Source organism: Amphiura filiformis, chromosome 3 (genome assembly GCF_039555335.1).
Source record: "Amphiura filiformis chromosome 3, Afil_fr2py, whole genome shotgun sequence".
Lineage (NCBI taxonomy): Eukaryota > Metazoa > Echinodermata > Ophiuroidea > Amphilepidida > Amphiuridae > Amphiura > Amphiura filiformis.
This window is the reverse complement of record NC_092630.1, coordinates 45,206,078-45,342,871: the sequence shown is the minus strand read 5'-3', so window position 1 is coordinate 45,342,871 and position 136,794 is coordinate 45,206,078. Positions and strand designations below refer to the sequence as shown.

Here is a 136,794-nt window from a genome sequence, read left to right as displayed (position 1 = left end):
GTTTCATTCACAGTTTTGATGTGTCAAATTTTATCAGACTAGAATATTTAGATCATCAACTTGTTTGTTTTATTACAAGATACAGGCTGAGTCAAAATAAAGTAAATTCATATTTGTGGTGCTTTTGTATGAAATCTATCAGGAATCCACTAGAAATGAAATTATCTTTGGAAACAGGTTCTGAATGTCTATGTATACCATCCTGTTGATGGATAGATAGTAAGAATATTGCAAAGCATAATATTTTCGGGGCATTAAAATGTTGTGTTCTGGAGAGAACTCATGTTTCTACAACATGAAAGTTTCACATCATTTCCATTAGAGGCCTTTAGGAAGAAAAAATATTTGCATTCTTGAAAATTTTGTGAATCAAGTGCACTTGCGTAATTTGCAAAATTTTTATGCATGTCAACTATTCATGTTTTACAATCCGTAGGTTCTCAAAAAGCTTTAGTGCAAAAAGAAAAGTACTACTATTATTGTACTACAATATGTATTTAATTTATCTATTTATTTGTGCTTTTGTATATTATAATATTTATTTACACTTATAAAATGAGGACCAGTATAATTATATTCTTAATATGTAATGTGTTTATACGTGTATCATGTATGAGGTGTCTAAAACTGCTAAAAAAGATACAGGACAGACAAATAATTTGTCAATTTTAAAAGATTGAGTGAATTTTTCACTGTCTAGATGTAAATCTCAGATACATGCTTGTATCAAGAGATGAGGCATTTTAAGTGTGAGTGGGGAACTATCGTATGTTATGTAATTTGAGTTCGCTGGATTAATATTTTCTGGTTGTCAAGTTGTATTTTATGACCTTAAGGTGGTTATGGAGGCATTATAAAAGTGCTCTAAGCATGTTTTAAACAGATTAAATGAGTAGTGCAAAGTACACTGATCAATATGCCTTTTGTTTGGAGTCAATCGGACATACGGTTTTCAAAATATAGCAATTTATATTTTCTTTGTATCTTATTGTTTTTATCAATAATCAATAAAGTTAATGAGCTAAAATGACTGAGAAGCTCATTAACATATAATTTTGCCAATATTTTGCTAAAAATCCATGCATAAATGTTCAGGGTACTTTTATTTTGCATACTTTTGCCCTGAAACTTGGTCAAAGTGTTTCTAATATGTTCTAATGTATTATATAGTGAAGCCGCCCCCTAATTTGCATATTTGCATAATTAATTAGCATTTATGCAAATTAGCTCATTAATTATGCAAATATGCAAATTAGAGGCTGCTTCACTATATAATACATTAGGACATATTAGAAACACTGCGGTCCAGTTTCAGGGCAAAATAATGTAAAATAAAAGTACCCTGAACATTTATGCATTGATTTTAGCAGAATATTGGCTAAAATTACATATTCATGAGCCTTTGCAGTCATTTTACCTCATTAACTACATTGATTATTGACAAAAACAATAGGATACAAAGAAAATATAAATTGATGTATTATGGAAACCGTATGTCCGATTTGTTCAAACAAAAGGCATATTGATCAGTGTACTTTACCCTACTCAATTAATCTGTTTAAAACATGCTCAAAGCATTTTCTAATTTCTAGAAAATGCATCCAATACCACCTTAAATATGTCCATTTAAATTAAACAAGCTCCTATTTTAATTATTCAATCAAAATTATATCAAAAATTAGTATCATGTGGTCCTAAACAAAGGCAAAACTTGTTGGTATGTTACCTATGATTCAGGAGTTATGTGTCAAAAAAGATCAATTTCCAAACCTATTCAGAAAAAAAAATAGTTTGCATTTTGTACAATGTTTTATTAGCCTTTTTTGTGGAAGAGAGGTCAAAGTTCAATATGATTTAAAGGACATTTATGTATCTTATCTTCTAGTCACCTTAGTAACATAACATTACAAAATATCACAAATGTGAATTCAGCCCACCAAACTCACTAACATAGATACTGATTCCCAACTCAGACTTAAAACTTCCTCAAGGAAGTTGAAATTCTTAGGAGCTGTGCAATAATTATGAGCCCTGGGGGAGGGTAAAATTAGAGGGATACAATTTTTTAAAACACTCTAAAAAGGCTTAGGGAAACAGTATAGAAGCGCTATTAAAATATAGAAACTTTTTTGCTGCGCTTGATATACTACACCATTTAAGGTTTGCCAATTGGGAACCCAAAAATTTGGTATATGCAAGGGGGGGGCATAGACTGTTTGGCAGGCCGAGAGGGGGGGGGGGTGGGCAAGCAATATTTGACAGGTTGAGAGGAGGGGGCAAGCATTTTTTGGCTAGCTATTTGAATTTAAGCGGGGGGCTCATAATTATTGCACACCCCTTACAAGAAAATAAAACCAGTGTAGGGCATGAATGTATAAAGCAGTATAAAAGTTTGAAGTGTGCAATGAAAGTTCTGTAAAGAAATAACATAACAGTTAAAAAAAATGATGAGTGAAAACAATGATTTCTTAAAAGACAGTTTATGTTAAAATACAATTTAGAGTTTTATTGCCTTTTTAAGTACTTAAAAGTGGGCAGGGTCATCATTTTGGGTGGTATCTGGGAAATTCCACCAATTACATATCTAGCCCCCTCCCCCATTACCCGCAATAAAAACAAAAAAAACTATTTGAAAATGTACAATTTTGCGATGATTTTGTCGAAATTTCATAATTTTAACTCCCCTGAAATTCACTTTGCCCCCACCATATGGTGCCACCACTGATCATACTTCATATTATGCCCAAATCTTGTATGTGATGCAATCAAGCAAAATGTGTCAATGTTTGATTTGTCTCACACACAAAACTTTTATTTTAATTTTAATAATAATTCACAAAATCTATCAACATTAAAGTTACAGTTTCAAAATTATGCCAATGTTTTTGAAACAATGAAATACAAAAAATGACCACTGCTATTAGCTATTAAACAAAATCAAGTTTAGCCAGGAATGACTCACTCTGCTTGATTGTGTCAGTATATATTTGTATTTCCTGATTGAGCCAAAAAGTTGAGCAGGTTAGTTTAAAATAGAAAACAAGTTTGTTGCTAGCAGAATGTCTGAATTGTGTTTTTCGTAACATATTCATCACATTTCCGTCATTGTTTTTGATGATTTGGGCATAAAATTCCAACTTACAAAATGTGATGTTTGGAGTTTGGAGTGCATGTCTCCTTTTCATTAAAAATTTGGACCAAAACTAGGAAATCACTTTTCTAGAACATATTTTCCTTCTGAAGTTGGCCAAACAGTTACTACTCACTAAAATTAGGGCACACAGTACATGTACACAGGGGATTTAAGGTGATTTGCTTCCTATATGTGACATGAACTGGTCCATGGGGACCAAAGGTGGCAAATTTGAATCTAAGATAAAGGTAAAAATATGAAGTAAAAAAAACCTATAAAATACATAAGGAAATAGACATCAAAAAACTTCATAACTTTAGAACCAAGTATGCTAGACCTTATGGTGTTTTCAGTAAATGATAGCCTATTGTATGTATAATGTAATAATTACAGTAACCCAATTTTCAAAAATGCTTCATTTGGCCCCCATGGACCAGATCGTGTCACATATTATAAAATAGCCCTCTGAAGAAACTTGTTGATCAATTCCACAAATTGATGAGGTCCTTTAAACATCAGACCTACTCCTGATTCCAGAAAAATCAGTACAGCATTAAATTTTTTGGATTAAAAATAGTATCCTGTTTTGCCATAGCAAAATCATAATCCTTTTTTTGGTTGTAACTGCCAATAAAGTTACATTTTAATATTTGGCCAATTTTGGGAAATAATTAAGGGCCAAAAACATACATTTTTAGTTTTTTGTGTGCTCTGACAATTAAGTACAAAGGCTTGTACTAAGACTGACTAATTTCAGGTTATGCGTATGCATTCTGATTTTTGGAAACTCATTTTTGAATAAATGTTATAAACCAATATTCAATCAAAATTAGCATAAAATATTAAGACTATGAGCTAACTCATATGTTATAGCATATATTAAAAATGCTTAGAATTTTAATTATAGGAAACAACGTAAAATTGCATGTTTTAACCAATTTCCCTCAAATTGCACAAATATTTTTTTTCCCAGAATGGAGAATAGAACATTTTGGCTTATTTCCAAACCTGATATTCTATTTTATTGATGATTGTATCAGGTTCCGCATACTTAAATAGGCATCACCAGGATTTTTTGGGGGGGGGGGGGCAAAGTAAAGTGGGGTGGGTGTTGTTGATCTGCAAATTTGCCTGTTCTGACTGGGAAAAAGCTCATGTTTGAGGAAATGTTCAAGATTCCCCTTGGTGACACCCATAGACAGAATTGGCCCCAGTAGGCTAAGTTGTCATGTTTTAAGCCCCCTTTACTCCATCAAAGAGTATGATTTTAACTTGCCTTCCTGATTTCCATGAAAATTCTGTTACTCAAACTAGGTGATATTTATGATTCATAAATCATCTTATTTACTTAAGGGGTGGGGTATGAACGATTTTTTTGAGATTCGCAATGTAATACACATTTTATGGCAAATGATTAAAAATTGATATTTTTGATATATAACAGTACTCGAAGTAAACTTTATAAAGCTGATGATTTATACTTAAAGTGTATGTAGGTGGGATGAAAAGCCGACGATCAATTGAAAATTTTGACCTTTCGTATTGAAGATATGGATTTTTTTCCCCAAAACACCAAAAAAAATTGGTCTTTTTAGGAAAAAAATCCATATCTTCAATATGAAAGGTCAAAATTTTCAATTGATCATCGGCTTTTCCTCGCAGCTACATACACTTATAAGAATATGTCATTAGATTTATAAAATTTACTTTGAGGACTGTTATATATCAAAAATGTGAAAAATATCAAATTTTAATAATTTGTCATAAAATTTGTATTATATTGTGAATTTCAAATAATGAAAATTATTTGATATCAGAAAGACATTCTTCGTATTCAGAATGCAATTCGATATGTCTGATGTGCTCTCATGTCCCACAAAAAATACTGTCGAAACGCTCAAGACGCTCATTCCAGATCCCTTAAGGTTGTAGGCAGGTTGGTTTAGAGCAACATTTGTGAGAGAGGCCACAAAGCTTTGTATGGTATTATAATGTATCACACTCTGATATTTTCATTTTACCCGGCTCTCATTTCTAAAAAGTGATGTGAGCTGATATATTGAAAAATGCATTTTTTAACCAAAAATATCAATATTATTAGCTTTAACCCGGGGATGGGGGGTCGACCTGTACACCATCCGCGATAATCAACTTTTGAAAAGCACCCTAAACAAGGATTTAACCCTTGGCTAAAACAATACCCTAAACAGGTGTTTTCACACCCTAAACAGGTGTTTTCACACCCTAAACAGGGATTTTATTCCTTTCATCAAATTTCATACCCTAAATTTCATTTCCGCGTATTAGCAATTGCAATTTTGCTACCCTTTTTTCCAATATTTCATGTTTTTGACACCCTAAACGCGTTACGCGCGTTTCGTGCTTACCCACGAAAAACTACCCCTTTTACGCGTTTTCATATCGCGGATGGTGTACAGGCCACAATGGGAGTACCCCGGGCTGTAACTTAAGTATGAACTTCATATTTGCTGTGGAGAATACATGTCAAATGTATATTTTGTTAACAGAAAAATTGCATCTATATATCTTGATGAAATATTTGGGGACAAATACATTATTTTGATGATTTTCAAATTTGACAGGAAAAAGTTCATTTTACATGGTAAATCACAGAAAGAATCCAAAATGCAAGATATTTGAAATAAAAAGTATACCAATGTATTGATATGAATGTGTGTGACAAACCAAAGGGTTTTGACCTTTGAAATCTAGAAAACCAATGGTCAGCATGAAATGCTTGTTATGGCTAAAAATAGGCATTTGTTTGATACAAAAGCTTAAACTACAGTTTATGTTCTTGATATTAAAGGGTGCCACAAGTTCAGGATATTTACTGAAGTTGGGTTGGTCAGTTATCATGGCAACCACATTTCCTGTCATATTTCAGTCGATTTTGATGGCAAAAAGCCATTTTATGTTGACCTTTGATTTTCATGAGGTCATATATAGGTCCTTTTTTGATGTACACATTCATATCAATGTATGCTTTTTCAATGTATTGGTATGTTTTTTATTTCAAATACCTTACATTTTTTTTAACTTAACAAAATATTGAATACATGTGACATGTATTCTCAACACCAAATGTGAAGTTCATAGTTAATTTAGTTTCACAAGTTACAGCTATTTTAATATTCACATTGGTAAATAATTGTAAAAATAAATCACAAAAACTGCATTTTTCAACCCAAATATCTCAGCCCATGTCACTTTTCAGAAATACCAGCTGGGTAAAAAGTTAAGATCAGAGTGTGTATATAAATTGTAATACCATTTATAGAAGCATTAGAACAACAATTAAGGTTGCAGTCAATATTCTTTTGAAGTTGAAATTTTTTTTGGGGTAATAATTGGGAAAAGTCACAAAAAAACACATTTTTCAACCAGTTCATGTTACTTTTCAGAAATGCCACCCAGGTTATGAAGGAGAATCTACTGATTAATTCTGCCCTGTCTGACACCTTTGCCCAAAACTATTGCATGGGATCCTATGTAGCCACAAAGTGGCCTCTACTAGTAGGTTTTTGGACCAAGTAGGTAATTTTTCCAAATTTTGAAAATACAGATGAATTCTTTTCGTTATTTCCTTTCCAAAATTGAATGCATTCATTTACATATCTTTGTTATAATTATTATGAAGGAAAATGATGACCACTGTCTCTAAATGTATAAAAACAAATATGTGCTTATACTGGTTTGACACATTTTATGTATGATGTATGCATGCATACAATAAACTTTCAAAGAAACTAAACATGATTTAAAATTGTGTTTTATTGTAGTTTTGTTTTGAATTCAGTGCAGGAAAGAATGCACGAGAATGTTTGAAATTATAAGAACTTAGTGACATAGACATGGAAATGAGTTGGGAATCATTAAATAGAAACATGAGTTGGAAGAGACTGCATGATATAACAAGTTGAAAGCCAAAAGTTGCTGAAGTCAATAGTATAAAAGAGATTATGCCTCTATTGTATAGGTTAATATTATTCAGACAAAAATCCATCATCAATTTAGATATTATATATCAGCTAATACACAGCAAACACAAAATGTTTACCTGAAAACGTTTAATGTTGGGGTAAAAGGATATAGTGTAAAACATTTAATAAACATTCAAAAACATTTTTGAAAACTTGATGCAAACATTCTAACTTTAGTGTTGATAGAATATTTTGCACTTGTTTTTCCCAAGAATGTTTTACATTAACAGTGTGACAAACATCTTTTTCATATATTTCGTATTTGAAAACTATTTTCATGACCTTTAATATAGGCTATAACTTAGCATGATTTAATTTTATTAAAAAGCTTAAAAATGTTTTGACCCCGGGTTTTGACCAAACTTTTTAAAACCATTTTTTGTGTTTGCTGGTTATGTACCCTTTCAAATGCTTTCAAGGTTTAAGGTTTAATCACTTTTATCCCATGCACTGACAGAAAAAACACATATTCATCAATCCATGATCACTTTGGATCAACAGGCTGGGGGAAATGGTGGTATATGTTGCTATTTTAATATTAATCTGAGCATATATATACAGTATAGTCAAAATCCACAGCCTTTAAGCTCTATAATGTGTTTCAAGTTTTCAGCCTTTTTTCTTTTCTTTTTTATGTACTTAATAACAGTTTTAAAAACAACTGCCACACACATTGATTTTATTTGGTTCTCGGCCTGCCGGGCAACATTTTCTGGAGATGGCCAATATTGTCCTTTTAATAATGAAATATATATGATAAATTTTTTAAAAAAATCATCATTTCATTATGAATGATGATAAAAAAGTTAAAAGCAAGATATTTTTGAAGTAGCCTACCCAAAACACCCAAAAATACTTCATGTTTCAACCTTTGTCACTTTAATGAGAAACAATTTATGTGGCCTTTAAAGCTATGATCAGTACAGTTTTGATTGGGATAAAAGTTTTGAAAAAAAAATCAAATAAACATGAAATATATCCAAAAAAGCTAGGAATTTAAATTTTGGTTTCCTAGGTCAGAGGTCTCAAAGTTTAGATCAAGTGTGTTTTGAACCAATCACCTTTTTAGTAGGCTGGGTTCAGTCAAAAGCAATAAACCACTTTGATTTTATAAAATTGAATCCAAACAAAGGAAAAATGATTACAAGTAATCCTATGATTTTCTTTGTTCTGGCTTTTGTGATTCAGAGGCAGAAAATAAAAATTAATAAAAATTGATTTTTAAAATACCAAAGAATGACCAATACATTACTCACTCATGTTTCCAACTAAAATTGTGCATACCAGCACCAGAACCACACATGGTGCTCGCTTGTGCTTCCCCTTGAATGGGCCTCAAAATGAGTTACTGCGCACGCGCAGTGCAGTCTAAACGGGCATTTACAATGTAGAAAAAAGCAGGTCTCTGTTGTTTTGTGTATGGGAAAGGCCGTACACTGTGGCTGTCAAATTATAAAAATGGCGATTCGGCCAGACAACAAGCCACTAAGAATCGGTTCCGTACTGAGTGTAGACATCGAAGCAGTTCATGATGAAGTGGTCATGGTGTGCCTGAAAAGAAATGGAAAAACATTTCGGGGAGCTTTGATAAATTCTCCCCTGGGTAAGTGAAAAACGAAGAGAAATAGAGACAAGTCTGTCGAATTTTGTGTTTAGATCTCCATTGAAATGCGTTATTTTCTATGCTTGTCATTGGCACAGGGCAACCACAAGTGACCCAATAGGATATTGTTTAAAATTTCGTAGAACTAAAACTCCCTTTTTGTTTCAATTAATTCCAGGGGATGTCCTGTGGGTCTACCAAGTACTGCAGCATTGTGTGAGAAGTTAAATAAGGAATTTCCAATGCCAAATGGTGAACAAGTTACAGTTGTTGAGCCTGAGCCAACAGCAAATGAAGTGGCTGAAAAAGTGCAGCACTCAGCATTAAGTTACAGACAGTCATACTTTCAAGATATGCCATTGCCTCCGCCGAAACCCCTTCTACACAGTAGGAAAGAAGAATTCAGAGAAAAAGGATCCAAAGGGCAAACGACTGCAACTCGTACACGCCACATTCGGCTCAGGCCGCGGCAGGTTTTGTGCTGTAGGTGCCAAGCCAAATGTGGTCAATCTACCTCACACACCTCAAAAAACTCTTCCAAAAATGGTATCAATGATAAATCAAGGACACTGATAAAGAAACGCAAACTAATAGGTGATACAAATGGTAACGTGCCAAGGAAAAAGGTAAAGAAGGGAATTAATGGTGATAGCAAATCGCAAGGTCAAACACAGAAAATTCAACAACAGAGAAGCCCGATTATCAAGATTTCATACGCAACACCACAGGGTAAAGGTCACGTAATGAGAATACCTCCTCGATCACATACTAACAAAACTGCTGCCTCTTCACAGAAGTCCAGTACTCAAAATGGAGGAGGTAAGCCTACAGTGAAAGTGAAACTGAATGGACAGAAGAACATCAAAAAAGCTCAGAAAGTCCTCAAAATTGCCAAAACTAAAGCTCAGCAGAAGGGGGCATCCAAGGGAAAAACGAAGATCAAAGTTGCTATGTTTAACGGGTTCCATCCAAAGCCACATTCATCAGCAGATGGACAAACAAGAAAAATTCGCATCATTAAATCCAAAGGCACGTATCACAGTACAACATCCACATCATCAGGTAGCAATGGTACCCCGAACAACAACAACAACACAAAGAATGGCGTAAACAAAAAGGCTTTAGGAAATCTTACCATTGTAGCTACAAAGCTTACAGCAACTTCCCTCTTAAAATCAAATGGTTCAAGTTCTACACCAAATAACAAAAAGCAGTCCAACAATGGGAAGAACAATAAGAAAGAAAAGACAAACAGTAAGACAAACAACAAGAATGGTGCAACCAAACTCAATGGATTAGCACTTCCGCCACACATTCCAGTCAAAAACTCTGGGTATGACTCTTCAAGTGAATGTTCAAACCAAAGTTCCAGAAGCACGAAGAGTACGAAAAGTACAAAACGTGGGACTGCTACCAGTAGTGGTGACGATAGCGATAACCCTCTCATTATTGCCTGAGGTTAATGCTCCTGGAGCAAACCAAGAATCTCTCAAGAAAGTCCCTCCTCTGAACTTGCGCATCCATAAGAAAAATATCACAAAGACTTCGCTACCTGATGGAAGAGTTCTGTGCATCGGTGACGTGGTTTGGGGTAAGATTATAGGCTTTCCTTGGTGGCCAGGACGTATCAATGAAATCAGTGTCAGCAGACGAGACAATGGTGTTGTTCTAGAGCAGGAAGCTCAGATCACTTGGTTTGCTGCCACTACATTATCTTACATGCCCCTCAATAAACTGTATCCATTCTTGCAGTACTTTAACACTAGGTATGACCGTAAGAAGAAAGGTGTCTACAGAGAGGCTGTCCGTCTGGCATCTGAAGCTGCTTCCTCACTGTCCCCTGAAGTGCGAGCCCTCAACACTATGTTTGAAACATCTCAACTACAACCTTGAATTACAAGGTGAGTGATCAAATACTGCAGACTTGACAGAATTTCACTGTTTTCACATGACTGAAGCATAGTTGGATGAAAGCAATTTCGTGATTGATAAAGCCCTGCATTTTGAAAATAGTCATTTGCAAATGTAGCAAAAGTGTTGAAGGTTAGCTATCATTATGTGATGGGCCCACTGACATACGTCCATTGGCCTTTTAAAATAATTCCAACATTCTTACTCAGCTTCATCAGTGTGAAAATGATGAAATTCTGTATTTTTGAACATAGCCTACTGTTCTGTATTTTTATAACACAAAATTGTAGTAATTTACTTTGCAGAATGATGTGTTTACCAATTGATTTTGGATTAAGTATGAGGTAAGTTACTTTCATGTACAATGTACATGTATGAAACTGTAATTTGGTACAAAGGTAGGTGAGTTGGTACATTGTAAATCTTTTGTTCAAAGTTGTTTGCATTTCAAGTTTCACTTGGTTGTTTAATGTTTTTTTAAGGTTTAGACCTGAACCAAATTAACATAGTTCGGCTTGGCGCATATCCCAGCATGTACTGTTATATTTTCACACAACTATGTATTTACGATGTAGGAAGAATGACCAGAATCCTGCTTTTTAAGTTCATACTTTAGGGAGGAATGCATCATGAATGTATTCTGGTGGAAGTGATTTTTGACCAGAGTTGCTTCCAAGTGTTTGGAAGGCAACCTCTTTTGTGATCACAGAATTCTCAACTGGTATAGGCCTGGGTGATATGTTTTATGTAGAAATAAACCATGATGTTTTTTGCTTTTGAGAGTCTCTAAAAGAAGTGGTACCGGTATAAGAGTGACCACTGGGTAGCTCTATAGTTAACAGGACTAAAAAATGGAATTCTGAAGAAAATCTGTGAATTCTTGCACAGATTTTCATAACAGAAATTTTGTGTGAATCAAAGCTGATTCTCATTTGTGACCATGACCTGCTCCCCCAAAATGAGCGTAAAGTCGGTTACACCTTCGTGTAATTATACATTAGGGTTAGGGTTAGGATTAGCTTACACGAAATAATTACATGAAGGATCGACCGTAAAGTCGCAAGTTTAGAGTTTCAAGACATTCCAAATGTTGAGGTTTCTTGCTTGAAGGCACTTGTATTGGCAGTGGTATATCCTTTGTGAATGGGGACAGCATTGAATAAAGAGTACAGCATATTATGCCCCCATTCGCAAAGGACATTTAGCACTAATTACATTTGTATGCAGGTGTCTTCAAACAAAGAACAGCAACTCAACAACAATTGGAATGTCTCGAAACTCTGTACTTGTGACGTAACGCTCATTTGATGGGAGCAGGTCACATTTAAACATGATATACATGTACATGTATATGTTGACAGTTGACACAGCAATTAGTTGAAGGGATTCCTACAATTTGCTTTATGAGTCGGGTGTCCAATTCAATTCTTGGTTTTTATACACAAAATGTAGATCTGTATTGAGTTTAGATGTGCAAGTGTCCCGCATGAGATGACAGTGATGATGGAGTAAGCTTTGCTTGAAGACACCTGTATTGGCAGTGGCATGTCCTTTGTGAATGGGGACATAACATTTTGAGTACAGAGGACAGCATAATTATGTGATGCGATCAAGCAAAATCAGTCGGAACTCGGAAATATTGATTTTGAGATATTGCTAAACAAATGGAATTATTTCCTTTTGTTTTGGAAAGTCTTCAATTGCTCATGAATATCTTTGGAGCTGGTTGTTCAATTTCAATGGAAATGCTTATTACTATCCTATTTAAGAAACTGAAAATTTAATAACTTCCAAGTTCCGACTGATTTTGCTTGATCGCATCACATATTATGTTCCCATTCACAAAGGACAGCAACTCCGCTCCCAACTTGCGACTTTACGTAAGCCCCACCCAACTTGCGACTTTACACAAGTGTTCTTGATGAGCTTTACCTTCCTTGTACTTCCAACTTCTTAGTATGATCAAGGATTTTGGAGTATAATATAGGATAAGCCACTCATTTGTGCAAATGAAGCCAGTCGCCTATCTCTCCATCCATAGGACAGGCAGACGGTGCTAGATTTGAATCAAGACTGAGCATCGTAGAGCGTAATTGCGTTACAGTTGTAATTGTAAATCAAAGACCTGGCATAAAGTATGATTGAAGCTAGCAACTGTTTTAAAATCAAACAAAATTATAGTAAGTCAGTTTCACTATTGAAGCAATTTACATGTACACACACATAAATTTTAGGCTAAAATCCTCCCCAAATGCCAGTGAAGTGATTTCACTTTTTAATTTATCCAATTATGATGACTGCTCATTCTCTGATATATCACAATATTTTCATAAAATTTATGTAACTATATCCTTTTTCCCGAGGGGGTACTCAAATGATATTTTGACAGTGAGTGTGCCGCTGAAACTCTGAAACCCTTACCCATGTCTTACGATTGGCAGTTTTTGATCAATTTTTCTCAAAACAGACCCATGTTGAGGGATTTTTTTTCTCAAATCAGGACCCATGTTTAGGAATTGCTTTAAATATTCCTGTTATACCTTACATGTATATACGTAAGTACACCCCCCTCCCTGGACCTTTTGCAAATTATAAATGCTAGGAAATGGGATGAATTGCAGGATCAGGGCTTAAATACAAGTGTCACAACCCTGGTATGATATCAACTTTGGTCTGAAGTTCCTGCTGAAAGATAACATGGGACTTGGTATATTGCATAATTAAATTTTATGTCACTACCCTAGTGGCCTAGTTGGATACTATGTACATGTAGTGGTAGGCAGGGGTAGCGCGAGCACAAAAAATCAACGGGTCCAATTTTTCTGGACCCTTTGGTACCCGCAAAACCAACATTTAAAGCAAATTATATGAAGCTTTTAAAAAAATTAAATTTTGCGATTCTGTACCAATACAACGATCAGTTAACCCCCAATTTCATCAGCCATTCAGACGCTTTCAAGACTGTTTTGTAAATACAGCAAAACTTGAAAATTGCTGCGTGTACTCCTTATGGTTTGGCCATGTATTACATGAACTTTTTTAACCAATTTCAGGTAGTCCCTCATTGAAATGCATTGAACATGTTGAAATGCACAGGGACCAAAAGTGTATTGACCCATGTACATTTCAATAGGACAGGAGCATTAAATGCAGTATTCAAATTAGCTCTGTAATCAAACAGCTTCATTTATAAAGCTCAAATGTCATAAGTTCAACCTTTAAATCTTTACAGTCACGTTGCTAAAATAATCATTTGGAAGAGTGTCTTCGGGAAATACTCCCATCCTTACACCAAAATGTTGACATTAAATGGATGTTTTAAAGACAAATGAAGCATCCAAATTTCATTCAGCTTTCAGAAATAGATTCCTTGTCCTTATTTTTCACATGATTACATTCCAATTTTATGATGAAATCACAAAAAATGGGTAAAGATTGACTTAAATCTTAGACTTTTAATGATAACCTGGCAGCCATCTTGGACTCCACACACTTTTTGTCTGGGTAACCTGGATTTTGACATTTTTTCCCCATTTATTTCTCAAAATGGGATCAGTACACATATTTTAGGTACCTGACAGATGCTGTAGATACATTGTATGATCCAAGCTCTGAAGCTCAATCCTCTACAGCCCATTTCTAATATCAACGGCTATCACTACCAGGGTACATGAAAAACTTATTTTTGCCCCATATACACTTAGGCCTGTTGATACTACATGTATTGCTGACAGGTAAATAACTTGGTCTTGATTTTACTTGCTTCTATGCTTTCATTTTATGATCAGTCAAATCCTACGTACTGTCGTGTTATCACAATGCTGTGGCATAGGATGTTGACTTAATTAATGTTTACTCAGGTCAAAAGTCATTATTCATTTATGTTATTTTGTTTATAATGCAAGTATGATGGGTGGGTGTTAAATGCATTAATGATATTCTGAATTAATATTTTAAATTTCACAGATGTTGGATACTTGCAGCAAAATGGTTACATAAATTCAAAGACTTTTGAAATACATATAAATGACAAAATAAAAGATTTAATCATTTGCACAATTAATGAAAGGCCTTTTTAATGATTACAATTGCAGTTATAAATTCAAGTTCACTTGAAATGAATGATACTAAACCCTAACCTAAGAGGGGAAGTGACACATAAAGAACAGGCAAATGCAAGAAAAATGGCTTTAAAGTTGTAAAAAGGACTTGGTTTGGTTCAGAAAATGCTAGATTTGGGTGCTCTGGAGGTAAAAGAATATTTGTTGTTCTCATCAGTGGTAGGTTAAAGTAAACATATTAAGGGGGTACTACACCCCTGGCCAATTTTGTGCCTATTTTTGCATTTTGCTCAAATATTACAGCGCATGACAAGTAAGATATTATAGGGGCAAGGACTACAACTACTGCACTGAAAATTCAGCAATTCAAGGCAAGTAGTTATTGATTTATTGATCAAATATTGGTTTTCCCTCATTTTTGACTGTAACTCCACAACTGTTGTCTGTGCTAAAATAAAATTTCCAGTGCAGCAGTTGTAGTCCTTGCCCCTACAATATACATATCTTACTTGTCACCAATGCGCTATGATTTTTGAGAAAAATGCAAAAATAGGCACAAAATTGGATGTAGTACCCCCTTAAGGGATCTAAAATGAGCGTTTATTGTGTTTCGACAGTATTTTTTGTGGGACATGCGAGCACCTCAGACCTATCGAATTGCATTCTGAATACGAAGCATGTCTTTCTGATATGAAATAATTTTCATTTTTTGAAAATCACAATATAATACAAATTTTATGACAAATTATAAAAATTTGATATTTTTCAAATTTTTGATATATAACAGTCCTCGAAGTCAATTATATAAATCCAATGATATATTCTTAAAGTGTATGTAGCAGGGAGGAAATGTCGACGGTCAATTGAAAATTTTGACCTTTCATATTGAAGATATGGATTTTTTCCCAAAAGACCTAATTTTTTTTGTGTTTTGGGAAAAAAATCCATATCTTCAATCTTAACGATCGAAATTTTCAATTGATCGTCGGCTTTTCATCCCACCTACATACATTAAGTATAAATCATCAGATTTATAAAGTTTACTTCAAGTACTGTTAAATATCAAAATATCAATTTTAATGATTTGCCATAAAATGTGTATTAAATTGTAATTTCAAAAAATCAAAATTATTTGATATCAGAATGACTTTCTTCGTATTCAGAATGCAATTCGATATGTCTGATGTGCTCTAATGTCCCAAAATAAATAGGGGAGATTGGGGTTAGTTGGAACGCGGGGTACGTTGAAACATTGTATTTTTTTCTGACACAAAAAATTAATTTGGTAAAATACTGGCACCTAGTAATAGGTATTAGTAAGGGTCATCCACCAAATTAGCAACAGCACTGATGCCCCACCAGTGTTGGCTTGGGAAAGGAATATCTGTTTTTTGACTTACTGACTAATTTTTATACCCCTCAGAAAACATGCGTTATCTCCATGTTGTTTGAAGATTCAGGGGATTATTTTTTGAGTATCATAAGCACTAGTAGTAAGTCCCAGAATAATGTTAAATAAAAGTTTTATTTTATTTCTTATTTTGTGTAATGAACTTTAAAATGTAAAAATAGGCATCAGGGTTAGTTGAAACTTTTGAGGTGGGGTTAGTTGACACATGAAAATCGCATAGAAAAATATGGTTAAAAATTTGACTTTTTAAAAATTTGTAACATGTTAACCATTTCTTCAATATTGCTTTAATATTATTAAAAAGCAATAATACAAGCAAAAAGTGCACACAGAAAGTACATTTTATAATATTTTAGGCTTCTCATATTTTGGTCCATGGTGACACTCGTCACCTTGTGTCCAAAGTATTGACCCGCACTCCCACATATTTATTTATTCATTTTTTCACACTGATTGTATGTTAAAGGGAAGTATACAACACAATAATAATTATTTTGAAATTTTTACAAGCCGTGTTTCAACTAACCCACCCTATGTTTCAACTTACCCCAGGGGTGGGGTTAGTTGAAACACTTTTTTTCAAATTTTCAAATTGGATTATATGAATAATCATAAGCAGGTCCAATAAAGTTTACGGCTGTATTTGTAGCATGTATGTATATGTTTATACTGATATGGTTAGTGTTTCTTGAAAGTAATCGGTTTGCATTAAAAAGACGATTTTGTGAAAAATGTTTCAACTAACCCCAATCTCCCCTACTGTCCAAACGTTCATACCCCAGCCCTTAAGGAATCAAAAAATAATAAAAACTGACAAACAAAATCTGCAAAGTTTTTCACCCCTTTCCCAACTTTGACTCGCCGTATCTCGAAATGGCTGAGTGCGAAGTGGCGTGTTTCATCAGAGCTGGTTACAAATTGATGTGCCCCAAGGTGGACGCATTGTGGCCGAAGCTTTGCGTTGGGAACTGCAAAATTACTAGTTTCACAAAAAAATTTCCTGTAATAAATGCCCCCTTTCCTTTTTTGTTGTTGAAAATATTATAGTATTTAAAACAGAACTAGTATCCCTCAAAAAACAAAAAGCTGCATGCTTGCTTTAGCTGTCTTGTTAAAAAATGAAATTTATGTAAAGTACATGTATTTTACTGTAAATGTGATATAATTTATAAAACTGTAGAATCAAATTTAAATACAATTGTGGAGATATTTTTGCTATTATGCGTAGCTTCAACTTTGTTATTTGTTTATGCTATGGCAGTGGCTGTGGCTCTCAGGCCAAGGTTTGCATACTTTGATGGCTGTATAATTTCTTTAATTGGAGCCACATGTATAACTTACATGGTGCAGTTGCATCCAAACCCATATAAATGTACATGAAAATGAAACACTGTGATTGGCTTCAATTGCAGACAGTATAGAGCAAATTCATTATTCCTTACATTGGGATGTGGCACAAGATCTGGCCAGATAATAACTTCAATGTGTTGTTTTCTGTGGCAGGGAATATTTTAGGGAATACAAACTTAATGGGGTATAGTCAGATGTATGGGCAAGATTATCAAATTGAAAAATTGGCATTGATGTATTCTCCTTGGCTATAATAGTTACTAATGTTTATGAATGACATGCTTATAAAGTGCATTCCGTCAAATGGCCCCAATGCGCTGAATAAGTCATTTTACTGTGTCATGATAAATGTACACCCATATTCTATGAATGACTTGGATTTTAGGTTTGACCTCACATCTTTAACCTGCTTGAGTTGCAGAGATGACACTTGCTTATCAGGAATTTGACATCTGTACATTTTGAACTGGTTGCTCTATGTGCTGTGAATCTGTCTGGGTACAGTATTAATAGCATCAAATGTGGTGCTCAAGTATTGATATTTTATTGGGTGTGTGCAAGAAAGTCATATGGCAAAACTAGTGTGTGGTTTAATAATTATGGAAATTTAGGTACTGTTCACTCATGCCTGGAAAATGTGGAAAGTGGGAAGCTCCTTCCTGGGAAATTTGGAAGTTTGGAGGGAAATTGTGGGGAAATTAAAGTCCTTAAACAAAGAAATACTTAAAAATTTGGGGGGATTTTTGAATTTTTGAAGGAAAATTTTGATCATCTTCCAAGGGAATTTTCATTTTACCAGCCCTGTACAGTATTTGAACTAATTATTTCCTCTCCCCTAATAAGCACCCTACTGACTATATTGGAAGTGGCTAAATGTCAAATTGCTCGGTTATTGACTTGGAATAGAAATCCTGAATTTAGTTAAACAACTTCTGTAGATTAAATTCAGACTTCTGCTCACCTCATGGTACAAGTTGATTAAATATAAACCTTAACAGATTTCTGTCCCTCGGATGGGATGTTAAGCTGCCGATCCCATGTACCAAAAAGCTATACCTTTCACATGTAACTCCCAGTCAGTTTTAAGATCAGTAGGGTGTTCTAATGTACCCTAGTGGAAATAAGCTTCACAAAGTGAGTACAAACAAGCCCAGTATTGGTTCAGTAGTTCTTGAGATAGTCTTCACAAGAGGCTTGCTTGATATCAAAGGGTTTTGATGACAAAACAAATGCAGAAATGTATGTACTTTTTTCTGGTAAGTGTATATTAAAAGGAAGTCTACTAAAATTTCACACAGCAGAATGGTTCATACATCTTTGTGGCACAAGTGCCATGTGCATGCAGCATGTTGTTCTTTGTTTTCCAATTGTTCCTTGTTTATTTTTTTGTAAATCACTTGCTATAGTTTTTGCAAAAGACCATATGTATGTATGTAGTAACAAATGTATTATTGTTCATGACTTTCTTGGACCTGTTGGGAAATGTCAATTTAACAAAAGAAAACAAAAAGCCTAAATTAGTTTAAAATATAATTAATTTGTCCTGTAGACAAAAAAAAGTTTTCCCTTCACGTTCATTTATAAAATATCAATGTGGTTTTCATCTGACGAAGTCTGAGTAAAATAAGTTATTGCAGGCTGGGAAATATGTAGCGCTGGACCAGGGGCTACTTTGTAAAAAAATAACCCCTGGATTTTACAAGATTTTACAGGGAACCAAGGGCTATTTTTAATGAACCAGGGGCTATTCAATGGATGGGAAATAAGAAGGCTGGGAAATAAGAAGCGTTCACAGGTTTTACAGGGAACCAGGGCTATTTTTAATGAACCAGGGGCTATTCAATGGATGGGAAATAAGAAGGCTGGGAAATAAGAAGCGTTCACAGGTTTTACAGGGAACCAGGGCTATTTTTGATGAACCAGGGGCTGAATGGCCCCTGGCCCCCACTTACTTCCCATGTAATATCAGTGTTCTATTAGTTGTTAGGTGAAGCTGAAGTATGGTATGGGAGATTACCGTGCGCAAAGTGTCATGCTGGGTGATAGTGAAGTTATTGTGTGTGAAGTGTCCTGCTGGGTGAAGCTGAAGGGTGAACCCTGTATGACCCTGTTCGCACAATAATTTCCCGTACCATACTTCAGTGTCTGAGCTATCCATCCGTGATCCGTCCAACCATTAGATTAGACTTAGCATTTGCTCCTCAGAATTTAATGTTTGCATCAAGAACTTGCATGTACATGTGTATACATTCAGGTAAAAACATGATTTAATATGAATTTCTTAAACACTTGAGAAATTTCCTGCAATCTTATTGGTTCTTGTGATTTGACACGGTCCAGTTTGTGCCCGTCGACACGATACGTGTATGTGCTATTTAAACCAATCGGAGGTGAATATAGCAACAGCAGGACTGATTGATTCTAAGCCATTGTAAAATGTAGAATTTTATTTTGATTGAAATTTGGTTTGTGTTTAAAAATGAGAAAAAAGGTACTGTTTTTAGCCGCTGTTGTGCATCTATCATCTCGTATAACATGGGCGATATCGTTATTTTTGGTGTAAAACAACTAGGCTTCGTCTAGTTGCTTTACTTAGAATGACGCCCATGTTATATGAGACGATATGCAAGGCAGTGGCTAAAAGCAATACCTTTATTCTCTAAATCTTTTATTAATCTGAAATTACATTTTAAAAGTTGCAAAAGAAAGACATTTTATAATCTAAATCCTTGCCAGGATTACATTACACACAGACAAACATAAGCCATTTATTTTTAGAACTTAATGTTTTGATCCCTGAAATTCAATCTGTTGACTTGCTGTTGTCTGGTTGCCTCTGTGTACTTCATGTACTTATCCATGTGAGTGTTGTTTCTCTCAATATAAGGTTGGGGGATCACAAACATGGCTTCCAGTGATTTGTCTTATAATGTTATTCTTTTCCTATTGGATCATCAGGATGGTTCTTCACATATGTTCACTTGTTTGTTAGAGTAGGGAATAGGATTCGCACTAAGTATTGTAATGTTTATAAGGTAAAGTTAAATCGAATTCTGGAAATATATTTGCAACTTACAAGTTACATGCGACAGTTTATTTCCAGAATTCCATTTAACTTTACCTTATATGTTATTTACTGGATGACTAATTAATCTACACCAAGATATTGTAATGTTTGACAACAGTGATTAATTTTCATCCCAGTTTATCATCTGAACAGACAAGGAAGGTTTTTGGACATGTTAGAAGGTGGACAAATTTCCAACTTTAAATTAAATCTTGAAAATTATCAAGATTAATTGGCTCCATTAATTGTTTATAAATGGACAGGGAAAGGCTGTTTTTCAAATGAAAATTATTAAAGGCAGAATATTCATGCATTCAAGCTACCAACTTTTACATTCGGAAGGTCTATGGAAATATTTATTATAATAACACACTAAATTGCAGACTCTTTTACTGTTGTCTTTCATCTATAGGTCTGATTTAAGAGCTTTTCTCCTGACGGATGTGTGCAAATCTTACAAATGCTTGAGAGCACAGGACAAAAACCAGGCTTAAGAATTTTGTCTCACAGCACAAGAAACAAGAATGAGCATATATTCAAATGCAAATATTTTCCTTCAGCTTGCAAGAACCTTAGAAAACCAGTGCATTTTAGAAACTGGGTGTTGGCTTGATGCATGATACAGTACATGTATACACTGAAGTAATTTTGCATTTGCATAGCCTAAGAAGATCTGATGAAATTATTCAGATCGTTGCACAATTGTGATGCAATCAAGTGAAACAAGGTATTCTTTTACTGAAAATAACTGTGGTTTGATTTTCAGAAATGAAAGAGTAATCCATAAATCCAAATTTAAAGAAAAAAGTATAGCTTTGCAATTGCCTGAATGCCTCGATCAATGTTGATTCGCAATTGTGAGCTTTACAGAATGGCACTGGTGGATATGCAAGTTTATCGGGTAAAAAGAACAGTCACACGATGCTAAATGTGACCACATTACCACCCTCACAAAGTCTGTCAATTTCCATCTTCGTAATCTTTACCGCATCCAAATTCATTGACCAGGATACCTGTCACCATGCTGTTAGCTCTCTCATACTGTCCCGACTTGATTATGGCAATGCAATCCTCTATGGTATCACTCAAGGTGAAAGAAATAGACTGCAGAAGCTGCAAAATCGTGCTGTGCATTTGATTTTCTCTGTCCCTCGCTCAACTGGTACCTCCGACCTTCTCATTCAATTGCATTGGCTTCCAATCCAGGACCGAATTCTTTTTAAACTTCTGCTTTATGTTTTCAAGTGCTCTCAGGGCCGTGCCCCGATTATCTTTGTGAGCTTCTTTCAGCCTATGCTCCCGGAAGAGAATTGAGATCTTCTTCCGATAAGACCCTGCTTAGTCAGCCTAGGGCACATAGAGGATCTGGTTGAAATACCTTCTCTGTCTCGGGCCCGAGGGAATGGAACAAACTCCCTAAAGCCATCAGGGAGTCTCCATCAATTCCAGTTTTCAGGAAGAAACTGAAAACTCACCTTTTCAGTTAGCTTCTTTCTTGTTCCACTGTGTTTCTTTTTCCCCATCCTTTCTCTCCTTGTTCAGCGCCTTGATAAATTTTAAAGGCGCTATATAAATACCTTTATGTATGTATGTATGTAACTTGGTTTGTGAATGAGCCTGGTGTTGGATGTTTAAAGCTTTTCAATGATGTGATTCAATCAGAGCCCCACGTCCTTTTTATGCAGTGTCTGTGCTAAAATTGAACATATATTATGATGTTCTTTGCAAGTATTTGTAGCTGGGTACAAATCATGCAATTATGGTCACAATTTATAAATTCACATACATTTTCATATGAACACTGTATCCTCTTATTCCACTGGCAAATAGTTTATTTGTGCAAATGCTATGCCCATAAATGTTCCATATTTATATTGCTAAGATGCACCATTATTATGTGTGTAAGCTAAATTTTACTGTGCTCAGTAGATATAACACATTTTACATGCATTTATACATGATATTGGATGCTGATATGATAGAGAAGTCCTTGATATATGATATTACGTCAACAGTGCATCTTTTATAATACGTAATATTTTCTGAAGAGAGTTATTTATTCAGCTTTTTCAAGCTTCGTGCAGACTCGGTAGTCAGTACTTAGCAAAATTTTAGCTAAATGTAGTTAAATATGCCTAAGCGTCTGATGAATTGCATGAATTGATAAGGTTGAGAGTTGGTTTTCCTACCCATTTTTTCTACTCACAATGAGGCAACTATTTATTCACTGTTCATTATTTGACACTGTGATCACCAGAAACGTAATGAGGGAATGTTTACATTTCCATACTTACACACTTGCCCCTACTGTCATTTAAAATAACCAGGAGGAAATGGCTGACATTTTGAGAGTTCAAAATGTGTTTTTCAAAATCTTCAGAAATTTGACTTTTTTGTGATATGAAAATTTTCATAATACCACCCGGTACTAGCTCGAGATACTCTAGCTAAAATACAGGTTTACATTTACTATCTTACATTATCTTGCTGTATTTCAGCTAGAGCTCCAAACGACAAGCTTCGGGTTTTTTGGAGAACAATACTGTTACGTAAGATGAAGAAGAAACCCGCCTCGGAGCCCGCCCTACTCATTATTTCATTGTACTTATTGCAATTTGCCTCCACACATTACGTAATCAACACAAAGCTTTTGTGAGGATTAGTGAGTGGATAAGAAATTGACAGTGGAGGATACGAAGGACACAACGATTGTTAGTTGTCAATCATGAATTGCCGCAACGTATTAATATTTTACTGCATGGCATTCCGCAAACACCAAGACAAATTATGCCGTATTTTTCCAAAGATCATCTCATATGAAGTAAGCTGAATGCGATCTGTACTTTTGTAACATTCCGATTGATTTTGATCACCTATTATCGGCGAATTTGCTTGAAAACACGTGAGTTCATGTTGTGTAAACATAATTAGCATAGACACAAATGAAATTACGATGCAATACAATGCAATTTGAATGCGCAGCAGATCTATAGAAATAACGTTGCCCGGTTTTATGCAGAATTAGACCCTGTCTGCCCGGTACACAAAATAATGAAATTTTTGGCAAAAATGTAAAAGAAAAACTTGAAAAATGAGAAAAAAGGCTAATGAATTCATAAGGGTGACAGGACTTTGAATTTACTATACATACTGACAGAACTACTTAAAGTGAAATAAATTCATGAAATGATGCAATACATGTGACAAATGGAGTTTAATACTTGTGAGAGATGTCATACTTCTATTCATGAATGCAGTCTGTGGTACTTACTACATGACACCATACTGGATGGAGCATGCATTTATTATATGCATGCCTATGCATTGGGTCTCACATGTGTAAGACTGACCTTGTGACCTATGCATACAGAAATACAATTATGAGGCACGAAGGGGATTTCCTGACTCAACACACCTGTGAACAATATGTAACCATTTCTGTATGGGTTGCTTGGCATGGATGATTATAATCAGTCAAAAATGTATGGTTTGTAAATTGAGAAACACATGATGACCTGAGGTGGGGGTAGGGCACTTTAAAAACTAGTTATTATATGGGTATTCTTCCCAGAAAGACCATCCCCACTTTTGGATTTCACAGCTCCAAAAGACCCCTCACATTTCTGGGGGTTTTTTTTCAGGTGATATTCAACTAAAAACCAAGAAAGACCCTTGATTTTGACTGTTCACAGCTCCAAAAGAACCCCTTTTACAGAGCTGTACCTATTCGCAGCTCCTTAGAGAGACCCCCTTTTACCTGTACATTGTTGGCTCCCAAGATCCACCACCTCAAAACTCTATACCCCCCCCACCGTTGTTTTCTTCGGTTCATTTTTGAACCACAGACCTATCCAGTACGGAGCACAAGACCAGAGATAGCAAGTGAGTGTGTATCTTGGCCAGCCAATATTTTCGTGATGTGTTTTCCAATGAAATGCAATGGGATCACATGGGATACCTTCACTTGCAGCCTTTTGTAACCCCGGTGTGTTAGTAGTATGTCATATCAAAGTGTCTGCACATTTAAAAGCAAAAATAGAACTTTGCATTTGCATGTAGTTCACTGTGTATTGATATTCTGAGAAGTTTTACCTGCTAGCTGTAAAGTGTAAACTGTTTATCAAAATGTATTGAATATATAATTTTGTCAAATTTAGGCATGTTTCACCTGTCATCAAGCTCCAGTGTACCGGCTTGTGGTACTGTGTCACTACAATTTATCTGGCAGGTGTAATTCCATGTTTTTGAAATGGATAACTTCCGCTACTTGGCTAGCGAATTTGGCTTAAGTTTCAGTCATGTTTTTTTGCCTTCAATATTGAAGAACTGTCACTTGGTTTGAGTTTGAAGTCTCATTTAAATTGTTATCACATGTTTTCATTACACTGATGTCTCTTATTTTCAGTCACTTTTAAAGTACTAGTATTATATTTTCAAAAACTCTTCCTATACCTTTGTACAGGAGCCAAGCGTTGATGAATCCACAGTCCAGTAACATATATGCGAACGCAAGGCTACGCGTACGGCATGAGCGCGTAAAATTTTTCATGACTGGAACCTAAACACACTTTTATGTTGGAGGTAGCAGCTAAACATTACAACTTGATTCTTTAGTTTTGTTGCTGATATCATTAACAGAGAAATCACCGATCTATCTTGTAAGGATGAGTGGCAATGACAAACAGACATTCCGAATGAAAAAATCTTGTGAATTACACAATCTTTAGCTTGTTTGTTGTGAAAGGGATTCAGTCATGTTTCACCATTATTCATCACTGATTAACAACTCGCGTCTGCGTGGTTTACTTCACTCAGGCAGCTAAAGCTGCCCTCTGCGAAGTAAAAGGTGATGAAAAACAGTGAAACATGATTGAATCCCTAAATGTACATTGCACAACTACATGTATCATTTAAAATATACACATTTTTAACCTCCATGTCTTGTGTGTCACAAGGGTTATTAGGGTCTGTGTAATAATTACAATCCCCAGGGGGGTAAAATTTTCAAATGGCTTGCCAAAAATTGCTCCCCCCTTCTCGCCTGCCAACAAATCTTTTCCCCTCATTTTACCCCCCCACCACCACTCCAGGTTCATAATTATTGCACAGCTCCTTATGTGTGGGCACTGGGTGATAGGATGTTTTTGGATTGAAAATTTCAAATACAAAATATGTAGGTGATTGCAGAATTTGAACAGAATTTGTGTTAAAAATTTGTGTTAAAAATTATCATGCATAAACATCATTTACTGTACATGTGCTGAAGGGTCATGTGTAATTTGGTATTAATTTCAAGCACTGAAGATCCACTTTTGAGTTCAACTGACTGTATCAGTAAAATATACATTGTAAACTGTGTGTGTAAATTTATAATGTTGCTCTATACATTTTCTGATTGAGTAAAAACATTCAAATTATGCGATAAATTGAAGGTCAGTACGTATTAGAATGGCCAGTGTGACTAGATGCAGTTTAATTACATTTGCATTCAAATGATAGCCTCAACAGGGGGATCTGCTTTGTCTCAATCTTTATGTTCTGAGAGTTGAAACGCCAATAGGAATTGTTAGGTATAGTATAGGGTCCAGAAAGCAATGCCTTTCCGCAAATGTGATGAGGTCGAGCAAGCCAAGTCTTTTGTGACTAAAATTAAATTAATTCAATTCTATTCTTGTATTTATTGTTGTCAATATCATGGCAATAGTTAGATTTCAAAGTACAAGTCCATGCACTGTCAAGTTTCCATGATAATTCATATTGTGCAACAACCAACAAACAAATCGTTTTATTTATCATGATACTTTCATCTTGATCATAATCCTCTCAACAGATTATAAAGTAATACATGTACATGTAGGTCCAATGAGATCATATTTATAACTGATGTAATTCAATGTAATCATCAAATTGTGATTATGTGCATGCAAGATATTGATACTGGAATACATGCAATGGTAGGCATGAAGTTCAGTCAGTGCAAGCATGAATATAGAATTCTCTTCTCATGAAAATGATCTACATTTCAAATTTTCTGTCTTACTATAATTTGCATATTCATGTATAGAAAAGTGCACCAACCTAAGCTGGAATGTGACCAAATAAAAGTGCAATAACTTAAAGGTGTGAAAGAAAGCAAATAAATTAGCTATATTATAGGTTCATCAGTTTTATGTTCAAAGGTAGGTTTGTGCCTCAAATCCTGCAATTTGTCCCCAAAAATGTACTGGTTTACAAATGTATGTCGGAAATATTTGCCGACAAGCTCAACCATGTGAATAGTGAATGGGTCTGCACAGTGTTGCAAGCTCTCGAATTTTTATGATGGGTTTAAATAACAGCATTAAATGGTGTTATAGTGTCTGGGTTTGGAACTTTGTGGTAATCTTGATCCATTGGCTAGAACCTTTGAACAACATTAATGATTGCAATGAGTTACTCGTGTGCATGGAATGCAGTGGTTTCCATCAAGACCACATTATGATGCCTGCAGAGTGTATACATGATACATGAAGGATCATCAAACAGGAACTCTTTGGATTGAGTATCTCAATTGGTGTATTGTTGATGTGGACTCAATTTAAATGTATGTTTACAGAAAAATACTGTGCATGTAAAGACATGCTGAATGAATCCTAATTTCTTGTAGTCTACCAATAATTGTTCTAAAAATCAATTTAATTCACGGTACTTTTATTTTGCAGAATGATTGTGCCTTGAAACTTGGTTGAAATGTTTGTAATGGATTGCAATATGTATTATTTAGTCGATCCACCCTCTAATTTGCATAATGAATTAGTATTTTTATGCAAATTAGCTCATTAATTATGCAAACATGCAAATGAGAGGGTGGATAGGCAATATACATGATATAATGCACTATTCAAACACTTTGATCAAGTTTCAAGGCAAAATTCTACAAAATAAAAGTCCCCTGAATAGTTCATTGATTTTTAACAAAAATTGTCAAAATTTACACATTCATGAGCCTTTTCAAGCATGTTAGCTCATTATCCACGTTGATTATTGGTAAAAACAATAGGATACAAAGAAAACATAAATTGTGAAAACTGTTTGTCTGATTTGCTTCAAACAAGAGATATTTTGATCTGTGAATTTGCCATACTCTATATTTCTGTGTAAAACATGTAGAGTATTTCCTAATTTCCTGAAAATGCCTCAAAATCCACCTTATTAAGAGCACCAATTTTTATCATAAATTTTGTGTCCACACTTCCAATTTCTACCACTGAATTACTTAAAGGTGGGTAACCTGATTGACAATCTCATCCCCCACTTTACCTCATCAAAATGCTGATTTTGGTATCAGATGAAAGCTCATATTTTTTCATAAACATATTGAAATTTGGCGTTCCAAATCGGTATATTTCCGAAGAATCATCAAAAAACTGCCGAATTAGTCTCATTGAGACTAATACTAATTAGGCAGTTTTTTGATGATATCTTCGGAAATACACTGAGTTGGAACTTCTAATTTCAATATGTTTATGAGAAAAATAGGGCCTTTCACTTGAAACAATATATTGCATGATGATCATGATGATTATCATTGATAAAAACACTGTAGACTACCAATATCACGCTGTATAAATGTCGGTAATTCCATTAGGAATTAGTTACATTTACAAAAAACATTAACATGTTCTTTTTGCATGAGTGTTTGAAATGGATGACATTTTATGTTATACGTAAGTTTTAAAGAATTTGATTTTCCAAATATATCAGGTCACCTTCCTTTAATAAGCAACAACTTGATTGCCACAAATTTTAAATTTTTTTTGCCTTATAATCGAACCCCCTGACTATGGTCCTCAAAAACTATGTAAGGTAAAATTTTCCAGAAGTTGCAAACAGAATAAGAAATATGAAAAACAGCATACATTTTGTATTGTTTTCAACTTTGATGATCGAGATTTTCACAGGCATGTTACACATAATGTACAATATAATGTAGATTTGCTACCATATGGATCGAATTCTTGGGCATGCTGTCAATATAGAATGTTTTTGTTGGCATCCAATATCTGTATGAAATATAAGAAGTCAAAAATAGTATCCAAAATAATGTTAAGGAAGTCATTCATACAGTAATATTATTACTCTCATTGTTCAAAACAACTGACATGTTCATGTGATAACAATGAATTTCATATGGAACTTAAATATCGCACTAGTAAGTCCATGTAATTCTAGTGTGATTGCTTCAAATTGCATGACATTTTCAGAGCAGGTGGCACAGGGTACGAAAATCGGTGTATGCTAAAGCACAAGATTCATATATCTTACAGCAGCTGCTTGTATAAACTCTCCACTGTATACATGTACACTGCGCAAATGTACCGTTGACCCAAGATAAAAGCATTTCCTTTGTTCAGTGACTCACTATTGTTTTTCCTTATATGGGCAAATATTGTGTACTCTTCACTGGGCTTGCCTTCTGTTGTTAATGCTTCAGTGAATTGCAAGCTTACAATAGTTTTATTGAAATTACTAATTATGACTTGCCCTTGATGACACTCATTACTAATAAGTTGTTATTATATAATTTTACACAGAGCGGTTGTACATGTATTCCTATATATTGCAATTACTGAAATTTTGTAGATTATGACTAAATTGGTATTATTCTTGGTTTACTGTGTAAGAATGATTTTCATGCAATACACATTTGTGTGTATGTCTTATTAATGTTCATATGATATCTCATGCATAACCTACGTTTACAAGAACATTAACAGTATGAAAGTGTATAAATATATGTGTAGGGCTGTGATCCTTTCTTTGAGTCATAAATTACAACCAGCAACTTGTAATTATGAACATCATCTATATCGTAAATGCATTACTTGAATCTATTTTTGATTTACATACTACTGCATACCTAATAATTGATAACAAAATAAGTATTCCAAAAACATTGTGTGGTGACATGGCAAAAAAAAAAAAAGATGTCTGACTTATCTTGCTGGCATTTGTATGTAATGTGATAAGGGTGAGTCATTGTTCAGCTCAATCAGGATTCAGTTTTTCAACGCCAAGTGTACCTGCTAATTTCAAAGGGATATTTTACTGAAACTGCATGAAAATTAGGTGATGTTTTCTGTGGTATGAAAATGTTCATAATACGAAAATAATAAGGGCTTTTTGCAAAATCATTAAATCTGTTTTTGCAACAAGTGACTTACTTGATTCCACCTCTCTACATGTGTCTGATAGTGGTAATTGTTGTTTTACAAAGGAAAGAAATAATGCAACTTGTGTACATTTTAACAGATTCTTTAACTATTTTTCATTTGTTATTTTATATCCACTCTCCAGGCTAAAAGAAACTTCATACAGCAACTCTTTATTCATTCGTCAGAACTAACCGGAAAGGAACTCAATATAATGGTGCTGGATTGTGTAGCTAGCCAGATATTCTGTAGAAGATGGAACTATCCCTGCATTACGGTATCAGATTTGGGAAACATGTTTGTATTGCAAACAATTCTACATCTCAACTTTTCCTGATATGGCAAGCATCTCAAACGGAGACGAAAATACCAAAGATTGTATGTTGGATCTAAAATAAGAGCCCGAGTCGTTTTACCCAGATAATGTACATGTACAGACACACTGTCAATATTTTACTTGACGGTACTGCAAAAGCATGTATAATATGGAACACTTTCTGATTCCATACTATATGCTTTTCATATGCCTATCCAGTAAAAGGAAATTGCGGGGTGATCATATTAATAGCATCAGTTTGAGACAACATCAAAGAGATTACACCCAAAGAGTACCAACTCAAAATTGCCCTGTGTGTAATGTTATGGTAAATTCCACCATTCTAATTTGTTGCTCATGGAGGGCAAATAGTGTACCTCCTGCATATTTTGGTAATTGAACAATAATTTCCATCTTTAAGATTCAGTGTTTTAAAGGTTTGCATGTTGCACACAGAATGCAGACAACGTGCACTTTTAATTTCATGTTTCCTGGGCACATAGCAAATTATGCAGAGATACACTATTTGCCCTCCATGAGCGACACACAAACATGGCAGATTCAGGTCTGCAATGCTAAATGTGTGGCTTTTAGGCAAGATTGACATTCAACATTTATGTATGTTTTTTTTGTATACAGGGATTAGATCAGATTGTGGGACAAATTTCCAGTTGCAGTCTTTTGTTTGAAGTATGAGATGAGGCTCTCAGAAGTGTTTTCTGCTTTAAGATAAAAATGGCACCAATACTTTTTAGTTAATATCAATTTACAGTCCAACCTCCCTTATCCAGACCTCGTGTTTTTAATACTTTGAGAGCTTGATTTCATGCACTGAAGCATTTCAAAGGTACAACTTTGTGGCATTACCCCATTTTTAGCAACCTTTTACTATCTCAATTTTAGCACTTCAGATATTCAATGTCAGAATTACATATAATTCCCTTCCGCATTGTTCACTTGCTTGGTCCCATCATTGCCGGGTAAGAGAGGTTGGACTGTATAGACCTTCTTTGGTGGGTGAGAAAGGGAGTGAGCCAGGTACGATTCTAAAGCAGGCAAGATTGTCAAACCCTGAATTTATTTATTAGGAAGCTATGATAAAAACACACTCCAGTCAATCTCTCACACAAGCGATCACGTAATGCTTGCAGTCTGCAATATCGCCATTATTTTATCTAATGTCAACAAACTTTCATGATTCATACTACCATGTCCATATAAGAAATAACTTGGTGTGATGGTAAATTTACCTTAAATAAATACTAATCAATATGGTTTAAAATAGCAGCACTGTACAAAATTCATAATTTCAGAGCCAGGGCTGTGGAAAACATTTGTATGTTCAATAATGGAATGCATTTTAGTACTTCAACATTATTAGTATAACACAAGTCAAGTCACCACTTAATTTGTGTATTGCAATTTATTTTTCTTAATTTACTGATATAATGCAGAAGCTGTGCCATAAAACATAACATTTCTTTAATTTTTTTAATATGTAGGTGTAGTTCTATGTTCTTGAAACAATTAAGTAGGAATGGTTCTTTCTCAAATGCAAACCTGATACTCACACAAAATGTTTCAATCCTTATCAACATGTCTGAGTGGGTATAGGTTTTGGATCTGAAAAAGAACACTTTTTACTTAAAATAAGTAGTTATATATTTGTGTTAATTTTATTTTTGTACTTCTTTGTAATTCAAAAAGGGAAGATTAACTCAAAGTGATAACATGTCATTCTCTACTCAGTCACATAAGACATACAAGGCATAGTGGGTTTTACATGTACATGTATGACAGCTGCCTCAGTCTGTATATTAATCACATCAATGTAGTTGCCTGCCTTGAGATGTAATCTACATAAATTACAGTGAAGCATATCTGGACTCATGATATCTACTGCATGTATTGTACATGACTCAAAGCTTAAAAGTTGAACTGTGAAACTGAACTGTAGTTACTGTACTGACTTGAAGACCTGCTACTTTATGTCAAAGTGAAAAAAAACCACCATTAATTCTGTGCTGTATATTCATCTGATTATACTGCTGTGCCATAATATTAAAATATATTAGACTCGAACAGAAACACACTTAAAGATAAATGATCTATATTACACACCCACACCCCAAAATGAGAAATGTTACTCTATTCTGATTATTGGGTTATTTCATTCACAAGCCAGTTTTTTATTGAAATAAAGAAGAAAAAAGACAATTGCTGTTTGTATAGCCTGCTGGAAGAACCAGTCATTTGCAGAATGAGAATTATTGTATTCAAAAACATTTCAAGGTCTCTATTGTTATAAATTGAATGGCAATCACTTCGTGTGGCAATCATGTGTGACTTTTTTTCTGTGCGGCATAGTATTTTGAGTGCAAGGATCTACATTATAATGAAGTGTCTCACATAGAGCAAATCCAGAGACAAACACTTACACACACATGAACATGTGTTGAGGTAAGAGGTACAAAATGTAGGTTGATGTGAAGTACTATGTGGTTTAATGCCTTGAACAGGGTTGCTGGAAATCTGATGGACTATGCACTTGCAATATATGCTCACAAGGGCCACATTTTATTTGTGCTTGACAACGTCATCTACATATGCCATGGATTCTCAGCAGGTGGCCTGCGGGCCAAATCCAGTTTGCATGCTAACCACCGATATTTGGCCCTTGATCAACTTAAAACTGTAAAGGAAAACATAACAAAAAGGTGTGTGTTTGGCCACCAAGCATGTATATTTGAAATGTGTTTGGTCCTCTTTGTGGCCCTGAAACAAAAAAAGGTCCTTAAAAAGCTAAAATCCTGGACCCCTGGCTGTTAGACGCTCCACTCGCTTTATCACAGAAGAGTAATCTTGTCATGGGAGAGTCTCTGAGCTTTTGTCTGATCGCTGTGCCATAGGTAGTGGTGTAGTCCCTCTCCTAGAGTGACGATTCCTTCCGTTTGACAAATATGGCTTCCTTGTTCCCTATTTGAAACCATATATTTTTCTCTGTTGCACACTAACACATCCATGTTTCCATTAATAAAGCATATCTGTGTCCACAGTGATGAACACACATTCCTTTTGAATTGCAACTTTCTGAATCGCACCATATTTCATTACAGTTATCATCTAGGACATTAGGATTTCTTTTCTCACATGTATAGGCCTGTAGCAAACAAGACTTTTTATTCTCACTTACAGGCCCGTACGCCGGATTTATTTTGGGGGGTGCTGATTTTGAAAAAAGTGGACTTTTTTTCAAAAGTTGGACCTTTTTGGACTGGGGGCGGCAGATTTGGACATTTTGGACCAAAAGGCATAAAAACCTCTATTTTTCGCTCGCTCGCTTCATAAATGCCACTTTTTGTGTCAAAAAGGGGACTTTTGAGTTTAAAAAGTGGACTTTTTGGGCCTTTGACATTTTTAGGGGGGTGCGTCGCACCCCCCTGGTTACGGGCCTGCTCGCTTATTATTTTGTTACAAAATGGCCACATTAAATTAAGTGTTCTTGAGGCATGTACAAGAATGGGTTTGGTGAATATATATCTGCCCTTAAAAGAATCAATTTGAAATTGAGTTGGTAAAAACTAAAGGAAACTTACTAGATATACAGTCATTTTATTTTGACATCCAAATCGTAAGACCATGCAACTTATCGGTATATTGATAGATGCACAAGTTATGATTTAAAAACTATTTTGCTAGCAAAACAAACTGACTAAATCCCTTTGAGTGTCATATTAATGGTAAACATATTGTATGTGTGGTTTACTTTGATTCATTAGGGGAAGAAATTAGATACAGAAACAATTTTGGCAGTAATTTGGCGACAAATTGCAAATTGCAGGCATAATAAATATGATGAACAATGTAGGGGTGTGTATGTATGTGTGAAATTTCTAGTAGATTTGCATCATACATTATCATGTATATTTTAATACATTGTGTTTGCAATGATGGATCACAATATTAGAATTGTGTATGTGTGTGCATGAAATATTGAAAGGCAACTGCATCACATTTTGGATATTTGCCAGAGCCATAATTTACAGTATGACTAGGACTAAATTGGCATTGTCGAAGCCTTTTCACCAGTGCATTACAAAACTGATTATTGGCACATTAATGTGTTGTTGTAAGCAATGACAACCTGCTTAAAATTCTGTCTGGTTTGTTTGGTGAATTTGTGGGAGTGATTTTGTAAGATCTTTCTGTTCATAGTTAATTCAGTTGGGCAGTGATCACGCTATTACAAATGTGGCCGTTTTCAATTAACTGCAGCTGACATACAATGCAAAAATCATACAAATTGATATACTGAAGCTTAAAGTGGTTAGTAGCGGCAGAGGTCAACACAACAAACACAGTTATCTGTTAATTGGCATGTACTTTATTATATAAACCTCTAATCTAAGCAAGAGGGTCTCATGCACTGATGTGTTTGTGTGGAACATGTTCAGTGGTTTATCAAATGAATACGGTGTGCCACTTAAGCTACAATTATTGAATAGAATCCCAACTCCTACCGTCTATAAATGATGCCATTAACCCCTAAAATTTAGGTCCTTACAGCATGCAAAAACAAACAATTTTGTGTGTCTTTGCAAGCACCTATATTAGCGTCAAATCTTATGATAAATATACACCATGGTATAGACAAAATACAAGTAAAGAACTTGCAACAAGGCTGTTTAAAAGTGAAATTATGTACATGTACATTTTAGTATTGGAGGAATTAATTTGAAGTGTGTTCCTTGATTTATAATAATCAAAGTCAGACTCAGGATGTCATTGAATCAATGCACACATCACTTTGGTACAATATTGCAATGAGCTTGCCCTTGCTTAACTTATGGATGCATGTAGTGTATTGTCATGTGTTTGTACTTAGTAATTGTTTCTTTAAGTTCAATCTGAAGATTAATCTTAATCAAACCAGGGAATACTGTAAAGTTAGCATTTGGCATTAATAACTGAGGCTGTCTCTGTTGTAAGTAAGAGAGTATTGTGACATTTTGCATACATGTGATAAGTTGATGAAACAACATGGTTACACACGTGAAACAAAATGCTGTGGGTTCGATTGGAAGAGAACATGCGTTTTTAAGGTTGTGTATAAGAATAGACACAAGTATATATTATGTTTAGGTTTGCATTACTATTTTACATGTACCAACTAATGTACAACATCATGGTATGTAATATATTAATCGGCTTGAGAATCCATCATATTGTAGAATTTGATGAAGAGAACAGTATGCTTGCCTTGACAGCTTTTCTGCCTATATGTAATGTTGCATATTGTGACAACATATTGGCAGCACTTCCGGGACAGACCAAATTGGTGCATGCCACTTCTTCATACATGTATATCTTCTCTGAATTTAATTTGCATTTGTGCAAATTGTACAATAATAAGCATCTGCAGTGGTGTGAATTAATTCAGTATTGTCTTGACTTTAGGGTTTGTTCTCTACACTGTAAATGTTATATAATGCAAAAATAAGAGGGAAATGTTGATTCTCAGGATTTTGTAATTTAAGCTTTTAACGATTTGTTTTAAATTTATTTAAAGTAATCATACCCTAAAACACTGGCAGTGATCTTTGATTCAGGATTTATTTGATATAAATAATTTTTTACTTGGAATTGCAAATGTGTAACATTCTCAGTAAAATATCGAAGTAAGATTCTTTTTACAAGGAGTATGTGCTCGCCATCAGCATTTGCAAATTGGAAGGGTAATGTTGCTAACTATATCAACAGATTGCTTGAGCAGCCAATCAGTGGCACAGCATAATTACATAGTGGACACTTATTTTGTTAAAGGAATCCTGTATCTTAAATATGTACAGTGGAACTACAACCTACATGCATTTGGTGAACCAATTGCTCAATGAGTTGTCATGTCAATATTAGTTGTAACATGTAGTGATAGATTCTTGTTTCTGTGTCAGACAGTGTCACTCCCAAACTCTCTTATCAACTCATCATGTTGTTGCTTTTATTCACCAAATGTGTGCTCTCAGAATTAAGCATTCTGATATCTCCTATTGAAATGAAAGTGTATAAGTGTCATATTTCATATTTGGCTTATAAGCACCCCTTGTGTTAACAAAGTCATTTGAAGGTATGTGCTGAAAGTCGGAATAGACACAAGCCATGCAAACTTATTTTGTTGTTCACTTTCATTGAAAGTTCCAATGGTTTTTGTACCCATATTCATGCTGAAGTCCAGAAAAAGTCCCATCAGGAGTGCTGGTAGAGGCACCGATTAGGTCGAATATGGAATGGCATAACACAAGGCTAGGTCAAACTTAGTTGATTTATTTTCACTTAGATTATGCCAACCTCAATGAATTATAAATTACTACAAGTGAAAACAGTACACTTGTGGTTGTTTATCATTTTGCATTTTGAATACAAGATGATAATTAAGTTCAGTTTTGTTTGTCATTCGTGAAATGTTTGCTTGTCATGCATGTTGAGGCCAAAGTCCTGATTGTTTGTGTATCCTGTTACTTTCACTATGATTTTATAAGGGATAAACATGTACTTGATACTGTATATCTGCAGGGTCCGGTTCGGGAACTTGGTCGTAAACTTAATGTGGGCATAACACTGTCATACTCATAGGTTTAAGACTTAAGTTTCACGAACCTGGTATAATTATATCCTTAGTGAAATATTTCCTTAATTACAAGTTATGAGGAGGTATAAGGTTTACATGGGTGTAAGATGATGAAACCTCTTTCTATGAAAGATGGGTTATAATTTATTATCTTACACCAATGTGCATACCTACTCTTCATGTATGATTAAGGTAAATTATGTATGATTATTATAGTAAAGTAAGTTAATTAATGCCATGCCCATATGCAGCACAAGTTGGTAGATAATTAATATTATGCGTCTGCTCTTGTGACTAAGCATTTAACACAAGCAAGTTTATAAAATAAACTTCAATGTATACTTGCTTTATACTGTAGGTTTCCAACATACATTGTGTTACCCATTCATTCATACAGGGTGTATTAAAATGATTTGTACCTATCAGTATGGCCAAGAATGCCACATCAAAATGCAGTATATCCACCTTATTTGTAGATTTTTGTTATAAAAGGTCATCAAACAATAAGGTGTTTCATAAGACAACAAAGCTACTGGGTACCAATCATTTTGATACACCCTGTACTGCCCTATACTACAGAATTCAAAGGTAAATTTGTAGGTTTGTTTCCTGCATAAATGATGTAGAAATGTTAAGGGTTGCTAGACGTAGTGTGACATATATAGAAAGATGTGTTTATTTTAGTAAAAAGGAAGATTTGAGTAGGGCTGTATTTGCAGCTGACACCATTAGATGTTAAATTGTTATGTACGATGATACCACTATTTTTGTACCAAAGAAACTAAATTTGTAAGCAAAATTTTCATTGTTAGTAATCATTGCATGTTTGTATTGTTCCAATTGTGGGACATTTTTCAGGAGTTGACAAATTATTTCATCATCTATTTTGGTTAATTGTAATTTATGAGCACAAATAGCATGAATTGGATATGGATAGTATGACACTTTTTTCTCATCTGAAGAATTGTGTATCGATCAAAGCAATATTATTTAGTAATGCCAACAAGTTGAGTCACAACCTGTAAGTTATATAATATACGGATGAAATTCATTTTCAGGGTGATCATAATTAATTATCATTTGCACACCATTTTATATTATTGTAATGTCAGGAATTCAGACAAATAGCTATTTATTTATTCAGTTACTTGAAACATCAAGAATTCTTGCAGAATGAGATGAATATTTACACAGCTAATACTTTGGTAACATTTTATTAGGGAATGAAAGTATTTATTTAATAAGCCGATGTGCATGGGATCTGCATTAATCCCATCTGCTTAGAAGTAAACAATTTTACATCATTCAATCATAAATTGTCATGTAAATCCAGATAATGCCCAATATGCAGTACAAAAACCAACCGGGGTAGGTGTGCTATTGGTTAAAGCTGTGCATGTTCAGTGTACATGATCCTTGCCATCTTCTCTGTGTAAGCGCATGCACTCTTAAAAGCATGTGCATCCGTGGCGTGAAGCGTGGGTCTTCATATTGGGGACACCGACCATGATTGGGGGCACCGGGTCTGATTGATGGGGGGCACAAGCCTTTTTGGCAATTTTCCTGAGGTTTTTTAATTTTGCAATCGATGGGGGGGCACATGCCCCTATGACGCTACGCCACTGTACATCACAAACAACACATACTCTATGTAGTAGAACTCTGTTTTGCGATGAGTGGATCATTTACCTTGAAAGAGATGCATTAAAGCAGAGATTGACCATGATATTGTTGTCTACATCACAAACTGGTGTATTTCAAAAGGCTGCCTTACGTGATTTTTATGTTCACTGTTGTATTTCATATTGTTATTTGAGCATGCTTCTCTCTTTCATGAATGGATATGAGGTTGTAATATTGTGATAATACCTCAAAATGAATATGTAAAGTTAATTTTACAGTTATCACAATTAGATGACAATAATAAAAAAAATCACAAAAGGGAGTGTTGAGATACAACAGTATGTGAAGCTACGACGATTATGTGATGTGGTTTTTGTATTCAATTGTAAAAATTGCACATTAGTTTAATTTTATGGATATACTGCCATCAAATTTTGAATAATTTGTTCTTGCGATATGAAAGTGTATAGCCTAAACAAATTACGATAAAAGAAACTGCACATGTTCACTTGTTTTGGTTGAGCTAATTATGTACATCCTTTCATGTAAAATGGACTTCCAAGACCATAAAATACAGCCCTACATATTGAAACAATAGAATGCGACTGGTAAAACCAGAATAATGCTTTGTATTAAATCTCAGTATTTGCCTTTTCCAAACTGAGGAATCTAATTGTATTCTCCTTTAAACAAAACGCATTAGAAGAACTTCTTTATTTCTTGCGATGAAAACCAGACCATCGGGTACTTGGGTGGATACCACACAAAATGCATGACAGTGCTATATTACAAGTGAGATATACAAGAGTCCATGCAATGCAGGGTTCAATAGCCAGGAAGGTCACTCACTTGTTTATATTACATGTACCACATACAGATACTGTTAAATTGCCAGTCTATGTACTTGACCCATATGCCACTGACTGTCATGTTTGCACTGTGTACATGTACAGTGTATATGAATTATGATTGTGTACTGACTAGTCTGTCAAGCTGAATACTTGGTTCTAGGTAGTAAATACCAGCAAAGCTGGAGATAAATTAATTACATTTCTGGTCTGTGTCTAATATATTTACATAATTACACACAGACCATTTCATATTTCTCAAAGGTCCATATAGTTCAATCCATATAAGTCATATGCTATAATTATTGAATTTTCACAATATTTTTTTGCTTTGTTTTACAATATTTATTTCTCATTCTTGTTTGTATTTTATGAGCCTTAAGCATAATTTTGTTGCTAAAAATGATATGACCAGCATGTATCTGGAGTGCAGAATGTTTGTTTACATTTTTTTAAGTGCACAGTACATTATTACTAAACTATCCAGTAAGTTTTTGGAAAAACTGACTCAATACCATTTCTTGCTATCGCAAGAACCTATATATTGCAAATTGCACATGAATGAAGAGTTTCAGATCTCAGAAACCTTTACTGTGATATAAAAAATATATTGTTTTTTTAATGGAAAAATGCAAGAAGCGTATGCTTTGTACTTAAATAGATATGGCTTGTTTTCATCTATGTTTCTTTCCTGTTGCAAGAGGTCTATCATGCATACAGTGAGAGGTGTATGGTACATTCTATGAACAATATGTTATAGCAGATTCAACCCATCGTGGGACGTTTTTCAAACAAATTCAGGCTACCGGGCGATCATGCATATCACGCTTTATATCACTCATACATAAATTCTAGACAGTTCATTGGTTGATTACCATTTATCATTTTTACCATCACCCTCTCCGTGTGATAGTCTTTACTATCATAGTGCTCTGCCGTAGTGCGCCCAGCCGTGCGCTGACTCTTGGACTCGCCGATTTAATTATGGGTGGACCCCAAAATGCTAAGTATATCACGGCAAAACATGGTGTTATGTTGATGAAAAATGTATTTCCTACCTTAAATAGTATTTTAGTAATAGAATTTATGCATGAGTGATATAAAACAAATATTAACTGTCTTAAAGGCGTGTAATGATCTAAATATACTCACTCGGTGAAAGATGTATTGTTCCATTCACTCGCCGTTCCGCTCGTGGAATGGAACAATCCATCTTTCACCTCGTGATTATATTTCGACCATCACACTCACAGACAGTTAATATTTGTATAATAATGCATGACTGGCAGATGATTGACCAGCAGCCTGGATCTGTTGGAAAAACGTTCCACGATGGCTTGAATCTGCTATAGACAAGGGAATGCAGCATACACACCACTTAAAAAAGAAAGTCCACACTTGTTTAATATAGGGGCCATAACTTTTATTGTGATTGATAGAAATCGCTAACATTGGTATTGGATATTATGAAGAATTTTGTTCACTGCAGTTTGATGCCTCATTTGTGTCAAAATATTTTATTGAAACCTTCCTGTTTAAATTTTTTTTATGGAAATGGGTACATTTAACAATTCAAACGGATTACACAGTCAAAAATTGCGTAGCCTGGTATGTTGTACTGCATTGATAATGTTAGTCGCTGTCTTACCAATTTGTGGCGCATATCATTATATACAGTAATAGACAGTGTGACTTTTCAAATCTCATTTAGTCATTAATTCCCAATTTTCTGCAAACTTGTGAGGTATCAAACTACAGCAAATGAAATTCTCCATATATTCATGTTTATTGCTTTTAATATTGCAATATATAGCTTATGATCCCAAAATAGCGTGGCCTTTCATTTTGTGCAGTTGATATGGTTGCCATGTAAATTTGAGTTATTAAATGGAGAAGGATCCTCCTCATTTTACTAAACTCCTATTGCTTTTGTTTTTAAACAGTATTTAAACAAGATAAGAAAGAAGAAATAAAAATGTCATGAACCCTGGTCAGATGATAATTTTAGAAAAAAAATCCTGCCAGCCAGTGTTTGATAAGAATGGTCAAGTATTAGACCAGTCAATAGAACCATTAGGCCACATAAAATTGATTTTTGATTCTCATCCCCACCTGCATCGTTTTCTGGAGTTAATCGATATTTGTTTCCTTTTTCCAAGTATAATTGATTTTAAAGTGCCAGAAATTCATCATGATGATAGAATCAACATGGTGTTTTTGTAATGTTCTTAAAATAAAGAATACCTCATCGTTTTCCAAGAATGTGCCAAAAAAGGCTTACAACTGCTAGCATTAGCAATGCCAATTTTGCATTGCAAAATGAAAACAAAAGACCTCCCGTCATCACTTTTCCAAAAACCTTCCGGATGAGAACTAAAAATATTAATTTTATGTAGCCTTACATTTAAGTAACCGATTTATTAAGTAGCATAGAAATGCCATACTGAATAATTAATGTTGTGTACAAATGTTATGTAGATTGTGTATAATATCAATTTAAAGAAAATGACAAAATGTTTTTAAAAAGTAATAATTATAAAAGTAACTTACAATGAACAGGTATTATTTTGATTGACAGTTTAATTTTGTATGTTCCTTTTCTGCTTCTATAGGCAATATCATTTCCTTAACATGTCATGTATAAAGTAGTCATAAGTGACCGGTTTTGACAAACCAGTCGTGAAACAAAAATGTTCAATAGATTTCAACTGTTTTGTAAAACATTTCGTACAGTGTGCAATTATTTGTGTGGTGGTATTCATATTTAGGTAACTCGGGGACAATCTTGCATAAAACGAAACACAATTTTTAGCACTTTGGTATATGGACACTGGGGTGCATGTCCTAATATTTATAAAGCATTTCAAACCCATACCAAACTCATTGCAAGACTTTGTTAAGCTTTGTAAGAGTTGGACTTACGATGAATGTCGTAAATATTATGAAATGCACCCCTGGTCAATTCAGAACTCATTCGCAGTTCTCTTTAGAGATTCCATCAGATTTTTGCAGTTTTGTATAGGTGTGCCAACATACTCTTGGAGTGGTAAGATCAAAGTGAATGTTGATGGTTCCTATCCATACAAACACTCACAGCAACATGTAATTAGATTTTTGCAGCACCATGCACTTTCTTTTTTTGTCAAAAATTCAAAGTGTCTATAAAAGTCCTTTACTATTTATAGTGCCTTCAAAGAATTTAGCATATCTTTGGATTATTTATAGAAGAGTTTATCAAGGAAGATTGAGTAGTGCTCTGCTGGGCAAGATTGTTCTTTCGGTTCCTGGCTTTCCCCGAATAATACCAACCAGCCCCGATCAATCGACCATCCCAAACAATTTGATTTCATACCAGAATAGGCCTAATAAAGAGCGTCTCCTATGTCCTGAAACTAGATTGTCACTCTTGCGACAATACCCATAGGTCAATTGCAAGAACATTCATTTCTCCCTTTATATAATGTGATCCTGAGAGGTTCATGGTGAAATTGAGCACTGGGATGTGGCAGATTTGGGGTATATTTGGGCTGCATTTTTATTTATTGATGGCTCTCATTTTCATGAAAATATGGGTAAAGAAGGGGCATTTTTCAACATTTCTCAAAAAAAAAAAAAAAAAAAAAAAATCTCTGAAAAAATGAATCCAGTATTTAACATTATTATGTTTTGATGAATCCAAGTGTGTGAAAATATTGGATCCAAAACTTAATAAAGATAAAATTGGATGTTTTACGCCCAATATTTATTGGTCTCGCATACGAGTTTTAAAATATTGGACTCGACTACGTCTCGTCCAATATTTCAAAACTCATAGCTTCACCAATATTAAATATGGGCTCAATCGGTCCAATTATATCAAATCTACCTTTTTATTATTATTTCAACACTTAAATGGTGCAGCACTCCATGGCATCTTGCCTAATTTTCAACTGTGAACAGAAAATTTGTGTAAATTTGGGTCTCTCTTTCATCAAACGTTAAATTATCAGACCCGTCCCCACCCAAACAAAATTTGAGGCCTGCCTCCTCACTGGGTTAGTGATGCAAGGAAGGATGCACACCTTGATTTTAGATATTTTGTTTGATAGTGATATTATTGAAGTCTCAGTCTGAGAAAGAACTGCCTCTCATGCCATTGGGAATGCACCATGCTTAATTTGATCCGAAAGTTTATGACATGGGGGGGGGGGGAAGTTGCAAGAGACCTTCACATCACTCTAACAGTTTAATTTTGATTTATATAGTGGGTGCCCTTGCACCAAGGTGGCATTGTAAATAGGGTATGCACAGATTATTTGGGCATAGGGATGTCCAATGTCAACACATTTGCTTCTAGAACAGATTCCAACTCTGTGTAGGGGTGCACTCAGCCATGTATTGTCTACAATGTATGCAAACACAGCTCCATGCACTAAGTACAAGACCTGTTAAATACTTGTTGTGGTCCAATTTAGGGTGTTAAGAAATTCCTTATTCCCCCAGAAAACATTAACCAAACTCTTTCCTGATTGGTCAGTAAATAGAGAGGACCTATTTTATCAAGGGATCAACTTTTTTAAAAGAAAAAAATCAAAAAGAGATGAGAACTACAACAGGTTGAAGTGACAGCATTCTATGCATCAGGTGTTGAAATGCAATTATCTCCGAATTGGAATTAATTCAGACAAGCAAACTTAAATATTCGAAACAACTGAAATGTGGTAAATAAATTTTTAAAATCCTAAGAAGGATGCTGCTAAAATCATATATTTGACACTCAGGTTGGGTTTTCAAAATAATGAACATTGAGTTATGAGCTGGATACATCTTTTTAAAATTGGCCATGGTCAACAGGATAAGGAGAAGTAAAATCAACATTCAAAGACAACAATTGGAGATGATGTGCAATATAGTTTTAATCTTTTAAATCACCGATATGCATTTTACAATGATTCCATAGAGATGTTAATATACTGAATATAATGTTTGAACAAATCAATCTTATCTACACGTTATTTCAACAATACTCTTATATACATATTTCCAATGAGAAAGTGCAATCACAACTAAATTTTTTCCACAAAATGATAATGGTAACAAAAAAAATACATTTCACCAATCAAAGGATATGTGTCCCAATGATGCAATTATGCACATAAAACCATTTCACAAGTATAGACATTTCCTTTCCGGTTGTGACCGAGATCGGTTCTTTTGATGTGTTATGACCATCTTGTACTTACATGTACAGTGTTAACATGTACAGTGTTATGAACATCGCTTAAGGTGGTACTACACCCCTTAACTATTTTTGCATTTTTCTCAAAAAATAATAGCACACTGGTAACAAAAGTTATGTAAATTATAGGGGCAAGAAATCCAGCTACTTTACTGGAATTTCAGCGACTCAAGACAAGCGGTACATTATTTATGATCAAAAAAGAGGTACCTCATTTCTTAACATATATAATGAACCACTTGACTTGAATCACTGAAATTTCAGTGAAGTAATTGAATTCCTTGCCCCCCCCAAATATACATAACTTTTGTTCCTTAGTGTGTAGTTATTTTTTGATAAAAATGCCAAATTAGTCACAAAATTTATCAGGGGGTGTAGTACCACCTTAGTGTTACAACTAATACTTTGGATCATATTATGATTTAAAGACTGTCCTTTTATTAACAATCATGATTTTTTTCAGAGCATACCTTTTATTATAACCGTGAAAAAAACCCACAGAATTTTGAAAAACATTGAATGTCCTTCTCAGCAAATGTTTTATTATTGCTATCAGTAAATGGTCTTATGGCAAAAGTAATGAAAAAAAGAACTTTCAAACAACATTCTGATACAATATTTGACAAATAATAGGGGACAAGGTGTACCGTTTGTGCTTGTGAAATATTTGCATAGAACTATAACACACCTTACACCAAAACTATAATATTGTTCATTTTGTGCTGTTTGTTATAAAGGATGTACTTTTCTGTACTAGGAAATGAAATGAAATTTATATGACATTGGTCAAATCTTCACTATAAACCTGAGACTAGTATACCTAAATACTAGTCTCAGCTATAAACATATAAATTGACACTTCCTGCTTCACTCACACACACAATGGTCTATTCCAGCTGAAATCCATACACTTCAATGACCTTAATCTCCCAACAGCGTGTGTAGATTCAGGTAACCCCATTTGAAATGTACACTCCCTGTGTTGAAGATAAAGGTCATGTCTTCCATAGGGGGTGCATGGTTTCAACTGGAATAGCCCAATTATAGTGAACAAGAGGGCGGAACCTGTAAACACAAAATCTACTGATACAAAATTCCAGAAAACACACAATGCTTTTCAAATCTCAAGCATATATATTTTATACATTAAAATGCCTTGAAAAGGTTCCACTGTAATTATTATGCAAACATGCATTGTAAGCACGGCTCCCGCTTATATTCATACGGATCACAACTTGCCTAACTGAATTAAACTAGCCCAATTACACTTTTGCTAACAGCATTATTGAGTTTGTATAATCAGTGCATTCAGCTTGCCCTGATATTTTGAAACAGTATGCCAGGCGTGTGATCACTCATGTTTTGTTTAATGAATGCATCTACATATAGGTGCAAGTTTAAGATAAATGGCTCAAGCATGTTTACATGCATAACTTGCAAAATCAAATTGCATACATTCATTTTGTGTGAATGATACATGATAAGTCTTTACATTACAGACAAATTGGTTATAAAGGTATGCAACAACCATCACAAAAACACATACACAAAAAACACCAATAACAAAAACATGCAAAAAAAAACCCCAAAAACATTTCAAACCATAAATTTGCATACATACAGTGCAAAATTATATCACTTTCTACATCAGTGTACATGTTACTTACATAACATGATATCAGGACTGATTATTATTGTTATACTTCTTCCTTTTTCAACAGCATATTCCACTGGTGATATTGTGATTTCAATCATAACCACTAGTTTAACCTTGACATGCCTTGACTTCTTTGTTATTGAATCTATCTAGCAAAGACCATAGTGGAAACCAATAGTGTGTATTTGACATGCATAAAAATAAAGAATGAAATTCGTATTCCCTGCACGGATGTTGTGATGTCTCCCACGAAGGATAAAGCACCAACTTGGCTAACAAGGCAAAGATATGAGTGATACACAAGATATCAAATTATTTAATAAAATAATTCCAGAATGATTGATTGGATAAATTTAACAAGTTCATAATTTAGTTCTAATACTATATGCATCAATTAACCCAACTATATTTTTGCCTGTAAATGAAATCTGTTTAACCAATGACTGGCACTAATTCATTTCTTTTTATTAGCTCCTCTTGCTGTGGGAATCACCAGACTTAATTATTTATGATTTAAATCCACACATGGATTTTATTGTGTTCTGGTAGCAGCTCAAATATATCAATAGGAACATGAGGAGTGCCAGTCATTTTGATACAGCATATAGGCCAATATGCCTTTAATATTTCTGTTTACTGGTGCAAAAAATGATTTTAATTACAAATGGAAATAAATTTCCACTGATGTTGACATACATGTAGGCAACTATTAAACTAGCCTCAATAGTGGTGTTTGACCAAACTCATGACTATAATTTTCAGAAAAATTCTTCAGTGGTCTGCCGATATGGCGGTGTTTACAGAGTAACACAGAAGTGGGGCTCTGATTGTCTACATGTAATTGAATCATGTGATCACATCACATCAGCACCTTGTTCATTGATCAAGCTGCATAGCAAGTTAGCAACATGTGACCCAGTTATCAGGAAGAGCTGTCGGACACCGCTGAAGGACCTAGCTGAATACTATAATAATTCAAATATTCTGGTAGTTTAAAAATCAACACTCTGCATAAAATTGCCCATATTTAAAGAACATTTTCTAATTTTTATACAGAATTGAGTTTATCAATGCCACAATCAAGTAAGATGACTTCCTATAAATTGAAACTTAATTTTGTTAGCGAAGAAGAGGTTTAAAAATGTTGATTATGTTTCTCATTATGCTCTTGAAACACATTGATGTTATTTTCACCCACTTCTTGTTACCTTACAGGCGATGAGGGAGAGGGTCAGCTCGGAAAGTAGTAACAATTATAGGATATCGTCAATCTTTTGGGTTGTTCCATAAGTGCCACCGATGATTGTCCAACACCCAACTTCACAAGTGCTGGGGTGGATATCACCAAGTTACAATACACAAGGTTACTCTCCCAAAAGATTTACATGTAGAGTTACGATAGATTTGGACAAAACAGTTAATGGGTGGAAGGACTTACATACAATTTATGTTAAATCCACACCTGATCAAGTGTGGTTTGATTCACTATGAACATTTTACTTAACCTGATCCTATCCAACTGCATATATATGATACAGTTTTGTAGTTATAAAAGTGTACAGAATGATTGTCATACACAGGTAAGCATAAGAGGACAGATGTACATCAGGGTACTACAACATGCTGTTTAAACCTTTGGTCTTGTTTTCACGCGTTGTATATATTTCCCATGCATTATCCTGCTCTTAAATTTAATGTCAGGTATAACACCTGACAGACTAAAGATGCAAGTCTGAAATTGAAAAAAAAATAGTTCCAGCACAGGACGAAAATATTCTACAATGGTATTTCCTGCAAAAAGGTATCTTTGATAGACTCCATGTAGGTAGAATTGGCTTAAAACATAATGAATACTTGGTTATACAAATTATACATACTACAATTTAAACTACGCACTGCCGAATATCAGAGGATGATTTGCAAGTATCCTTACAGATAATGTGGTTCTCAACCAAATTATCTTTCAGCATTCAGCAAATATAGGTCAAAGTCAGCCACAGCTTTTCTTCCACACATTGGTATGTGTGGAAGAAATATGAATTCTGTTCCAAAATTATGCCATAATTATACCACCAAAATGTGGATTCTTAAGCATAAAAGTTATGTCTAGGCACGATGTGACTTTCATCTGCCCAGAAATGAATTGCCTTTTCACTCCATGAGAGCATTTTCAAAATAACTATTTACATATTAAAGTCAATGGATTTAAAGTGAGTGCTGCTTGGGTTAATATGGGTTCAATTTTCCAACCTTTGTACATGTAGGGATGTGTGCGATTCATCCTCAGACTGAATATAATACTCTGTAAAAAAGAAAGAAAAAATGGTACTGAAAGCCATGTAATTACGAAATACAATTACAATGAGTAACACTGATTTCACATTAGCAAAATTAATATGTCCCATACTATGCATGTAAAAATGCCGATACAAAAGATACAGGTTGTTAATAAATTTCTGGTTATACAACTAATAAAGCAAAACATGAGATTACATTTAATATTCATCTAAACTAAAGACAATCTACAACATAAGTCTATAACAAATTGCTTTAAGCACAAGTTATTTTGAAAAAGAAGCTACTTCAATAACCCCATGCTTTGGCTGTACACTTTGGTCAAAAAGTAATGCCCTTGTGGAAGAGGTAACCATCACCATATTTCCCAATATCCATAAACACATTTACAAATGGAATGATTCTGGGTATGTTACAAAGTAATAAAACAAATAATAAACATGTCTTTTAACTTAACTTTAAATTTCTTTCACTTTCTGCACTATACCTGGACATTTCAAGCCCCTTCTTTCCTATAAAACCCAAAATAAGGCCATCTGAATTTAATAGTTTGTCTCAAAGCCCCTGCGCGCATTATTTAAATTGCCAGCTTTTTTTCCATTTCCCCCCCTCCATAATTCACCATACAAAAATATCGCGTCCAAAAATAGCCGTAATAATAGCCGTAAATTTCAATAAAATTCTTCATACAGTGAAACTATGCGTGCATGCATATTCTTGTCAAAAAGTTGATCCTACAGTTTGACAAAAAAAAAATGCATCAAATTAAGATGACCTATTAAATGCATACATTATTTATGCCCCCTTTCCTCTCTACAAGGCACCATTGGAAAAGACACACAGAGCTGTTAAGGCTTTATTGGGGTAAAACAAAAAGATGCAGACATGCGAACCATAAAATTATAAGAATCAGTATGTATTTATGAAAAGAAACATGCTCATACTGCATAGGAATTTATCACTACCATTTACAAGGACATTAGAAATTTGAGATATAATTAACCATACTATAGAAAAAATATTTAATTTGTGTACATCGTGGAACATACTCTTTGCGTGGCTGTTATACGCAGATAACCTCGCATATGGACGCGCAGAGTAGCGTTGTACGCTCGTGTATTAGGATGATTAGTCGTGGAGTAGTTGAATGTTCCACGATGTACACAAATTTAATAATTTTTCTATAATAATACCAACCAACTAACCATTGTCCTTGACCAATCCTATTCTACACAGGATATTATTAAATTTAACAGAAGCACCTGTGTATGCTTAAAGCATCACTCTGATAGTCATGTATGAAAATAGAAATAGAAATTAAACAACTTTCTGATTTTCTTGGCATAAAAATCACTATAAAATGTAATACACTCATCAGTATATCGCCCTAGATCATCTAGCTTTATATTATTGAACCGATGCCATAATGGTAACATTGACTTTTTATTAACCCTAACCGAACCAAACATCAAAAAACCTCAATTCACAATGCATATGCACGCGCAGATATCTCACATGATGGGATTGCATGATCATGCGAACAGTCATATGGCCCCAAAAATTTTGGTCAGCCAAGGTAGGATCCATGGCAAGGTAGGCCTGTGCACGTGTCTGGCACTCAAGAAAAGCTTTCTCTTCTTCTTTCTTTCTTCCTTCCTTCCCCCTTGCCAAAAAGCAACCGAGGCATAGGGTTAATGATTAAAATGGGCCAACAGGCAGCAATTCCTTGCTGGTCCGTTGGGGTCTAGGGTTCAAGTACCAGTGTGGGCTTGTATTTTCCATTTTCCCCCTAGTAAGGGCACATTTCTGCATGACAAATATTGGAAAAATGGGTTAATTTCATATTCAAAAGCTGTTCCCCTGTGGCAGTCTAGTAACATGGGAATATTTATTTTTACACATCATATTTACATGTATAAATAGCAAAGCAAAGGAATTAGCAAGAGCGAATTGCTTGGGAAAAAGTTGACATTTTGTCTCTTTGTGAAAATGAAATGTTCAGTTTAAAACTTTCAGTTTAAGAAAAAGTGTCTGACACTTAGTTCATGAAAAAGAACTGTTACCATACATACAGTTTGTTATCAAAAGGCTTTATAAATATGACTACATTCACATTGCAATTGTTCGGAACTTATTAACCACCTGTTACATTAAGTTTACCCAATATTTCAAGACATGTCTGCATGTTTTAGAAACAAAATACAGACTTCAAGGCAACTGCAATTTTTTCATAATCTCAGCATATCCAAAACATCAACGCTTCTATCTTTAACAAAACTGGAATTTAACACATTTACGGCATTATTTTATCATATAACACTGTGAGGCAACTATTCAAATAACCAAGTGTCATACAGTGTTCATTTAACAAGAATGATGATAAAAAAAACCCCCAATAACATAATCATAGGCAGAAAGGTAATGCAACTAATATTCATATCATAAAGAATATATCTATTTACATTATTTTACATCAACTTGTTGCACCCCTGGTTTACATTGTTGCACTTGGAGGTAACATAAGGAGGCAGTCTGAGGCACTTACAAGGTTTTTGTTTTGTATATATAGACATCACAGCTTTCTTATGAGTACTATAATAGTCCTGACAGAAAAACTTCACCCTTCTTGCTCCGAATTTGGAGATGTCAAACTGCAGTGTTATGTAACTCATATCATCCACACATAATAGCAAGGTACTTTTCTGTATACCTTAAACCAAGAAAAGAAGACATTTTCCACATCATGACCACATAATATCAATGAAATTGTTCAACTGTAAAAGTGAGGAAATTTATCAAGAATCACAAGCATAGTATTGTCTTTGAATTGTTCTACTGTGAGTAAGGGTGAATTTCTTTGACCAGGAGTATATTTTGTACATTACATAAACGACATGGCCTCCTCTTATTTGAGTTGCCAACAAAATAAGATAAGCATAATTAATAAGTTCAAAAGTAACAATTTCAGTTTCAACCAAATTTCATATTTAATTTCAGTTCTGGAATTGTTGGTACATTTGTACAAAACAAATTGAAGGCTATACCATTTTCCACCCTGATGTGGCAGTGACATCAGTGCGCATTTCATTGGGCGCAGCTTGAAATCACTAGCATTTGCTCAAAGTGCTGGCATATACACGCACACGCTTAAAGACACCGCATAAATGAGCGGACGAAACAGTTGCCTCAACGTCACTGCTGACGTTGACGTCACTGCCACATCAGGGTGAAAAATGGTACATTATTTCTTAAACATTATTACTCTTGATCAGTGTAACAACTCTGTTGTTTCATATTTTCATAAGTCCAATTGCAGGGACTGCCTTTTGAGGAGAGCAAGAGCAATCACTCTCTTCTGCTCTCCTTAAATCTGATATAGGAGAGTGCTTTTTAGCTCTCCTTAGTTGAGTATTCTCTCCTGAGATTCTATTGTAAATGCTCTAAACAGCTCTCCTTGAAGGCTCCAGAAGAGCTACTTAATGCCCTCCTGCAAATTCCAAAAGAGAGTCCCTGCAAATGAGAATACCTTACTTGCAGCTGCAAAAATCAATGAAAATTAGAATTTTTAAACAATTTAACTTAACACTGCGGTATTAACCTTAAAACACCAATCCAATACAGTATCTGACTTTATCTCATGATTAACATTTAAATATGACATTAAACCTTCCTATTCACCATAATGAAAATGAGAATGTCAGTCTCCAACGTGTACCTCCTTAATTTGCATTATTTAAACAAACAGCTCATTCGATTCTTAAATTGTTCCAGTGAACCTGTAACTTGAATCTAACCAACCATACTAGTGTCAAAGCTTTGCCCTATAAAATCATGAAGCAAAGCATCCCATCACCATGGTGACTGACTAAATGCATAGAGTTCAAAATGCTACATGAAAATTCACTTAAGGTGGATGGGTAGACATTTTGAAAATGCTTTAAATGTTTTTAACAGGTAGGGAAAAGTACACAGATCAATATACCTTTTTTTAAAGCAAATCGGACATATGGTTTTAATAATACATCATTTTATATTTCTTTGTATAGTATTGTTTTTACTATGTCATTTTTGCCAATTGTATACTAAAAAGAATACAGAAATGTTCATAGCATTACTATTTCACAGAATATTGGTTTAAAACAGTGTTCCTAATGATTTTCAGATCATTTATGCATAGTAAGCAGTAATACAAATAGATGGCAGCTAGAAAATATAGTACATCAAACTCATTACAAACACTTTGAACATGTTTCAAGGCATAATTCTGATACAAACTACAACGAAAACATCATCAATGAATTATGAAACTGTATAAGCCAATTTGCTTCAAACAAAAGACAGATTTTAATCAGTGTACTTTGTGCTACTCTCTGCTAATTTCAAGAAAATGCCAATCAATCCACCCTTAAAATTTCAAGCAATTAATATTTATAAAGTCATTAAGCGGTACGCCCCTGAGTGGCAATAAGCGGTACGCCCCTGAGTGGCAGTGGCATTATTTTGATAGCCAATGTTGCTTCTCTGTGCTCGCTCATTAGTCAAAATTCATATCCTGTTCTCACATGCCAGAGTGGTCCCAAGTAAGAATTTGCCGTTTTGAGCAAAGCGGTGCAGTGATTGATATATCAGCTTGCCGCTGGTCACCCCTGGCATTTCTAGGTTGATTGCGTAAGATATGAAAATCATTGTCAGGGTGGCAAAGCGGCATGACAAAATGAAACCAGCATTATGATCAAATTGATTTATCACAATCTAAACACCTATCATATAGGCCTAAATTGAATACCTGAGTAAAAGAACAGTCTGTGCTAAATATATAGCCTGGTAAGAAAGCAACATTTACCCATTCCCAACTCAATTTGGCCAAAATATGGACTTAGTTTGTTTCTTTATTCAGGTATTCAATTGTAAGCTCAATGGCAAGTGTTTGTGAAATGGGTTCCAATCTGCATTGTATTACCATTACTATGCTTTCAGATTTGTACCTAGTTTTGTCAAATTTGAGCTAGGCAGTGTCCTAACACTATTTGCATACATAGAAATAACTACTAGGGGGTCTTCCCCTCTGGTCCTTTCTCCTACTGACCACATACCGTAAAACCCCGTCTACAAGCATACATAGTGTTTTTTATGAAAGCTAAATTAATTCGAAGCCAGCGTAAATATACCAATACAATAGATTGGTCTTAAAATAATACTTGTTTGTATATGCTTGGATCTTTAATTTATTTGCTCATACTCCATAATGGCGCCTGGATTAATGTAGCTTTCATCAGAAGCACTCTATATGCTTGTAGACGGGGTTTTACGGTATTGTCATTGTGCCTCCAGTTGATAACACCACAAAACAAATGTATGTATGATCTGATGCATACAATCACTGTTGACTTGCTATAATCCTACATATCTCTGTGGATAGCTTCTGTCACAAACAGCAAATGCCAGGCGAGATCACTCTCCTCCAAACATCGTGACAGCCATGTAATGGTGGTAGTTTATGCAAAGTTGTCACTGTAAAAGTAGGTTGTATCACAGCAAGCTGGGCTTACTTCATTTCATTATTCGGTCATTTTGATCCCCATATTTATGCAGTACTCACAGAATTAAACCCATAGAAACCGAACTCAACCAACATCTTAATACCCGCATGGAGCAAAAATTGGTGGTATTCGGTTTCACTTGGAATGTGCTTAATGCAATCACTGTCATGTGAGTGCCACATAGCATACTAGACGCATTTGGGAGATGCACTTGATGCGCCCTGTACATGATACATATTACGCTTCAGATGAGATGCAGAATTAATTTTCATCCGTAAAAATCACTGATTCACCTATAACAATACACGGGGATTAAACCAACTTGCTTTAACCAATCAGTGTATTCTGAATGCCACAGGTACATGATTTTAGTCCCCACACATAACAATCCAATATTATGTATTTACCAGAGTAGAAAATTAATCAATTAGCTGCACTTCCTCATCTTGGTGCCAAGCATCCCCTGGATCTTCTTGTACCCTCCCTTCCTCCCTGTCTTCCTCATCACTGCTGTCCATCTCAGCTTCATCCTTAGACTCTACTAGATGCTCCTCTGCATCCTCATCAATAGATTTGACATAGGCATATAAACTTTTCTGAAAGGATACAAAAAGATGATAAATAATTAGTATATACCTTGAATGTGAATTTTTTCTCTTATTTTTCAACAATAACTACACATTCATCACCTCATATGGCAAATACTTGAGCTTTGTTTGAATCATTCAAGGTTGTTTCCTCCAAATTCAAGTAGAATTTAATGTGCACTAAATATAGGTATTGAGCATTTTGACTCTGTTGTGTACACTGTACAGCAGCTATAGTAGTTATGTACAACAACAACTGTAATGTACAAAGATGTTGCTGACAACTTTGGTGCACCCAACAAGCTTTAGCTGACACAAATGATGGAGTTTAACTAGTTTGCTCTCCCATATGTGACAAACCAAGGATTAACCAAGGGTGACATTTGAACAGGTTCTCTGAATGCATCATATTTGCCAATTAGGTGATGACAAATGCTATTTCTGAACTGAAACGATATAATGTTCAAATACTTAAAGGAGTATTTCGTGATCCTAGCATGCTCTTTTTATGACATTTTTCAGTACATATCCACGAGAAAAGCATATTCCCAAAATTTCAGTTGATTCCGATTTTGCTTTGCGAGTTATGCAATGTGTATTACACTGCTCCATAGACAATACGTTGTAATTTTGTTCTGGTGCACCAGAGCGAAATTCAAATTTCAGCGATATCTTTGCTAAACGAATTAATCTGCAAGAAATATTTTGTACATAAACATTATGTAGCCAGAGTATTCCAGTGATATAAAAATCTCAACTTTTTTGAGAAAAGTGGGGGATGAGGCTGTGGATCACGAAATGCCCTTTTAAACAATAACAATCATGAATTAATATAAACAATATAAATTTTTAGAAGGTAACATTTGGTTAAACAAGACTAAATGGTTTGTATGTAATGTCTTGGTTTAAAATGTCACTTTTTTAAAACTAACTTAATATTATTTAGTCAAATTGTAAACAAACAAATTCATAAAACAACAAAAAAGTAGGCAAACAAAATATTCCACAACAAGATCAACAAAGTCTTGCCAACCAGTTAGTAATTTCAATTATTTTGGTGAATATCAAATTATCAATCATGCTCACTTTACAAGAACTACAACAATGTTGCATAAAAAAATGAAACAAGAAAAACTATGAAAATGATACATGCAACCAGAGACAATATCTAACACATCCCACAATGCCTTTCTTCCCTGTATTGATTTGCTAATCAATTTTTTGTAACTATCGACCCATGTTGCATTGAATAGCAAATGAGTACAGGAAGGAAATGCATTGTGGGAAGAGTACAATATCTTCTCTTACATGCAACTATCAAAGTGAAACAAACATACAAATCAATAATTCATTAACATTTCAATTACTAAATAGAAGCCATTATCAGCAACCATGTCAACTCATCCATTTTTTACTGGGTAGGATGTTGACCACATGGGTATATGTTGATTTTAAATTGGTCATCTACTTGCGCTACAGTAGAGTTATCACAGTTTTTATCAATCAATGAAGCAATACCCTATCACTTTCAACACATATCCAAAGGTCCAAAGAAAATAATGAGTATAACATTATAAATGGCATAACAATAAAACAAGAAATATTCCAGCAAATGAAAGTTATACTATGAACAGCTCTTTATATGCGGGAATTATTCGTTTTTTGTTACTGCACGAGTCAATAAGTTCCAACTTACGCACGCGTAAATTCACAAAAGCACACATCAATCACGCAAAACACAGTTCGTGTAGGTGCTGCGCCTAGCTGTGTGTACGCCATTCTGTATCAATCCACGATGTTATGAGTCCCGCCTATTAAGAGCTGATCAGAGTATAATGTTGTGTTTCCAGTTACCTGCCTGCATCACCTTTTATAGAAGCAATATTTTTTCCCTACTTTTGATACTCTTTGTATTTAAAAAAATTACCTCCTGCAAAGCGGCCAAAATTCTAAATAAGTAACAGTATAATTTACCTGTCATTTTCTTGCCTTTGACACGGCTTATTATTACTTTAATATTCACGTGATAAAAGCCTGATGTGTTAAATGATGAATGTTCAAAAAACATTGAATAATGAAAGAGTCACTTCATAATTTGGCAAAACATATGCGAAGGTAAACTCAACATCAACTTTCATTAGCCTAATACAATGCAAACCCACAGCAAATTGAAGTTGCGAAAAAGTGTTAGGCAGTTTAGTGTATTATTATATTTTTTTTATGTGCGCATAAGATCGTGCTTTACCCAATTTAATCACTGTATCAAGCAGTGTATTTAACTGAAAAAATTAATACAATCTTAACAATCCACCTGAACAGTAGATGGTCAAAAAATACAAATAATGCTTATTTCAATTCCTGATTGCTACTTCAACAAAAAGTAACATCACCAGATTAAACATTGAATATATAAAAAGTTTTTTTGAATAGTCCCTTAATTTGTAATGCGATCAAGCAAAATCAGTCGGAACTCGGAAATATCATCAATATTGAGATATAGGAAATGTGTCCTTTTGTTTTGGAAACTCTTTAATTGCTCATGTCGTTGGATGTCAATGGGGTTTTCTGCAAAATGCAGCTTTGTAAATGCTTTTTACTATCCAATAAGAAACTGAAAATTTAATATTTCTGAGCTCCGACTGATTTTGCTTGATCGCATCACATTTGACCTTTTTAAACTTCTTATGAAATATAACAAAATCTGAACAAAGATCAACAAAATCTGATTCTGAAAACAAAAACAATCCAAATGCTTTGTGCTAAACAATCTTGAACAGGAAACCAAACTCAACATTGCACAATTGTGCATAAATATCTGATGCACCAACCAGTGTTATTTCTTGATTTCATCTTGTATCTCGTCTGTCATATATTTTCCTTTTACTTGTTGGTTTCTCTCCCCTGTCATCTGTTTTCCGTTTGAGTTTATTACACCTATCCTGTGCGCCTCCATTTATTCCTTTCCTCTGGTCCACATAATTATCACTGTGTAGGATCTTTTCATCAGCTGTCCTGCTTCCTCCATGTCTGTTATTCCATTCTATACTATATCTTGAACTGCTATAACGTTGCCTCTTTTGACCATGGTCATTTCTGCTCTCGATGTATGCCTTTTGTGACTCATTTGTGTAGCTATCAGTCACTCTATTATCCTGCTTTATTTCATCACTTAAATTCACAAGTGTGGTATATATTTGATGATCTTCTACAGTCCGATTAGTTAATTTTGATCTACTTTCCTTTAAGCTATCCGAGATCTTGTTTCTCTCCCGTATCAGACTTTTGCTATGATATATTTTTCTCTCATACTTTCCATACTGATGGTAGTTTTCCACTGAGTGCACACTATTAATTGGACCATACTGCCAGCCGCCACGGGCACCAAGCTGGGCACCAAGCTGGGCAACATTCCATCTACTACCACAAAACCCATTCTGCTTACTGCCTCGAGAGCCATACTGTCTACCACTACACGAACCATTTGGCCTGCTGCCATGAGAACGATTCTGCCAGTCACGAGAACCATTCCGCCAGTCACGAGATACATTCTGCCAGTCATGAGAACCATTCCGCCAGTCACGAGAACGATTCTGCCAGTCACAAGAACCATTCCGCCAGTCACGAGAACGATTCTGCCAGTCACGAGAACCAATCTGCCAGTCACGAGAACCACTCCGCCAGTCATGAGAGCCATTCCGCCTGCCTTCACAAGATTTATTCTGCTTACCTCCACAAAAATTCTTTCTACCCCCACGACGACCATTTTGCCAACCACCACAAGAAGTATTCTGCCAGCTGCCACATGAACCATACTGCCTACTGGCACAAGTACTATTCTGCCTACTGTCATGAAAATTCTTATTTGTCCATATACCATCTATATAAGGGCGGCGGGGCTCTATTCTATTTACGTCAGAATCGTCTTGCCAAGTCCAGTGCCAATCACCTCTACCCCTTCCTCTGAAATGATAATCAATTGCATGTGTATTTATATGCCTTATCCTACCACCTACTTCTGCCACATATTTGTTTGCTGAATCCTGTATTGGACTTCTACTTTGTCTGAGTCTTGCACTACTGTTTGACCACCCTCTTTCTGTAACCTGTAATGAGGATTCATTCCACGATGCCTTATTTTTCTCTTCATGCTGGTCATCTTTTTGTTCAGGCAATCTGGGTGATGAGATATCAAACTCACTTGGGACAGAAATATTACTCTCAAGAACTATTTCATTCTCACAATATGATGACAGGTGTGGGTGTTCTTCCCTTTCGTCACTGGCAGTTACTCTAACAGCATCCGAGATGTTAAGGTCTGAGCTCATCTCTTCCTTCCGAGATGATAATGGAATGTTTTGTGCATTACGCCGTTCTCTCCTTTCCATGAATGCTGCATTTTTGACAGCTGCAGAGTTAACTTTGTGTCTTCCAACCAGGCTAACCGCATTCCCTTTGGATACTTGTAGCTGTTGAGGCAACTCTGACTTCTGACATGTCACCTTGGCATCTTGCAATCTATCACCACTAGAATTTTGTGGCTGGGCCACATTTTGTTGAGATAATACATCAGTATAGCTTTCATTATTTGTCCCATGTTCGAATTCAATACATTTATCAACTCTGCCATCAGAATTCTGCGACTTCATCATTGAAGGACTGCGATAGGTTTTGCCTTTCTTGCTTTCCATGAACACTTCTCTGACGAATACTGGGGTTAATTTTTTGGGTGTACCTGCTTGACATGAAACAGATGCTGTAGCTGGAACTTCAGCATTTTCTTCAAATCTGTTAGAGCAAGATATCACTCTAGCCCTGTCAACATCTGCAGGAATCTCATCTTCTATATTCAAATGTTTGTCATCGTCATCATTATCATTATTACCATCATTGTCATCATCATGACCATCATCTTCACTCCCATCACCACAGTCATCAAATTCCTCCTCCTCATCAATAATGTCATGATCTTTGTCATCCTCCTCTTCATCATCACCATCACTTGCTTCATCTGAATACAATTCTGGAAAGTGCTTCATGCTTTCCTCAAATTCATCCTCACTGTCATCTGACATATTATTATCTGAGGCTTTCTCCTTTAATGACAGTCGATCACAACCTGCATCATGTCCACGTAATGAATACTTGTTATCATTTGCATCACACTCATCTTCACAATATTCTCCTGGATCATACTCCGAGCTGTCTTCCAAATCTGTGACGGAACCTCCATCATCAGTTATAAATGTGTCCATTTCATCAGAAGATCCTGTATCACCTACAGGTATTTTTGACCGTGGTTTGCCACGTTTCTTTTTACGTCTTCGCTTGTTTGAACACAATTTTTCTTTCAAAACTGCCCTTTCACCTTTCCTGCTTTGCTCTTTTGAGCAACCTTTCTTTGTAAAGGTTCTCTTTTTACTTGGCACCACAGTTCTCTGTTGCCCGGACACTGTCTGCATACGCTGTTGTTGTGCCAAAGCAGGTTTAGATTGTTGCTTTTTCATTCTGGCCTTTCGTCTCATATTGAGAGCCTTTCCTCTTCTTTGTCTCAGATTTACTTTCTGTTTTGAGCCAGATCGTTTGGTGCCATGGTTCTTTTTACGTCTTTGCTTGTTTGAACACACTTTCTCTCTCAAAACTGCCCTTTCACCTTTCCTGCTTTGCTCTTTTGAGCAACCTTTCTTTGTAAAGGTTCTCTTTCGACTTGGCACCACAGTTCTCTGTTGCCCGGACACTGTCTGCATACACTGATGTTGTGCCAAAGCAGGTTTAGATTGTTGCTTTTTCATTCTAGACTTTCTTCTCATACTGAGAGCCTTTCCTCTTCTTTGTCTCAAACTTACTTTCTGTTTTGAACAACTTTTTCTTTGTGATGTTTTCTTTTGACCATGCTTCAACCCACTTCTTTTTCCAGATGTACTACTATTATGCCCCTGTACTGGCATTTTCTCTGATATCTCACTAGTCCTCCATCCTGTGGCATTAGTCTCATTTTGACTTCTTACACTTATTGTCTTTCCCCTATCAGCACCCTCAGTTTCATCCACATCTGCATCTATGGGTGTCACATCACCAACATGGGTTGTAGGTATTGGCTGACACCGTCTTAATAAGCAGAGTTGCCGAAAGTCGTCCATGCTTTTCTTCATCAATGCACCTTTCTGTCTGGAAAAAATTGGCAGTTGATTTTCCACCATGTTTTGATTTCTCAAGTTCTCGTCTGAATGTCGACTATCATCTATCACAATGAACCCTGGAGTGCAGTCCGAATTAGATTGACTAGTTGTAGGCAACACATCCGGTGACACCCCGTCTAGATCTATAGGTGACTGGCTCTGTATAGATAGCACATCTGCTTCTAAAGAATGAACAGAATCACAATAGTCAATTTCATCAGATATTCGGTCACTGTCAGTGTTTTCTTCAGGAATTGCCTCTACATCAGGTGATATACTGTGATCAGGAGATTCATCACTTAATACGATGGACTCAATCCTATCATTATCAATATCAGATGGAGGGTTTGAAGAAATGTTGTCAGCTTCAGGTGCTTTAATATCTACATCCATAGCTGATTGATAGTCATCAGAAAGTTGTGCTCTTTCTGGAGATGGGTCTAAATCAGCTGGTCTGCTTGTGGAGCTATTGGTATCTTCAGAAAACCTTTCACTATCAATTACAAGCTCACCATTGGTCGACATAATGTCATATTTCTCTTTGTCACTGGATGATTTGCTTTGATCTGAATATTGATGGTCTGGAGATAAGTCTAAATCAGATGCTGATGTATCACTGGCAGTAGCTAGTCTGCTTGTGGGGTTATTGGTATCTACAGAAAACCTATCAGTATCAATTACAAGCTCACCATTGGTAGACATGTTGTTATATATCTCCCCTTTGGCAATGACTGATATGCCTTCATCTGAATACTGATGGTCTGAAGATAAGTCTAAATCAGATGCTGATGTATCACTGGCAGTAGCTAGTCTGCTTGTGGAGTTATTGGTATCTTTAGAAAACCTATCAGTATCAATTACAAGCTCATCATTGGTAGACCTATTGTCATATCTCTCCCCTTTGGCAATGACTGATTTGCCTTCATCTGAATACTGATGGTCTGAAGATAAATCTAAATCAGATACTGATGTATCACTGGCAGTAGCTAGTCTACTTGTGGAGTTATTGGTATCTTTAGAAAACCTATCAGTATCAATTACAAGCTCATCATTGGTAGACCTATTGTCATATCTCTCCCCTTTGGCAATGACTGATTTGCCTTCATCTGAATACTGATGGTCTGAAGATAAGTCTAAATCAGATGCTGATGTATCACTGGCAGTAGCTAGTCTGCTTGTGGAGTTATTGGTATCTTTAGAAAACCTATCAGTATCAATTACAAGCTCATCATTGGTAGACCTATTGTCATATCTCTCCCCTTTGGCAATGACTGATTTGCCTTCATCTGAATACTGATGGTCTGAAGATAAGTCTAAATCAGATGCTGATGTATCACTGGCAGTAGCTAGTCTGCTTGTGGAGTTATTGGTATCTTTAGAAAACCTATCAGTATCAATTACAAGCTCATCATTGGTAGACCTATTGTCATATCTCTCCCCTTTGGCAATGACTGATTTGCCTTCATCTGAATACTGATGGTCTGGAGATAAGTCTAAATCAGATGCTGATGTATCACTGGCAGTAGCTAGTCTGCTTGTGGAGTTATTGGTATCTTTAGAAAACCTATCAGTATCAATTACAAGCTCATCATTGGTAGACCTATTGTCATATCTCTCCCCTTTGGCAATGACTGATTTGCCTTCATCTGAATACTGATGGTCTGGAGATAAGTCTAAATCAGATGCTGATGTATCACTGGCAGTAGCTAGTCTGCTTGTGGAGTTATTGGTATCTTTAGAAAACCTATCAGTATCAATTACAAGCTCATCATTGGTAGACCTATTGTCATATCTCTCCCCTTTGGCAATGACTGATTTGCCTTCATCTGAATACTGATGGTCTGAAGATAAGTCTAAATCAGATGCTGATGTATCACTGGCAGTAGCTAGTCTGCTTGTGGCGTTATTGGTATCTTTAGAAAACCTATCAGTATCAATTACAAGCTCATCATTGGTAGACCTATTGTCATATCTCTCCCCTTTGGCAATGACTGATTTGCCTTCATCTGAATACTGATGGTCTGGAGATAAGTCTAAATCAGATGCTGATGTATCACTGGCAGTAGCTAGTCTGCTTGTGGAGTTATTGGTATCTTTAGAAAACCTATCAGTATTAATTACAAGCTCATCATTGGTAGACATGTTGTCATATCTCTCCCCTTTGGCAATGACTGATTTGCCTTCATCTGAATACTGATGGTCTGAAGATAAGTCTAAATCAGATGTATCACTCGCAGTAGATCTGTTGGCATCTTCACTATTGACAGATGTGTCATCACATTTCTCTCCATTGTCAGTGGATGATTTGTTCTGATCTGAATCTCTTTCTGGAGAAGCATGCAGACTATCATTTCTTTCTTCATCAGCAGTTTTGTCATTACCATCAGTTCCCTGGTCATTAACCTTTACCCGCTTTACAAATAACCAGTTACCTAAATAGATGGTCACTATCTCATTATCTTTCAACGTTATCAACTCACCATACCTAGGTATTATATGCCTTTCTGTTGGCATAGGTTTTAATTTGCCTTGATCCAAAGTTATGTTGCGTTCACACTGGTCTCTGTCACCATTATCTAATGGAACACCCGGGATCAAATATTTTTTGTCAGGTATGGTCTGATCATCACCTGAAGTACTCTGTTCTGACGAACTTGTAGCTTCATAATTGTCTGGAAACACTACCTTTGACATATTACTGCCTGAAGTCACCTGTTTTGACAAATCTGTGGTTTTCTCATTGTCAGAGGGTACAAGCTTGTGTGAATCCATAGTTAGTTCTTTGCCTGGAATTACCATCTTCGGTGAATCCATGCCTTCATCACTGTGTGGTGGTACCAGCCTTGGCATGTTCATGGCTTCATCACTATCTGGAGGTACCAACTTTGGTAAATCCATGGTTTCATCATCGTGTGGTGGTACCAGCCTTGGTATGTTCATGGCTTTATCACTATCTGGAGATACCAACTTTGGTAAATCCATGGTTTCATCATCGTGTGGTGGTACCAGCCTTGGTATGTTCATGGCTTCATCACTATCTGGAGATACCAACTTTGGTAAATCCATGGTTTCATCATACCCTGCAGTTGTCATTTTTGGCAACTCCATGGTTTTGTCATTGTCTGGAGGTACAAGTCTTGATAAATATGTGGTTTCATCAATGCCTGGTGGTACAAGCTTGGGCAGATCCATGTTTTCATCATACTCTAAAGTAATCAATTTTGGCATATCCATGGTTTCATCACTGTCTGGAGGTACCAGCTTCGGTAATCCTATGGCTTCTTCCGTATCTTGACTTCCTTCATTGTCTGGAATTGTCAGCTTTGTCATGTCTGTAATTTCATCACTGTCTGAATTTACATTATGAAACCACACAGGGTCAGGAGTTGAGTAGGAGAAGCTACTGTCATGGCTATCTATTGAGTTGGCTTCGTTCAATGAGCATTTGTTCCCTACCATTCTCTTCATTTGTTGTACACTATGATGATTCCATAACAATGGTATGGAATGTGACTCTTGTATCTCTCCAAGAGAGTTGCCTATTTCATGAGATTGGCAACCATCTCTGCGTGTAGCCGCTAGACTTTTCCGACAAGAGCGGATGTTGGCTGAGGAAATATCATTTCCTGCGCCTGTTCCTTCCCGCAATTTAAAATCTGCACTTGAATGAGGATTTTCATACCTGTAGAGGGGACTTTTCCTTAATGTAAACACATTTTTCTACTTTTGATCTGAAGGTTGTACTTGATTCATTTTCTGTTTTCGGAATCAAACTCTGTGAATCCACTTGTTTGTCACCTCTGGACACGTCTTTATGGTCACTGACTGCTAAACTTTCCAACGCTTCAACATGAGCAAAAACACTATTACCTGATTCAGCTTCATCTCTATGTGGAGAATAAGACAGGTCTGTTCCTGTGTTGACCGATTCAGAACTGCTTCCTGAAGAATCACTGCTGCATTTAGCTTTCCTTTTCTCATGAGCAAATAACAGACTCGGATGATTCCAGCATGAATGCTGGTCTGTAGCAGCTGATTTAAGGACATGTTTGGTTACATCGGGTATCTCATCCTCCTCGTCTGATGATTGGTCTGCATCATATCCAGGATCAATGTCTATCAAATTGCAGCTGTTATCATCTGGGACATCATCATCAAAATGTTCTGCATCAATGAAGGGATCGTCACCATCATTATCAGTAGAAGTATTGTCAGACTCATTGGAATAGTAAGCCAAGTCAAACTCTGACAAATCGGGAATGGCTTTCAAACATCCTCCTCTATCATCACTAACTGTGTACTCTTCACCAAACGACAGCACTTCATCAGGATCAAAGACAGAATCACAACTGTGATTTGGTATGCAACTTGAGTCTTTGCCCATCTCATCCATATCAACATTACATTTGTTTTCAGGGTGTGTGTCTTTTTTCTCCTGGTTTTCTTCCTTACCATGCCGAGCATCTTCTGCCACCTTCTCATCATTCCTCATTTGCTCTGAATTGTTCCCATCCACACCTGTACTTCTTTGAGAACTTTCATCATCGCTATTAGCCACTGGACTAGTGACATCATTCAAATGATTTTCCAAAGAAAACTTGAGTGCTTGTGAATCACTTGACTGGCTTCTCCATGTATCTGTGTAATCTACATGTGAGGAATGTGATAGCTGAGTACTACAACTACCCGACCCAAAGAAACTGTCAGAAATATCACCAGGTTCCTGACTGAAAGTACAAGGATTTGAGAAAGCAAAACTTTCCAAATTCTGTGCCTGGGCTAACATGGATCCAGATTCTTCCATGGTGGTATTCTCATCATGTTTTATACAACTATGGCTTGCTGAAGTATAGTTGTTTGTCTCCAAATTCTGCACCATGGCAGGTATAGTGTCTGGCTCCAATTTGATGCTATTTGGGTCTGTAGCTACAGTAGACGGTTCCTCTTTTTTAATGACAGTTTTTACAAGAATTTCTTGTCCATAAGATTCTTGAGATTCATCGTTACTGTTTTGCAGACTTGATAAAGAAACACTGGACTTTGTGCTTACTTTCCTGCACACAGCACTACTTTCTTCATCACTTGATTGGCTAAATGTACGTTCCCTATGCCTAGCTACCAGCAAGAATTGCTCTATACGGATCTATATTGAGATACGGTGTGTATGGAAATGATGGAAAAGACATGCATTAGGGGTGATTATGATGCACAAAAGTACTTACACTCAGCTATGGATAAAGGATAAGCAGTACATATTCTCCAATTTTAGAATTGTGAATGTGATATAAGAACAAGAAGTATCGATATGCATATAGTGATGACTAGAACTTGAGCATTCTCACAAATTATGATCAAAAAGGCTCCCCAAAGTTTCATTTCACACAAGTCTATTCAAAATCACAAAGTGATCTGTACACATACAGCAAGATTAATTATCCTTTCCCACATGCACATAAACTAATGTATTCAGTCACGGTTGGTATAAATACGAAGCATGCACCAGATGCAAAAGCTTAGTATATGTTATAATACATCGCTTACTGTAAAGATTCACCTGATGGCGCATACAGGCTCCCTTGACTAGAATTTTAGGCACAGGCTAAAAGTGCCTGCATGTAAAAATCTCACCAGCAAATAAGCGCACAGACTCATAATTCATGTTGGTATAGTTCTCTATTTGTATGTGACATTTACCCTAAGGCAAAGGAACCCATGTGTGCACCATAAGGCAATCTTTACAGTATATCTACCCACAACCATGCTAACCAATGTGTAAATACCATTCAAGAAGAAATACGGTACTAACCTGTTTACTCATCATACTTTGTGATAGGACTGTCATTTTATTGACAGTCCTAAGCATAAGGTCCTTAACCTGAACTCTGTTGAGATGCCGGAATCCATCCTTGATATCACCTGTCAGTTCTCTCAGTTTCAGTATAAGACGCTCAAGGTCTATTTTCTCTAAGGACTTTAATGGTTCATTACCAACTCCTAGATCAATTAGCGTTATGACGCTATTGAGTTGGTAGTAATCCGTCTGGGCGTCTGGCTTGCATGCATGGAGTATTGGTAACAAATCAGACACCTGCAGAAGAGAATCATTCAAAGCAATTTGGTAATGTTGATTCAGATCATACAGGAAACAACATGCTAACTATCAGCTGACATTTTTTTTTCTTTTCTTCTTTTTATTTTGACTTTTGTCCCATTTTCCTCAACAAGCATGCAATATTGTGTGCATTTCCAACTTTTGTCATAATCAAAGATATATGCAAGTAAGAATATTCTTGGTCCTTTTCCGATGTGATATATTTTGTTGCATGCAACAGAATGACAAATCAAGCCTCTTTAGAACTAACTACTTCAGCAAATATTACATTCTATCAAGCTTTGATGTCAATTGGCAAAATCACTTTGTGTATAGTTCCCAAATATGATCTGCACATCCAAGTTCAATTTAAGGCTGCTGCAGGTAAAAAAGAAATGTTATTTACAACTTTCTTCCAATGTTGCACCCCTAATGCTGGTTTCATACTGCTTGCCGCTGAGCAGAGTGATGTTTCATCATGCCATTTGCACTTTCTGCAAGCAGCACTCACTAAGCAGTACTCACCAAGCAGCACACTGCTGAGCAGCAGCAGCATCTGAGCTCATTGGCAAAAAATCATATCGTAAATTGGCTTGGCATCAACTCCTAGCCATTTGCCGCTTTAGGCAAAGGGGTGGAGTGATCCATATACCGGCTTACTGCTGTCACTGCTGGCATTGCTAGGCTGATGTGTACGATGTAAAAATCATCGTCAGAGTGGCATGACAATATGAAACCAGCCTAAGAGGTGATTCTCTTCAAACTGGACTTAGCACATTGATATATTTTAGTAAATCTACTTGCATAAATATCTTGTGACAGCATGCTGATTACAATTAAAACAAAGGGATTATATTTTCATCCACACTCTATGCTCACCTTGACAGTTTCGCTACAGGTGAAGCCATTGCCTTTGCCATTCTCACCAAACTGAATCATATTGCTCATACTGCTGGCTGGTATTGACATACTTGATAAGATCTTCTTGAGCATAGCATAGCTACAGACAGAAAAACAATCAAGGAAAGAATGTAAAACTTCATACCCTCTATATTATAAAAAATAATACATCATGCTGGTGTGTTACATGCATTTGCACATTTGTACAGGCCTTCATCTATGTTCAACTAATTGCATTACACACCATAATTTTAAGTGGCTAAAATGAACACTCAAGTTTATTGCTTGCATGGTAAAATAATCTTAAGGGCTCTGGTATGAGCGTTTGGACAGTATTTTTGTGGGACATGAGAGCACATCAGACATATCGAATTGCATTCTGAATATGAAGAATGTCCTTCTGATATCAAATGATTCTGATTTTTTGTAGAGTTGCAATATATATATACACATTTTGTGGCAAATTATTAAAAATTGATTTTTTTTAAACATTTAACAGTCTTTAAAGTAAACTTGATAAATCTAATGATATGTATTTAAAGTGTATGTAGCTGGGATGAAAAGCCGATGATCAATTGAAAATTCTGACCTTTCGTATTGAAGATATGGATTTTTCCCTCCAAACACCAAAAAAACTCAAGTCTTTTTTGGGAAAAAATCTGTATCTTCAATAGTTGATCTGTCTAAACCACAGAGGAGTAAGATAAAACAGAGCGCGTACCACCCGTCAAAGTCCCAGTGTATTGTATGCTACCAGTTCTCGCATATTCACGAGGGCCGATTGTTCGATTGTGCCGTGTCAAACAATCACGCCAGCGCTGCGTGCCTTCGCAGATATCGCGATAGAGTGTTATGTGCTTTTCGCGATTACGCGATAGACCGTGAAAATATGCGGTAATTGCGTAGCAGTCTCGCCTGTCGCATTTCATGGAACAATCTGCCCTCATTATCGGATGAGGCGGAGACTTTGACTGGTGGTACGCACTCTGTTTTATCTTACTCCTCTGTGGTCTAAACACAACAATAAAAATATTGTTTTGAGACCCAGTCATGTATCTCTCGCCTGATAAAACATAGGAGATACCATTATTTTAAGTGAAACAGCGAAAGTAATGAAGCTTAGGCAAATCAGGACTTGGCAGGAATTCAACTCTGGTCATTTGATTACAGGTTGAGAGCTTTATTCACTCGGGTACTCCTTTAATCTGAAACAGAATTAAAAAGACTAGTTTGCGTCTGACGTCACTGTCAATCAAACTCCCTACAACCCTTGAATAGTGTGTAAAAGGAAGGCTGATTCATCTGGTGCCTTCATCGGAGAAAAAGAATGACAACAAATGGTGACAAATGACAGTACAAGGCAAGAGGCAACTTTCCTAGGCATTGTTGACATGGTACCTTTATGAAAGAAAGTGTCCCATTATTAAGACCTAACTTTTGAGATGGTTAGTATATTTGAAGATGCCAAATTAACCATAAGGCATGCTGTTTTGCCGTCGCCTTCAGAAACTAATCAAAACGACAACTCATAACAAGTTGTTGAGAGTTCAATTAACAGGTGATGTCAGACACAAACTAGTCTTAATTCTGTCTCCAATTATAGCTACATTAGTCATGATTTCTTCTTCATGGCCCTATTTCTTACCTCAGTCTCCTCCTCATTAGCCTGCCTCTCTGACTATTAGTAGGCATAAGTTGTACTACATACACCAAGTTGTGATGATGCTCGGATATTTGTGACAAAGCATTGCACAATTCGCTCACCTGCAAAATGACAAGAATTTGTGTATAATTATCCTGGACACCGATGAAAGCGTGAAGTTATTAGTCGTCTTTAGTTGTACTCAGACTGATATCTAATTTTGCATTGAGGCATGAGTAAATTCAGCTCAAAGCACATTAACACACAAATTTGGGCTAGTAGTAATAACATGCTACAGTTAATTTGTTAGCTGACCTCACTTATTAGGTTAGAAAACAAACAACAAGTCTCTTTTCCAAAGGCTGTGTGAATTTTGTTTTTGAGAGCAATTTTACCGCATATGTTTCTTATTTGAGAAGTCCAGAAAAAATGAAATTTTAAGCAAAAAAATGATGAAATTTTTGTTTTAAAAGATTTTTCTCTTATACAAAAATGTTTGTTTACAAGTAATATGAAATCACAAAATATCTTATGAAAATCAATCTATAATGTAACCTACTTTGCACTGATTTAACAATAAATATGTAATATGAGGCACATGTAACCATACATACCGACATCTAAATCACATTTAGGTGTTTAGGCCACTTACAAGAAACAAACTTGTAATGTTTATTAGCCTTATGACAAAGGAACCACTTTATACCAAATTGCTTTTGGTTTGGATAGAAAAACCAATCCTGACACACCCTGATAATTACCTGTTTGTCCCAGATGTTATCATCAAAGCATTCCAATATCGCCGATATGCACAGTTGGAAATCAACTTGAACAGCAAGCCTGAGGAGAGAAACGGGTACAATTACATTTTACAATATATTACAACAGAATCTGAATTCTTACTTGAGAGGAAAGAATTATGAGCCTGCTGTTAGGAAAGAGGCACAATTGTAACTAAACAGTTATGGTGTCATTGATGTGTAGGAAGATAAATCCAAGCTATCATTGGAGACAATCCCTCCGTACCCATCAACTGTATTTTCCATTTCCTATGTCTAAATGTTGCATCCTCTGGTGTGAAGCCTATAGACCTTTTCAAATCGAAGTTTTCCGAAGTTTGTTATGGATGACCCTGTTTCAATTCTGGGTCATCGACGCTGACGCAAACACAACTATTACGTCTGAACACAAATCTGCGTGAAAGACACGGTCAAGCGTTGGGTATGGCTTGTACAAGAGATCAATATTTATATTGCGAAGACCACGCAAAGACCAAATCAAATGTGCCGCAGACGACAAACACTTGCATTCTTCTTTCTTTTACTGTCACATTGTGAAGTGCCAAATAGTGGAAGTGTTAGTTCAATATCTTTAGAAAATATTTCTGTGACGACCAGGGTTTTCTTTAACGCACAAAACACGCGTATTTACGCGTTCAGGCACTTTTCTGACTCCTTCAAATCCATAGTCCCAAAGTCCAATGCGTACAAAATCTTGAAAACGTACGCGTTCAGATATTGCAAGATTTGAATAGAGAAACACCCGATATTGTGATATTTATTCTCGGCTTTTGGCATTTAGGACCTACTCCCGATATGTAGGGCCCATCACATTTTGTCAGCATCGATCCATGCATGTTTTGGTGATTGCGAGTCTCTAAAATTGTATAGTGTCAGTTTGAAATCTTGCAAATTTGGTCCGACACCCCCATGCGTAGTAGATAAACAAGTGACCATTTTCGCTTCTGCTTTCGACATTTGCCAATTTAGGCCCTATATCATGTATATGTTTAACACAATTTATAGGTCTAATGGGGAAAACGTGACAACGAAAGGCTTTATGGACCGTCATTTCACAATTTTCGGCTTTTCAACTGTTCAAACTTAAATTTTACACAGTAATAGTGCCAAAATGGTCCACCATGGTCTTCATTTTGCAAAATTTTCCAAGTTCTAAGGGGGAACATCATCCTGCGTGGTTGATAAACAAATGGCCACTTTCACTTCTGCTTTCGACATTTGCCAATAATATGTTTAACACAATTTATAGGCCTACCATAATAGGGAAAACTTGCCGTCCACGAAAGACTCCATGGACTGCTCATTTCACAAATGTTCGGCTTTTTTAAACTAAAATTTTACACATTAATAGTGCCAAAATGATCCACCAAATTGCTTCAATTAGGTCTTCATTTAGCAAAAGTTTCTTACTTCTTAGGGGGCATTTTAAAATATTATTTTCTTCTAAAATTGCCCACCCCCTTCTGACTGCTTTAGATCCGCCACTGGGGGGGGGGGGGTGAAAAAAAATGTCTTGAAGTATAGTGAATCCAGCATCTGTTTATGGTACCAAAAATTTTGCCATTTTGAAGCTAAACTGTTGAAATATGGTGCAAAAGTGGAATAAATTCGCGAAAAATGTGCACTTTGGGGGCTAAAATGGCCAAATATGAGATTAATTTGGTCAGAAACCCACATACAGGCGTCAACATTGGGGGATGATTGTATGGACCATCCCCCTGGCAAAATATTGGGGGAGATATCCTCAACCGCCCCCCCAACACCCTCAGTATCTACGCCGCTGGCTCGACATATTGTTAAAAATGTCTTCAAAAATAATATTATAAAAATACCCATTGGGCAATGTTTTTGACTCCTTCAGAGGAAAAATTCACAATTGAAAGGGTCAAAAAAATTTGAAGATACCCCTTCAGCAAAATGCTTAAAGAAAACCCTGGTGACGACTCATGTTGATTTTGGCTAAATACGTCATATTTTCACTCAAAAGGGTATGTGATTCCACTTGATTCATTGTGAACCAATTTGATCCCCTAGCGCACTGAATAAATACTGCAGTTTTCCGATCTTGATTTGAAAAGGTCTATATCTTTTTATAGCCTTCCAAATCACCCCATCCCCGTCTATCAATGCAAGGTACTATACAACACACGTTACACCAAATTGTCTGAAAGTAATATTCACTAGTCCCTGGCAAAAAATTAGGGTCTCTTGCCTGCTCTCATCTTCTCCTACCAACAAAAGATGCAGGTTCATGTAAAAAACTGACAATGTATTGGCTAATGTAGAGTAACAACATGAAATTTGAATTTATTGTGTCATGATCATCATGATCACATATATAATTGTGATAGTGTGATGCGTCAACATAAACGTTCAATTGATCTTATAGCACTGCATCAATTTTCTTTTTACAATTTGTGCCAATGCTATAGGAAAAGAAATGAGAGCCGTAGGAAAAGACAGAGTGCAAGTTACTGGACAGAAAAGTGTCCAATTTCAGGGCACCATAGTTTGCTGATATTGATCAGGGCAATGGGGACCGTTCTATCATGCCCTAAGAAATGATGGAACATATTCAATGCAAAGATGTTAGAAGACGTCCCCTATTGTTTATTGTAATATTTATGGTCTGTACTTCGACAGCATGAATTGTTTACTCACCCTATAAGCTGCTTGTCCAGAGCAGTTTTTGTTACAAGAAATAGGAGGCACTCAAGTTCATCTGGCGTGTAACATGTTCCTCTATGATGATTAAACAATCAAACAAAGAAATATTAATATATTATACTACATAAAATGACATGAATGCCACCACAATTCTTTCTACCTAATTCACCTTATATATTGCAATTGGTTTACTTCAAGTTTGGTAGCGATTTCAATGCTTTTTTGTGATTGTGCTGCAAGCGTACCGACAAACCGATTAACTTAAAGCTATATTCAATACTGCGGCCAGCAAAACTATTGAACTTGAGGTGAATTAAATTATAAAATAGCAAAGCACAAATCTGCAGTCCTGAAGGGTATATTTTACTTAACATTATATAAAGTTGATTTTTCACATGCTAATTGAATTCATTTGAACCATTCATATTCCACTATCAAGGCAACTTTAAGCCAATCTTTTCAGGCATGGGCGTCACTTGCTATTCAGATACCTGTGGGGCCACAAGCATGTTGGCAATTGGGGAGTTAAAACCTACTTTTGACCGGAGAAAACTCCCTACATGGATAACAACACAAGCGTGCATCCTAATGGGTTGTGAAGGGGAAACTTTATCGGTCTTATGAGCAAGTGGCTTTGTCCCCCTGGTTTTATATCATATAAAGTAAATTGTTCCGGTTCTGCGATAGTGATTATCAAGTGCATAGGAGAAGCAAAGTCTCCACCCATCCTACACACTTGATGACCAATGGGACAACGGTCTTGTTATGATTGTTGATCAGCTAATCATCATGATTGTTTATTATTTCTGCCTTCATGGCACAAAACTCTAAATAATTCGAAAATTTATTTTAACTTTTATTTTAGACTTAGAGAAAAAAATCTGTCCCCAATACAAGCCTTGGCCATGTATGTTGAAAGGTGAACAACCTTTACAGACCACACATATCATACAGTAGAACACTGCAGACTGCATGCACCTGTACCAGGCAGTCACTGCATACATGACACTAATTGGCTCACAATGGAGGTATATTTCTCTCACACGCCTATGACTCAAGCACTCCCGATGGAACACAACATTGACAGTGTTGCTGAGTAGCTGCAAGGTGTCATACACCTTGGCTATTGCCACCCCAGGAGCGGATCTAAGGGAGCGTGTTATCATAACCTTACACATATATATACTACTTTATCCAACCATTTTAGGTTCACTTTTCATCCAATTATAATGGAACCCAAACACTTGGATACAAATGTGCATATATTACAATTACTTTCACACACATATCCTAACCACACAGAGAGGATATCTCACCCATCCCAGAATCCATTGGAACATGATGCATCACCTCATTACAGCAAATGAAACTCCTATTATTTTGTACAAGTTCTCTTTGTTTTCATTTTGAGAATAGACTGGGTCGATATACAAAAAGGTGAGTCGATGTGCAAGAAATAAACATATTTTGCAAGATCTGGATGTGCTCTGTTCATATGGTACTATTTGTCACTATCTACCCATGTTGCTCTAGATAGCAAACCAATAAAGAAAATTGATATGGAAGAAATGCATTGTGGGAAGCGTAAGATATCTTCTCTACAAACCACTATACTAAATGAAAGAAATTGGTGAAACAAGTGGCTTGGTAACACTTACCGTCCTTTCAGTCCATGAGTGATAAGAACCTGTGTGAAAATTTTGATGACTTCCATGACGTTGACTGTGGGCAAGCCAACCAGTCCATAGTTGTCATGACATTTTATTTTGCCAGGTCTTCGCTCATCATCGTTGCCATCATTCTCCTTCCCTCTTACTGATCTGAAATTAGTAGAAATAATGGACTTTATACGATATTCAAAAAGTCAAGAAAGTTGCTGACAGAAAGCTACCAACAGGTGAGCTAAATTAGCTGTTTGAGCAAATACAGGCTGTATTAAAATAACTGTTCTTTGTCTGTTTGTTGGGTGTTTTTGAAAATCTCGCTTCTTCCAAACCCACCATTGGATCCACTTCAAATGACCAGACTTAATATTTTGTACATTATATTTAAAAGTCTGGTCATTTTGAGATGATCCAATGGTGCATTTGGAAGATTCAGGCATTTCAAAACACCACAAACAGACAGAACGATTATTTTCATACAGCCTGTAGAATCGTTTGATATACTTTCATTCTGTCATTGTCTTTGCAGCAACAAAATTGCTATCCATATCAGATCTCAAAGACCCAGACTGAAACGTGCCAGAGGGTTAGACATCAACCCTGTTTGGGACAACCTCCTGACCCCGAACCAGGGGGCGCCACAACATCTTCCAGTTTGACATCATCTACATCTGTGACGTCAATGGAGGTGTCTCAACAACATTACTAACAACAACAAATCTTCAGAGTAATAACATTCGGTGAAGACGCCAGTTGACCCGGTGAAAGCGCTCCGGTGAGTGAAATTTGAGTAGCGTAAAAGTATAATTTTGCTTTCTAGCATAAAATACATTGTGTAAACATCTGCATTTGGGATTAAGGGTGTATCTGCGCTCAGGGTGTAATATCAAAGTCTACTGCAAGGCCAATAAAACTATGTATTCATGTGTATATTTGCCAGTGTTGGGGTGTGTGTATAAACACACCCCTACTCACATTAACACATCCCTATGTGTACAGGCATTCAAAGCGAGGACTTGTTATACACACATGTGTATTATGTGCATGTCCCGGCATTCAAAGCGAGGACATTTTTAGGTACAACACATTCAAAGTGTGGTCACCGAGAGGTCACCTCACTTTGTCAGTAAACGCGCATACAAAGTGAGGAAATAGCCTATACCCCTATAGGAAGAGTGTTCTTCAATGAACATATTCACAAAGCGAGGACTCGGATTTTGACCTCACTTTGTCAAAATGTCCTAACTTTGAATGTAAAAAATTATATCTTGTCCTGGCTTTGAATGCCTTGGCGAACACACCCTTATATTGGGATGGGTGTAGGGAGTGTTAATGTGTGTAAGTCTGTATTCATTATCATAATCTTCTTACCTGGCATCCTCAAACCCAAATCCAGGGCGTACAACTGATGGAAGTAAGGTCTGGAAATCAGATCCTGCAAAAGGAGAAAAATCTTTTAAATTGTATCAATTCTTTTACAGTATAACTACAAAAGGGAAAATGCATTAGGTTGAAACAAAGAGACACTGAAATTTATTATTACAAATGAAAAGTCAATTTAAGAAAAGAACTATCCTACTCACAATATTTAAGAGGATCAGGCTTTCTTATTAGCCCTTTTCAAACCACCATTAACACTGTAAATCAAATGAGTGCAATTTAAAGGCTTCGCTTCGTGCACACATTTTCAACCTTAGGCGCAGTCATTCGGGGGAACAGGATCGTGTGCACTCCCAGTCAAAAAATCCTGCTTATGCCACTGTTTCTCACTAAATGATCTACACTACATATTTATCTTTATTATTTTGGAACTTGGGTCAAATGAAAAATGCAATTTTTTGACGAAGTAAGGCAAGTCTTTCTAAATCCAATGCTATGTACTGAAAGTGTATTTATCAAGGATGAAAAGCCGTTCACCATATGAAAAATTCGATGTTTTGTGTTCAAAATTTGCATTAAGTTTCCAAAACACGAATAAGCTTACAACATTTTACATAAAAATAAAAACATATTCTTATTTAGTGACAGATTTTTAGTAAAACCATGCAGGAATTCTTCCAATTTGTGTAAGTGTTACCTATCTGCCAAAGGAGTTCAATTTTCACACTTCGACGTCTGTTAAATGTCAAAATGTCAATTTGTAATAATTTGCCATAAAATTTGTATTATATCCCAAATTGAAACAAATCCAAAATTATTTGATATCATAAGGACATTCTAAATGCACTTTGCTGTGTCTGATGTGCTCTCAGGCTCCCACAAAAATACTGTGCAAAGGTGGGTCTCAGAGCCCTGGCGGATAAATTTTCTCAACAAGTTGTGTTGCCTTTTTACATGCAACTTTATCAAGCCATATACCACAAGCTTGAGAGAAAAGAGAGAGAGAAAAAAAGACTCACCATAATTAAAGAAGACTCTTGCGACGTCTCTGAGTGCAGGTACCCATGGGTCAGCATTTGGATGGATGGACAGGCATGAAGTAAGTAAATACCACAAAGTTTGAAAACAATTCTGTGTAACATACACAGATGGGTGGATTGACACTGAAAATTGGAGGAGATAAAAATATACAACAAAATTATTAATTTAATTTAAAACAGAATTAGGTTGAGGTTAATAAATATTTCTTATCACTACATATAGAGTATTTTAATGATGTGAACATATTTACACCTAAAAGATGCCGAGTTGATATAAACAGGGTTGTTCTAGAGATGAAAGCAGCCATCTTATCGTAATAATTGTTGGAATTGCTAATAAGAGCAGCAGACGTATGTTAATGATGCAAGCTAAACATTCCAAATAGGGAAAAATTTAGTGCACTTAAATGCCTAATACCTGATACTTGATGGCAAAATTTGTAAACCATCTTGAGTTATAAATGCCTAAAACTTTGAGAAATGTTCCATTTTTGCTCACTTGGACAAGGTTATTGTACCCTCAAGAGTTTTTCTTTTACTTCATCTGGGTTGTGAATCACTGTCATCTACTTCATCTGCCCCAGGGTTCAGATTTAATATCTTGTAATTTGTTTCCCTACACTGAGGATTAAGCCTGGGACCTCTTGCATTGCATCAAGTCAAAGACTAACAACTGCCCCGGGCTTGCTCATCAACTTTAATCTTGAACTTCTTACTTGCCGTATTAGGGTGCATATTTGCATGATTGAAATTATTGCCAATTAAAAAATAATGCAAATTTGGTGAGATGACATTGTTCCCCTTTAAAAAGCATCAGCTATTAAAATTTATCTACAGAAGAAAAATGTCAGTGCACGTACTTGCTACCCAATTAATCAGGCTAATGTAATATCTGCTTTTATTGAATAACATGTGAGCAGGCTTCCCGTTAGTGTGCGTCATTGCGTCCAGACGCATATTTTACAAATTTGGACGCAAGTTCACATGGCTAATCAAGTATTTTGCATCCATGTCACATGCATGTGGACGCAGACAAAACTTCGAAATCTAATCATTAATTGATGATAAAAATACGAAATTTTTATTCTTTTATATTTTTAAGATAATAAAAGCCCCAAAATTTTGACCCACCTGCTTAAGAATTGCAGTAAAATCTGTAATATTTGTAAATGCAACGTCAGGAAATCGTGCACTTTTTGCAAGCTTTCCGTACGATCGCTGTTTGATGGGAAAGTCCCCATTGATGCTTTGTTTACAGTAAACAAAGCATCTAACGTGCGGCTAATGTGCAGTTAATGTTTGTTTAATTATTTATCACAAGCTGACAATATTCAGTTTTTAATGTTTTAAGTTTATTTTCTCATAAATAATCTACGTTTACTTTATTAGTATTATTGTTACGATGAATAAAAGCAATTTTAAAGACAAAATCCAAATGATAACCTTTTTTGTATTATTTGTGGCAGCGTGTTCTAGCTTTATATAGCATCAACAACACGCTTTTAAAATTAAAGAAACCCGAAGTAAAAGTACTAAAAATTTGCGCATGTTTTTGCAGCTGTTTCTGAGCACGTTTCGGACCAAAACTGACACAGAAATGAGAAAAATTATCATAGCGATTGGAGATGGAATATCACGGCGAAAATGCACTTTTATTGTATCAATTTGATGAAGTGTACACCCGGGGTACGGGTACGTGTGTTACCAACAAGGGGCTGCCGTTCTGATCATGGAATTCCGCGGCATTTCCCGGTATGATTGATCGTGAATTTCAGATGGACGCACAAAAATCTGTCTGGACGCAAGTTTTTTCAACCTTGTCAGCAAACTTGCGTCACACATGACGCACATTTTAAAATCCTTAACGGGAACCCTGCATGTGAGAAATAATTTGCAACTTACTGAGTTGGAATAACCACAACATAATACTATCTGGGCAAGGTTTGGCAGCATATACTTCTCGTAAACATTGTGCGTTGATGAGCTCAATCAGATCATCTGAAAGAAATATCATAGCATACTTGTTATATCACTTATATCTTTGGTATTATGCTCGTCTCCAAAAAAGTATATATGTGACCTGCTACCACAAAATTAACGTAAAGTCGCAAGGTGTTAGTCACTCTAAATGCCCTGGCTACAAAGCCACTAAGTATGTCTGTATGTCCTTTGTGAATGGGGGCGCAATGGGCCATTCAAGAAGGATAATACTACAGGCTTGCACATGTGGCGGCAAACAAAGAACATCAACTTAGTCAGACCGAATATCTTGAAACTATCAACTCAACGAAATGAGTATAAAGTCGCGGCAACTTACGCTGATTTCTTGGTAGCAGGTCAAATATGTGACACGATCTGGTCAACAACAAGATATATAAGAAAATAAACATCAGAAAAGTATGCTAGACCTTGTTGTTTTCAGTATTTGATGTTTGTAGAAGGTAATAATTATAGTAACTCAATTTCCAAAACTGCCTACTTTGGACTGCATGGGCCAGATCATGTCACATATAAATGAAACTGAAGCAAGAAGCAGATTAGTAAATTATGCTTTGCATAAAATGTGTCCTCGCCGAAGTACAAGATCAGAATCTGAATCTGAAAGTTTACTGCATAACACTCCTGGTGGAGTCATACACGAGGATAAGGCAAGTTTTGAAGAATGTCCATTATTTGTAAAATTACCTCAGTACTGCAATTTTCAAGGGCATTTGCACCATAGCCTGCTGTAATGTTCTTCCACTTTATATTCATAACTTCATGAATATATATACACATTACACAATGTATTCAATGCAACTACAGATAATACATTTTTAAATACCCAGGCGGAAACGGGTTATTGGGGTGGCAAAAAATCTGGAAAAAGCGTGTGAATTTGGGCTAAAAAACCCCAAAATGGGCTAATAATAAATAAAAGTGCGGACATTTGGACACACACAAATCTTAAATAAAACTTATAATTACATCCCTGACTCGTACATTCCAACAATAGATAAACTTTTATGTACACTGATAGTTCAGAATATATTTTTTGTACTCATTTTATAATAATTTTATAACACTTTTTATGACAAGCTTGTGACATGCAACTGCCATCTAACACTAAAATGTTGAGTTTCCAAAGCAATCCATTTATAAAACAGCTATTGATTTGACTCTGGCCAATAATACCAACATTGTAGTAATTACCGAGTGTTATCCATAAAATGCATCTCTGCATACATACAAGAGTTCGCAAATAGCTTTCTCACTAATAAATATGGATTCTTTCCAATTGGTTAATTTCTTCAAATGGTTAAAATGTCATCTTGATGTTACTTTAAAAACAAATCATTTCACTGCTGAAATATTCTGTTGTATTGTCCAAGTTTCAAATGCATATCAAATCCACTACCACTTTTGCAAACTTTTAGCCAGATGTTGCTTTAAAAATGGATAATTTTGCACCAGAAATATTCTGTCATTTTTGAGTCAACTCTGTCCAATTTCCACCACCACTTTTACAACCAGCATATTTCAAAGCTTTTAACACCTTAATTATTTCTGATCAATACAAATATGCAAATATCTATACCCACAATTTAGAGCATAAAACATCACAGGAATAATGACATAAAATGACATTGTGAATGAAATAGAGAGAAATTACAGTACATAAGGGGGAGAGAAACAGAGAGAACCTAACAAAAGTGCAAACAAGTAACAAATACACCAGTAGTGATTCAAGAAACCTGATACTCCCACAAACAACTTTGAAAGTATTTAAAAATACCGTATTCGTCCGAGTATAGTCCCACGTTCGAGTATAGTCCCACCCCCATTTTTGAAAAATTCCAGAAATTGTAAAAAAAAAAAAAAAAAAAGTTAGGATCATTCATGGTTGACCTAAAAATTTGCATGATGTTTTGGGTTTTTAATATGAAAATTGATCATTTGTATTCATGTCATACTCTATTAATGATTTCAAAATGCATTGAATTTGAATGCAATTAATAGAGTATGACATGAATACAAATTATCAATTTTCATATTATAAACACAAAACATCATGCAATTTTTTTTAGATCAACCATGAATGATCCTAGCATTTAGGTCTAGGTCCAGGGACACTCCAAAACCAAAAAAAATAAATAACTTAAAAATAAAAATATATCTTTTTTTTTTTTTAATTCGAGTATAATCCCACCCCAATTGTGAAAAATTTTCACCTAAAAAATGGGTGGGACTATACTGGGACCAATACGGTACTTAGATAGACCCAATTAAAATATGCCTTTTTTGGCATTTATTGCACTTTCTTTTACTACAGAAGAAAAATCAATGCATGAAAAAACAGTGTTTCATTCACTTGTACATTATTACATCACTTTTCCCTTTTCATCCGTCAGTGATTAAATTCCAGAAGCTAACAAATTGATGCTTTTACTTACCCGGTGTTGCATCAAGTAGTAATTTTTCCATAGCATTGGCTTTGATGGGATTGAAACCACAGTCTTGCAATGATAAGGTGTGCGGAAAACAAAACAGCTGCAATAAAATGTTATCAAAATGTATCACTTTCACTACCACATAGTAAATGTTGGCTCAGGACAGTTTTTCATGGCTTGATCAGATATTGATATCATTTCACTTGAAAAAGATGTTTGACAAAAGATGCAGTCAAGTTAGCTCAATCGATAAGGCGTTCGACTATGGTGTGAGAGGTTGGGGGTTCGAACCCTGGTGATGCCTAGTACGCTCTTGTGGAAACAATTTACTGGGCCTTGCAACATGATTGGCCCCCTGGCTCTTCAAATCGAAGTGTTACACCACACCCCAACAGTCAATACATAACCTAAGTTTATTCAAGAATTTGTGCTTCAAGTTGCTTGAATATCCTCTGGGCCAAAGGAGGATGCACTTTACAACTTGTTACAACTTTATCTTCCTTTTTTTAATTAAAAAAAAAATTAATATTATTATCATAATTTCTCTCCTCTCAAAATGTTGACCCCCATACATTGTAGCCCCTGGCCCACTGTGCCCTGTGGTAAATCCTGCCTTAAGAAGCACTGGCTTTTGATCAACACATACTGAAATTAACTTTTTAAGCTTGGCTTGAGCATTTTGCTTGTGCCTGGTCCCATCAGGACCCAAGTGTGTGTCCACCCAGACCGACTGGTTAAACGAACATAATTCTTTTTGTCATATTAGCCATGGAATGAGGATATAAATTTCTCGACTGGGCACTGAGCTAAAAATGTACTAAGTACAATGGCATTGCATAGTACCATTATTTCAAAGTACATGTAGCACACCGGAGTAGTCACAAAGAACTGAACAACATTTTCCTTTTCCCATAATATAATGATATTGAACTTCCAACAAATTACATCTCTCATCACATTTGTTACATGTGTTTATAACAGATTGATTGTTTATAATTATGCAAGATAATGTGCATAAATTTTGAAGATGTTCCATCAATTCCCAGAAGAAGAGACAACCATTGAGCATGAGTAACACCTAACATTTATTAACGTATCCAAACATAAATAATCAGGATGCCAACCAACCAACTAACTACATGGTAAAACTGAGCTACAGGGTAATAAATCACTTAGTTTCATTCATAGTCATCACCAATTTTCTTACCTCGCCCATTTTATGGGAATCAAATACATCATCTCCTGGATGTAGAGCAGGGATTTGTTCATTGTCTATCTTGTACTGTAGAGAAAGGAAACAGAATTCAATATTTAAAATGAAACTAAAATATATGGAAAATCATGTTACATTAATACTTTGTAGTAAATGACTGGCTTGTGTAGCAACATATATTACAGCTGTTACAAAGGGAGTATATAATGTTGTAGCTGGCTAGATTAAATGACATGCATAGCATAATTTATTGTATCATCATCTCCAATTACATTCAATCTACAGTAAATGGGTCAGCAGCAAATAGATGCATCTTTGTTAGCTGCTGCAGGTATGATTGCCTATGATGTGTATTCACACAACTCGGAGACCATTTCAAATCAAAATCTGCAAAGTTTGGAAAAACAGGTGCAGCGACCAGAAAAAATGGGTACCACCATTTGACAAAATGGTGTCCTTTTCAGGCGAAAACACAGCTTATTAAGCCTATCCAAGGCAAGACAAAATGAAAATTTCCCTGAAAGATGATCAAAATTTCTCTTCAAAAAGACAAATTTCCCTCCAAATTCTTATGTATTTCTTTGTTTAAGGACCTTAATTTCCCTCCAATCTTCCAAATTTCCTTGGAAGGAGCTTCCCACTTTCCACATTTTTCCAGGCCTGCCAATGTCAATGTGGGGTCATCAGGCAAAATATTTTCCTAACATATTGGCCTAACACCTCCGCTATCTGGCAATTCAAAATATGATGAAAATGAAAGATAAGGTCAAATGTTCGTCAATTTTTGGCACTTTAGATTAGGACAAATTCTGGTCATCAGGCTGCAAAATATGGATTCTAAAGGGCAACCATTTCAAGGCAATTTTGAAAGGGCACATCTATTTTACAAGGCAATTACATGTTAAAGAATAGCAGCCATTAATAGGGTATCAAGGCAACTGGTAGGGGCAATGAAAGCAATTGCTTTCGGTGCCTTTTGCTTGGTTCGGTTATTTTGCAGCCTGATTCTGGTAAACAATAAATATCAATCTCTAACACAAGACATATTCCACGCTTCATTATATGTCATATGGCAGATTTGTACATGCTAAATAGTTGCGTTTGTGTAAGCACCGATGCCCCAGAATTATAAACTGGGTCATCATAAACAAATGGCAGCTCTCTCCATAAAAAAGGTCTATTGGGCCTGCACTGTGCAGTGCACTGAGTGAATGAGTGAACTCATGCATCAGCAGATCAATGGAGATACAATGAATCTGCTAAGTGAAGCATTAATTATAGTATTAAACAAGATATCATGCTTTAATACTGGTATTGATTTCTTGAAATCATGAACCATCCATCAGTATTTTTTCATTGTTTGGTACCACTGTTCCTTATAGGGCATGTAATATGACCTCTCATTATTTGATTTGAAGGTTAAATAAATTGAATACCTGAAAACAACCCCCCCACAAAAAAAAAGTCCATACTTTGGCCAAATTGAGTTAAGCTTGGAAAATTGTTGCTTACACAAAGGCCTACCATATGTATAAAAGAACAACTCAAATCCACCCTCCTTGAGCATGTGAAATCCAGCATGTATGAAAGAACAACTCAAGTCCAGGACTTGAGACTTGTAACATATTCATTGAAATCCAGTGTGTATTAAAGAACAAGTCCAGGACTTGTTTGAACACATTCATTGCTGCAGAATGACTTTTGAAAAACAAATGGGTTTAATCAAGAAAAGTGTGTGGTTTATATTACATGGCAGTGTGCTTATCAACATACATATGTGTGTGCTTTATTTTGTATTATCTTATTAGTGGCACTCAAATTCCAACATTGTTGTCTTTGTGTGTGATTAAAAAACACACCAAAGTTCGGCATATAAAATGACCCCCCACCCATGAAGTTCCTGAAATGCTAATCGTCATACATGTACCTAGTTTAACCCACTCATTTGCATATAAAACTTACTCTGTAAATCTAACTGAAGGAATTAAAATGATATACACATTTTTTTAAAGGTTTCTCAAAATCACTTTCCATGGACTTTGTTGAATTTTGTATTCATGTATTCAATTGCACTGTCAAACATCCGAGTCAAATTAACATTTCGATTATTAGGCTAATCAACGCAAGTGTACCATTTTTGAAGCAAACATGAGGTATGACGTAGCACGACATTGCAAATATTTTAGAAAATGTGTAGTGCACAGCATATGGGCCAGAAATGATTATCAAAATTGAACCTTGATATTTGAATTTTTACTACCATAAAAATCAAGTCATTTTTTTTATTATTCAAATGATGATATTCAATTAAAGTTGAAGAAGAGAATTTACACACAGGAAACATTAAAAACTGTGTACATCTGAAGTCAAATCAGTCTTAATACTAACACAAGGTGTAAATGGTAAATTTATTTGACATTTGACCAATTTTATTGTTCGGACACACCGGAATAGGGTGCTAGACAGTTGTGATTTTTGAAGGGGTGCTTTTAAGCAAAGGGTGCAAAAATGACATTAAATGCATTATTTCTAGTGTCTATTATATTCAAAACATGGGACTGTGATTCTTTCATGTTTGTCAAGTACCTAGAAATTTATAGTGTGTTTACTCAAATGTACTTCTCAACACATGCTTCAGTGACTGACACTGTCCTTTATGCTACAATGCCTGATATAGTAACCCTTTTTTAAAGCGTACAATGTATCGGCAAAATATCTGAAAGTATGAAAAAACTACATGCATGCCTCAGACACATTTACTTCTGGAGATTACAAGTTAACCCTTTATTTCTTAAGGGATCTAGAATGAGCGTTTTTAGCGTTTTGACAGTATTTTTTGTGGGACATGAGAGCAACTTCAGACATATCGAATTGCATTCTGAATACTGAAGCATGTCTTTCTGATATCAAATAATTTTCATTTTTTGAAATTCACGATATAATACAAATTTTATGACAAATTATTAAAATTTGATATTTTTCAAATTTTGATATAACAGTCCTCAAAATAAATTTTACAAATCTAATGATATATTCTTAAAGTGTATGTAGCTGGGAGGAAAAGCTGACGATCAATTGAAAATGTTGACCTTTTATATTGAAGATATGGATTTTTTTCCCCAAAAGACCTATTTTTTTTGTTGGTGTTTTGGGAAAAAAAATCCATATCTTCAATCTGAAAAAGGTCAACATTTTCAATTGATCGTCGGCTTTTCATCCCACCTACATACACTTTAAAGGGGCATTTCGTGATCCACAGCCTCATCCCCCCACTTTTCCCAAAAAAAGTTGAGATTTTTACACCACCTCTGGCTACATAATGTTTATGTATCAAATATTTCTTGCAGATTAATTCGTTTAGCAAAAATATCGCCAAATTTGAATTTCGTTCTGGTGCACCAGAACAAAATTACAACACATTGTCTATGGAGCAGTGTAATACACATAATCATGCATAACTCGCAAACGCAAAATCGGAATCAACTGAAATTTTGGAAATAAGCTTTTTTCGTGGATATCTACTGAAAAATGTCATAAAAAGAGGATGCTAGGATCACAAAATCCTCCTTTAAGTATAAATCATCAGATTTATACTTATTTGTAATACTAGTATATTATGTATGCTATTTTTGTAAATATTGTGTATCGTAATATATTTTGTTGCTATAACATGTATACAATGAGGGCCTGCTTGAAAAGCAGTGCTTGTCACTGAAGCAGTATTACCCTCAATAAAGAAAGAATAAATAATAATAATAATAATTTATAAAGTTTACTTCAAGTACTGTTAAATATCAAAATATCAATTTTAATGATTTGCCATAAAATGTGTATTACATTGCGAATTTCAAAAATCAAAATTATTTGATATCAGAATGACATTCTGTGTATTCGGAATGCAATTCGATATGTCTGATGTGCTCTAATGTCCCACCATAAATACTGTCCAAATGTTCATACCCCTTCCCTTAAATTAAACAACAAAATCTAACATGAGAAGCGTTAGCTACACATGTATGTATGTGATGCGAAGAGTGATAGCAGTATGGCAAATAGTTGCCAATAAATGCCGTCTTTGATTTTCTAAGTTATATTTAGTCTATTCAATAGACAAAAGTATTAGTAGTCAAACAGCACCTAATTGTTAATTTTGTATATTACACCATTTGTATGCTCCTATGCTGTGAATGATTTGTAGATAGCTTTATCTGGCTTTTCAGAAGCATGCATACAACTCAATGTAGCTTAGATCACACCAGGTACATGTAGGTATCTTAATTTCCAGTGAACACCAACATTTTACATCAAATCTTCAAAAGGTCTGTCAAATGTTGCCACTAAAATTTAATGTTGTGTTTTTTGTTGCTATGAAACATTTTTAAATGCTCTGCAAATGCTGTGCTCCAATGTTTGAAAATAAAAATGTTATACCAAATTTTTTTTTAAAGCACCCTAAAACAGAATAATCATGAAATATTCTCTCTTCATCATTTTGCTACATCTTACATTGATCAGTGCCTATCATTAAAACAATATGTCTCCAATTTTTGTGTTGTGTATTGCTCCAGTCGTTTTGATAAGAAGCAAAAACATGTATAACAATGCCCCATAAGATACAATTCACCACATATTTTGTTCACACCATCTAAATGAAACATATCTTAGGTGTTAAATTTTTCTGGCATAATGAGAAAAAGATGGGGTTTCTTCTGATACCAAAATCTCAGTTTTGGTGAAGAAAAAAGGGGAATGAGACAGTTGATTGGGTCAAACCCCTTTGAAACATCATATTTATTGTTCCGGAGGTGTTTTTTTTGTACTATCTGACATTCACATTCAATCAACTTTTGCATACTTTTGCATAAAAACATTTATGAAACAAGGTACTATTATTTTTAATAACTGAATGTTTTTTGAACAATATTGGAATAAACATTTTAAAACCTTTTTAAAAACCTAATGCTAAAAATGGTTATTGGCTATGGGAACGGAAAAAGATGGAACAGAAAATGAACAAAGAAGTTATGAGTTTCCTTGGGTTTTGATCCTGACCCCTCGCTTGCCAAGCACTCCATCAGCGAAGTGTAGCCACAGATTTTCACTGGCCCGGCCAATGAAACAGTCCATATATAGGACGATTGGGTCACAGCATCACATTGGATGGATGGATGCATGCATAGTGGTTTTGCTTTGTAAGAGTTAGGGTTAATAATATATATTATTATTTATATCAGGCTTTTGAGCGCTACAATAAACCTGTATAATTGTACAATATTTGCAAAATATCCATATGCAATACAATATTTTTTTAATATTGTACACGTATCTTGTACGCGTCGCGCGTTACCATGGTGACAGCACCAACACGCGTCATGATACAACAGCACAACAATACAGACACCATAACGGGTCACAGGAGATTTCGTACTGAATAAACAAGTAAAATCACAAACTTAATTCGCAGCAATTTTGGATGATGATAACCTTAGGAAATATAATCCACATCTACAAATAAACCTATATAATTATTCCAAAATTGTCTTTTGAGAGTAAAGAGCAGAAAACAAGAAGGTCAAAAGGTAATCTTACATTACAATACACATTGGTTAAACCCGGTGGCTAGGTAAGCTTAAATTTTCATGTTACTGCATAGTAAAAGCCTGATATAAATAATAATAATAATAATATTGAATAGCTTATTTTCGTGTGATACAAGAATATAATGTACTCGATAGAAAAATATATTCTTGTATCACACTCAAAGCCATTCAATATTATATAAATATCTACTGGGGTAGGGTTAACTTACCTTATCACATTTAGCCTTCATATTAGCTTGGATACCTGATGTCTCTTCACTTACATCCACCTGCTTACCAGGCTCCTGCATATTATTCTTTAGATACCTTGTCATATCAGCACCTTCATCATGACCATTCTGTTTCAAAATATCAAACAGATAAGATTAAATATACTTTAGTCAAAAAATGTTTAATATGTACAACATCCAATACTTAGGGAGGCTGTGTACTCTCAGACATGCATGTAGTAAAAGTGCAATAACTTTGTAATTATTCGCGCAAGACATATAAAAGTATATATTTTTATGAAGGCAAGACATCAATAAATCTGCGTTTTTGGCAATATTTGTTAGGTACATCATAACAAAAAAACACTCTTTCCAAAATATTTTATTTTGTTTTTAGCTCAATCTTGAGGCTCCATTCCAAAAACAGTTTTTTTATTTTTTTTGATTTTAGCCTTATTTTTTGAGATATTGACCATATAAGTCATCAAATTGAACTTTTTAAAATTCAGAAACGCCTATTTGCACAAAATGATGCCTAAAATCGGAAATAGACCAAAATATAAAAAAATGAGAAAACCGTTGCTTGAGTCGATCATGCTTTTTACGATGATCATATTTGCTTACCTATAGATGCTGTATTTATTGAGTTATCGTGTACCTAAATCGTCATTTTACCAAGAAAATGAACATTGAAATAATGGCTGTTGAAGTTTAAAGTGGTCACATTTTGCACTTTCATCGAATCTCGCAGGAGAATGCAGCAGTTTTTATTTTTCAACCTTACATTACATAAACATCGGGTAAATCCACGGCCCCTTGATAAGTTTGAGTGAAATCCATTCATAACTTGATATTTAAATTGGGGGAAAGAACTTGAAAAACCCCACATTTTATCAGCTAAAACGGAACCATTTGACCACTAGGTTTTTGTGCTTCCGTGGTGTTTCCATAAGATGCGCCGCGCATGCAGATAAGCGTCGCGTATGCGTAGCTATTTGTGTGTTAACAAATTGCGCGATACGCAACGCGATGCGTTGTTGCGCGCGTGTACCCTGCTGGTACAACAAAGATTTTCTTTCCTTTTCAATTTCAAACACGAGTGGAATAGTGAAATAAAATCCTTAAAATATTGCAGTTGGAGTTTACAAATCTGGATTTTCATTCCTTGTATTTATAAAAAACATAACAAAGTACAAACATATAAAAAAAACTCAATTTTGCGAAAGAAACAATCTCTAGAGTACACAGCTGCCTTAGGTTAACAAAGACAAAACGACTGACATTTCAGGAGCATAAACGACAAGTGACAAGTGGTGCACTAGCAGCTAGCACTGCAAATTATTTAGGGATTCAATCATGTTTCACCGTTGTTCACCACCGATTAACAACGATGCGTCCGCGTCGTCTCAGTGGTTTACTTCGCGAGGGCAGCCTGAGCGAAGTAAACCACGCAGACGCGCCGGACGCGAAGTTGTTAATCGGTGATGAACAACGGTGAAACATGATTGAATCCTTTCAACAACAAAACAAGCTAAAGATGAATAATTCACATGATTCTTTCATTCGGAATGTCCATTTGCCATTGCCACTCAATAAAACCATGGCAATAAAACCAAAGAATAAAGCGGTAATATTTAGCTGCTACCGCCAACATAAGAGAGTTCATGTTTACGCATACGTTCCAGGCATGATGAATTTTACTGGCGCTCATAGCGTAACGCGTCAGACACGCCAAGAACCTTGCGTTCAGCGTATACGCTACTGGATTGTGGATTCATCACGGATTAACAACGGTTGTCTCCTGTACAAAAGTATAGGAAGAGTTGTTGAAATAATGATGAAGACAGTTAAACTGCACAGCAAGGAATAAAAAGAAAATATACTTTGTATAATATCAAGTGGAATAATTTAACAGAGTTAGTTGGCCAAGGCAAATCTTGAAAATCTGATTTTGATGTTAGTATGTTAAATCTTAAAATCATCAAAAACAATGTGCACATTTTTGCAAGAAGTAGGCCTAGACTCGGTTTCAGAAAAGAACGGCAGTCCCTTGCTCAGACTGACGCGAGCGCTAGTTAATGAGTGACATACGCGAAGCTTTGTTTGAGCTGACCAATGTTTTGTTGCGTAATCGGCCAATCAGATTACTGTGTCTGTTGTTATGATTGTCAGATGATTGAATCAGCCAATCAGAACCCCACTTCCATGTTTACGTTGTAAACACTCTCAAAATGTAAACAACCGGCTTTCTTCTTTGGCAGAAACTCTAGTATGTGACTATTCATCACAAGTGGACTGTGAAATTAACACTCACTTTTTTGAGATATTGGACCATGGAAATAGTAGATAAAATCTACTATTTCCATGATTGAACAGACAAATAATATACTCAAAATAAGCTTTACAGTGTTATATTGCATTGCTTGTTGTAAAAATCAATAAAGAGACTGAAAAATCCTGTTTTGTATTGTTCATTAAATTGTTCAATAGACCATATATCATTAGTTCTACTAACATTGTGGCCCCTTTATGGCAGATGGTCACAGACTCGGCAAGTGATAAGACCTCAAGCAACCTATAAAAACATTTTAGCCACTGTTCGAGTATGGACACTTTTAGCAACACACATAAGAATGGAACTTTGCAGTTTTCGCCACACTGCAGTTTTCTTCCTTTTTTGTCAAATTATCATGTAAATAAAATACTAACTCCCATTCCAGAAAAACACTGCACTAATTTTTTTGGATTAAAAAAATATTATCCTATTTTGCAAAATGAAACATAGCTAAATCCTAATCCTTTAGTTAGTTCTAACTGGCAATAAAAGTCAAGTTTTAATTTAATTTTTTGCAATTTGAGTGCATGTTTTCTTACAAATTATAGTCACAAAATTGTATGACTTGGCACTCAAAATCTTGAGTAAAGGGTAAAGGTTAGCTTATAATTTTAATATTGTATGTTATTTGTGCTAATTGGTTATAAAATGATTGGAAAATGTGTTTTCCAAAAATTAGAATGCATAACTTGAAATTAATCTTTGTTCAAGTCTTTGGGCTTGATTGTCACAGAATATTAAAAAAAGGTCGAAAACACCCTAAAAATGCATGTTTTTGGCCCTTATTTCCAAAATTTGACCAAAAATTAAAATTTGTCTTTCATTGCCAGTTAGGACTAAATAAAAGATTAAGATTTAGCTATGTTTCATTTGGGAAAACAGGATAATATTTTATTCAAAAAAATTAGTGCTGTATTTTCTGGAATAGGGAGTAATGAGCATTTTATACACTAATCCTTCAATTTACAGCTATTCCTACAAATTTCAAATATTTTTACCCTTTTGCAGGAGACCAGGATTTGAATCTGGGGCCAGTGTGTATAGTTAACACTATAACCAACTGTACTATCAAGAAAGTTAGAGGCATTCAAGCACCTCAGTTTCAATATTGGCAAGGGCCCCATGTATATTACACATTTTGAAAATGTTTGTGAAGCATAACACCAGCGAGTCTATGCATTGATATTAGTTCTACTTGAGGAATGATTCTGTGTCTACTGAAATGTGACAAATAATTTAGTAAAAATGGCACTGAGTTGAGAACAAAACAAAATCTGATCCATGTGGGTGGATAATCTGTTTATTGAGGTATGATTTTGTTTCAATATCTAAGTTGGATTATTTCCTATTCTATTGTGTACAAGTACTTCCTAATATCCCCAGCCATCCTGGACAGGTTAACCAGGATATAATCATGTCCACAGAAATAGAGTTAATACTATTAAAATGGAAACATCTGACCGCAAACCCTGACCCAACACATCCTCCTGCCGGTAATCTAACCTCACATCTGAAAATTTATCTTACAAAAAAAAAAAAAAACCCAAGAATATTACACAATAATGCCTTTGTAGACATTTAAAAATCCCATTCCCAACAAATACAACAACTAAACAAACAACAAATATGTATTTTGAGGAATTGTTATTTAGGTCTTACCTGTGCCTTTATATCCATCATTGAATCTAAAGTGAACTTTAGTTTCTTGTTCTTGTCAGTCGGAGCTCGAGTATAGGCACTGGATGAATGGCATGGACTCTAGAAATGAATATTACAAATATTGTATGATTAATATAAAACTATATTGTCATCTTGCTTAAGGCAAGTAATATTTTGTTGTCTATCCCTGAAGAAGAGCAGCATATCTGCTCGAAACGTCAGCTTTTTTATTTTTATTTTTTTTTTGTCTGTTTGGTTTTGTTTGTCTGCTATGTACACAGGTGCACAAAGGGAAAAATAGACTCTTACATTTGTCATTTATACAAAGGCGAAAAACAAAAAATAATAAATTTATCAAAGATTATAATAATTAATCTTGGTCATTTATTTTTGCCTAGTATTTCTATAACCAAGGTCAGCAGAAAAATCATGTTTTTCTCCTTTGTATAATGTAAGAGTCTGTCTGACCCTTTGTGCTTGAATGACTATAAATCATTGATAAAATAGTAAACAAAAACCAACCACTGGCAAACCAGTGTTATGAATAATACTCCTTTTCTGCATTATAATCAATCATCAAGTGCTGTGTTCAAAGCTTGATTCAGTTTTACACTGATTATATATCAAGGGATTATTGCAAAGAAGGCCTTCTCTTCAATAGCTGCTATATAGACATTTGTCAATTTCTGCATTCTACACATCTAAATATGACACCTGGCAGCTATTGTAGATAGAGCCTTCTTGTCCAAAACTGCCAATATGACTTGTCTGCATGGATCTCTTGGCAATAGCTGATGTCTGTACATCATGCACTTCAATACCGTAAGGTTATACGATGTATTGTTGGTCGAAGCAGCAGAAAAAAAGTAGTTCACAGCATCTTGCGAATGGTAGTGAGCTTTAGCAAAAATTGCATTGCCCAATTCATAGCGAGCGTGTAGAAGAATTCAAATATCACAGATATACTTTTGTAAGTCCTGTGGTTCTTGAGTTATGTTGTAAAGAGGGCTGAAACAACAACACTTTTGTAAAACGTACATTACTCATTAACAACAATAAATTAAGCAAGTTTTCAAAGTATATGATTTGTAGAATGAACTTTTGCAAAACACTAAAGTGTTATTTTTCATCAATATATTGATACATATAATGAAAATCGATTTTATTTTTGGGCTGCTTTGACCAACAATACCTCGTATACCCTTAAATATCCATATTTATTATATCATATTCTCTCATGTGTGACCATGAAATTCAAGTAATCTTGTAACAATCTTTTTTCAGAGCATTCTTCAAACTGCAGAAAGCAGAACTAATATGCCTCTAGTGGTTTACTTTCTGTTTGTGTATACATGCATACATAATACCACTGTTATTCTCTTTCAATTATCACAATTTGTTCCTAGTATATCTAGCTTTGCAGATAGATACATGTTGATATACAAGGGCAATTCCATGGTAACATTGTGACCATTCTCAAGCAGTTTGCATGTTTTGTGAAGTAGCAAATTATACAGAGAACAAACTGAAAAATTGGTCCAAAAATTTGATTTTTTTTTTTATTATCAGGCTAAATATTTAACTGTATCATAGCTAACTTTAAAGGGCATGTTGACCTCTTTTATCTGATACCAAACTTGAACTTGCCATGGTATCACTTGTATTTTAAAAGTTCTAAGCTTTGTAATCATGTCCTCAAGCAAGGCTTATATAAAGCAGGAGCCAGGATATTTTACCCTATAGGAGCCAAGTTTTGGTACCTGGTATGTTCAATATTTTACACTACAAACTATAGGATTAGCAGCTATCTTTGGGACCAAGAGATTTTTTAACTCCTGGTCAAGGCATACTTAATAAATGCCTGTCCTCAAGTGAAATCTTACTAATTTATTCCACTTTGATTTTGAATTGATAAATCTGGTCATGCCCCTACTCACTTCCTCATAAGGGTAACCATGGTAACCCTGTTGTATACAGTACTACCTACCTGTAATGAATCATTGCTCATCTGAGACAAGGACAGCGGTTTCTCTGGTGTTTGTGGCAGTGGTAAAGTACTATGAAAAAAGGAAAGATATTATTTTACTTATGCTGAATTTACAAGTGCTTGTCACTTTAAGAGGTTCCACTTCATGGTAGAAAATGTGAATGGTCACAGAATTCTAAGTGCAGTTCACACAAGGATTGACTTCCATTTTGAGGTTGTTGTTTTTTCTACCAAGAAAAGGGAATAGACTCTGGTTCTGCACAACCACAAAAGTAAGAGGGTTTTGATGGGCTCCTCCACTACATGTACAGTGTAAAAGGACACAAAAAAAAATCTGTTTGTTGAGGGGTTCCATACATTTTAATCTGTAAACCTGTAAAGTGTGCTGAGGCTTGTGGATCTACGTCTAGGCATTGTGCCTGTGCGTAGCGCACTATTATAATAAATCACTACACTTTTTTTTTTTATCATTACCTGGGCTAACTAATATATGCAATGAACAAGAGTCAGCATTTATACATTATAAAGTGAAAAGAATTTGGTGTTTCAGGCATTGTTTTAAAATGAAAATTAACACTGATCCTCAAGATAATTCTTGTTCACAATGGGCTTAGTCTGGTTCTCAGCAAGGTTTGTCCTTTGTCACTGAACAAACCTCCTACATTGTAGCAACAACCACAAAATATCATTGATTGGATATATCAGTATTATTCCAATGTGACAAAGCTTTCAATTAGACAAAATATGAACTCAGAATTGGAACTTTGATTGGATTTTACTAAAAGAGTTGTAACAATCGTTTCAGTTTCAAACTTGAACATAAAATAGCTCTTTCAAAAACAGTATAGGGCAAAAAATAAGCATTTCTCGAAACTGCCATACACATCGGTTTTCCAGTATGCATTTGTCTCTTGATAAATTGCCCAATTTTTTTTTTTTTTTTTTCTCAAATTGTTTGTTTTTTACAAAATATAGTAAAAATATGGACTTGGTTAGCCCAGTGAGAAGTGGGCTCAAGTTATTTATAGATCAAAGGTTTGGGCCAATCAGAAAAGATGGACTTGGAGTTTGTCACCACATATTTTTTAATAGTGGGAGGAAACTCTAAGCCAGCTGGGACCTAGACTATAAGCTACTAAAATGGGCTATAAATATATCAATTATCATTCTTAATTCTATCCACATGGCTTTTTAATACACATTCATATATGTCAGCAGTCATAACAAAAATCAATATTAATGCCAGAAAATCCTTAGTTTACCTGAGCTGCACTATTTCCTCCAATGCTGATGGCTTAGCCATGAGGAAATCATCATCACTTTCATCATCTGATGCCAGCAGATCCTCATCTGATTTGTCCACACAAGCCAGTAATGTTTCCAGACTTCTGGGCTTCACCAGATTAGTTGAAGCACTCTGTTGAGGGTCATCTGGACTAGGCTGGTCTTCCATTGGACTTGAAGCTAGTTCATTTTCTTCAATGCCTGCATGCACAGGGTATAAAGTATACAAATTGATTGCATTAATTTCCATGTCTGCAGAGTACATGCCTTGGCAGTGTTGGATGCAAACATAAAATGAGTATGTAGTCTACACTCTTGTAACTTTACATTCATCAGTTTACAGAAGATATATGTGGGTGTATAAACTCTTCAGGTAAGCCTACACAAAATTGGCTTATTGTCAAGACTTCATTGAAGCTGTATAATCTATCCTGGTACCCACTGGTGCTACTGTAGGCTACATTATATAGGCTTTCATGAAGGTAATTGGAAGATGTGTTAAATGTAGGCCTGTGTAGGCTAGGTGTGCCGATTCATCCTGGGGTTCTTTCCCTAATGGACATATATCAGAAAATCACCAATAAATATTTATAATCATCCATTCTGCATGGGTAAACAAAACACCCACATAAGTCTGTGCACTCTCATGCACAAAGATTACACTGAATTAACATTCATGGTTTTTAACAAAAAGAGAAAAAAGATGACCATAGTGATTCCAATATAATAAAGCAGAAAAAATTGTCTGAAAAGAGATTGTAACTATCTCTTAGACCTCCAGTCACTTTGTCAAGCTCAAATGAACACACAAAAAGTTGTACACCTCCACATTTCCTTTTAAGTGTTTGTGATGACTCCTGGCACTTGCAGACTTTTCTTTTACATTGTGCATACATGTATTTGCCATCCAAGTAGTTAACCAAGATAATGTCAGGCACTTTCATGTATACTCACAGAGGTTTCCAACGATCAAATACACATAGGCCTACATGTACAAGATGATACCGTCAATAGGAATCACTGTATATTGAAGAATGAATTATGAATCCGGTGACAATTCCATTACTTTATTATGACATAATTAACTCTACAACACATGTGTGTGCTTTTTCATTCATTATGCTGGCATCATCATTTTTTATTAAAAAAACTAAAAATATATTCACTGAATACAAGCCATTATCATTTTGCTGTCATAAGCGTTTTTCCCAACAGCTGTTGGTGTTAGGACTATTCAAATTGATTTATCAATATCACTAGGATCTATAACATGCTCATCTGTCAGGGCACAGTTCTTTAACCCCAATACATTTGTATATTCATTGAATGACCTTTGAAAATTTGGGTACAAAAACTCATACTCTGCAACTTGAGGTCATATTTTGCATAATGATTGTTTAAATGAGGTTATTAAACTATGCCATTGGGATGAAGCTGTTGTGGTCCATGTACACTACTAGTTTTATCCCCTGTTTGTTCATGCAATAGGAAACATATCACTGGTTTGAGGTCATGTCATGCAAGGTCTCAAGCTGAGTATGATAGGACCGTTTTTAAACCAGCACTTGATATTTTTATATTGCATGAGCAAACAGAGGTAACCAGGGGCGGATTTAGAGGGGGGGCGCACCCGGCGCGCACCCCCTCTATTTTTTGCAAAGCGGCGCCCGACTTAATGTATTTTTGCAGAGCGGCGCCTGACTTTGTGTGGGCGCAGAGCCGCCGCGGCAGCGACGGTGGCTCGGCGCCCCCTCTATTGTAAATTCCTGGATCCGCCTCTGGTAACTAATATCAGTAGACTTAATTATAAATAAATAGGTATAAATAAAAAAGAAGAAAAGACAATGCCACAGAAAAAGATCATAACAATTTTGCATTAATATTTTGTGCCTGGAATACTGGTAACTTGTTTTGTGTGTGAAAAAATTAACCAGGTGGGAAACATTGGTATTTCTTGCTAAATACCATCAAGGACATACTGGGAAATGCTGTGAAATGCTACAGGATGTTCATTTCATGTTGGAAGTGGGACATGGCACCTTTTACCTACTCAATTCTTCAATCTGGATTGCATGTTTTACTTCAATCATTTTGTTGAATGTCATAATTTATTAAGGTAAAAAATGTTTGTTTGCCCATAAGAGATTTTAATGTTGCAAAGTCAACATTAAAATCACCAAGGAGCAGCTAGCAAAAAAGTTTATGTTTGTGATTTTTTTCAAAAACTGAACATTTTTGTTTAAATCTGACATTACCATAATATTCCTTGGCTCTATGCCATTCTAAAATGTATAGTTTCATATACTCTGTGATAGACTTAAGGGCTGGGGTATGAGCGTTTGGACAGTATTTATTTTGGGACATTAGAGCACATCAGACATATCGAATTGCATTCTGAATACGAAGAATGTCATTCTGATATCAAATAATTTTGATTTTTGAAATTGCAATTTAATACACATTTCATGGCAAATCATTAAAAATTGATATTTTTGATATTTAACAGTACTTGAAGTAAACTTTATAAATCTGACGATTTATACTTAAAGTGTATGTAGGTGGGATGAAAAGCCGACGATCAATTGAAAATTTCGACCTTTCGTATTGAAGATATGGATTTTTTTCCCAAAACACCCAAAAAAAATTAGGTCTTTTGGGAAAAAATCCATATCTTCAATATGAAAGGTCAAAATTTTCAATTGACCGTCGGCTTTTTCCTTCCTGCTACATACACTTAAAGAATATATCATTAGATTTATATAATTTACTTCGAGGACTGTTATATATCAAAAATTTGAAAAATATCAAATTTTTATAATTTGTCATAAAATTTGTATTATATTGTAATTTTCAAAAAATGAAAATTATTTGATATCAGAAAGACATGCTTCAGTATTCAGAATGCAATTCGATAGGTCTGAGGTGCTCTCATGTCCCACAAAAATACTGTTGAAACGCATAATAAACGCTCATTTTAGATCCCTTAAACTTCAGAAATAATTAAGTACAAAAAGGCCCATCTGCTTTTCCATTACTCTTCCCATATATAGTAAGTGTAAATTCCCACATTTACAATAATTATGCCTGGCAGGAGATAGGAAAGAAATTTTTAAAATTCACAATTTTGACCAGATTGGTGATGGCATGTATGAATCCCTTAATTATGTTTAGTTTTTAAAATAACATTCTGCACGACATGCATGACAGAGTACGGTAGTTAATGTGAATTGTGAATGGGTAAAGTCATTATACTTTTCCATTTTTTTAACACCATTAATTTTTATCCTCAAACATATACGTAGATCAGTGCAAATCGGAGCGAAGAGTGAAATACTTTGTACTATTATGTTTGTGCTAAAACTTGATTGAAAGTTTGGAATTTAAACAAAATTACAAGAATGCGTATTGATAACATTAGTGGGTTAAACTGGAAATACCCAAATAGAATAAACAAAATGAATTACATGTAAGCATTGGTAAAAAGGTCACATATTAAAATAAAATCTTGAAAATAATGAATGAAATAGTTGCACTGATCATTGACCTGAAAAAAAAAAAAAAATGGGCCTGGGAAACTAAGAATTGAGTTTCAATTCAAGGACCTTATCCAAAAACTATCATGTGAACCAAGCATCAATATAATACATAGTGTAAATGGGCTATTCCAGTTGAACTCCACAAACCCCCCTATGGAAGACATGACCCTAATCTCCCACACTCATTCAGATACCACCGTTTGAAATTCACATTCCCTGTGTGGAAAATTAAGGTCATGTCTGATATCTTCCAAAGTCAGTGTATAAATTTCAAATAGAATAGTCCATTATGCATGAATGGGTTTTGCTTGGAAAGCTTATTTCTGTGGAAAATGAAAGGAAATAACTCTGCACACATGTGATAATTTACAGCTTCTATAGGTTTTGTGAGGTAGAATACATACATGTATTTCACTATTTGTTCTCTCTTTTGATTACTCATTATAATAATTTTTCATGCAATTTTTATTTCTAATTTTTGTCACACAGTGAACATAGTCCCACTTGCAGTCACCCCCACCCCCCCCCCCCTTCAAGTATGGTGCCTGTATTTTTTGTAAATTCTGTGTTCCATATCACTAGGAGCTTCTCCAGGGTTTGGTCTACAGTAGGTCAAACTTTTTTGGACTGAGCTATAGAGAATAACACTTATGTTCAAAAAATGTAATGCAGTGTTGCATTTTCTGACATAGTGATTTTTTACACATATGCATGCACGCACATTTCCATACATTGTAGAACCTACTGCACTAGTTCTCCCGGGTTGATTAAGTAACTTAGGTATTTCAAAGGGGAATTTCCTTTTGAATTGAGTTGGCTTACCATGGTTCAATAGGCTAGTCACAGTGATTTTTTTTCCTAACCATAAGTTTCACTCTCTGGTAGTCTGGTATTGATTTGTACATGTACATTTCACTACCCATAGTGTAATCACACTTGTACCAGAAAAGCCCTGTACTTGTATGCAGTTGAAATAGCAGATTGAATCCATATGACCTACATACATGTATAGTTATACCAGTATTTTTTTACAATATCAAATTAGTGCTATTAAATGGCCCGGCAAGTGAGGAAAGTGTGCATTGGGCACAGCTTCACATCACGGGTGTTCAAGTCTAAGCAAAGGGTGAAATAAAGTGGGGGAAACTCTGAAATAGCCCCTGGTTCCATCTCAATTTTAGTTTGTTTGTTTGTTTGTTTTTTATTTGGCAAAATCATTAGAATACAAAAACAAATTATAGAGACAGAAAAATCATTACAAAGTACAACAATGCGACAAATTATTTAAAGCATAAATTAATCAGCCACAAAGCCATTTAGGAACAGGGCACACGGACATAAAAATGACAAGCCGGGATAACCCATTAAGCCCGCAGAAAAGGCAAGCTTATTTCCGATGGGGTCCCAAGAAAAGATGAGAGAACAAATGGGAAACCAAAAAATGCCTACACAGTGAAATCAGACATCTCTTGACTGAGAGAGTTGCTGGCTAGATGTTGTTTGACACTTTGTTTAAATGCAGACTTGGTAGGCAATCCCTTGATGTTTGATGGGAGATCATCCCAGTCCAAAATGGCTTTGTAGTAGAATGTGTTTGAGGCAATACCTTTTACCCTAGGAACAATGAAATTGGATTCACTTGATCTGGTTCCATAAGAGTGAGCACTTGATGTTCTAGTGAAATTCTGATTAAGATAAAGTGCACCTTGACAATGGTAGATGTTAAAGACATGGTTAAGCCTCAGCTGTTTAACTCTGTCACAAATTTTCTAGAGATTCACAAGGTTTAGCTCATATGTTGCCCAATGTGATCTCTGGGGGAAAGTTTCAAGATGTAACGAGCAACCTTATTTTGAGTAATTTGCAATTTATTTTTGTGGTTCTGAGTGAGGCCACTATACCAAGATGTGCAACAGTAATCCATGTGGCACTGAATCAATGCAGAACTAAGATTTTTACATAAAGTTTGATTGAGAATGTGAGAATGTCGGTAGAGGAACTTAAGGCGACCAGAAGCCTTTTTGATGACAGAGTTAACCATGCTTTCACCAGACAGTGTATTGTTTATTGAAACACCAAGATACTTGATACTCTCCTGAGATTTGATAACATGACCATCATAGGCAACACAGAAGTCAGGAACTTTCTTTAACTTAGCTTTGGTGCCAAAGAGTATACATTCTGTCTTGCCAACGTGAAGAGACAGTTTATTATCCACTAACCACTGATTGCAGGATTTAAGATCAGAGCCAAGCATATCAGCAACAGCCTTGGGGTCTTTGTCATATGCAATGATAACACTGTCGTCCGCATAAAGCAGTAACTTGTTCTGCACTGAAATCTCCATGTCGTTGCTGTAACACAAATACAACAAGGGGCCCAGCAGGCTGCCCTGAGGGACGCCACAAGTTATAGTTTGGAGAGATGATTTTATTCCATCAATGCAGACAAGTTGCTTTCTGTTACACAGATATGACTGAAACCAACCAGAGCTGATGCCCATAGCTTCAAGCTTATCACATAATATACTATGGTTGACGCCTTATCGAATGCTTTCTGGACATCCAGTAACATCATTCCAACATAATTTCCTTGAGAAATTTGGTATTTGACAAAGTCGGTTAAGTATATAAGGCAAGTCTCTGTTGAAAATCCTGATCTAAAACCAGACTGATACTGATAAGTAAGATCTTTATGTGTCAAATAATCCTTAACCTGTACATAAACACTCTTTTCCAAGATCTTTGAAACACAATTTAGAACACTCACTGGGCGGTAGTTACCAACATCCAGTTTACTTTTCTTTTTGTACAGAGGGGTGATCCTGGCAGTCTTGAAATCTTCAGGCACAGTTTCAGTATTGATAGAGAGGTTGACAATATGTGTTATCAGGGGGGCAATTTGAACAGCTCCATCCCTCAAAAATCTGGGGGCTAACTCATCCAAACCCGCACCCTTCAAAACATTCAAACTGCGGAGCTCCTTGAGAATAAAATCCTCATCAATTGGTCTAAGATTGAATTCACCATGGGAGACACCTTTATTCTGATAGAACTGAATAAAGGAGTTTGAAGCTGTGTCATATTGGTTCAAGCCAGCAGGAAGTTTAGAAACCAGGACCGAAGCAACTGAAGTGAAAAATTTGTTAATATAATCACATACAGACAAGGTATCATAACACAGTTCACCATCAATGTCCAAAACAATTTTACCCTTAGAGTTTGCTTTAGAGCTATAGCCTAAGTTGTTCAGATGAGTCCAAAGCTTTCTTTGATCTCCCATGGATTCTTCCAATTTATTCTTGAAAACGATGCTTTTGCAGCTTTCACTTCCCTCTGGATTTGATTTCGAAAGGTGGTATAGTCATGATAATCAATACCTGGGGTTTTAGTTATCAACTTTCTACGAATGTTATCCCTTTTTCTAAATGCTTTCAAGAATACTTGGAGTGACCCAGGGTTCGGTTCGTTGTTTAATTCGAACCTGATGCTTGGGAGCAACCTGATCAAGTATATTGACAAAGATTTGTTTAAAGTTCTGGCATGCAGTATCAACATTATCACAATTCAAGATAGAAGACCAGTCACAATTTGCAAGTAGGGATCTGAAAGAGTCTATATTGTAGTTCTTATTTTTATAGTGTTGTGATTGTTGAATTTAACTTGAGTTGCCTTTCTAGTGCAGTACGTCATGAAGTGGTCACTAAGACCAAGATGGATAACTCCACTTTGAGAAACCATACTAGCATCATTAACAAGAACATGATCAATTAGGGACTCTGTGTCCTCAGTAACACGAGTAGGTTCTTTTATAAGATTTTTTAGACCAGCACTTGAAAGACAACTTTTATAGACTTTGCACAATGATTCAGAAGAATTAGGATCAAGGAGGCAGATATTGAAATCACCAACTATATATATATTTCTTGAGTGGAACTTATTTCAGATAATATCTCATCAAAAGTGTCAACAAATTTTCGACTTTTATATGGCATATACACTGTCCCTAGTAAAATGGGTTTTGTGTTTGGCAGTAGAATATCCACCCACACTGCTTCCAGTTCTTTTCTTTGAAGATCTTCACGCAGATTGTAAGCTATGTCATTGCGGATGTAATGTGCAGGTGCCTCCTCCTCTACGATTGCGGTCATTTCTCAGTACGTCATAGCCTTCAACTCTGCATTCACTATCAGTTATCGAAGAGTAAAACCAGGACTCTGTTATGCTAATTGTTGCTGGTCTATACTGTTGAGCAACCAATCTTATTTCAAAGATCTTGAAGGGAAGGGACCTTGCATTTACATGCAGGAAGTGCAGACCTTTGCATTTCAGGTTCTTATATATGCTGGAGTCAGCTGAAGGGGGATCAATATCAGCATTTGGGTTGGATTCATGTTCAAAATTGTGACGGGGACTGTCGGGAAAAACAGTTGTATGTTGAGTTGCATCACTGTCAGGACCATCTGAAAAGGGCATTATGTGATGGTCAGCACCAGGATGGAGATTACTCGCATATCTACCTCTTCCACCAGCGGTTCCCCTATGGGTGGGTTTCTTAGCAGATATTCCCCAATTTCTAAGATCGTGCCAAAGTTCAAGGGTTGACCAAGGGACACTTTTCTCACAACAAAACTCCCCCCTTGGTTAGTGAACCAAATATTTCTAATTCAAAGCAAAACTGGTGCTTTAATATTTAACCCATCCAGCACATCTTTATTTTCATTGGCCCCTTGGTGATGGCAAATGGCCCCTACTTCCTAGTTAAAATTAATTGAACCAGCGGCCCATGGTTCATACAAAGTGGCCTGTGGTTCCCTCTAAATCTTGGTGAACCCAGGGGCCAGGCCCGTACGCAGGATTTCATTTGGGGGGTGCTGATTTTGAAAAAGTGGACTTTTTTTTCAAGGGGGGGGGCAATTTTGTGAAAAGTGGACTTTCTTTCCAAAATTTGGACCTTTTTGTCCAAAAAAGGCTCGCAAATTCTAAAATTTCGGGACTTTTTGTACACTTTTCCAAATTTGGAAACGGGCCTGCCAGGTGCCACTTTTTTTGCCCAAAGTGTTCCCTGGTTCAAGCTCTCTTATTTTCACCCTTGGTCTAAGCGCTGGCATACATTATTTATATTGCGCAAGCCGCAAAGTAACAGGCTTGACATCACTGTCTCGCCAAGACTAAAATACTATGATGCATGTAACATACAGTACAACTGATTCTCCTTTTAAGACTAAGAGAAGCCAAATTGTGCACATTTCAATGGATTTGACAGTACAGTATATATAATGTACATGTAGCTCAACCAAAATAGGGAAATGTAGCTACATGGTTTATCAACCTTTGTAATAGGGAACGGTCAAAAAGGGTCAATCCCTTCCCTCACAAGTTATGTAATCAAGATATTTAAGGTGGTATTAGAGGCATTTTGGAAGTGCTCTATTCATGTTTTAAACAGATTAATAGAGCAGGGCAAAGAACACTGATCAATATATGCCTTTTGTTTGAAGCTAATCAGCCATACGGTTTTCATAATACACACATTTTTAATTTCTTTGTATTGTATTGTTTTTATTAATGAGCTAATATGACTTGAAAGTGCTCATTTTAGATATTTGCCAATATTTTGCTAAAATAAAATGCATAAATGTTCTATCATTTTTATTTTAATGTAATATTTGTTTCAAACTTGGCCTAAGTGTTTCTAATGACTTCCAAATAATGTATGCATAATTAATTAGATAGCTGCTCTAATTTGCATAATTAATAAGCATTTAGGCAAATTAGCTAATTAATTATGCAAATAGATCATATTAGAAAAACTTTGACCAAGTTTCAGGGCAAAAGTCTGCAAAATGAAAGTACCATGAACATTTACATGTATGCATTGATTTTTAGCAAAATATTGGCAAAAATGACTAATATTATTAATGAGCCTTTACAGTCCTTTTAGCGCATTAACTATATTGATCATTGATAAAAACAATATGATATAAAACAAAGCAAATATAATTTGATGTATTATGGAAACCGTATGTCCGATTTACTTCAAACAAAAGGCATATTGATCAGTGTACTCTACTCAATTAATATGTTTAAAACATGCTCAAAGCATTCCATAATTTCTAGAAAATTTACCAAATTATATTAAAATTTCACTTTCACTGCCAGTTAGAACTAAAGGATGGGGACCGTGCTATTTCATTTGGCAATACAGGATTTATTTTTAATCCAAAAAATTTAGTGCTGTATTTTTCTGGAATCAGTACATGTAATAATTGATAATTATATACTTTGGCTCTATAAAAAAATATGAATGAATATTATTTTCACAGCTGCTGTAATGAAATGAATCTTACCTTGTGTAGTATTTGCCAAACTGGTTTTCTGACTCTCCTTTTCATCATTTCCACTCATCAGGTCCTCCATGCTACTATTCTCATCATTCACAGTTTTTGTGTCTACATCTGATACCACACTTGGAGTCCCATCACCTCTATCTACATCCATGTTATTCTGAGCACATTCCGTAGACGTAGATGATAAATCAGGCGACTCAATACCGGGTGTGGATCTACTGCTTCCTGATCCCACACTGTCGCTATCAGTTCCAATATCCATCGGTTCCTCTGTGCTGCTCTTCCTCTTATTTGGTGTTGTAAGCTGTATTTTAGTTTTCAGTTTATTCAAATCTAAGTTAAGACTGCCTAGTTTGAGCTTACTCTTTGGTGATGTTGTTTTCGTTTCCTCTGTACCACTCTCAGCATTGTCACTACAACTACCAACTGACGGAGTGCTTAGCTCTCGGAAGAGATGCCTCACTCCGGTGATAGCAACCCCCTGTTGAGATGGGCCAGCTACATCCTTGTCTGATGGAGCTTCTTTCGGTTCATTGCTCTCATTGCTTTCAGGGTCAGTATTAGTCCTGGCATGTTCCATTTCAGCAGATGAAAGGTCAGCTTTGTGCAGAGATGATGTCTTCTCTTCTAACTCGCTTGGTGTTCTCTGTCTTTTAGGTGTTGACTTGTATACTGAATAATTGATCATACTGTTATCTGCAAGTCAACAATAAAAAGAAATATGATAAACAGGGAACAAAGTTCAGGAATGTTTTCAACACATTTGTGAAATTATTAATAATGTTCAAAACAAATTGATTTTAAAATATCCTTGAAATTCAACATAAGATTTTGAAATGTACCTCTCTAGAAAATCATTGAATTCACTGAATTCCTTTTTATAAGCTCAATTTAAAAAAAATCATGAAACCTACTTTACTTCAAACTTCCAATCTTTCCTCTTGTATACATACATACTCTAAAAATGGATATTTTTGCGCTACATTTATTTTCACAGTTGTCATTCATAGCAACCATCACAAAAATTTAAAATGCAATATATATATAATTATATTCCTAAGTATAAATTAGTGTTAAATATATTCCTTTTGTGTATACATGTATATTCTGTATGTAGGTCAATGTAAGGAATCTTAAGACATTTGAAAACAAGTCATTTGCAAAGTGCAAACATTTTTAATTACACAAAAATTTGTACTTTAACTTTTTGTCCTAGCTTTTTCTTATCACTTGTTGATATTGTCTTTCCATGAAAATGATCTTTGTATTTAGCTCTATCAATAAATGTACATCAACAACTAGGTAAAGGTCACCATCATATCATATCAATGCCCCAATGCTTGAATAGTTTTGGACCTGACGTTAGTGTGTTTATGGCAAGGTTTTGTGCGGTCCAGTCAAAACTACTGCACACAAGTTCATCAGGCAATCATACAAAACCAATTTAGCCGCAAAGCAGAATTTGAACTAGGGGTGACATTAACAGTTATTTGTCTATCTGTTTAAACGGCCCACAATCCAGTCGGTTAACAGTATAAAAACGCATGTTAAAAGGCAAAAAAGGCATCTTTTTTTACATTTTTTTGGTCAAAGCAACAAACTATTGGATTTCTAAAATAAGTCAACAATGGTTGATAACAAATGCTCGACCCTTATAAAAAAAATGTTTTTAAAAGAAAAGTGCAAACAGAATTTAAAACTGGACTGTCCTTAAAACAAAGTATAAATTAGTGTTAAATATACCGTATATCTAAAGCTACAACATAAGATGGAGAACTACAAATGTTGTATTTGGTGTAGATGGAACATTTGAAATGACAGCAACAGGATAAATTAAACTGCAATTGAATGGCACAATGCTTACTACAGCTGGACAAATTAATGTGTGACTTGACTTGTACTTGGGGCAAAGAGACTTGTGACTTGACTTGTGCTGGGACCAAAGATGTTTTACTTTAGTAAAACCTAGATACGCTGATGCGTATACTGATGCACGGCAGTGAACGTAACCGTTCGGCTGAAATCCAGAAATGGCGTCATTTGTTCTGGTGCTGCCACTTCCGGGTAACACGGGAGAAGAACACGCCTTTTGCAAACAAAATGGCCGACAAGTCCTGGCCCCTTTCCAGCGAAAATAGAGCTTATTTAGCCAATGTGATCATGGGGTCATCACCAGAAATATTTTCCTATCATATTGGACTAACACGTCAGCTACATGGTATTTCACGATATAACAGTAATAAAAGAAAACAGCAAACGTTCGTTCCTCGGATGTTTGACGAAGTGACCAGCTCTTATGACGTCACTATGTAAACAACATAGAGGTATAAATAATTAATTAGGTAATACCAAATATGGAGGTATCCAAAAGTATGCTAATTAGAACAGGTTAGAAGGCACGACGAATCAGAATACGATCCTGGTATCCAATTCTATGCAAATGAGTTGAAGGAGGTTACATGAACATGTACACTAATGCGCCTCTTGTGTATACCGACCTCTGTGGCTGGGACCAAATAATTTGTGACTTGACTTGATACTAAATGTGACTTGACTTGATTTGTGACAGGGCTAAATGAAAATGACTTGTGACCTGATTTGGACTTGCAAAAAATGACTTGTTACCTTCTCTGCTACTCTGTCACAACGAGATAATTACAGACATTTTGACCCAATAGTTGATAGTACATTAACACATCTTACCACTGTCCATGTCATCGGCACTATGGTGTCTCTTCAAATCATCTTTCTTATTGCCATTGTAGTTTGAGATTCCACCATCACTCAGTACTCCCGGACTACCACATCTCTTCAACAACTCATCTGTTATTTTCACAGGAGATGGAGTGTTGATCCTAATAATTCTAACTACTGGAGACCTCTTCATTATATCCCGATAAAACTTGTTTTTATCAATATCAAGGTGGTGGTTATGCTTATTACTCATTGTTCTGCCATGAGATTCTTTATCAGGGCCACTCAAATGTCTTGATTTCATCAGTGAGAATTTTCCTGATCCTACCCTGTGGAGTTCTCCACTGGAATGTCTGTGTTTTATTTGTGCTTTTGAAGGTACGCTTTCATCATCACTACAACTTGTTGATTCATTTTCAGTCTCTTGCAAGTGAACCAGTTTTCCTGGAGAGCCAAGTCCTATCCTGTGATGATCTATTCTCCGATCACTCTTCTGCTTATCCACATTTTCTTCTGCCATCCTCAGAATTTCATCGTAACTGGGTCCTCGTTGTATAAGAGGACGAATGATTGGAAACTTCTTATCACTTCCCGCTCCAGAAGATGAGCTTCCACTGACATTGCGAGATCTTAGCACCTCTTTATTTCTACTTGATGAAGGTTGTGAATGGGATACATGCACTTCTGATATATCAGAGGATGATGGATGTTTGTCCTCAGAACTTCTGTGCCTCCTTTTCCAGGACAGTGGCCCAGGGCTCCTCTCATGTTGTTCCCAAAATGAAGGCCGTGGTTGACCTGCTGGGTAATGTGGCGGCGGAGACCTGCATGAAGATCCCCATGACTTGGATTGATCTGCATCAGGACTTCTTGGTGTGGAATGTTTGTGATGCTCCGCTGAGCTCTCATGCAAATGTCTACTAGGACTCTCATTTGATGAGTGTCTACTGCTTTTCTGTGCATGCTTATGTGAAGATGACTCAGATGATGCAAATCTCTCTGCACTTTCATCGATCAGACTTTTCTTTGACGGCGGTGTACCAAAATAATTCAACAATGTGTTGCTTTGGGGAGGGAATTTTGTTTTCTTTCTCTTTTTTGGAGATCCTCCCGATGAAGACTGTGATGACTGTGGAGAACTGGCCATCAGGGGTGATGATACACCAGGTCTCTTACTGGATGATGGGGAAGCTACATGTTTTATATTTCCAGAGGTTTCATCAAAGCTGGGTCGTGGAGTCTGGCTTCCATCTGGCATTTGGTGTGATTGAGATGCAGATGAATTGCCCATAACGACACTTCGGATCAAACGAGGATCCCTCAACTCCCTATTAATGATAAATCAAACAGAGAAAACAATTATAATAATAATAATAATAATAATATTAATAATAATAACAGGCACTTACATGTAGTATAGTGTATTATTACAAAGTGCCTCAATGCACTTTACAACGATAAAATACAAGCACAAGTTAAAAATTAAAAGAACCGATACGCTTTAAGGGATCTAAAATGGCGTTTATGGCGTTTCGACAGTATTTTTGGGGACATGAGAGCATCTCAGGCGTGTCAGAATTGCATTCTGAATCTGAAGCATGTCTTTCTGATATCAAATATTTTTCATTTTTGAAAATCACGATATAATACAAATTTTATGACAAAATATAAAAATTGATATTTTTCACATTTTTGATATAACAGTCCTCGAAGTAAATTTCATAAATCTAATGATATATTCTTAAAGTGTATATAGCTGGGAGGAAAAGCCGACGATCAATTGAAAATTTTGACCTTTCATATTGAAGATATGGATTTTTTCCCCAAAAGACCTAATTTTTTTTGGTGTTTTGGGAAAAAATCCATATCTTCAATCTGAAAAGGTCAACATTCAATTGATCGTCGGCTTTTCATCCAACCTACATACACTTTAGTATAAATCATCAGATTTATAAAGTTTACTTCGAGTACTGTAAAATATCAAAAATATCAATTTTTAATGATTTGCCATAAATGTGTATTACGTTATAATTTCAAAAATCAAAATTATTTGATATCAGAAGGACATTCTTCGTATTCAGAATGCAATTCGATAGGTCTGATGCTCTCATGTCCCACAATAAATACTGTCCAAACGTTCATACCCCAGCCCTTAACAATCTGCTCAAAAAACTGAAACTCAAACATGATGATTTTATAAAAGCAGGCAATTGGGCAATTCTAAGCAAACAGGGTCATACAGGTAGGGTCGCCCAAATAGGTGGTGTTGTATTTGCAAATTCCGTTCTGTCCAATTCATGATATCTCGGCCAAACAAAGGTTTTGTCATGAAATTGGTCTCATTTGAAAGCTAAATCAAGGTTTTGTCAGACCTGTGAATATAGCTCTCCAAATAGCATTTTAAATGGTGACAACTGATATGCTTGATAGAATTCAGAATGGTCAGGATGGTGGAGGGGGGGGGGTGGACTGGAGGGGCAGGTGGTACAGTACACACAAGCTCTATAGGAGTGAAATGTTTCTAGTGTTAAACTTGCACTTTCTTCCTGTAGGGGCTACAAACATGATTTTGGTCTTATTTTACATGTGACATGATCAAGGGAAATGAGTCGGATGTCACTAATATTGATTTTGAGATATTGGCAAAGAAAGTGTTCAAATTCTTTTGTTTTATATTGTTTTCAGCGATTGATAAATTCAGTTTCTGAAAGCTCTAAATGCCCTCTTTAGAAACCTGTGTAAAACTCATTTTCGACCAGGCAGGGCCGATATGTGACTAAGGGTGTCTACGTTTAAACGTTTCACTTGTAACCGCTCGTTAAATGCACTATCCGTTTAGAAAAATCGCTTACCGTTTTTAGGTAAAAAAAAACCCAAAACCCTTGCCCTTACCCCAAAAGGGAATAAGGGGAGAAATTTATTTCACCTGAAAATTGGACATATATTTAATGTTTTTAAGGGATCTGGAAATAGCGTTTTAAGCGTTTCGACAGTATTTTTTGTGGGACATGAGAGCACATCAGACATATCGAATTGCATTCTGAATACGCAGAATGTCTTTCTGATATCAAATAATTTTCATTTTTTGAAAATCACGATATAATACAAATTTTATGACAAATTATTAAAATTTGATATTTTTCACATTTTTGATATATCACAGTCCTCGAAGTAAATTCTATAAATCTAATGATATATTCTTAAAGTGTATGTAGCTAGGAGGAAAAGCCGACGATCAATTGAAAATTTTGACCTTTCATATTGAAGATATGGATTTTTTTCCCAAAAAGACCTAATTTTTTTTTTTGTGTTTTGGGGAAAAAAATCCATATCTTCAATACGAAAGGTCAAAATTTTCAATTGATCGTCGGCTTTTTACCCCACCTACATACATACAAGTATAAATCATAAGATTTATAAAGTATACTTCGAGTACTGTAAAATATCAAAAATATCAAATTTAATGATTTGCCATAAAAGCGTGTATTACATTGCGAATTTCAAAAATCAAAATTATTTGATATCAGAAGGACATTCTTCGTATTCAGAATGCAATTCGATATGTCTGATGTGCTCTAATGTCCCACAATAAATACTGTCCAAGCGTTCATACCCCACCCCTTAAATGCATGAATGTGTTAATGTTTTTTAAAACAAAATTTTAATTAAAATTAACTTTATTTTGCCTCATTTCATCGAAACTGTTATTTTTATTGCTAATAAAATAAAAGAGAAACCTTTTAATTAAAATTAAATTTATTTTGCCTCATTTCATCGAAACTGTTATTTTTATTGCTAATAAAATAAAAGAGAAACCTCTGACATAATTTTGGAAATTAAAAAAGAAATTCTAAAATTCTAAAAATACCAAAAAAATACATTAGAGTGCAAAAGCCTTTTTCTTCTGGGTAAGAATTATTTTCTTACATGCAACAGTTTTTTTCTTGCAGGTTAGAAATTTGATAAATAGGTCATCATATACAAAATGCATGCATGGACCTATTTATCAAATATCTAACTGCAAGAAGAAAGCTATTGCATGCAAAGAAAAATTCTTACCCAGAAAAAAAGCTTAATGCACTTAAATATTTTGTTTTTTTGTATTTTCAAAAAAATTTTAATTTCCAAAATAATGTGAAAGGCTTCTCATTCCTATAATTAGCCATAAAAATTGCCATTTTGATGAGATGAGGCTAAAAAAGTAATTGAAACTTTATTAATATATATTAATGCATTTACTAAACATGCTAATATAGGTCCGATTTTGGGGTTCTCTTTTGGGGGGTTGGGGCAAGGGGGTTAGGCTGGTTGGGCTTGGGTGGGTTTGTACACACATGTAGTAAGGTTTGGGAAGGGGTTAGAGTTTGTCCAAGGGTAGGAAAAACATTTTTTTTTTTACATACGTTTACATGGTTAACCGACCGGATTGTGGTCCATTTAAACGGTTAGACAAATAACTGTGAATTTACAGCCCTACATGTGACTCATTCCCCTTGATCATGTCACATGATATATACAATTCTGCTAATTGTATAAAATCATTTTGAACTCTTTATGAATATAAGTTTAGTCTAAAATACTTTTACATACTAAACTACCCGTTTTTAAATCGAACACTACAGTAAGCAGTACTGCGGATGTCTTCAAAATCTAAAAGTTGCTGACTGCTGTTAAATTTTAATTACTTATCCTATCATAGTCAAACTTTCTGAAAGGAAATTTGATGGAAGAATCTAAATATGGACTTACTGTTCTGTATGGGTTACTGGTTAGGTGTAAAATGTTTCAGTTCAAAAAATATTGAATTATAAACAATTAGTCCAAAACAGAAATGTTTTGTAGACTCATAACCGGAGCGATCTTACCTTTCCGATGTTGATTAAGATACTTCTTGCATCGATCCCGAGATGCGGAAAAACCAATAGTCATTTTGTCCCACATAAATGAATAAATAAAAAAAAAAACCCGATCCCCGGTTGCCTCACCCAAAAGGTGACGTCACACCATATGATCGTCCCGTATCCGACTTGGGATCCCCTCCTCGGACCAAACTTGTAGGGGTGGCGGGGTCGGGAATAATCAACATCGGAAAGGTAAGATCGCTCCGGTTATGAGTCTACAAAACATTTCTGTTTTGGACTAGACTCAGTACACGGACGATCTTACCGTTTCGATGTTGATTAAGATACTTCTTGCATCAACATCTGAAAGATCGATCTAGCAAGTAACCGACGGATGGAGGTACAAGATTGGTCAGCATCGGATCAGGGATCGGGAGCGGGTAACGATGGTTTTCGCGAGGTCAGAAAATATTTTCCCCCAACGGTCGGGAAAACAAAAAAGACCACGCGATCACAGACATAAACCTCCTTACTTAATAAGTTCGGTGGTTAAGAATAGAGACACTGGTTCTTACCATGCTGAGTATTCTGTATAGTCTGAAAACCTGGTACCCGTACACCACCGTATTATGATCACCCGAACAATGTCCCGGTAAACCTCCCGCCCGTCTCTGATTACTAACGTAAGCGGAAGTATCGTAGAGAAGAGGCGAAGGTGGCTTCGGGACACCGCCTACTAGATCTCCTCAAGAGACAACCGAGCGGTATACCCAAGATGATGAGATAGCTCGTGTCGAGTGGGTCGTGGGGACGCGAAACCTTCGCGATCGCCGGACTCCACCAACACCTGGACCAGCCATTGCGACAGCGGCTGGACCGAAAACTCTGTAAGGGTGATGAATGCGGTCGTGAGTCCCTCGCAAGGCTTGTGTTAGGAAGAAATAGTGCTGCAGCGCCTTATCGGACACCCCAGCCTATTTTTGGCTTCAGCGAACCTTGCCCAACCCTGGGGATTGGAGAGGGACGAATGTCGGTATGCACGCGCCCGTTCAGTAGCCACGAGAACAGAGCGCCCGAAACAGTGTCGCTCCAGTGTTTGTGAACACGGAAGCTAACCTCGAGACCGTGTGCAACTCAGCACCGCCGTCCGAAGCCAACGCCAAACCGGAAAGCCATCTTGAGAGTTACGTATTTAAGCGTCGCTTTTGACAGAGGCTCAAAGGGTGACCCTTAAAGTAATCTAAGACTGTGTTGGGATCCCTTAGGAGGATCACTTTCCTTTTCGGCGGACACTCGTTGAACATACCGTCGAGGCGTAGACTAATAAGTTAACCATCGGCTATGATAGTCGACCCGTCTCGAAACCTCGGTGAATGGAGAGGACAGCTGACTTATAGCTGGCCCCAGTGGCCCGCTGAAGTCTTGCTTGGAACTTTTCTGTCAGAAACTCCGGAACTACATGTAGCAGCACAGAGGCTCTAGCGGGAGAGCTATTTGTCTCATTGCACCAAGCGTAGTATGGAGCCAGACTCTGGCTATACGTACGGAGGGTAGACTTCCTTCTAGCCCCGGCGATGAGAAAAACAGCTTCTGATGAAAAGTATCCCTCCGCTGCGCGAGTGCGCGTTCCCTGGTAAGGGCCATGCAGCTAACTGCAGGTGCTCTAGTGATAGACTGGGTACCTCCGCTCCGGGCATCCGGAGTAGATCTGGTACCTCGGGGAGTGCCAGCGGCCTTGCCGCTAGCAGAATGACAATGCAGTCTTCCCACCCGATCTTGGCCACCACCCTCATGAGTAGTGAGATCGGAGGAATGCATAAGCTGTCATCCTCCCCAGTCTATGGACAGAGCGTCCACGGTGAATGCTTGGGGGTCCGCGACCCTTGAGCAGTACACCGGCAGTGGATGATTGCGATGAGATGCGAACAGATCTATCGAGGGGTGGTACATCCCATTGAAGATCGTCTGAGTGACCTGCGGAGCAAGGGACCATTCTGCTGGTCCCGACACCCTTCCTCGTGACAGATTGTGCGCGAGGATGCTGGTGACGCCCGCGATGTGTATCGCTCTCATCGTAATCTGCCTGAACTTGCACCACCCTATCAGGTGTCGTGCATGCAGGCACAATCGTGGTGGCCCGGAGTCCCCTTGTCTGTTGGGGTAGGCTACCACGGTTGTGTTGTCCGTCAGGACACCGGTATGTGATTCCACGATCACCTCCTCGTAAGCGAGGGAGGTTGATGTGAAACTCTGTCTCTATGGCCCCCATAGGCCCGAGCCGGAATCTCTGTGGATGTGGACCCCCCAGCCCCGTTTTGACGCTATGGTCGTCACTACGTGACATACCGGGGGTGCAGGAAAACCTGACCAGCCCTCGAATTAACCCACGGCACCGACGGCATATTGCCGTGGGTGCCCACCCCCATTGCCGCAATGCCCTCAAAATATGTCCTTTACCGACGGCAGTCACTTGCCGTGCCCTTAAATGAAGTTGCCGTGGGTGCCCTAGCCGGCTAGCCTTGCCCCTTCATTATAAAATAATTAACAAGTACTGGTTAAAACCCCGAAAAATTGTGGAAAATTAAATCGAAAATCTTGAACACGATCGCTATTTTGAGCATCGTAACCCAGCTATCAATCGTAGTTTGTTGTCAATTAATATTCATTACCCCTACGTAAGCTTACATATTCAACCAATCACATCGGCTTTTATACATTATTATTTATAATCTGGTTGCTAGAAATCTGACTTCATTTTCCCGATTGGTCAGAGAAATACCTTCAACGTACTATCGACCAATCAGAAACGCTGTTAGTAACTATTAAAGCTTCCTGTGTCATGAACAAAATCCGAGCGCTGGGCAAATCAATATTGATCTCTCGATTAGCAAACATTGACTTCCCATTACAAACCAATGGCGATCCCCCTTCCGGTATCGTCTTGTACATGTGAGCCCATCTCTAGATATGTTTTGCACGAAATAGTTTTTATCCCGGCGAATTTTATCAATATTATTACCAAAGTTACAGCTGTTTCAGCTGTTTCGAGTCAGTTTGCAGCTCAGAACTAGGGATCGCAAAATTTAAGTAAATTAAACTGTTGATTTTTGATTGCTTTGTATTATTTAAGCAGGTTTTTTGAGCAAGCAGGTTAGTTTTAGTGTAAAGTTGAGAGTCGAATTTTACTTTGGTGTCGAATTCAGCTGACAGCAATGCATCTATTCGCTTTTGAAAAATTGCCTTGGTGCCCTTCTCAAATTTTCAACAGTTGCCTTGATGCCCTTTTGAAATATTACAAATTGCCGTGCTGCCTTGCCTTTTCAGTGAAAATCCAAGGCAATTATCAACTTGCCCTAAAAAAGTTGCCGTGCCCCTTCAGATCCTTAATTCGAGGGCTGAACCTGACACCCTGGGTCAAATTGGGCTGATGGGTCCACCACCAGAGTTCCTCTCGCGCGATCTCCGACAACGGAACCGCGAGGGATATTGGGTGACGACTGGGCCTGCAAGCAGGCTAAAAGGTGTAGTTGGGTAAGCCCTAACGTAGAAAGCGGCAGTGCAGTACGAGGTCTACCATACTGGCCATTAGGCCTACCACCTTCATCCATGCCACAGCGGGTATTGCCCGAGACTCGGCCAAGAGGCGGGCACACCTCGCCATGTTCGTCGCCCTCTCGGGTGAGGGCGCCGCGATCCCCTCCTTGAGGTTGATCTGGGCCCCTACAAATAGTGGTGTCTGCGTCGGGACCACGCTGGCCTTTTTTTGAGCTGATCAAAAAATCCAGGGTCCCGCACCCTACGGACTATCAACCCCATGAGACCCGTAGTCTCCAGTGGAGTGCGTCCGTATATGAGCCAAACGTCCAGGTAGCAACTGATGTTGACACCCCTGTGCTTCAGGTACGCTGCCACCGCTCTGACCAAGAGTGTAAACACCCTGGGAGAGATGGACAGGCGGATGGCGGTATCAAAACTGGTAATTTTGATCCTGTACCTAGAAGCGCAGATACTTCCGATCTTGAGAGGCGATTGGCATATGCAGATAGGCGTCCGAGAGATCTAGCGATGCTGTTCCCATACCCCTGATGGGGCAGGCTAGCACCGAGGCGAGAGTCCCCACCCTGAACCTCTTGGGCCTGAAGAACTTGTTCAACAGCCTGCGGTTCCAGATGGGGCTCCCATCGCCGGTCTTCCTTGGAGCCATTCCAAGATCACCCGTAGAACGGGGGTAGACCGGGACAATCGCCCGCTTCGTGAGAAGCTGTGTGATCCCTGTCAGTAGTGCCCGATGCTGGGGGCCGTCTGGCGGCACTACTGTGGACCTCTGAAATGTGCAGGCAGAATGTGGGGAGACTGGGTTGCCAGTCTGTAACCCCACTCACCAATGACCATACCCAGGCGCCCAAAGAGATGGTTTCCCACCTCTGGGCGAAAGCCATAAGCGGTCGCCCACTGGGAGATCCCCTGTGGAAAAACCGCCGAGCCCCAGGAATGCTCCGCCTAGCTTCCCTTGGAAGAGCGCTTGCTCTGCTTCGGGGCTTGCCAGCTGTTCCTGGGCTACCCTTGCGCCTCCCAGGAGTGGGTGCTGCAGAGGTAGTGGGCTCGGGTACTGTTGGTGGTGCATGGCCTGCTGAAGTCGGAGCTCCTACCCATGGTAAGGGCAGTTTCCGACTTCTTCAGAGTGCTCCCGTTGGTAGCTTCTTTGCACGGTCCTCCACCGTAGCGCAGAAGCATCCAAGAGAAAAAGGACCCTGCCTTTCCATCGCGTTGAGCGATTGGAGTGGCAGGCCCCTCCCCCCGGCGCTGGGTGGACACCCTATGGGCTAGGCCCACGGAGCTCTCGTTGAGGCTAGCTGTTAGCACCGCTAATAGGCTCACCTCGCGGAAGAGCTCAGATGTTGTCTGGCGTCACGCTTGGCGACATCTGGGTCCCTCTCGGATCCCCTCAGGTAGGTCCGTGGTCCTCCCGCGTTACACGCAGAGGAAGCGTGCAAGCACGCGGCGTCATAGCGGTACTAAGCTCGACAGCCCCACGATATCTACCCTTGAGGTTTGCCGGGAATGAGAGTGCAGGCGTCCCCTGTGAGGAAGCAGCAGCTGAGCATCCTACTGAAAGGATCCCCTGGTCCTCCTCCATGGACTCCCCCTTAGGGGGTGTCCGGCGGAAGATCAGTGCTGTTGCTCCCCTCGCGGGGCAGCGGGGGAAGGAGATTGTAGTGATGTCACTACCGGACTCAGCTTCCGACTCCTTTCCCTCGCCCACAGTATCCGTATCATGCTCCGATGATGACGGTAACTGGGGACGGGCATCTGAAAGCGGGTAAGAAGGCATAACCACTGTGTGGCTCGCCGACTACCTGCCAGCAGAAGAGGGAGTACTCCCGCAAGACCCTGAGGTACCCGCCATGGCACCACTGGGTCCGCATGCTCGCAGCCGTCGTCTTAGCGCTTAGCAGCACGGGCCTACCCTGATCAAGATCTGGGTTAGCCCCATGCCGGCTGGCCTGGTCAACAGCTGATGGTACTGCGTGGCCATCGCTGGCGACACTTGCCACGGTGTGCTGAGACCGTGGAAGAAAACACCCTGCGGCGGGTACCACGGGGCATACCCAGCCGGCAGCTGACCCTGAAGGGATCCGCCACCAGGGTAACCCCATGGTACTGCAGTACCAGCACCGCCCCCCTTGTTGCCACACAGACTGTGGCGACTAAGGCGGGTGCTGCGGTACCGGTGCGGTATCAGCGTGGGTACCCGTGAGGGCTCCCGGCTGTGTACCACTGTACCCATGCCTCACTGCGTTCCCCGCAAGGGGATCAAGCCGTGCGTATGGGTACCCCGCTATACCGGCTGTCCCTTGGCTAAAGGGAGCTTGCCTAGTATCACGGGTAGCTGAGCGTGCATACCAGGGTTTTCTTTAAGCATTTTGCTGAAGGGGTATTTTCAAATTTTTTTGACCCTTTCAATTGTGAATTTTTCCTCTGAAGGAGTCAAAAACATTGCCCAAGGGGTATTTTTATAATATTATTTTTGAAGACATTTTTAACAATATGTGTGTTTTTGGAGCCATAGGCGTAGATCCGGATTGGGGTGGTGGGGGAATCTCCCCCAATATTTTGCCAGGGGGTGGTCCATACAATCATCCCCCAATGTTGACGCCTGTATGTGGGTTTCTGACCAAATTAACCTCATATTTGGCCATTTAGCCCCAAAAGTGCACATTTTTGCGCGCTTCTCGCGAATTTATTCCACTAAATTGCACCATATTTCAACAGTTTAGGTTGAAAATGGTAAAAAATTTTGTACCATAAACTTATTCTTTCTCCAAAAGGTGCTGGATTCACTATACTTCAAGACACACTCCACACCCCCACCCCCTCCGAGTCGAAAAGAAATCTACACCACTGTTTGGAGCAGTGGCGGATCTAGAGCAGTCAGAAGGGGGTGGGGCAATTTGGTGGATTATTTTGGCAATATTAATGTGTAAAATTTTAGTTGAAAAAAGCCGAACATTTGCGAAATGAGCAGTCCATGGAGTCTTTCGTGGACGGCAAGTTTTCCCTATTATGGTAGGCATTACATAAATTGGCAAATGTCGAAAGCAGAAGTGAAAGTGGCCATTTGTTTATCAACTACACAGGGTGATGTTCCCCCCTTAGAACTTGGAAAATTTTGCAAAATGAAGACCTAATTGAAGCGATTTGGTGGACCATTTTGGCACTTTTACTGTGTAAAATTTAAATTTGAACAGTTGGAAAGCTGCAAATTGTGAAATGCCGGTCCATAAAGTCTTCGTTGTCCTACATATCGGGAGTATAGATCCTAAATGCCAAAAGCCGAGAATAAATACACAATATCAGGTGTTTCTCTATTCAATTCTTGCAATATCTGAATGCGTACGTTTTCAAGATTTTGTACGCATTGGACTTTGGGACTAGAGATTTGAAGGAGTCAGAAAAGTGCCTGAACGCGTAAATACGCGTGTTTTGTGCGTTAAAGAAAACCCTGGTGCATACCCCCGATCAATCACCTCGCCACCTGAATAGGCAGCGTCAATCAATGGAGCCATGCTCTGTTGATTTGACAGTGATCGATCAAGAGAGGGTAATTGACCCATTGACGATAATGGATCACCCACGTTCCGCTGGCTCTCGAGGACGTAAGTGGGTTGTTGATCAGCTAGGCTGTTCAAGCTACCTACTCTACCCTCAAGAGCTTCGCCCAAGGTCGCTGTGTGTGGCGGACCACTCACGGCAGCTATGGGCGGTGCATAGCTGCTACCACTGAAGTCAAGCCGTAGCTCGTCTTTGTAGCTGCCACCGAATGCACCTGGGTCGCTGTCCCGTGAGAGACTGCGAGCCCAACCCCTGAATAATCGCCAGCCAGTCCCTGTGGACAGCCAGCAGCTATTCTAGGGCCCAGGGTATCACTTGGCGGTCCCGCCATGGAACGCTGCCGTGTGACAACCCCAGTTGGTTCTGCTAAGACTACACCCACAGCGTTAGCCGCGGTATCGTCTCTGCTGAACCCATGCACGCTCTCATTCGACCCTTGCGGGAGCGAAAGGCATGCTGCGTGCTGTGGATCAACCCAGGCAAGCCCGGTGTTCCACCGTGGATCAACCCAGGCAAGCCCGGGGTTCCACTTGGCACACTGCGTGCTATGGATCAACCCAGGCAAGCCCAGGGTTCCATTGGCACGCTGCATGCTAGGGTTCAACCCAGGCAAGCCTGGGGTACCCTTGCATGCTGCCCGTCGCTGGCTACTACTGTGGCTGTTTGAGCCCGTAGATATGCCTGCAACAGACGGTGCATGTTATGGAACAACCCGGGCAAGCCCAGGGTTCCATTGGCACGCTGCATGCTAGGTTTCAACCCAGGCGAGCCCGGGGTACCCTTGCATGCTGCCCGTCGCTGGCTACTACTGTGGCTGTTTGAGCCCGTAGATATGCCTGCAACAGGCGGGTGTCCTCCTGCTAAAAACCCGTGAGGATTTTTTGCTAAAGGACTGGTATCCTCCTGCTACAAACCCGCTAGGGCTTTCGCTGGTGGTTACCGCTCTGCTGCCTGCTACGTGCTCCGACGTAGAGTCAGTGCTTTCGCTGGCTGCTGAGCCTTTGGGCGCTAGCAGTCCCCGAAGGAACCGCCTGCTTGTCCGGGGACCGGAGCCCCCTTCAGCAGACCTGCCATGACCCATAGGGGCTGTCACAGTAGAATCCACCGTATCGACCTTACCAGTGCCCTCTGGTTTTCTTCTTCGTCTTATGGCGATCTCAGAATCTCCCAATCGTCAAGCTGGAACTCGGAGAGTCCTAAGCAAAAGAAAGACATCTAGAAGATCGTGAGCACTCCCTGTGGGTGAAACAGAGCGGGTGTGGGTCCCACTCCGTCACCAGGGAAGGGCAAGCCCGACAGGGCCGAGGCGAAGCGAGGAGAAAGGGAGGGGGCACTACCCCCCAACATGCGACTCAAGCCCAGTAAGCAAACCTGAGCACGGAGGCTGGTCGCTAACGTTAGTGGTAAAGTAAGGACTGGCTAACTTTATTACTAAAATGTCAGACGGGTCCCTACCAAGCCCCACCGTATGAATATCTGATTAACTCGTCTTATCGGACGGTAATGAAGACATAACGATAGAGTAATCACCCTAACATAGCAACAATAACCTACCGTACATGAAATACAATGTGCATGTACAAACATCTATTGTAACTTGCAGGCTGCAATGGTTGTTTTACGTGGGAAACAAAATGAATGGCGCCAACGAGCGGCCATTTTGAATTGCTCGTGTGTCCCGTATACAAACGGAGGCACGATATGTAGCAAAGTTTTGGATTGTTTTTTGTCACTTTTTCGCCAGAAAATGTTGTCAAAACTATCCTCAGCCGAACAATACCGGTTTGGTTTTACCTAAGGTGTGAAACTACAACCGTATATCTCGCCTTGGTCGAGAAATTGATACACAGTGCTATGAACAATCGATAGGCACGTCTGTGTCAGTCGGAGACCAAGGAGGATAAGGGACGATCAGATGGTGTGACGTCACCTTTTGGGTGAGTCCACCGGGGGATCGGGGTTTTTTTTGTTATAAATTCATTTATGTGGGACAAAATGACTACGGTATTGGTTTTTCCGCATCTCGGGATCGATGCAAGAAGTATCTTTAAAATCAACATCGGAAACGGTAAGATCGTCCGGTGTACTGAGTCTCTAACATATTTTGGGACACCCTGTATTCCAAGATTACCAAACAACTGTGATTTTTTTCTTCCAAAGCCAGTAGGCTCCCCTTCTTGATTTGATTTGATTTGTTCAGGTTCTGACAACCCTGGATAACCCAAGAAAGCCTCTATTGAAGCTTATTTCCATTGGGGTCCATGAACAGTCAGGGGTTAACACCCTACTCTTTTCGAAACTGGCAGCGAAATACATGTACAGGTATGGTTCTCAGCTAGGTTTCATTATCATTGAGGTATAGGACTTTTTATTTTTTCGGAAAAGAGCAGGTAGGGTAACTACTTGATTATATTTCTACATGTTCATACTACATACTCTGAAAATTTTAGAAAATTCGCACAAGTCCGTTTTTTTTTAAATCACATTTTTGTTCCTAAAATTGGGGTTATAGCGCCCTAAACGGGCACTCTCTCCTTAGGGCTACATGTAAAGACCAGTTATAGACAAATGGCCCTAAAATAAAACGGCCTCGTTCATTTTTCCTCAAATTTTGCAGATGATGTAGATTTAACATCTGGAATGTAATGCAAGTGGTGTCGTTGCTGCTCTTCTAAATTCATTTTTAAAATGTCCGCCCCAGACCAAGGTGTTCTCTGCACACGGGACCGACGGCTTAACGTCCCCTCCGAAGGGCGGAGTACTTTCATGATTCATTTACCCAATTCTAAATGAACCATGGGGAGCGGAAGTCTGAATTTAAGCTACAGATGTTGCCAATTAATTTCAGACTTTTTTTTTCCAAGTCAATATCCCAGCAAATTGCCACCGCCGGGAATTGAACCCGGGACCTCATGCTCTAACGGCACAAGTACCCTAACCATTGCCACGCTCTCCCCCTATCCTCTAACCAAATAAATATATTGCTTACTTTAAGTTTATTGCAAGTTAGTATTTAGACAATTGCATAAAGTAACCAATTTTTTATAGTTTTCTATTCCACCCTGTATAACTTGATGAAGATCACCCTGTACAATGAGTTGAAATGTGTATAATTATATTGCTAAATGTCTTCAGCTTTTCAAAAAACATACATGTATACTTTTGCTAGTTTAGCATTCAGAGCTATTCTAATTTGAATCTTGATGGGTGTTTAAATTCATAATAATTTGTGATGTAATGCAGGCCATCTGATAATTCTTTTGTATTTCTTTATATTGAATTGCCCCATATATCGTTCAGAGATGAATTCACGTGGTGATCCAGCGATCGAGTATAAATTCAGCTTGACAACTGCTCTCGCAGGTGCAATAACAATACATGGACACAATCACTGACATAGTGACATTTACACAATGAATTTAATGAATTATTTATGACATGCATCGGCTGGATTTTACAATCGAGGTAAGGTTTTCGGCTTGTCCCTGCGTGAATATCCTTAGTTTTCTGCATCAAAGCATGAAAGATGCTTCCGATGACCAGTTTTTTGCGGACACTTTGATACATTACGCAAGTCTTGGGATAATACACAGAACAATAAGGGATTGGAATAATCTCCCAGACACCATTACTGATTACATGTACATCTTTAATATCCAACCCAGACCACTTTAAAACCGCCACCATTGACTATCTCATGCGAGTGCAGGACAGTCAACTGAAGGACCAAGTTATATTGCGCACACCACCGGCACCGCCCTGCTTGTGTTATCTCGTCAAGGGAAGTTAAGCAGTATTTTAAACGAAGAAGAAGAAGAATGACATGAATGTCAAACTTCAAAGCAAAGGTCGTAATCATGTAATTCTTTCGGTCGGGCCACGTCACATCCATTCATGCACATGCATTGGAGTGAAAACAAATATCGCATATTTATTTGCAGAGACTCGAACCTGGCACAATAGTGTGATAGCTTGCGATGCACTCCAGAGTTCAGTGAATGCGAATGTTATTTTCACTACAGTGCTATTCCCATTTCCTATTGACATTGTCAGCCGCTAGCCGGTTCATGCCCGGGGGGGGGGGGGGTGTCCGACCGACAGAATTAACACAAATTTTGTGCACTTCTTGAATATTATATTCCCATGGGACTGGGCTGGGCTGGGGGCTGAGCTGCGTCTGCATGACATTCAATGCATATAGACATGATTGACAACCATGACCAATATTGACCATGTCCATGCAACATTACCCCGGCCCGGTCCCCGTCCCCGGGAATCATTCATCATGGGAATACGAATATCATGCATGGCATGATTGAGAAAATAATACCGTACGCGTCGGACGGACATCAGAATTTAAACAATCAGTTTATGCTTATATAACAATACAATCAACCTACCCGTTCTTTACCGCATCAGTCATGATTCAGCTTTGAAATTTTGACAAAACCAGCTAAATTTTTCGACATATTTCATTATTTACGTGTTTGCATCCCCGCCATATTTTGCTCATCTTCCGCATATTTTGCTATTTTAATTGATTGTGAACTAGAGAGGGCGGTGCATCACGCTGTTTCAAGTCAGGCAGGTCAGGTCAGGGACTAGAAGTAGTAACTTTTCCCCCTTCAATTTTTCCAATCTAATCATCCGCGGGACTCCGGGGGCGGGACTCAACCAAAGAGGTTGAAGTAAGTTCTTCAAAAGTTTCATAACTTCATAAGGATCCGCTTTCCATTTAATTTCTAGATAAAAAAGAAAGAGGAAAACACTCAAACTGTCATTTAAACAAAACTGATGATTTTGGCAAAACCACATCGGTTTCTTCAAAAGTTTATAGGAATCCGTTTTTCCATTTATTATTTAGATAATTTAGATTTAGAGTTTTACACTTTTATACAGTAGGCCCTATTATCAATCCCCGGGTTCTCAATAGGCCTACTGATGTTAACTTTTTTAAATAGAAAGTTCGTGTGCTTTAAAAACTAAAGTAGCTCATGATGCAGTCATGTCTACAGTAGAATTCACCGCGACCTTTGCAGGACTTAAACCCCATTAAAAGCTATTAAACCAAGATAACACTCATTGAAAACAGCTCAACTGACTAAAACACCAAAGTACGAATATTTCCAAACATCTAAATTAGCTAAAAATTGAGGACATGTTACAAAACTATATTTTCTAGAATTTTAGAAGAGTAGGCCTACTTTTAATATTGGCCGGTTATTTTTCACACAGCGACGTTAACTATAGGCAAATGTACTATTACCTATAACATACACTAAAACACCAAAGTACGCATATTTCCAAACATCTAAATTAGCTAAAAATTTACGACATGTTACAAAACTATATTTTCTAGAATTTTAGAAGAGTACTTTTAATATCGGCCGGTTATTTTTCACACAGCGACGTTAACTAGGCAAATCCCCATACTTCTGACGTACGCTATTTGTAGAGGTCACGCGTCAATAGGAAGAGCACTGTGTATTGTGTATAGGAAAACGGACAGTAACTGCAGTATGATAGGCCTACATCATTTTTTCCACCATGGTGGGATAATTCTGAATTGACACTTAATTTGGGTGTACGTTGTCTTGGGTCCAATCTCTATCATGGAAAGTTTGCTATATCTTTCTAAATATATGATTGTTTGTTCTAGATTTTTTCAATTTAGCTTATAGTATGTCATTGGTGGTATTCGTGGTAACAACATTTCCAACCCGATTAGTTGTGCATGTGCCGCACACAAAAAATTACTAGCATTCCAAGTACTTGTCAATGTAAAATTATGAAACATGAATTTCATCCATGGTGTTGTCTTTTTAAAGACATTTCTTGTTTGTTATGAATCTGAGCCGAAAATTACTAGGTTTAAAACAAGTTGGATTTATTATGGTCTTTCATAACATGATGATAATCTGCTTAGGTACATCACTCACTGTAAGGCTGTTGTCAAGTAGATTTTTCATTGTCGACAATCGTCAAATCTCAAGATCCGACGTCGGCAATTTGTCGACAAAGAAATGCATCAATAAAGTAAATCTACCAAAAAAACGTTGACAACGTAAAGAAAGCAGCAAGTTTAAAAAGCCCCCACCTCGGCTCACTTTTTGAAACTTGGTCCCATTTTGAATATCAACAGCAATAGCATCATTGCCATTAACATGCCTACTTGTTATTCGTTTAATTCAATCATTGATCATGAACTTAATAATTATTATAAAACAAAACATATATAGGATATTGGCCAAGAACAACCTTTCTGATCGTTCCAGAATGCTGACAACTTAATATCGCATCGGCAAATTAAAGATACATAACACTTCTGCAAATGTTTTAAGTTGATAATTATGACAAAGTTTAAATCAGTATCTTTTACAAATGGGACCAAGTTTCAAAAAGTGAGCCGAGGTGGGGGCTTTTTAAACTTGCTGCTTTCTTTACGTTGTCAACGTTTTTTTGGTAGATTTGCTTTCTTTTTATGAATGAAGCCGAGTAGCTCCAAGCTTGAAAAGTCATCCGGTTACGAAGTACTCCATAAGACGAATAAAGCGAAAAATAGAAGTTTGAATAATATTATCCTTGATTTATGATAATAAAAAATACAAGTATATGTAGCTATACCAATAACTAAAATGTAAGTGGTTCTTTGTAGCCCTGGGGCAATCTAGTTGGATATCCAAATGTCGCCGTTTGTGGTTCTTTGTAGCCCTGCAGGCAATCTAGTTGGCTATCTCTATTGAGCGGCGGTTGTTGGCGGTCTTTCGCGGTTCGTGGTATTCCTTTATTCTTCAAACCCTGTCCTCTATCGTGGCTGATTTATTGTTTAAGCTTGTTGGATATCCACATTTCGCGGTGTGTGGTTCTTTGTAGCCCTGGGGCAATCTAGTTGGATTTCCAAATTTCGCCGTTTGTGGTTCTTTGTAGCCCTGCAGGCAATCTAGTTGAATATCTCTATTGAGGTGGTTGTTGGAGGTCTTTCGCGGTTCGTGGTTATAATGTTCCTTATCCTTCAAGCCTTGCCCTTTATCGAGGGCTAATTTATAGTTAAACTTGTTGGACATCCATATTTCGCGGTGTGGGGTTCTTTATAGCCCTGCGGGGCAATCTAGTTGGATATTTCTATTGAGCGGCAGTTGTTGGCGGTTTTTCGCGGTTTGTGGTTTTAATTGGTAGGATATCCATATTTCAAGATTGTGGTTCCTGGTTCCTGCGGGGCAATCTAGCTGGATATCCAAATTTCGCGGTTTGTGGTTCTTTGTAGCCCTGCGGGACAATCTAATTGGATATCCCTATTGAGCGGTGGTTGTCGGCGGTCTTTTGAGATTTAATTTTCCCTTTAATTTCGGGCCGCCCTCCTCTACATCCCGAGGATGCTTTTCAAAAATTGTAATTATACGGTGTCAAAAATTACTATTACTTGGTATGGTAATTTATCTTACTATGTTGACTTATATTGTTTGTTAAGGCAACTTTCGCGGTTCGTGGTTATAATTTCCCTAATCCTTCAAGCTTTGCCCTCTATCGAGGGCTAATTTATAGTTAAAACTTGTTGGACATCCCTATTTCGCGGTTTATGGTTCTTTATAGCCCTGCGGGGCAATCTAGTTGGATATCCAAATTTCACGGTTTGTGGTTCTTTGTAGACCTGCGGGCAATATAGTTGAATATTTCTATTAAGCGGCAGTTGTTGGCGGTTTTTCGCGGTTTGTGGTTTTAATTTGTAGGATATCCATATTTCAGGATTTGTGGTTCCTGAGTCCTGCGGGGCAATCTAGCTGGATATCCAAATTTCGCGGTTTGTGGTTCTTTGTAGCCCTGCGGGGCAATCTAGTTGGATATCCCTATTGAGCGGCGGTTGTCGGCGGTCTTTTGAGATTTAATTTTCCCTTTAATTTCGGGCCGCCCCTCCTCACCATCCCGAGGATGCTTTTCAATAATTTAAATTCTACGGTGTCAAAATTACTATTCCTTGGTATGATAATTTAATCTTACCATGTTGACTTATATTGTTTGTTAAGTCAACTGGACGTGACAAAATATCCTGCTATGTAGACATTAATTTGTTGCTAAATTGACTTGGCATAATAATTTATTTCGCGAAGACGATATCCATTTTTGGTATGTCGACTTAGCATGACAATTTATCTTGCCATGTTGATTTGTTTGTTCAGTTGTCTTGGCGAGCTATTTTATATCGTCATGTTGACATAATTCGCTACTTGCACGGTTCCGCCATTATGCACTATGTGCGGGGAGAGCCTCGAACTGGCAGCATACATGAATGGGAATTGAACTAGTCATAACGTTCTGTGTAAGGTTACATAATTCTTCCTTTCATGTATGCTGCCAGTTCGAGGCTCCCCCCGCACATAGTGCATAATGGCGGAACCGTGCAAGTAGCGAATGCTGATAATAAGTCGACATGGCAAGATAATTATCTTGTCAAGTTGTGTCACATAGACGCTTCCGTACTATATATGCTTGATAAATGTTATTTGGATATTTTTTTCCTGCTGGCCTTCCATACTAGCGGAACAATTTTCCACACCTACAGAGTGTTTGTAATCAACCTACCGGGACGGTATGACAATTGTCATGTTCTACGATAGCTGAAGATGACAGCATGGAAGAAAGAGATGATGACAGAGAGTCAGGTCTCTGAATCGATTCAACAACCATTCATACATATCACAATCATGTTTTATTGTCCTATTATCATGCGAATTTGCCCGTGGTAGGACAAAATATATTTAAATTAGAATAACAATGAGTAACGTCGTATTGCATACCCTATAATACCTGATCTAGTTTCTTGGTTATTCAGATTTCTTTTGATCCTTGATGGTGTTGTATCTCATTATGCTGTGTTTTTAAATAGGCCCTTAACACAATAAACAATTTCCATGAGAATCAAACAACTTGCTTTAATAAAAAAAAAAGAATATCACAATAGCACTGGATGTTTAAAATTATGTTATCCTTGATTAATGACAATAAATTGTTTAATAAAACATTGAAGAAAAAAATAAGTTGGTCACCGGGTTTCGAACTCGGGATAGCGTATCTGGAGTCAAGCGCCCTAACCATTAGACCACGGGCCTCTGCTATAAATTACTGTGGCGAAATACAGCATTTATTTATATAAATGGATGCGTCGTCCGATATGAACAAAAGAATGGGGAAAAACTTGATTTTTTGGCGAATGTGGCTCAGAATTTGTATGTAGGGTATCCAGGAAACTGCTAGGGTATATTTGGAAGTGAATCTGAAAAAGTAGTGTGAAGGTGATAACCAGGTAGACCTGTAGCAGTGTCCAAAAATTCTGGATCAGTATGATTTGCAACTAATTTTCGCTATGAAATACCGCGTGAAATGGAAGCAAAAATATTTGTTTATTACGAACAATGATTGACTGTAGGATTGGTGGCCCTTTTGGAATTAATGAGTTGTCACGATATTACACCTGGGACTGTAAATAACATTTAGCATGGTTTTAGATACATTTTGTACCCAGCGAAAAATAACATCGAACAATAGAAGTCAAGTGTTTTAATGTTAGGTGTAAATATAGTCTCGCAGGAGCATCTGTTAGTAGTCTTCTTTATCAGTCTTTTTTTTTTTTAAACTTGCTGGTCACGGCTACCGCGTGACTCTAATATTAAGTTCAGAGACCACGTTCTGCGTCGTTTATTTACATCAACATATTACTGTCAACTAAGCCTACACGTAAATCGGTAGATTACGATTACAAAAGTCCATTAATCCACTATATCATCCCCGGGATATCATCTTGTGCTCAATTCTTACTTTTTTTAGGCCTATACCATGTATTTCATGATAAATATATAACGGTAATCTTATCTCTAATATTTTCAATGACTAGTCTTTGTCGACAATTTGTATTCCATGCTTGTCGACAATCAGGAAAACTGCTTTGTCTGCAATATTGTCGACAATAGCCTTGTCGATAACAGCCTAACTAAAAGTCAAAATTTAATCCAAATTGTCTTACTTTCACCAAATTTCCCTCAAATTTTGGCAAAATTTCAAAATTGGGCTATTTTCCGAAAAAATTGAGAAATTGAAAAGGACTGATCATAATCTAAAATTGGCCTAAAAATGGTCATTGTTGTACCAAAATGCCGAAAATATAACCCATGTTTGCGGCGCGTCCCCCGGCCGTATATCATTGCCCCTACTACTATGTCTTTGTGGATATAGTTTCCGCGGTCCGGCTGAGTCCTGTTTCATTTTTACTTCGCATAGGCCTACAACAAACGAAAAACAAAATTTTCTCAACGGCTAGATAAGGCCATACGTTCAATATCATCATGGAATATGAATGGGCTGCTACTTGCAGAAGCCGAGATATGAGGGTGGAGGTAGAACGCTCACAGCGCGCGACAATTTTGAATAATGTAGAAAACTCTCAACTGCTGGTAAAGATCCATCGATCCATTGATCCAATCTTCACCATGCGCCAGGTTCAGGAGAAATTAATAGAGCAGCAGAGACCACTTTACATGGTCTTCATCGACTTCACCAAATCATTCGACACCATCGATAGAGAACTACTTTGGAAACTACTGGAGCATTATGGTTGTCCAGACTCCAGACATCTTTCTCAAGATCATCAGTGAATTTCATGATGGAATGCAGGCAACTGTTCTAGTTGATGGTGATACAACCGAGTCCTTTCCAGTTTGTCATGGTGTTAAGCAGGGATGTGTATTGGCACCAACCTTATTTGGTCTCTACTTGGCAGCTGTTTTGGAAACTTCATCTAACAACTTGTCAGTTGGTCAGCATGGAGTTTTCCTCTGTTCTAGAACAGATGGCAAATTCTTCATCTCCGTGCCAAGACCCGATGTAAAGAAGTATATGTGTACAAAAGCTCCTATATGCTGATGATACCGCTCTGGTGGCTCAATCCATTGGAGACATGCAGAACATGTTGGACTGTTTTGTGACTCAGTAGCATATGGCCTTATACAATCAACATCAGTAAAACAGGTCATTTACCATCCTGCTCCTGGCACTCAACACAAAGATCGTGATCTCTAGACATGGAGAACCTGTCAAATCTGTCACAAATTTCACCTACCTGGGGCGTATGTTATCCATGGACAATTCCATCGATTTGGAGATCACAAGACGCATTCAGAGTGCCACCAGTGCCTTTGGATCTCTGGAAAAAAGAGTATGGTCCCAGCGTGGTATAAGACTTGTGACCAAATGTAAGCTGTATCGCGTGTTCGTCCTACCCTGTATCCTGTATTCTACTGAGACTTACACACTCTATCGGAGGCATATCAAGAAGTTAACCTCCATCCAACTTCGTCACCGTAGATGTATCATGGGTATATCATGGCAGGACCGAGTTTCTAATGGAGAGGTGCTTCAAAGAGCCGCCCAAATGGAGAGCGTAGAAGTCATCCTAGTGAAGAGCTAACTGCGCTGGGCCGGTCATGTTGTGAGGATGCCTGACAGATTACCAAAAGCTGTGATGTATGGTGAGCTCACAGAAGTAAAGAGAACGCGTGGTGGGCAGAAACTTCGGTATAGAGATGTTGTGACGCGTCATCTGAAGACAGCTGACATGGATGGTGAAACATGGCATGGGAGACGAAAGCTAGTGACCGAGTCAGTTGGAGGAAGAAGATCCACGATGCTGGAAAAACAGTGGAGTGGAAGCGAAAGGAGAAGTACCTTGGAGGACAATGGCCCGGACAATGGAGGATGGAGAAAGAGACATCCATCCAACTTCGACAACTGTGCCTTCATCGACCTCGACTGCATGCTGTACCACTATAAATCATTACAATCATGTTCATGTACCTCAGTGACTTGTTTTGCATCGTCGTGGGTTGAACATCAAAATAAGTCTAAATCGAAATGTACTAGAAACGTTATGACCGTGGTCACGGAGGTGGTGTATCATCTATGCTCAATTCACGTGACCGTAAATTCCGCATTGCTCTTATGAACTGTAACCCTCCTGATTCAGTTATCGAAATTGGGTGACTTGTGTTTGGCAGATGTGAAATACATCTGACTGGGTGTTTCAATTATGTAACGCATAAAGGTTTTGGCATCATTGAATGGCTGCCAAGTGCTGTTATATGCTTAGTTTCTATAATAATAATAATCATTTTCTTTATTCATGAATTATTTTCCTTTCTCTTCACTTATTCTTTCTTATGCCTACACTTTAGGGGCCTGTCGCTCCCTCGCTCTTCTTCGCCCTCTCTTCCCTCTTCCTTTCTTTTTCTTTTTGTCTTCTTCCTTCCTTCCTTCCTTCCTTCCTTCCTTCCTTCCTTCCTTCCTTCTTCCATATACGTGCTTACCTCAACTGATTGAGTATCAACGCACGGCGGCTTTACGTGCACAGTTTGGCTATGCATGATCCTGGAACCTCGATCACCCCGGCATCCGCTTCTCCTCTTTTCTCCCCTCGACCCCTCCCCTTCACTCCAAAATAGCTCAAAATCAAAAGTTTCAGTTTCAATGAGAACACGTCGTTGTATTGCACACAAGCACCACGCACCTTTGTTCCATAACCATTATGGTATAGGACATTTTTTGTTTTTGATATAGCCCCCGAATGAAATGTATTTAATTATGTTTGTACTCACTCAGGTAGCATTGTGTGTGAATTTTACATCCGAACTAGAGGCTATTCTTTTTTATGGGCATTTTAGTGTCTAAAATGGCCCAAAATGAGGGTTTTTCAATATTGCCGTCCATTTCTAATCGTCACCCCCATAGGCTTTACATGTAAAATAAAAAGGCTCGTAAAAATTTAATAGCCTCTAGTTTGGATGTAAAATTTACACCAAATGCTTTTTGAGTGATTACAAATATAATTAAATACTTTTCATTCGGGGGCTATGTGGAATTTTTTTTTATGTATTCCTTGTACAATGACATTTCACAATAAAATGTCCATTGGAAACAAAGGTGCACGGGCCATGCGCCAATTAATAAAGCACACATGTGTAACAGGCACAATTGAATCGTTAAAATGGCAACATTTGATTTTCGGGTTTGAGGGTTTGGAGGCGCATATCTTGGTCAATTCTTGCTCGATTTTCACGAACAGGGTGTGAAATGAGAAAGCAAAGTCCAATTAACAAAACATATATTTCAGAATAATCCAAAATTATCAGGCTGTTGAACAGCAAGGATGACTATACTGACGAGTTTCTTTTTGTGCCTGGTGTACTGCGAAGTAGTTAATTATAGAAAGTGACATAGATAGACTTATATACCTAGCAGCAGCTAAAAGGTTGATTTTATGAAAAGTTCAAATAAACTTACTTTTATTTTATATGAAATAATTAGAACGTAAACATCTCCAATTTATAAAACACGCGAAAATAGACTGTTAACATAGTACGCATCTATCATGCAGGTTGTTATGAGCAAGGCAGCCTGTTAACCTATGATCTCTCTATCTGTCTGTATGTGGGTGTGGATGTGTGTGGGGGGGGGGTCTCGAGGGCTTACTGATGGATTATCGATAATCAATCAATATTCAGTCAATATTTAATCAATCAAGATTAGGTCTACTTTTCAAAAAAGATTAAAATGATGGGATGGGGACAGTGATTTGCAAACCCGTCTGGTCGCTTCTTTACGAATTGTCTATTTCGGTGTGGGGTGTGGGGTGGGGTGGTGGTGGTGGTGATGGTTGTCCCGTCAGTTAAAAATCAATAATCGATAATCCATAATCCATTATCGATTATCAATCAAGATATTCTCAATTTTTCTTATTAAAATGATGCGGAAATGATTTTCAAACCCGTCAGGTCGCTCCCTTACGAAGGGGGGTTTGTCGTGTCATCATCATCATCAGTCGGCTGCGGAGCAGGCGACTACAAGCTTTCTCCAACTAATGCGATCTTGGGCAAGAGAAACAATTTTGTTTGGCTGCAGCATCCCTTCAGTATTTCCCAGGAGGTGCTGGACATACTGTAAGTACAGTGTGCGCGGCCTTCCCGGTTTCCTCTTCCCATGTGGTGGAATATAAAGCGCTTATTCTTTCACAGGCTCGCCATCTTCAAGACGCAATATATGGCCGAGAAATTTTAGTTGATGAATCTTGACTCTGGCAACCAGTGGAGTGGTGTTGGTCAGGTTGTAGATGGTTTCATTTGGAATCCGATCTACACGCTTGATGTTTAACATGACTCTGTAGCAAGATGTTGCAAATGCATTGATCTTGTTTTCCATGTCCTTGGTAATTACCCATGACTCGCACCCGTACAGAAAGACAGTAACACACGTTGTCTGAAACAGCTTGGTATTTGTTTCGATTGGCAAGGACGGGCTTCTCCAAAGGCGTTCCAGTTTCCAGAAAGCTGCCCAGGCTAGTGCCTTTCTTCTTTTTAGGTCTCCAACACGAGAGCCCATCTTGGAACCCAAATACTTGAAGTCTGTGACATGGTTGATGGTACTACCATAGACTTCAAGTGCTGGTTGGGCGTTACAGTTTGCAGCCATATATTCTGTCTTAGGTGCGCTGATGACAAGGCCTAGATCTGCTGCTGCAGTTGCAGTCCTAGTAAGCTGTGACTGGGCCCGGTCTATGGAAGATTCCAGCAGGGCAATATCATTAGCAAAATTCAGGTCATTCAGCATCTTGGCAGGATACCTGCTTAGCTCTGCTTGACCGACGTGGGTAGGTAACAATTCCAGCGTCAATTCCAGAAGTTGATTTCATCAGAAGGTAGTCTACCAGGACAATTAACAGGAATGGTGCCAACACATCACCCTGAAGCACTCCAGTTGTTACTTGGAAAGGCTCTGAGATACTGCCATAATTATACAATAACGGCACTATTGGAGTCTTTGTAGAGCACATGGATGGCATTGACCACAACCTTTGGTATTCCATAATGCCGCAGCACTGAAAACATGACGGAACGGTTGATGGAGTCGAAGGCTTTTTTGAAGTCCACAAAAGTGACTGTTAAGGGAAGTTGGTACTCCTTGAAGCCTTTCATGATCCTCCTCAAAATGTGTATTTGCTGAGCACAGCTGCGACCCGATCTAAAGCCAGCCTGGTTGCTTCTCAGTAAAGGATCAATGTGGGTCGGATCCTGTTCAGAAGGATCTTGTTGTACACTTTTGCGGCAATGGACATAAGCGAAATACCACGGTAGTTTGTCATGAGAGAGAGGTCACCTTTCTTTGGTAGAGGAATGATTACATTCGTAACCCATTGACGTGGCGGTGTCAGCGTTGAGAATACTTCCATACAGAATTCGAGAATCATATCAATTATCATGCTATCCCCTCCTCCCTGAAGTGCTTCTGTAGTTACATGTATAGCACAGTCCAATCCTGCTGCCTTGTTGGTCTTCATGGCTGCTATTGCTTTGACTACTTCTTCACGAGTTGGGGGCTCAGTGATAATAGGAAGATCTTCAACAGCTGGTGCAGGAAGTTCTGAAGCTGCTATGCCACTGTCGTTGTTAAGGAGTGAGCTGAAATATTCCTTCCATTCCTCAAGCAGTTCATGGTCACTGGTTGGAGCTGATCCATCTCTCTTTTTGACTTTCACCCCTTTCCTTGAGTTCTTCCCAGAAAGCGAGTGTATAATTTTCCAGGTGGTGGTATAATTCCCCATCTCGTCGGCCAGCTTCAGGTCTTCCATCTGCTTATTGAGGGTAGCAAGCTCATCAGATTTATAAGAGTTGTTAAGGCTGGTGTTCAAGTTCCTCCATCTTTCTCTAGATTGACGAGACTTTGAAATGGAGTACCGCTTTTTGTCCTCATCCCTTTCAAGTTTAAGTCTGATGGTTGCATCTGATACCCAACTTGGTAGTCCGCATGGCTCTTGCTTTCCAATAACTTTCTCAGCAACTTCACGGACCGCTGTTTCGAAGGTCTCAAACCTATCAGAGATGGGTGTGGTGTCATCCATGCTCAATACCTGGAATCTGTTTGATAGCTCCAGCTGAAATTCCTCCTTTGTATCAGGATCTTGCAACTTCTTCCGGTTGAATTTTGGTCTCTTGCAAGGTTTTCCTTTGCTAGTTCGCAGACTGGCAGCTAGACGGATGCTCACAATACGATGATCGGAGTCCACTTCTACTGAGTTGTATGCTCGACAGTTGCGGAGAGAATTTACCCACTTGCTGTTTATTAGTATGTGATCTAACTGTGCATGGGTTGATCCAGCTGGATGGGTCCAAGTCCAGAGACGGTTCCTGGGTTGCGGGAATCTCATCTGGGCCGGTCTGAGATTGTACTCCTGGCAGGTGTTGACCAGACGCTCACCATTGTCATTTGTTGAATCATGGTAGCAATGTGGACCAATGACCCAAGGATGGGAAAGATGACTGTCTGTTCCTATTCTGGCATTAAAATCGTCGAGGATGAGATGGATGTTGTGCCTTTTCATACCATCCAGGTGGTCAGATAGAGATGAATAGAATTCCTCCTTGTCAGAAGATGTTGCGCACTCAGTGGGTGCATATACAACAGTGATGCTGAGCTGAGGGTTGCCATGAAATGTTACAAATAGTATCCTCTCGGAAACAGCTTCAACACTCTTAAGACATCTGTGAATGTGCTTGGACATGACCAGACCAACTCCTCCGTGCCTTTGCTTGGTAGCAGAACTGAATAATAAAACCCAGTTCCTATCATCTGACCAAAGTTCATCGGTTGGGCTTGGTGTAATGAGACGATGTTCTTGAATTCCGGCAATGTCAATACCTGCATCAGCACA

General features: G+C 37.1%; 2 protein-coding genes, 1 long non-coding RNA gene and 1 other non-coding gene across 4 annotated transcripts; 1 reads left to right on the top strand and 3 right to left on the bottom strand.

The window, feature by feature from the left end:
• Positions 1-8,828: 8,828 nt before the first annotated feature.
• LOC140148593 (PWWP domain-containing protein 2A-like) lies at positions 8,829-30,494 on the top strand. Its single transcript, XM_072170600.1, is given in 3 exon segments — positions 8,829-10,194; positions 10,196-10,641; positions 29,877-30,494. Coding segments are annotated over 2 exon segments (1,650 nt in total). The 5' UTR covers positions 8,829-8,982; the 3' UTR covers positions 10,634-10,641; positions 29,877-30,494.
• A 14,389-nt stretch (positions 30,495-44,883) lies between these two features.
• On the bottom strand, positions 44,884-45,990 carry LOC140148592 (uncharacterized). Its single transcript, XR_011858502.1, has 2 exons — positions 45,207-45,990; positions 44,884-45,166 (listed from the first exon to the last, which is right to left on the bottom strand). It is a non-coding gene; the product is annotated as an uncharacterized lncRNA (long non-coding RNA).
• Positions 45,991-52,785: 6,795 nt separating this feature from the next.
• LOC140148591 (uncharacterized) lies at positions 52,786-124,561 on the bottom strand. The gene is made up of 19 exons (XM_072170599.1): positions 124,451-124,561; positions 108,106-109,424; positions 105,403-106,098; positions 95,496-95,718; positions 94,234-94,303; positions 92,247-92,345; positions 88,253-88,381; positions 82,438-82,512; positions 81,234-81,330; positions 78,703-78,798; positions 76,780-76,923; positions 75,752-75,815; positions 74,375-74,536; positions 72,711-72,791; positions 70,011-70,089; positions 69,253-69,371; positions 67,587-67,707; positions 66,423-66,704; positions 52,786-54,449 (listed from the first exon to the last, which is right to left on the bottom strand). The coding sequence occupies exons 1-19, from the start codon at positions 124,471-124,473 to the stop codon at positions 54,273-54,275; spliced, it is 4,056 nt and encodes a 1,351-aa protein (XP_072026700.1). The 5' UTR covers positions 124,474-124,561; the 3' UTR covers positions 52,786-54,272.
• LOC140149421 (small nucleolar RNA SNORA53) lies at positions 73,706-73,877 on the bottom strand. The gene has a single exon (XR_011858656.1). It is a non-coding gene; the product is annotated as a small nucleolar RNA SNORA53 (small nucleolar RNA).
• Positions 124,562-136,794: the final 12,233 nt, after the last annotated feature.

What these genes read in the sequence shown, in the direction of transcription:
- LOC140148591 (XM_072170599.1), bottom strand. Translation starts at nt 124,473, where the DNA reads ATGACTGATGCGGTAAAGAACGG. An exon ending in TGATGGATATAAAGGCACAG is followed by an intron (nt 88,382 to 92,246) that starts GTAAGACCTAAA and finishes ATTTTGAAACAG; the next exon opens with AATGGTCATGATGAAGGTGC. An exon ending in CCTGTAGCGAAACTGTCAAG is followed by an intron (nt 66,705 to 67,586) that starts GTGAGCATAGAG and finishes TCTCTTCTGCAG; the next exon opens with GTGTCTGATTTGTTACCAAT.